At 42.3% G+C, this 125,502-nt stretch overlaps 7 protein-coding genes across 8 annotated transcripts; 1 reads left to right on the top strand and 6 right to left on the bottom strand.

The window, feature by feature from the left end:
• Positions 1-32,624: 32,624 nt before the first annotated feature.
• Positions 32,625-48,852, bottom strand: trip10a (thyroid hormone receptor interactor 10a). 2 transcript variants are annotated; one of them, XM_079177377.1, is made up of 15 exons: positions 48,588-48,852; positions 43,500-43,615; positions 42,958-43,014; positions 42,360-42,507; positions 40,643-40,705; positions 40,089-40,193; positions 39,851-39,979; positions 39,230-39,376; positions 38,895-39,083; positions 36,289-36,453; positions 35,212-35,321; positions 34,823-34,955; positions 34,560-34,648; positions 34,333-34,466; positions 32,625-34,125 (listed from the first exon to the last, which is right to left on the bottom strand). In XM_079177377.1, exons 1-15 carry the CDS (start codon positions 48,609-48,611, stop codon positions 33,974-33,976), a joined length of 1,761 nt encoding a protein of 586 aa, XP_079033503.1. In that variant the 5' UTR covers positions 48,612-48,852; the 3' UTR covers positions 32,625-33,973. The 2 variants fall into 2 exon arrangements, with proteins under 2 accessions (XP_079033503.1, XP_079033504.1); XM_079177378.1 differs by lacking the exon at positions 36,289-36,453.
• A 341-nt stretch (positions 48,853-49,193) lies between these two features.
• LOC306709805 (vascular cell adhesion protein 1) lies at positions 49,194-54,034 on the bottom strand. The gene is made up of 10 exons (XM_079178090.1): positions 53,868-54,034; positions 52,660-52,917; positions 52,244-52,570; positions 51,838-52,137; positions 51,452-51,706; positions 50,931-51,257; positions 50,602-50,835; positions 50,271-50,507; positions 49,896-50,162; positions 49,194-49,766 (listed from the first exon to the last, which is right to left on the bottom strand). The coding sequence occupies exons 1-10, from the start codon at positions 53,917-53,919 to the stop codon at positions 49,567-49,569; spliced, it is 2,457 nt and encodes an 818-aa protein (XP_079034216.1). The 5' UTR covers positions 53,920-54,034; the 3' UTR covers positions 49,194-49,566.
• A 512-nt stretch (positions 54,035-54,546) lies between these two features.
• On the bottom strand, positions 54,547-57,676 carry angptl6 (angiopoietin-like 6; the record flags this gene model as incomplete). The annotated part of the gene is made up of 6 exons (XM_079178144.1): positions 54,547-54,731; positions 54,814-55,084; positions 55,525-55,718; positions 56,693-56,894; positions 56,981-57,118; positions 57,206-57,676. The coding sequence occupies 6 exons, from the start codon at positions 57,674-57,676 to the stop codon at positions 54,547-54,549; spliced, it is 1,461 nt and encodes a 486-aa protein (XP_079034270.1).
• A 3,230-nt stretch (positions 57,677-60,906) lies between these two features.
• Positions 60,907-64,206, top strand: dcaf7 (ddb1 and cul4 associated factor 7). Its single transcript, XM_079177452.1, has 7 exons — positions 60,907-61,240; positions 61,513-61,671; positions 61,930-62,041; positions 62,126-62,244; positions 62,338-62,547; positions 62,740-62,857; positions 63,080-64,206. The coding sequence occupies exons 1-7, from the start codon at positions 61,103-61,105 to the stop codon at positions 63,250-63,252; spliced, it is 1,029 nt and encodes a 342-aa protein (XP_079033578.1). The 5' UTR covers positions 60,907-61,102; the 3' UTR covers positions 63,253-64,206.
• Positions 64,207-66,405: 2,199 nt separating this feature from the next.
• kcnh6a (potassium voltage-gated channel, subfamily H (eag-related), member 6a) lies at positions 66,406-91,145 on the bottom strand (the record flags this gene model as incomplete). Its single annotated transcript, XM_079176955.1, has 16 exons — positions 66,406-66,687; positions 66,899-67,106; positions 67,697-67,865; positions 68,756-69,052; positions 69,152-69,251; positions 69,939-70,132; positions 70,763-71,015; positions 72,341-72,540; positions 73,091-73,508; positions 75,272-75,697; positions 82,277-82,479; positions 84,210-84,519; positions 84,980-85,083; positions 85,279-85,428; positions 87,259-87,489; positions 91,070-91,145. 16 exons carry the CDS (start codon positions 91,143-91,145, stop codon positions 66,406-66,408), a joined length of 3,621 nt encoding a protein of 1,206 aa, XP_079033081.1.
• A 5,927-nt stretch (positions 91,146-97,072) lies between these two features.
• gfap (glial fibrillary acidic protein) lies at positions 97,073-101,690 on the bottom strand (the record flags this gene model as incomplete). The annotated part of the gene is made up of 9 exons (XM_079177878.1): positions 97,073-97,114; positions 97,345-97,427; positions 98,152-98,195; positions 98,289-98,509; positions 98,692-98,817; positions 98,926-99,087; positions 99,205-99,300; positions 99,394-99,454; positions 101,218-101,690. The coding sequence occupies 9 exons, from the start codon at positions 101,688-101,690 to the stop codon at positions 97,073-97,075; spliced, it is 1,308 nt and encodes a 435-aa protein (XP_079034004.1).
• A 4,197-nt stretch (positions 101,691-105,887) lies between these two features.
• On the bottom strand, positions 105,888-123,486 carry map3k3 (mitogen-activated protein kinase kinase kinase 3). The gene is made up of 17 exons (XM_079177532.1): positions 122,375-123,486; positions 118,508-118,587; positions 117,842-117,963; positions 116,816-116,856; positions 116,264-116,363; positions 116,006-116,119; positions 115,670-115,790; positions 114,724-114,857; positions 114,259-114,332; positions 114,015-114,082; positions 113,641-113,736; positions 113,328-113,489; positions 112,922-113,070; positions 111,652-111,783; positions 110,796-110,925; positions 110,457-110,634; positions 105,888-109,105 (listed from the first exon to the last, which is right to left on the bottom strand). The coding sequence occupies exons 2-17, from the start codon at positions 118,509-118,511 to the stop codon at positions 108,877-108,879; spliced, it is 1,854 nt and encodes a 617-aa protein (XP_079033658.1). The 5' UTR covers positions 118,512-118,587; positions 122,375-123,486; the 3' UTR covers positions 105,888-108,876.
• Between the last annotated feature and the right edge of the window lie 2,016 nt (positions 123,487-125,502).

The following is a 125,502-nucleotide window of genomic DNA, read 5'->3' as shown; positions in this document are numbered from 1 at the left end:
AGTGGCTGTTACTACCACAGCCGAATCATAAAATAATGAGGTGACAGCATGTGAATACTGAGGAGTCAATCTCCAGGGCTGCACTAAACCATAACTTTGAAAACATTTCATCCAATACATCACATTATGAAAAAAAAGCCAGGGCATCAAGTTCTGTGTAATAAAACAGCGCGCTTCCGTATACTCAAGCAGTGTTAAATTTGACTGCAATAGCCACGGTTTGCATTTTATGTTTCAAGGTGAACTGAAAATGAATGCAAACCATCTGCTAAAAGGAGCAGGTGTTGCTGCGAAGGGTCAAGAAGCACAAACAGGGAAGGAGACAAAAAAAATATATAAGAGGAATTCTAAGAGCATTTACTTTTGAGTGGGGAAACGAGGCTTCACAGTTACTGTTGCATGTCAGGCTCCAATCTGTTCTAATCTTGTTAGTCGCACCGCTCCTCTAACCATGCTTTCTGCAGAGAAATGTTCAAAGACGAGCACAGAGTGGGACTCCGCTCACATGAAAGTCTCAATGTACAAACCTTTCATTGCACATTTGTTATTATTTGCTCCAGAAAATAATTCTAAAGCCACCTTGACATTCTCTGCTGTATGGAAGGCAACATTGCCACAAATACAACAGCCCTCTGTGCTGTCATTGTATTCCTTTCATTGATAAGACTTGTGAGGGTGCATCCATTCTTTGTCTGTGGTGGACACAGAAGACATACAATAAAATAGGAGCTTCCACTTTTTTTTTTCTCCCGAGTAACCATAGTGATCCTTTCCATCATGGATGACCTTTCTATCAATAAAGTGCTGTGTTGATGAGTTCACAGAGTACATGGGAGTGGATGACATTTAAAGCACAACACAATACACAACAGTGCAGCACATCAACAGTGTCAGCTGCAAAGAGAAATGGGGCTGGAGAAATACAAGTTGTGGATGATACAAAAATGTGGAGACAGTATAGATGTAATTGGTTACCAAAGAAACCTATACATGGGGAGTAATGAGTGAACACATAAACATATACTGTACCATTGAGGTGAGAGTGGAAGACTGCTGATCGTGCTGCTCCAACATTAGATTCGTCACAGCATCATCTCTCTGCTCTCCAACTGTCTAAAAAAAATGTTAACAATAGGATGATCGGACTGCCCAGTCAGCTGCTGAGAAAATAGCCAAGCCTATCCTGATTGTGCAGGCAATTATAAAACAAGGCAGCAGCTTACTTATTGTAAAACGAGGTCTGGAGCTGACAGTTTCACCAATGCACAAAGGTATTTCATGTTAGGCATGACTGCTTAAAAATGGGCATACACTTTCAAGGCAACACACTTTTACCCTTAACAGAGACCAGGGAAGGAAATAATGACTGCACACAGATAATGCAATCTCTATGATCAAACCCCGACAAGTAAAGTCAGCAGACTAGAGAGACGCATTAATGTGAGAAAATATGAACAAACCTCGATACATTCATGTCTATTCTACTTTCTTAAGACGTCGTAAAATAGACAGAAATATAACTATATTCATTTTGCATCCATTTGAACTTGCATTTTAACACATTTACTTAGAATTAAAATTAATATATGTTATTGTCACTCTTTCACTCAGCACATTTTTCTTACAAATTCGTGTGTTGTGAGAGAGAAATGCTATGACCGAGCAGTGCAGAAAAGAAAAGCCACAAGTTTTGTTGACAACTTTTTTCATCAAAAAATCAATTACTGCGAGCGTTTGCTGCCAGCAGCATAACCGTTGCCTCCAGCGCTTGTGAGGCAAACATTAGCTCTGTGAGCACCAGTGAGTGTGCTGTTGTGCCAACTAATGCTCAGAGCCGAGGGCCAGCAAGTGAAGTGATAATAACGATAAAGATCGGGGGCATGACGAACAGCATTTAATCATTATGGTTGGCTCCATTTGAGTATTGTACCATTGTATCTGTGTCAGGGTAGATCATCTCGAGCTAAGCCCAGTGCACAACCATCTTCTTTGCTCAAGATCATCCTGAGAGTGAAAGAAAAAGTTGATTCAAAATGGCAAAGGTTGTGATTCAAGGGGCCTAAGGTTGTGTAAATGCATGCAAATTCTGAATTCTTGAAAACATCATTTGGATATATGAAGATACAGGTTAAGTTAAATGGCAAATTGGTTTATATACCATTAAAAAGCTCGGTCAACTGAGTGGTGAAATGAAAAGTGTGGCGTGAAACTCAATACGATGCAACAACAAAATTGTTGCCAATATGAGATAGCGATGATTAGTTATTGGTTTTGTGCCACCGAGCACCTGATTTATGTCCAAACCTATAGAGACAATACTGAACCGGAGAAAGTGAAGCAAGAAATACTAAATGTGCAGCCTAAAGTTCCACAAGATGATGTGATCACTTAGCTCGGAAACAAACTGACTATACTGAACTGAAATGAGCAAAGTGAATCAAGATGTGCAAAGTCAGCAGCCAGACAGTAACTGATGAGGAGTATGAAACTTGTATGTGTCTGTTAAAAGACAGGTGGATCATTTGTAGACAAAATCATATGAGACCTCTCAGTGATGCAGCAGAGACAAATATTCACATGACAGATTATAAACAAGTCAAATTTGGAAAAGGATGGAAGAGGACGTGAAATGTCTTTCATGCAAAGGGGGAGTATGATAACACACATTGTAAAGCAGATTACACGGATTTACAATTAGAAATCAGCAAGACACCAGCAGACTTCTTTTGACTTACAGTAGTTCTCTCACGATTACAGAGAATAGTTGAGGATAAATATCTATTCCTGGTTAACAGCATGGTGTAGCACACAAGATAGCTCTGTATTGCACGGTATGAATCTGTAAAGTTTAAAGCCAAGCTGTTTGTCATGTTTGGTCAAACATGTGAGAAACTGCAACTAGTTTACCTTGAAAGACCCTCGGCCATTTCTTCACTTACATTTTTCATTGGTGTAGGGGTCATTGCCAGCTGTGAATTTCGCTGGAACATTTCCTTAATGCAGAGTCGTACTGGGTCCCTTGGGAAAACAAAAGAACCAACTTTGGATTTAAAGCTGCCCTGAATAATAAGCAACCAATACAGATTTTTTATTAGGAGGATGTATTAACCTACAGAAATCTCTCAGCGTGAGCAGCCTGCATTAATGCAGAGGAGAAAAGCAACAACAGACTACAGAGCGGCACCGGCGGCTCGATTTACTTGAAGTGACTATAAGCATGCTTTCTCACATGCACATGGACTGATTGAGGGCAGGTATGGCAGCGATGGAACTGGTTTGATAGAGTGCAGAGGGGTGAGCTTCAAATGCAGGAACACAGATGGAGAGAGCGAGAATTAAGAAGCAAATGCACTTCCCACATTAATCAGGCTGCCATCCTCGGGACGAAGGGTTTGTTTTGATGGAAATACAATGTGTGGAGCAGTTTCTGAGATACTCGTCGTAGATTCAGTTGTAGCGTACATGCAGAGCACATTTGCCTTCAATACATATCTTTCACAATTGGTCGCGCTCTTGTTTCATATGTTTGCTAATTCACTGTTTCCTTTTCTCCATCAGCTTCCTCGTTAATAACACTCAGCCACACTTGGAGCAACACCTCCTCACTTTCAGACTCGCAAGAAACAAGCTTTTTCTCTACGCCATGCAACTTGAGGGGACACAAAGGCCCTCTGAACAGTGCTTTGAACATTTGTTTCCTCGTGATTAAACATCACTTGCACATATCTCCCCACCCCCACACATTTTGTATTCATGTCAACTCAAAAAGGATGCGAAGGTGCCGGGGCTGTGGAGATGGAATAGCGGGTTAGCGAGAGAGGAGGTAATTTTACTCCACTTAACTCCTCAGAGAAGCTTGCTTATTAATTGGCTCTTTAATTGTGTTTTGAGCTTTCATTGATTCAGCACTCGCATCCCTAATCTCATTAGGTACTGTTTTGTGAAGGACAGTAAAGTAGAATCATTCTGGGCTGCAACCGTGGGTGATTCAGTTTTATAACCCTGATGTCCTGACGTCGCACACCTCGCTGAGGCAGCAGTAAAGATTTACCATGACACATGAACTGTAACTTCTGCTGGTTCCCTCTCCTCTTTCTGTAATTATGGTGTGACACTGCTGCAGAAAAGAGATGACGTTTTAGCTCCGGTGTGTTGGTAGAGAAGAGCGGTCAGGATACTAAAATACAAACATCACAGTACAGCCGCAAGCATACAGAAGTCGATATTACAGAAAATGACTTTTCGTAAAAAGAATATTCAGACGAAAAAAGAAATATTTTTCAGCCCCCACAATGCTGCAGGATGTTATAAGACGTGCAGAAATCTATGCAGTGGAAGTGGATACAATAAAGACTTGGACAGGTTGTCAATCAAAACTTTAACATCCCTCACAGCAGATTTGACCATTCAAGCATTTTGTGGTTGCTCCTGTGCGGCTAAATGCAAATCCCGTGTAACCCAATTTGTCATGTCCACCAAATTGGGTTACAACAATGTAATGTGTTGAGAAAGAGCAGTTTTGCATTTGTTCAGCCAATTAGCAGGTAATATACAGACAAGGATCATTTGTGTAAATAATTTCAGATGTTTTCTGTGAGAAGTAGTTTGACACAAATACATTTGTAATGGGGACATGTACTGGAAAAGTTTTTTGAAAAGTTTCAGCAGGCAAATGAATGGTAAGCAGTAAATGGTCCCTTCCACAAAACGCTGACAACCAATCATAAAACGATTTTAGGCCTGTCGAGTTTTGCTCTGAGTCTGTGCCAAATTTCACGAGGACCGGGCAAAAATGTAACAGGTTTAAAAAAAATGTTTTAAAGCATAAAAACTAGACTAATGGAAATGAGTATGATAAATGTGTTGCATTGGCTTGAACGTGAAGTGAATTAGTCAGACGAATGGGGTACTACAGTAGGAGCTTTTTATTTCAAGGCCCAGCAGTAAGGACAACATTTAATACAACTCTTGTCAATCAACATCAGTTGGTGTTGATGAAAATGTTACAACATATAATCTAAAAAAGTCTTTCTTTTTATGAGGCAGCAGTTGCAATCCTTCCAACTCACACTCCTTTCAGCCCTACTACTGACTCACACCTTTTTGTAAATGCATCCATTTGCAAAAAGAGCAATTCTGCTTTGAATTGGCATCAGTCACACTTCCAACACCTACCACTTAGTGATCTGTCCTTTGTCCTTCGTCTTAATGCATTTCAGCCTGGACCATTTTGTTGAGAGTTAATTACACCATTTTAATATATTAAGCAGATAAAGAAATTTATTTTTTTTGGATGCTCCCTGCTCATCCGTACAAGCACCAATAACAGCTGAAAACACGTGGGACAACCACGCAAACCTCAGATTCAGATACCAGTAAAGGCTAACTGACCTGAGATAAGTGGCTAGTAGCGGCTGCCTGGCTCTGCGAAAATGAGCTTTATCGTCTGTGAGACAACATCAGTCTTGACATTCCCCCTGAAGCATATATTTCAAGGAATATATATGCAACGTGAGCTATTCCCCATCAACTGATGGCACAGCCCTGCTATGATGAGTACAATCAAGCTCATACACCTGGAGGCAGAAGACTAGAATTAGCTCTGCATTTGCGGTCGTTGTGTTGATGGTTGCGGTACTTTGCAAGTTCAAAGTATTTGAATGGAATCACCACGACGTGTGAATGCGCTCGTAACAGCCAAAGTAAATCTTACGGAGCCCCCGAAGAGGCAGTGTTGTTCTATTAGTTTGAACTATTTTTGTGTTACGTCACAGTAGACTCTGTGTTTCCTGATCCATAGGAAAAATGAGTGCGTTGGTCCAGGTGTGGGCCTATACACTGCCAGTTCAGGGAAACGCTCTGCAAATACAACCAAAAGGAGAGATGTGACACTTTGCACTACGCATTTATTGCTCATTACTCCTTTTGACAATACAGCCACTGGCTGTGAGCCCAGCTGCTCTGCCTGCTGCGGTAGTTGTGGCTGTGGATGCGGTTACTGCTCGGACTACTCGGCTGCATTTCATGTTCAATTTATGGTGCCATGGATATGGCTAGCATCGCTGTAATGTGACTACTTCTCACTGCTCCTATCAACATGAGTCAAGGAAGCATCTCTAAGCCACATGGGAGTTGAATCCGTGGCGCTTGTATCAGATACGACAGTGTTGTTGATTCACTACACACACTGGGTCACACCCGTTATAAACAAATGTGTCAAAGCCATAATCATTACAACCAACGATTGAATACAGACACAATTACAGCGACAGCAAAGGCCAAAGTTATGTCATCCCAAGGCTCTGATCAAAGCTACTGTTCAGCTTGTCTCAATCAACCTCGACAGCAGTCAGTGAGAGAGCTACGTTAACTAGCCCCACCAGTCATATATCTACTGTGGCTGCCTCATACATAATACTATATCACAATACAGCTCATACTTTCTCTATGAATCAGAGGGAATGCAACATTTATTTTGTGATAACGCAAAATATCTGCAAAACTTGAATTGTGAATTTTAATTGGAAATTCCTACAGTCACGCCAACCAATAATAGCACAGCTTTCATCTTGTAAAGGAGCAGGTGAAGATAGTTAAGTTAGCTCGTTCATTTCAAGAGTGGTGTGACCGCAACCTAATGCTGAGCTGTGAAGATGTCCCATATATTGCAAATCTTCCATGATGTTTAGATACCTCCCAGTAGATCTAGTCACTCCAAGATCCACAGCAGCTCTATTTTAGACAGTTGTTCGTACCCCACGTGCACATTAACAAGCAAACACATGTCATGAAGTGCAATGGAAGTATTACAACCTTTAATTCTTTGGAATATTCAAGCACGGTTCCAAAAATAGCACAGATTAGATAAAGAAACACAGATCTAAAAGCTGTTATAAATGACTAACTTTTACAAACAAATTACTTCACTTGATATGTCCTCCCTTTATGTGTTAAGCACCGCTTCACCGGCTTAAATGGAGAAGAACTTCAAAGTAACGCACACACAGATAATGAACTGTTAGTAGATCGGCTTTGTACTCTGCAATATTTGTAATCCCGAACAATGCAGAATACAATTTCATTCTGAACAGATTCATCTCAAATTCTCAATGATGGCTCCAGTTTGTTTGTATACATCAAAGGTTTCACGCTAATATTTAAACTTAGTAGAACATGATGGACGTGTTGATAAAAATAGTTTTCCGGCAGGTTGTCTGTAACTGAACACTCGCAGCATCAGAGATGCCGGGCGGCTCATGAGCAGCAATAGAATACAAGCAACTTCAAATGCGGTGCCCTGATAAGAAAGTTCATGCAAGTGTAGTGAAGTGAGGGGTTGGGAGACAGATAGAGTGACAGACTAAGTGAGATCCAGGCTAGGTGAGAAGACTGTCAGATCACAGGCCTTCTCTACTGTATGTCAGTGAGACAAGATGCTGTTCTCTCCCCCGGAAGATCAAAAGAGATAAGGGGGCTCTCAGAAGAGACAGAGAGAGAGAGAGAGAGAGAGAGAGAGAGGGAGAGAGAGAGAGAGAGAGAGTTCTTTCCTTTTCCTATCTCCTCTCTCTATTCTGTGACAAAATGAGGACGTTTTCAAAAGAGAAAAAAGCGCTCTGTGATAAAAACACCGGTGGGCAGTGGCCATGGGAATGGCAACAGGAGGGTGACTTGTACTGTATTACTGATATATCAAAATGTGAAATGTGGAAACAATTCCAGCATCACTGTCGCGACTGGTAATACAATTCTGTTGAATTTCACCACTTTAATTCCCATCACACATTGAAAACTGTCTCTCTTTGTTTGAAGATTAAGTTGCAGTCTATAAATAGTGGTGTTATTGAATATGTGGGTGTGCAGGGTGTCCGGGGTCACTGTATTTTGTCTTGCGCATATCTCCCCCAGCGACGATATCAATTGTTCCTCTTAAATGTATTCAGTATTGCTGAATGTCTTCTGTGTTACATCTGCTCGGTAGCTTTATAGTATTCATCTGCATGCTTGTAACATTAGTGATGCCTCGCTGTCAATGGGCAGGAGTTTGATTAATTATTTTTTTATCTCTCACACATGTTTCACCAGTGCAAGCATCACTGTTAATAAAATTCATGATGAATGAATTAGAAATGTTTGCAACCCCCCTAACTTCAATTGATATAATCTTTGCGGCTCAGGTGTCTTCTGAAGCAAGCTTTGAATACTGCACTTATTGTTTTTATCTCTGTTTTTATCTCTCTCTCCGCCTACAGAGTGTGCTGAATTTTGCTCCAGGTTGAGACATGTACGAGTTCACATTCCTCCCATAAAGTTGTTGTATTATTCATGCCTAAAGAATATAAATTCTGTTTTAAATGCCGCATACATCTTCATCATGCCCACATATTCATAAAATGATTTCTTACCTCACAGATACATTAATTAAAACATACTGAGGCTTGGCATTTAATAAGAGTTTAGGTAATCATCTATGTGGGAAAGCACAAGAGCCAGTGAAAGAAACCCATGAGGCTGGGTTTGTATTGATGGGATTATTTTTCTTCAACTTGCATTAGGAAGACGAATCCCACCACTAGTCTTATCGGGTGAGCAGGGACACTAAAATACATTTTTTTAATAAATATGAAGAAGCTTTAGAAAGTATATGCAGGGGAAATGCAGTCTTTTCTAGCCTTCACTGCGACGCAACAGGGCCCCACCCACTTCACCTCAAGAGCAATACAAAGTAAAGGTAATTAAAAACAGTCTGCTCAGCCCAACCCGACCATAAACATCGCAGGCTGTATGCACCACGGTACATTTATATGCAAATTGGAGCTCAGGCTGCGATCACGGCACTTTACTGATCCAGTTATTAAATTAATTTCCCCAAAACAAGTGGCAGGAGCTGCTGAGGTAGTCAATGGGTTTTCCCTCTATCTGCGCATATTAATGAGCCATTATCAATTTTACATTCATCACAGCAGGGTAGATGGAAGGGACGGTGCACACACAAGCACTTCCACCCCCGTGGCAGGCCACCCCGCTCTGCAGTCGCAGCCGCTACAAGGTCGTCCATCACCAGAGCTGAGGGACGCAGGGGGACCAGGATCTCCATTACATCTCCCCTCCCCCCCTTTTCCCTCACAAGCACAATCTCATCTGTCTGCCGCTCCATGCAGCTACACACTGAGATGACATGATCAAGTTGTTGCAGTGAGAGCAACAGGTGATGTCACACAGCAGCTAAAATGCTGCAGTCTCTGAGGGGCAGCACTGTCAAACCACTGAACCTGCTGGTGAGAGAAGCAGACTGCAATTTAGTGTGAACTGTGTGCGTGAAAACACACACACATACACACACACAAACACACCCAGTGTAGGTTATCATCAACACAGTATGTGAATGGACACTGACACACAAGAAACAAGGAGGTCCCACTGGTAGTGTAGTGACACTTTGCAAAACAAAATGAAAGCGACAGGCTATTGTTATAAGTTGCTGTCTCTGTTGACAACTACACAAACACACGCACACACGCACACACACACGCCCAGACACAAAATACAAAAAATTCAAACCAACTGTCCACAAAATAAAAACAATTGACTTCCAAGGACAGCTATCTTACTGAAGTAAAAGTACCATAGTGTAGAAATACTATTTCAAGTAAAAGTCCTGCATTCAGTAAAAGTACATACGTTTTAGCATCCCTTAAAGTACCAAAAGTAAAAGTACTTATATATATATATATTAACAAAGAGGAAAGGAGAGCAGGTGTTATGAATGTTTCTTCCTGCGTGCCGTGTGGGAACGATTCCATTGTTTGTTTTACTTGCCGTCTTTTATTTGTATCTTAAGTGACCTTCGGCAAAACTAGAGTAGGGGGACATTAGCAAACCAGCGAGCATCGTTACAGCAATTACTAGGAAATCACGGGGCCACAGGGAGCAATTATGTGCTTCATGTTTACAATCCTGCATCGGAGAGCAATGGGGGAAAAGATGAAGAGCAGCACAGATTGAAAAAATGTAGCTATAGGCAAGTGGGAAAGTGAAGCGAGACGGCAGGATGAGGAGACAAAGAAAGAGCAAGGTGGAATATCAGCAGAGGCAGCAGATGAGTCAGGTCAGCAGTCATGTTTGTGAGAGGAGAAGAGGAGAAGAGGAAAGAGGAGGAATTTCAAAGGCAGAGACGTGGACTCGTAAGTGTAATTGAGTGAACAGTGTGGAAAAGAGGAAGAACAAAACAGCCAATAGCTCTCCTCGAGTCTCCAGAGCGTGCGTTTCCTGCCACGGTGATAACTTGGATTTCTAATACTGCATCTTGGTCCTCTGAGGCATACATTTCAAATGTCCCTGTGTCCCCACTGTGGCTGCCCACACTGGCAGACGTGAGCGGCGACGAGCTGGCCAGGACACGGCCAGGCTGAGTCTGGGGCTCGGCTGATAAGACTGAGGTGGAGGAGGTCACCGAGCTCACTGTATTGAGACATATCCGCAAGTCAATTCAATTTCCTTAAGGACACAGGAGTCCAATAGGCAATGAGAACATTTCATATCACAGCCAAGGCACCCCTTGCCCTTTTCCCAATCTCATCGGATGAGGAAGGGAGAAAGGTGGAGGAATAAGTGAGAGAAAGCATGAAAAAGAAGAGAGGGAGCGCGTCAGGCAATAGTTGTTGGTGGGGGTGGGAACTTTGGAGGTTACTGCAATGGCCCAGAAAATCCTAATTTCCTGACAGTGTTGTGTTTGTAACCAGTGATTAAGCTCCAGCTGATCTCGAGAGGGAACGAGGGGAGGAACATCAGAGAGCACATTCTCAAACACATTCAGTAAAGCTTTAGCACTCAGACAAACAGGCTAACACTGTTGGGATGTTGGGGTTCTCTAGAAGAGAAAAATCAGCCTCGCACCAGCACTTTAATTATTCATATCAGAGTGTCCTTGACTTTCAGAGGAGAGTATGAGCAGTATACATACATACCACCCGGTGGATCAAACACGACGCCGACTGCAACAGAGGAACCAGCAACAAAGACGGCAAACCGCCCCGCCGAGAAAGAAAGAGTGGAGGAACGGGGAGAGCTGAGAGATGGATGAGGTACACAAAACAGAAATCTAAAAATGACTGGAGACTTTAGGACGCCTGTGGACACCCACATACCTGGAACAAAACAAAAGATTTAAGGTTTGCATCATCTGCCTACTTAGACCAAACATAGCCAAGATGCGGCCTTGTTTTGTAACTCCTAATTTTAGACCACCTGCACTTGAATTGTTAATGCAGCCAAGTGGTCACACAAAGTTCAAACCCTTTGTGCTCATTCGATCCCGCTAATGTCGCTTCAGATGGGATTTCTATCAGGGCTGCCATTATGACTCAATTAGGCCAAAGCTTTAGCAGCAGTAAACTGATGACAACTTGCGTTCAGACTGTGGTTTTACACTGAATCCAGATCTTGCCAAACGGACCTATTGAGAAAAATAAAATGTGGTAAATGTGACAACAAATGCCATTCTCTACCTGATCCATCACATTTCACCAAAGGCGTAAAGAAAGTGTTCCAGCTTTTAAATGTCACCTCTGGATGACATTGAAATGATGCGACAGAGTTGGTCATTGTTGGACAGAGACAAAGTCATTTTTTTATGGGCAAAGAAAATGAGTTTGTGTGCACACATGAGCATTGTAATGTGTCTTCATGTACATAAAAGGCCCACTGTGTGTGATTTTGTTTGTTTTCTTTGGCTGTTTTCATGGTGCATTGATTAATAGTCTCTGTGTTTGTTTGTGTAACGGCTGGGAAAAGAAGCGTGAGGCACAGTTGGATCAAAATACGTGCAGACAAAATATGAGAAAACATCTTTTATTGACAATCCACCTGGTAAATATTCCAATGACAGTCATCAACTGTATCGCTCATAACAAAAGAATTTCAGAGACCCTGAACGGATGCTCCCCAGGTAATTTATCATTGCAGCTATAGGCTCATTCTATAAGCTTAATCAATAGTGTGTGGGACTTTATTAGACAGCACAGACAAGGAGTTCACACTGGTGGGCGGCTGAAATGAAAGTTGCAATAGAGAAACCAGATGCCGAGAGACTTTAAACAACTCCTTTGTCGAAGCAGCAAATTCACAGGGCACTAACTAAATGCAGAGCCAGAAACGGGAGGGGAAGAAGAGGTTGTGATGAGCAGCTGAGCAAAAGAAGAGCGACTGATGAAAAGATTAGAGTTTGATAAAGTAGAGGACGGCAAGATATGGGCTCATAATCAAAGGCCATGGAACCAAGTGCAATCACACCGTATGTCTGCTGATTTACATCGGATCTAAAACTCACCGTCTAGTGGTGTACATTTATCTGAACAATCTGGTTTCACATTCTGTGTCCTTCTCTCTATCTGAAACGCACATTTTTCAGGTTAAACGTTCAACACCAACTCCAGAGATGCTTCATAGATAATGTGGCAAATACTGACAGGTGCAGTCACACAAGGGTCAAAGTTGGGCGTTCATTACACTCACTAATACCACTACTCTGAAGTCTGTAGGACACCAAATGATTATGATTATGTAATTCAGTGTGTTCCTAGTTCTTGCTAGAGAAAAAAAACAGAGAGAGAGGGGGGGGGGGGGGGGGAGATGCGAGGCAGCCCACAAACAGCATCCCTCTGAAGAGAATCTCTGGAGCTTTATTACCAGACTTCCAGCAACAACTCAACCATGTGGAAGCAAACATGCTGTACGTTTTTTTTCTCATCTGCCTCCCTTTCACCCCTTATGCACATCCTCCTCCCTGCTCTCCCTGTCATCTTCCTCTCTCCCACACATGTGACTACCAACACCTTTACTTCACCCCTGCTTGGCCGGCCCTCTGACTGAGTGCCTTATTTGCTCTATAATGTTGTCGGTGAATACAGCGACCCTTCTCTGGGTCACTGCTTCGAGGCTCAACTTGTATCTCACTGCCTGACAGAAGCAGAAAAAGGGGCCAAAATGGGAAGTGGTGAAAGAAATGTGGCTCTTTCATGCCCAACAGGAGAGAAGGAGAGAGAGAGAGAGACGCGGGGAACGTGAGACAGAGGAGGAGGAGGAGGAGGAGGAGGAGGAGGAGGAGGAGGAGGAGGAGGAGGAGGAGGAGGAGGAGGAGGAGAGAAGTCGTAAAGACGCAGAAGACCTGCCATTCTGAGGTCTTCACAAAGAAAAGACAAGACAGCCAGTTGAGGAAGACTCGCACACAACCACAGCGGGTATCCCACGCTTTTACAGCCTTCCGTTGCACTAAAGCGCAGTACCTGACAGCAGTCGACAGGGCCCACAGCGGGAGGCAGTGCAGAGGAGCACGCAGCACATGTTTTCTTGCATGTGCACAACCATGCATGAAACAGGGTTTACAGATGCTGACGTGACTGGAGCGGTCTGCAAACGGGATGTATAATTAAAATGCTACTTAATTTGCATTAAGTTTAGTTTGACGTCATTTCAAACTGACACGCCAGTTCATCTTGTGACTGCTTTGTTTGTGTGGGTGCATGTTAAGAAAACCACGAGAGGCATGAGAGCGTTCAAACTTTTAAATGTGCCCTTTATGTATATGAGCGGATGTCCACATAGGAGAGGAAATACGAGCAAACATCTGAGTGATGTGGAAAGTGAAATGTGAATGGGGAGTTTTCATGATGAGTGAGAGATTGAGGTCATCCTGCATCCTGATCCTTTGTTACAGATAGAGGAGATCTTTCCAAAGGCTGCCACTTCATAATGTGAAGCCAGCTATTTAATCACCGCTCTTCCTCCGACACATATTTAAAAAGGGGTGACATTATTGGGGCAGACATCATTGAAAACAAAGAGCTTCTTGAATAATCATATAAAGCACAATGAGGTTAAAAAAAAATCTTGTTTTTGATCTCTGGGAATCATCATTCATCGTTTAATGGTGGAGAGTTGCTCACAGATTGCACGCTGTTACAATTTAAATCCTATTTCCATAACTCAGACAACTGGGCAGCATTATGGACTAGGCCAGGGGCGTTGGTGTGGCTGTGAATTTCCTCTTCCTAACTTTAAGAATCACAGCTGAGAGCACGTTTAGTGCCAGAAGGCCAATAAAACAGGAGCCTTTTCCATTACTTTTTTGCAAGAATCCTTTAATTTATGTTTCCCGCACAGTGCTGAAAGCTGCCCTCCACCACTGTTATTACAGAAACTCACCACATCATCCAACAGACACTACACACGAGTGCACCACTGCAAACTCAGATCTCCAATTACAGACCGTGCTTTTGATTAACATGGCCTCTTTAATATAGGTTTTGTCCCACTTTCTGGACATAAAGTTTAGTGTTCCTTATGTAAATATGTAGGAACGCACACGTCCAGATTAAGCAGAGTAACAGAGAAATACTGTAGATGCTTCTGTAGATGCTTAGATGTAATTAACCTCCCAGCTGTCCTGTTTCCCTCATGCACATCAGGTCAATCCAAACATTGTGCAGGGATGCATGCGAATAACACACATCCTCAGAGACATAACATGACATTGGTACGATAACCTCACTAATAATTCCCATGCAGTGTTTTCTATTTGTTTTTTAATTTCTCTGAAAGGGTTTGTAGCATAATTAAAAGAAGAAGGAAGAATAACAGATTGATAAAAAAAAAATCTTAAATTAAATACAAGGTACTTTAAAAAACACAGAATTTTAATTAAACGTAGACATGAATAATAGATGAAATGGAGCTTTGGAATTCTGCTGTTGTGTTATTGAAATGAATACAAAGACTCTTCACGTGTGACAGTGAAGAACAAGCTAAACCTCCTCTTACATTGTTGCTCCTCACTTTGGCCATGAAACCAGACCAAAAGCAAATACAGTTGGCCTGTCTCTGCAAGTGCAAACTGGAGACCCCTTTGCGATGAAGCAGACCACTTATCCTGTTTTCCAGGTATATTGTTAAAAACAAAACCAGACACCTATATCTAGATAATTGGGGCTCTGTTTCCCCTTTCTCTCTCAGTCCTAAAGCAGCAGACTGCCAGACTCTCACTAAAGCAATTTGTGTCGGCATCAACTGATGTCAATAGGGAACAGGGAGATAATGAAGCAGAAACACACCTGAAACAAAAACTCACGGCGACTAATATGCGACGTTAAACCTTCATTATACCTCATCTTAACTTTTATAATGTTTGTTTCCAAAAGTGTCGACAAGCTGATTTGGCAGATGCTCATTGTCTGCTGTCGAGCCACTGAGGCTCATTTGAATTTCAATTTGGCGTGGAGGAAGGCAATAAGAAGAAAGGAGAGAGGGAGAAATGTAAGGTAGCGAAGGGCAAGGCAGCAACAGTCCAATCACTCATAGACGAGAGTCATTTGTCTCAGTCTCTGAGGGGCACTCATTCGATTACTCTTCTGTTTTCTTTAAAGCAGAGCAAGTATCGATTAATTTCTCTTTACACCACATCAAGAGAGCAGTTCCCCCAAAAGCCTCTGCACGAAACAAATTTTATACTGTACCAATCCTTACAAGATTAATGGCGTAGCATCTCATATGCACTCTGTCACAGCGGCTCAACTCCATGCTGAACGCCTATCATTTGTTCCCTTTTAGGATATGGTGACATTCAACTGGTTTCATTTTAAAAAGTAAGCGACCAAGAACGACACACTGCCCAAATACAGTTCAACTTGTGTCAAGAGAGCCAAGATTGCATCACCGGCCCGGTCACACTTAAATGACAGCGTGTGACCAGTGGTCATGCTAAAAAAGGCACCAACCAAGCCTTTTGGGATTTCACACCGGAGCCGTCAAAATCTTTCAAAGCCTGAATAATCAGCTTCTGTCCCGTCAGTCTGTAGTGAACATAATACGAACAAATACCTGGTAAACACTGGATGAAAAAATAACAAAAAGGATTTGTGTTCCCAGAGCTGACAAAGCTCTGCCTCTACAAGGTTTGCTCTAGAGGATGAGGAGGAAGGGTTCGTTATTTCTCGACGGATGTGAGTCATGCCATCATGGATGCTGGCGACAGAAAGAACAAGGAAAATATGCCGTTTCTAATGGGTGTTGCAAGTGTGTGCGAGGTGAGTTGGAGTTGCATGCATTTCATTTGTGTGTGTGTGTGTGTGTGTGTGTGTGTGTGTGTGTGTGTGTGTGTGTGTGTGTGTGTGTGTGTGTGTGTGTGTGTATGTTAGTAGTGTGCATGTATGTGCATGAGAGAGGAGGAAGAGAGAGAGAGAGGGATGAGAGGAGAAGGAGAAAGTGAGAGCCAGCAGAAGAGAATTGCTGTAAATTGTTAACGGTGAGAGCCAGCTAAATTGCTGACTCATGTACGCCACCCAATTACACCCCAGGACTGCCTGGCAACCCTATTGTGATTGAGCTGCTGTTTGGGCTTTTCACAGCAATTTGTTATATTGAGGATTTTTTTTTATGTTTTCATTCCTAAAGCAACTATTGCGGGCACAGAGAAAATCAAAATGTAAGTCTCATTTTTCCAATTTCAAACTTGCTTGTTCATACTGACTCATTATGAATGTTTTCTTGAGTTTGTGCCTTTGCTTTATTTCTGAAAGGTTTCCACCGGATTCCATCTGTAGACAATAGAGTAAGTCACACAAAAACCTACTACTTTTTGTATTTTTTTGTTTTTCTTGCAGGAAAAGAAGGGTTGAGATATTCTCTACAGAGAAATGATAGTTTGGACCTGGAGGGAATGCGTGCACTTCATTCTTCCTCCCATAATGGAGAGTAACGTCAGGGGAAAAGAGACTGTGCATGAATGTAAATAAATAAATTGCTACCATGATTAAAATAGCACTTAAAAACAATCTTAATTAGCAAGAGCTCCAAGCAACACAATAAATGGTATTTGGAAGAGAACGTGAAATAAAAACAGTGGGATTAAGTGTTATCCAAATAATAGATTGTTTTGAGGCATAGAAATGCTATTTCTAAGTTTTGGGTTGACTGGATAAAACAAATATGGATATTATATGGAGCCATTTTGGTCCAGGCGATACAGTATATGCACAATAACCCCAAGCGCAGACTGAGTTTGAGTAAATTGCCATCGCAACAATACTGCATTATAAGTCAGGCTCTAAAATGGCGCGACAGTCTCCACGTGTTGTCGGTGCGGCCAGATAACCGAGCTGTGTGCAGTCACCTAAAATGGAGAGGAATGTAATCTGTTGAATGAGACGAATCTTTAAAATAAAATACATTTCCTCCCCATTGGCATTGTGCTTTGTCGGCAAAAATGAGGATTTGCGGCGACTTCTCAGACACTCAGGGCCACTGGTGAACAAAAAGAGTTATTATTCACATCACAGTAGCAAGCAAACAGACAGACACACACACACACACACACACACACACACACTTGCTCAGACATCCCTTTGCTGCACTTTCTCACCCATTGCTATTCAGAGTCTCCTCCTGCTTGGTCCTTTATGACTCCCTGAGCAGCTCTTGGGCTTTGTGGTTACAAGAGGTACAAGTCTGCTTAACAGGCCTTGCATATTCAGAAGACCTGTAATAAAGGGAGGGGAGGGGGGGGGGGAGCAGTGAGACAGTGGGAGGGCAAAGCTGACATAAACACCTCCAGCAGACTCAGTGGCTCCTGAACTCCAGACATAGTGAGAGCTGTGGGAAAAAACAACACGAAAGGAATATTCAAATAAGGTCTTACAGTTGAAAGACTGTGATCAGAGAGAGTCTATTACAGTAACTGAGTCACAGTATGAAATATAAAAAGGACCATCAGCGTTTATACATGTTTATGCCCAATTGATACAAATATACTGTATTGGCCATTCTTAAAGACACATTGTTCTGCACGTCTTATCTTCCTTCCAGGCAGCTGTTGGTTTCCATTTAATTAATCATGATGTAAAAATGAACTGCAAACACACAAAACTTGCTTGAGATAAGTTAACGTTATGGTTGCATGGCTATGTATCTTAAGGCCCAGACTGATTTGAAATAGTTATACAAAAAAAAACGGTATGATCACTTCCAATGAACTTCAGAAGGATTCATTTATGAACAACACAAAATATTTGTAATGATATTTAAAACAAGTGCACTTCATTTCTACATTACAGTTCCAGACACCCGTTATATTTCCATTAAAATGACTTAATAATCATGAGTTGTCTATTATAACTATTAACTTGAATATGATGTAGACATTTATAGACACTACCAAAACATTTCCGGTTCAGAAAACTGTTATAATTACAACCTTGAATCCTTTAAAGAAAAAGGCTTCTATGCTTTCTATATTTGAACTATGAGAATGTGCTTTTTCTTGAATGCCTATCCCGTCAGTGCACATCCTGTTTGATAGATGATTGGCACAATAACAGTATGAAAAGGGCAAGCACATTCACACAATTGCTAATAATTTCCTGAAGTAAAAAATATATATATATATAGCTGTATTTAATCTGTCCTAGGTATGTGTGTGAATGTCCATTTGGAGAATAGACGAGAATAATAGAAAGAAACTTGAGGAGAGCAGAAAAATAGGAATTTTGATCACTAGCCGATACGATCTGGCTCATGCATTATGAATGATGTAGAGGGCGACTGGCTCTCTAAACCATCTGCAAAAGCAGTTAAGAAACTACAGGCATGAAGAGATGAATTTGCATGTGGGTTTATGGATTAATTTATGGGATAATCAGGAGTTACTTTCAGCAGAGGGTTGTTTAATTAATGTCAAGAGGTTTTTCACATGAGCTACGATAATTCACATGATTTCAGTTGGACCATTCAGACAGCAGTCCCAGCCCGAGGGCTTCAGGGCCCCCCTTCTTACTAAACTCAACATCAGCTTGTATATTTCTCATAGACAAGCATCACCACGGAAACCACAGTCAGGCAAAGTATTACCATGGGAGCAGGAAGCTACATAATTATGCAAAACTGTACTCTACTAAATACACAAGAAATTTAAAAAAGTAAAGCTTTGATGAGACCTGAGTTCAAGACTTTATTTTTAGTTTTTTTATTTGATTATTATTGTTGTTATTATTTGGTCTTGACATCCATAAGGGACGAGTAAAAGTCAGGGAAAATGTATGCAGTGAGGCAGAAACAGGAATGTGTGAGTGTGTGTGTGTGTGTGTGTGTGTGTGTGTGTGTGTGTGTGTGTGTGTGTGTGTGTGTGTGTGTGTGTGTGTGTGTGTGTGTGTGTGAGATAAACACAGAGCATGGGAGAGAAAAATGTCCCACCCCGTTTGTCATAACATGATGGACCTCATTGGAAATACAAACTGACAGGCGTGTTTAATTTCCTTGCAATAACTGAACATTTTTACGCCGCGGATAAACACTGACAAGGCTTTTCATCAACAGTAAGTGCTTATGATGAACCATCAGATGCAGCAAAAAACATTAGCCTATAGTGCATGCAGCAGAGAAAATACTTGCAACTACTGTATATAATGGAATTTAAAGATTATAATCATACCAACGCAACACAAAAAATTATGTAAAAGGCTGACAAAACTAATACAATTTTGCTCAAAGTACGAGTGGAATTGTTTTGGCTGCATTTTCAAATATATAATTGATGATGAAAATGAGGCCACTGAATTCAAATTGTAATACTGTGTAGCATTATGTGCACGTATGGGAAACTAAGTTGCATTCACAGTTTAAAAAATGTCATCTTTAAACTTTTATAAAGCATATCTTGCTGAACGGTCCGCATGTTTACAGCTTGTAACGTCATAAAGCGAAAACATGAATAAATAACCAAACTGTTAAACTTGTCATCCATTTTGCACACATGCCTGGATTTTCTTTAAATGAATACTGGAATGTGTTAATCCGCTCTAGAAATGACCACCACATCAGAGTTGATCTCAACAAAAGTAAACGTTTCCGCTAACACTGGTACGCTGCTCACCACCCAGGAGTGATCTATTTTCTGAAACCACAAATGCAGATAGATGAAAGTGTTTCAGTTGTTGATGCAGAACACTGAGGAAGATGAATATTTATACAGAGGCACACATGGGAGCACTTCACTGTGCAGCTGAAAGCCAAAAATGCAACCAACTCATTCTCCTCCCTTCTCCTGTCAGCCCAAACAGCCCCTCAGTCAAACAACCCCTCAATCAATTCTCTGCTAAAAACACAAACACACGCTCCACGCACCGTCCTGCTTACGAGGAATCCGTTCGCATTCACTCTGCCTCCAAAGCACTCTTTAGAAGGGGCCAAAAAGCCCAATCCACCAAAGAGTGTGTGTTAGTAACAGAGAGTCCATGTGATGACTGGAAATTCTCAGCTTGCCGTTTATCCTCAGACAAAAGCGCTGGGCAGAATGAAAGGGAAATTGGAGTGCTTACTGAGGCTGCTGAGAGGGCCCCTAGCCGAGGCACAAATTGCTTCCCTCCTCTCCACTACACAGCCCTAACATGGCTGAAGCCATACATCAATTTCCAGCCACCTGAATGGAAGATCTCTGCCACTGCAGTACCTTTTCTGGTTTACTGCCAAATGAGTGCTGCGTGTACTTCACATCACAGAAATCAGGCAGGCAATACTGAGAAGGCAGGTGTAACTTATAAATCTGCTGCCCATCCAAAGGAACTAAGTGGCTGGTGACAAGTGTCGGTGGCATCTCAAGTAGAGGGAGAGAAAAGCGAAAAAAGGTTCTGCGAACCACAGTGCGACTGATTTCACATGCTGCCGTCTAACAGTAATGAGTAGGTTTTAAAGTATTTCCAGCACCAAGCAGTTTGTGTCATATGATTGCGCTCTGTGTTCTTTAGAGAGAGATAGAGAGAAAAAACTCTTACCCGAAACCCCCAGTTCCCAGAAACAACTTTGTTCTGGGCAGTCGTCCATCAGAGTCCAAGCACAGAGTGTGTGACAGAGAGGGAAAAGAGAAAGAGACAGGGGGCTCACAAATACAGTCATTTTGTCCAGCTCACTACGTCCCAAGCCCTCCTCTCTTGTCTGGTCGCCTGCCAGGCAAACCAGCGATCCCGAGACACATTCTCTCGTCAGTTATTTAAAAAAAAAATAATAGTCTGGTGAGTGCACCCTGTTTCACATTTCACATCACAACTGCAAGCTAAATCTGCATCAGGCGACTTCGTCACTGACTCAACTTTTGATGAAGCCGGGCAAAGAAAAAGGAGAGAGAGGTTGAAGATATAAAAGATATGTAATGTATGAGGCAGTTGGAACTGTGTAGGGAAGTAAATGATTGATGGCTCGCTGCTCACACATTTATGCTAAGTTGGTTTCGATGTATTTTTTTCTTTCTTTAAACAGAGCAGTGATGGTTCTTCGGGCCTCTGGGCAACCGCACATCTTGTGCTTTCTGTTTGAATCATGCGTCCTTTCATACCCATGCATGTGCATGATTGTGGAATAGCAGCGTTTTCTGGGGGTCTGACCAGAGCTGGGAGTGCATGGTACATACTAACAGAGAAGCCAATTAGCGATTCCAGCAGTCGCTTGTTGAACCGGCACGATGCAGAGGTCTCTGTTCAATTTAAATACAAATGCAAACTTGCCAAAAGGGGGGCCAGAGTGCTTGTAAATCACTTCACAGCCACTTTAAGCAATCAAGACAGAAGGACAAGAGGCAAAAAAACATTTTTCAAGTTTTATTAAAAAAAAGGGAAGACCAAGGTATCAAGAGACACCTTTAATGCTCGCCTAAGGTTATAAATGGCACGATTTAGGCTCTCGCTTTGTGGAGTTTGATCTGATTCATTCACTGGAGACTTTGTTTAATTGCTGTTCGCATGGGAAATCACTCAGCCCTTAGGCGAAGGAGCAGGAACAGTGCTCTCAGAATTCTGCACACACACACACACACACACATTCACACCCCTCATACCAACCCACTCGCCACAATAAGATGTTGGCATTGTACGTATCCCCAAACTGCGGATACGCTGCGTCTCGATGTTTCTCAATCTAAAAGACGTTTGATATCAATGTTTCTACATACGTGTGTATCGACTTTATGGTGCTTTCATTTCTCTGGCTGCTTCTGCCATTTCTAAACTGCGTTCTCAATTAAGGTTTAGGGTCAGGGAACAAAACATCTTTGTTAGGTTCAGTATAAAATCATGTTTCGAATTAAAATAAGTTTTTGGTTTCACATGAGACAAAAACAACATGTTTAGGAGACCAGGCTGCTCATGCTGGTGAGGTATTCAGCTTTCTGATATGGTTGAAACATAGCCGGAGAGGAAACTAAAGCCTGTAATCCACACAGTGTTTAATCTAATTGTCCTGTAGTTTCTGAAGGCCACTACCACGCGGCACTTCCTGCTCGAGTGAGGGCATGATTGAGATATTGTGAGACTGGAGAAAGACACGATGGGAGTATTGATTTCTTTGCACTATTTGTTTTGTTTACAGTTTACAAAACACTTAACTTGTAAATAGACATTTTAGTTCTTATTTTATTGTTGGTCATTGGTGCTGTATATATATATATAAAATGTTTATATTTACATCTATGTTACTTCCTGTGTACACAACAGTTGTGTCTGTTCTTTACCTTTACCTGTCCAGCTTTGATGTCCTTGACACTAACTGTTATTTCTACTGAGTACATTGTGAGAGATGAAAAATAAACGGAGTCAAATTCCTTGTGTGTGCGCACGCAGACTTACTTATACTGATTCTAAGAAACATTTAGCCAAAAGGTGACCATCTAAGCCAGTGAATCTGCAGATTGAAGTCCAAGAGCATGGCCTAGGTTAAGTAAAAGCAGGGGGCACAGTATTCACCATACTGTTGTGCTTGAATGCAGACTGTTGTTGTGCTCTCTGGAGCTTCATGTGTCTCTGTGCTGCAACAAGCAAATTCCCAACTGGGATCGCTGGGAGTTTAGTACCATTTTAAAGCTGCATCTATTTTAAGGATCCCATCAGGCAGTCGGTACGCAGTGAAACTGTGAGATGGTGTAAAACCTGCACAGCAGAGCTGGTCCCAACTGATACACCTCGAGCCAATCCCGCCTCGTGTCCATCTATGTCCGTTCATATCGGACTTGTGCCTCTGTCAATCACTCTGTTTAACTGTCTTCCCGCACATAAAGATTATGTGCTGAGGATGGACCCTGCACTGATTTGTCTGACCTATTCTCATATGAAGAGATTCACTGTAGAGTGTGAGTCTGCTCCAGGGTTGACATTTAATCCATGCCAATTCATCACCACTGCAGCTTACCCCAGTGGATACTACTGGGTGGCATATTGCCTCAGAGCGGACCTCCGGTACAGACGCAGAGCAAATGACAGCCGTTTTTTCCTTGCATTTCCTTTTTGTGTGTGTGTGTGTGTGTGTGGCGGGGCTACACGTGTTGCATACAGGTGTGAGATGGGCTGGTTCGTATTTGAATGCAAAATAGCGGATGGCCATAAAGGAAGCCATTGTTTGCACCTTTTATGGCTGCGTGGAAGCTGGCCAACTTTGCTGTTGTGCAGAGATATAGTCATGAATCTCTTCAATAGCCTAGGGAGGGAAAAAAAAGCATTACAAAGTTTCTTGAGAGATGCATTACCATATTTGCTGCATTGAGAGAATAGTTGATGATCACTTTTGCTTTAAGTGCATAAGGCCACTGTAGAAGTATTCATTACTTGTTTATGAAAGTTTGCGTCGCGAAGCCAAGCCTAATAGGAGCTGCTCTGTGTTCACAGGGCTAAACCTGTCAGACATGATATTTCCCCCCAAAATCATCGTCAGCCCTCGCGAGCGTCTCCTGTGATAATAAAAAACACAGATTATATTATTTTCTGTCAGTTTCTCCACGCTCCCTGTGCATCATTGTGATTGATTTTCAGTTAATTCTCTGCAGGAGGATGATCAAATATGTGTCCCAGAAAGGTGGTACACCAACAGATTACAAGAGATGCAGCCTGTCTCCCATACAAAAAGCTTGTTTAGGGTGATGTTGACATTCAAGCTGTCGCCCTCTAAAAAGGCACATTGACTTTATTTTCAATGATGTGAAAGCGACCTGGAGAGAATGCAAAACCATAGGGAGGTAGACAGTGGAAGCAATATGTTAGCAATATTCATCTTCACTTTGGCACCATGGCATGCTGACATGTCACTTGACATGTGAAAGAGAGCATCATTCAAGTTACTGTAGTATGTGTATGTGATATTTGCACATGCATCCCTTTGTCTCAATCTGTGTTCTGTGCCCACTAATGTCCACTAATCAAGGTTATTAATGATAAAGTCAGGGGCTCCATCCGGGGTTATGTTCAGCTATTTCTTGCAAAGGTGGAATATTTGTAGCTCGAGATAAAGTTTTGCCTGTAAGACTCAACTCTGAGAAATTACTTGAGCACAAGAAACAGCTATTTCTGGAATGCTTTGCCACTGTATGTGGAGCAAACCATAGACCTAATAAATTCACAGGGATTCTCATACAGCTCATCTTGATCTTGTTTATTTCACTCTATTCAGGGAAAGAAATGTACAGATAGCCCCATACGTTTTGGCTTTTCCCATACTCCCCCCTCTATCTCTGCGTCCTCATCCTTGCCCCCCCCCCCCCCCCCCCCCCCCCCGATCTGTTTTCTTACTCCCAGCTCTGGGCTCTCCCAGGCCCATGACCCATCAGTTCTGCTAAGACCTCTAAGAGGCCATCCATCAGCAGAGCCGGGCTGCAACCTGGGGCAACTCATCAATCACCGGGGGCTACTGTGCATACCCAAGCAGGCTGCAGAAGGTGGGAAAGGCCAAGCAATGTCACTGACTAGGCCAAGTAGGCACTTGCAGTCAGTGAAATGGCAATATAACTTCTGTATTTCGAAATAAATACATGAATCTTTGAGTGAGTACAAATATATATATATATATATATATCACATCTTCCTTGGAGGTACAGTATCTAGCATCTATATGCACATACACACTGCAGGAATTAGATTTTATATTGTGTTTCCAAGTAAAGGAAATCATTGCCAATGATGTTGACAATTAATCTTGTTCATTTGTATCAGTAATGAGCAGCAAGACAGCAATCATGACTAACAGACAAGAGGGTTGTGATAGAAAGTGCATGTTGGCTCAGGTAGCGATGCGCAGCAGAGTGTTTGCCTGCGAGCCTTGGCTGAAACAAGACCAGCACTCTCTCACAGAGGCAAATCTCTTACAGTTCACCAGAAAGTCATTCAATCACTGCTGTAGTTTGCGAATTGCACATCACAAACTTGATGATATTTTTAAGGAAGGGGAACAACATGATAAATCGCATGTATGGAAGGACTGTAAGCGGGGCCCACGGTGATGCAAAACAATGCAAGGGACAATGAAAGAGACCCAGGAGAGGTGAGAATTAATCACTCACTTACAGAGGAAAGACATGATGATGCAACAGAGTAGAAAGAGCCAAACATGGGGAGGAAAAGGGAAAGAAAAGTAAAGCTAGTGATTGCGAGACGGGACGCAGGCGCCTGCAGCGAGCAGCGTTGCGTGTCACCGACGCCTACACAAAGAGGATGCACCGGTGGTTAAAGCTGTTGTCATGTCCATAGAGCAGAGGTTGAACACAGTGGCTGGTGCCGTTGAGTCAGCCAGTGCCAGGTGTCCTTTTGACATGGGCACCACTCCCCTAAATGGCTGGTTGGAGGAGAGAGCGCACCGCTGCCACCAACACCCTTCCAATTAAAACCTCCAATTAATCAGAGCTATTTAAAAAAAGCCCATTCATCCCCGATGGCGGAAAGCATGCCGACAAGAGAAAAGACAAACTGCACATCTTTGCACTGATTTACCTTTTCTCTAAACTGCCCTTTGGCATTGCTGCTCTCCTTTCACAGCAATTGTAAGCAGCTGTCTCAATTATAACTTACAGAATAAGAGCATCAGACTTATAACCTAATAACACATGTTCTTTGGCATATTTTCTTAGATTTATATCCTCTTTAAGGCAATTATCTGGTGGACTGGTGTTTCATGACACAAATACATATTCTGTGCTCATAGAATAACTACCTTCAGAACAAATAAAACAAGTTAAGTACATTATGCGTTTTCCCTTATCATACAGGGAAGCAAAAAGGTAGTTTGTGATTAAATGTGAGCATTTTGACACTAAATTGACTAATTTAAGAATGAAACACTGTTCACACTAACTCCAGAGAACTGTATTGTTGTTACCTATTTAACAGAGTTTATTTCTGTGCTGTCATTTCATTCGTATTAAACAGAAATTGACCACTGTTAATAGTAGCTGTCCTCGAACGTCAAATCCCAACAATTTAGAGATTTTAGACAACGACACATGATACCTGTTACCTAAGGTAAGCAACAAGGGAGAGGAGATCACATGAGATGTGATGGTCCCACCACGCACAGGACTGGTGTCTTGCAATATCTTGTATCTCTGTCAGAATTTCCCAGAGACCACAAAAGCATTTCATCATTGTCCAAACTTTGTGGAATCTAAAAGGAGGGAAGATATTTTGGCAGCCTGCGTTTTCTCCCTGTGAAAAGAGCTCATTAGCTTCTCTTGCCCTCAATTGAGGTTCCCAGACAGAACTTCCTCTCATGCTGCATACAAATCCACCTCCTTCACCAGGATTGGGACTCCCAAACACTAAACCATAGCCATAACCCTGACCATCTAAAAACCTAAATCAAATATAGCCACTTAATTAGTTGAACTTTTGGGGTGCACTGGAGTGCCCGGCGGCATTCTACCCAAAGGGATCAATTCAGGACAGAAACGTTGTCTCTAAATGAAAATGTTTCCTTCCCTTATCTCGGGCTAATATATTCCAATGGGTGCACGCACAAAGTTTGCACGATAGCCCAAGGGGTCAGAAATTCCTCCTGCTTCAGACTTTGTTTTACAAACTACAGGAGGCAAGCTCAGACGCAGAAACAGTCAAGTTTAGCAGGTATGTCCCACTATACGGAGAGTGGTACTGGGTTGGTTGGGAGTATTGAAATGCCTCCGTCTTGTGATATTTTACAGACCAATACTCTTTTGAACACAATTCGTTTTCATGATGACAGAAATGAGGAAAACCAGACCAAATTGAAAATGAGTTTAATTGTCCGTTTAAACTTGTCTACCCCTTCTACTTTTCTACTGTTGGTCCATTTAGTTTAGAAATTAATACAAATGTTTCAGTCTTCATTCAGATGTCTTGGCAGCCAAATTGCCTCCCTCAGTTTTGCATGAAAAATCTTATCTCTGTACACACTTATCCAACAAGTACGTGGCAATTTCACAGAGGAGCTATTAAAACTGAATCACCTCCATTACATTAATATGTGAAATGTCCTGCAACCCAATTAAGAATAATAGAAAATCATACGACTTGGTGTGGACATCTCAGAAGTTTCTTGAATGTGAAAAGATACTCAACTCTGATAATAAGTAAAATATAAAGCTACCAACAATAATGTCTGTTTTGAGTTCTGATCATTTTGCTTAACAAGGCATCTGGTCTGATCAACCATTCATTTAATTGTGCAGTCTTTCATGCTCCAATGTGAAAAGTCAACAACTATCTTTTGACAGTCCCCCCCCCCCCTCTCTCTCTCTTGGGACGTGCTGTTAATAACAAATGTGGTGCCACCCCAGTTTCTGTATGCCTTCCAAAAAAAATTCCACTAATACTATTGGGCCTGTGACATCAGCAAACTTCTTTTTTGGAACACTTTTGCACACCACGCAAACAACTCTAGTGGGCTTGGATGGAAAAGTCCTCCATCGGTGGTTCCCAGTCACATCTCTCAGTCAAATAAGTCACTCAGAACCCAATTGTAACCAACGCTTTAAAAATTTTGAATCAGTTTTCCAGACATGGTCAAACAAAAGCGTGCTGACTATTAAGCCCCTTTGCCACTACACAAAAAAAAACACTAACACCCACTAACATCTGTCTTCAGTGGGAAAGGTTACAATCAGCATTCATACCCAGGACCAATTACTCTGCAGTAGTCACGGGTATTCATCGGCTCCAGCGCCAATCAGAAGTGGTGGAAACATGACTCCTGGGTGGACTCGCTAACTTTCCTTTTTCTGACAGGATGCCATGTGACGCAACACAGAGTCCATTCCACCAACACAAGACCAGCCAAGGTATACCCTGACACAACCAATACATGCACCAGATGTAAACAATCACCCACTGATTTTATACCCATTTCAGCCTGCACCCTTTGATACAATTAGTGGGTTCTTAGATAAAGCAGTGGACCCATCACTGTCCTTTTCAGCCACACAACAAGTTGTTGCATTCAGCCCTCTGCTTGAGGCATATTCTCCTACATGGACACATCTCTCCCTCCTATACTCATAATAGATGGACTCAGGAGATACTGCAGTGTGTTAGGCTTAAGAGGATTAGGTTTGCCCTGAGAGGTTCCCGAAAGACCTTCCATAAACCCGGGCAACTCTTTTCAGAACACATTGACACCCTGGCGATCACTCAGGAAATCAACAAGTACAAAACTGAGCAGAACACCCAAGTAACTAGGAATTAGTGGGAGTGGGCTGGAGTGGGTTTGGCAATAAATCCGTATGAACACTGTTTACACTGCTGACAATTCTAAGGTTCTAATCTCTGTGCAAAACCCTATAGAGAGATTTAATTAAAAAAACATCTTTTAACATAAAGAGTGGCTCATTTCTAACCTATGCTGTCATCATGAGACCCTGCTGTGGTATACCTCTTTATCTTATTCCACTATAAAATGGATTACTTCAACCAGAATTAACCAATACACACGGAAAGCAAGTCATCAAACAAACTGTTTTTGTGAATAAAAGCATCAAGGGCCTTGTTATCTCTTTTTTTCTGGATCAAGAACCTGCAAACATGTTAGATTTGTTGTGGCAGGCAGAGAAAGAAGTCTCCCAGATACTCGCCCTAACCTTAACCACACAAAACCCCAACCCCAGTCCAACCACCTCTAACTCTGAGCTATAAGCATGACTATTTGAACTTGACGTATACAAATAAATACGTTTAAATGTATGCATAAAACCAGTGCTTCTGTTTTTTCATCTTAAAACAGATTTTGGGGCATTTTGACTACGTCTAGGTTCCAGAAATAAAGTCAGTAAACGTCCAGCTTGAAAACGAAAACAGGTGCATTTCGGTTTGTTTTCTTCCAATTTTGTGATTCACAAAGGACTAAAATGAAGGCACTTCTTTTCCAATTTCACATCTGCCTGTCTTGCCTGTGAAGCCAAATATCAACCAAGCAGGGGATTGTTGCTGCACAGGCCTGCTGGTGTAAATGCAATACTTAATTGCCTCTGTTGGGATTTCTTAAATGTAACTATAACGTGAAAATTTGATTTGATTTGGGGGTTGGTGTAGTCTCAGTTAGGGAATTGGATGACTCAATATTACATTGATCATTATTTACTCGTTATACAGGACTGACTCTGCGTGATGATGCTGACAGCGGAGTTTGTGGCAGTGTTGCATTACTCCTGGCTCCGCTGGAGCTCAATACAGGCTTGATGGTGGTAATATAATACATTTGATTGGTGGAGCTTATCACGGGCTCTTTGGATTCACAAACGCAGAATGCCACCAATGTGGCAATAACAAGTTTCAGCAGAATGGCTGCGAGAAGACAGAAGTAGTAAACAGACTCAAAATTGGCCTCAAGCTGTGCCGCAGGAATGAACACGAGGCAGTGATTAATCTGAGGGACTTTTATTTATACATCCACAATAAACCTAAATCAAAACACTTCACAAAGCAGTTGCAATAGTTTCTACATATCACAAACTCTGAACCTGAAATATTAATTATCAAGTGATTGTCCAACTGATCTTGTAAATTGTCTTTTGGAATGGCGTAATGGTCTAGTGAGATTATTCTACTAGACCAAACAGAGCTGCTGAAAAGCTGAAAGGTTTTCCTCCATCTCTCTCCTTTTCTCCCCGCAGCAACTGCTGGAAGATCGAGCTCGTAAATCTTTAATCACCTGTGGTGCAGTAGGCAGAGAAATAATCGCTTATTTTGTAACAGCAGCACCCACCATTATAAAAGAAGGTATAATACATGGCTAACGCTCTTATGGAGACTGACACAGAACACAGATACTCAAGTCTCTCCAGGAGATTGTTGTTTACAGTTTGTATGCCAATAATACCATAATATCCAACTGACCTAAAACGGTTGCTAATGATCATCAGGCTGTTGCTCATTAGTAGATCAGCCATACTAACTAGAAGAGCCTTGAAATGAGGTCAGCCGAGTGGAAGGTGAGTTAGCGTTCTACGATTCCACTAGAATAAAAACACACACCTAAGCACCGCGTGCACATCAACAGCCTCTGAGGTCCAGCGTCGAGGTTTACCCGTTGGTTTCCAAAGGCTCAGTGAATCCACCAGCAACCTCATAACATCACACGCTCTCATTGAAGAGTCTCACAACTTTACATTAGCGAAACCATACGTACGCAACCTTTTTTTTGGAAGAAAAGGTTTTATTTTTTAAACTAAAAAACAAACGAGCATATCCATCAATGTTTTAAACGTTTACTCATTTTGACTCTTTTTGACTAAAAAGGAAAGTGGCTTGTTTCATCCCACTAATCTCACAAACGGCACAAATTAATGTATATTCTTCATCTTTTTCTTCCACGGGAGAAAGCAAACTGATTTTTTTTTTAGCTAATTTGCCTAAATGGACAAAGATGATATACCGTGACCATATTAAACATCTTATCTGATTTGAGAGGAGGGGAAAAGACATGACATACAATAATAGAGGTGCTATCTTGTTAAAGCCATCTTGTACAACTATGGTGCCTACATCCTCTTGCCAAAGCATCTTTCCAGAATTTTCTGCAGTATGTAAGTTCCAAACCATTGAAGCGGCTCCAGTCTAATCCCTGTTGCCAGATGAGAGATAACAGAAGTTGCTAATAAGTCTGGTGTTCTGTGACAGCCGAGGTGAAGTAACCCCATCTCCGTTGTCTGTTTTAAAAGGGCAATTCTTTAATGACTCACAAAAACTGCTGTTGTACTTCTTTGTACCTCTGTGTGTGTGTTCAAACCTCCGAGCATGTTGCTTTTCTGTCCACGCCCCAGTCATGATGTTACAGCAGGTGGCGAGGAGTGCAACATGCTTAAAGTATGAACCTACTGGAGGTACTGCATCAGCTGTCATATTCTCTAAGGATGCAGTGTTGTCTCCAGCTGTAGGCCGACGCAGGATGTTGGCTGGGTCCAGTAGCCTCACTGAAACGCTGACCTTTAACGCATCTTGAGACTAAAGGCTTTGCATACAAATGATTTGATTCCTCAGTCATTTGACCAGTCAGTCAATGCCACAGCTCGCCACCGCTGGATCCTCCTTTAGCTCAGCAGAGCTCCAGCATTTGTCCCCATTGACTTTTAATTTCCATTGGAGATATGACGGAATAATTCAGTTTAAATCGTGTTTTTGACCAAGTTCACATCCATTGTATTCGTCTGCACTCGTCTTCTGTTGCGAATAAGGTGAGTATGAAAGTGGGGCGCATCCCAATTTGGGGTTATTTAATTAGTCATTATAAACAGTATGGTTTTGAAGCCAATGCAATTTAATCAGGTATGCAAATGCTTGGCCTATATTGAACACACGATTATGCAGAGAGCCACATCCCACAGAAATGAGGCAACAGTACCATCTAGTGAGAATGACCTGCATCTACTCTGATCAGTTTAACAGGCATAGCAATTAATTCTGGGCCCCCTGAGATCGTTGTGTTCTGTTCCTCATTTTATTAGATAAAGCTGTTGGGTAAAGTCATCACAACCTTTCTCCCCTGAAACAACGGCAGCCTGAAGAAAAGGAAGCGACACAATCCATTGCTGCAATGCAATTTAAGTTCATCTGATTAAATAAAAAAACGAAGTTATTAAGTGTGCAGCTTCCTCTTCTTGTACTTACTGATTCTTAAGAAACAGCCATATGTTTCGGAGATGATTTTAAAGACTTTAAAAATACAATTATTGATTTTGTTACGGTGCCCAAGAGCACCCAGCTTACCAAGAGAGGTTTTGAAATCCAGTTATGAAATGTGTTGAGCTGTGAGCAAAGTTTGGGATATGGGTTGGTGCAATAAACCCTCAACACATTACAGCTTTTGCCACTAAACTGAAAGTATGAATGCAATTTTAAATTGCAGAAGAATGGGTGGGTGTGGACAAATTGTCTTGTGATAGGAAGTAGAACATTGTGGCTTCCTGGATGATTAGAAGATCTAAAACTGCATCGACGTCATGGAGGAAAAGCCTTTTAGAACAAAAACAACAGCAAATCAGTCAGCCTTTGTGAACATGAACGATTGTGTCGTCTTATTTGACCTGCAAAACCTCAAATCTTCCATCCACCCACTGACTCACTCATTTCCTATTACATGGGGCCACATTTTCATCACTGTGAAAGCACAGTTTCACGCTTCAGTTAAAAGTGATGCATGTTCACAAGCATAGACTAAACTGTCCCGTTGAGCAGAAAATATATTCACAGAGTTATTCCAGGGGACAAACTCTACAATGGGTGTCACTGCGCTTTAGACGCAAAATCCTTCTACAAATTTGACATGGACCAACAGGCAACATGTTTGATTCAAATATTTATTTACAAGTCCAGAAATGACATAACCACTCCTAACTTTGAAATGTGCTTTACATTTATTAAGAAAACAAAATGTCTTATGGAAATGGTATATACACACTATGCTTTTATCCAGAAAGGCACCAAAGACACGAGCAGTTATTGCTTCTCGCCGGCTAACAAGATAAAAAACAGGACGTAGCTCGATCTTGAGAAGATTTGAAGCGAATCCAAACAAAAAATATTTAGCAACATTAGAGACTTTTATCTCTTACGATGTAAAACTCTTTATTTGAATGGTTAAAAAAAAGCTAATAAGACAAAAGTGGTGTTGTGATAGCTAAAATATATATTATTTGTTACATAAATACAATAGTCTTAATGTAGCACATTTTATGTGTGCATTATTTACTCCCTTTTGTGGCTACAGACTGTCCACTAAGTGTGCAAGGGGGAAAAAAACTATGTGAGAACATCCTTAATACCAAATACAAGTTCTGAAATTTGTATTCATAGAACATACATTTGTAATAAATTATTTTAAGTAACATTTTCAAGTTGTAACTATTAGAAAAAAAACAGCTATATGCCTGTTACTGTAATAGACTGAAAATGGACTTTGATATGGCTGTGATTGTCTGAACATTAGAGTGTTTGTACGGTTGTGTACATGACGGGAGAGCCGTCTAACCCTCGTCTCACAAATTGCTAAAAGCCAAAAGTGAAGCATTCTCTTAAAAACCTCACTCATCCCCGAGGGACACTCAAGTTCAACCGTGAGCAAAGTGACGGTGCCATACATCTTCGCAAGCTATAGTGAAGCTAGAAAGTGGGATGCGGGAGCGAATGAGAACTGCAGGTCCGCTTTTAACTAAATGAAAAAGGTAAACTTGTGCGGTAAGTTCCTCCTAGGTTTTACTGGTATGAACACTCAGTGTAAAGATGGCAGCAGCACTCATCTTCCTCCTCCCTCACGTCTTGTTCCTCTCACATTTAGAAGCCAATGCCTTATCAGGCTGTGGGACGAGGCGGACTCTGGTACCACGATGGTGCATAAGATCCATGCAACATTGTTAAACCAAAATGCAAAAATGATTGTGACATGATATCCAAAAGTAAAATAACCTTGTGGTTTAGGTGGCTTAGGTAACTGGGATTACAATAATGTAATGTAAGCCATGAGGAACACGCTGTCAGCACCATTCCTCTGCCCATTCGGGGCACCTCTCTCATGAAATCAAAAGCACCTTATTTGGATCTCCTTCTGCATACACCAGTTGTCCCGCCCATAGTGCTGTGGCTTCTTTATGATTGGTCCCATGGGAAGAACTGCATACAGTCTGGTGAAGTGACCATTTATTCTTCTCTTGTTCCTCATACGTCGGTCATTTGTTCAGGTTGACGGTGACATAAGATGTAGGGATGTAGCCTTCATCCCCATTGTTCCTACGGACACGGGTCCAGCCGTCCCCTTTGTCCTCCTCTACCACGGCCAGCACCTCCCCCTCCTGCATAGAGATGGTCCCTTCACTGGCACCTGGAAGACAGACAAACTATATGCTAGCAAATATTCCTGTACTAGTTGATGCGTCCAAAAACGTCGACTCTTAATATGGTTGTGACCTCGCTCCTTATGCAAGTTTTTTGAAATATTTTCCTCCCCATTTTCTTCACAATTATGATATTGACGGAACTACAGGCAGTATTTGCACGTCCTAGTCCGCTAAAACAGCCTGTGACATACCAGGGAAGCTGTACATGGCTGTGCATTTCCCAATAGGAGTAGTTAGCTCCTCGTCCTCAAAGTCGTCATCGAACTCGGCGTAGATGGCCTGGGAGGGATCAGGAGTGCTTTCATCAGAGTGAGCTCCGTCAGGGCTGGAGGGGGAAAAAAACAAAACATAGGTTTCCTGTGCAGAGCAGACAACATTGTGCCAAACACACCCGTCTATGAGCAGAATTGAGTGTTACCTGAGTACATCGTGAGCTCCATTGTTGTTGAATGTTAGAGTTTTATAGCGCAAGGTCTCCCCTCGGCCTCCTGCCTCAGCCAGCCAAGTCTACACAAGAGAGACGAAGTGAAAAGGAGAGAAAATATATGAAATATTGTCTATGTGATGCATTTAATGGTTAATATATCAGGTCATGTTCATTTGTATAACCCAAAATGGGCTCATGTCACAATGATAAATGATGACCACGTAATATGAATGAACAACAGAGGTCCGGATTACCTCATACTTGTTGAGCTCTCCGCTGAGCCGCTCAATGTTCTGCGACGTCTGGCTGATTTGGGATGCCAGACTAGCAGGGTCTCCCATTTGAGGATTTTTCTCATAAACATCTTTCATTTTCCCCAGGGCCTCACTGAAGAGAGGAGAGAGAGAGAGAGAGAGAGAGCAACAAGGGAGGAAGGGGGCGGTGGGGGGGGGGGGGGTGACTTTCAGTAGCAGTTGGTTCCCAGCAGAGTTCAGGGTAAACAATTCACACAAACACCACAGAGTTATACACACTGATGTGCACAGCATGAATATTTTATCCACACTCTTCATCAGAGGAGTTCTAACAGAGATGGTTTTTAATCCGCAGAAAGAAGGATACCCACAGAAACACACACACACACCTCTGATCTACTTCCTTTTGCAGCTCTCTGCAAATTTCCTCTAGTTTTTGTTGTAACCTCTTCCGGCGCTGCTCTGGAGGAAGATGGGCGAAGTCTTCTGTCACCGTAGGCTGCAAGAGTTCACACGAAGGGGCGTGTTAACACTTAACTTTGCCTCGCGCTGAACAGTTGCATACAAGACGGTAACCATGGGAAATAAACCAAACAAACACGTAAGGAGGAACACAAAAACCTGCGGTTTGAGTTCAGCTCAAGTAGCAAGTAGCAAAACATTATTTTTCAAATCTCCTAGTAACACGTTTGTAAGGCTCCTTAATGTAAAGCCAGCTCATGTACAACAGTGAGCTGAACACAAAACCACCACCCAGGGGCAAACTATATGACGTAGCACTCATAATGTTATACTGGCAGATAAACTACAAGTTCAACACATGAAATCTTGGATGTAAAAGGTGACCCAAGAAAGTCTAGAGACAATTAAGGCCACTTTGAAATTGGTGTCCCCTTGTGCTGCCAAGCGTTGCTCCATTACTCCACCACCAGGTGGCCACCTCTTCAATACAAACTCAAGGACAGGCCTTTTGCAACATAACACCATCGTGGAAGGTGCATATTCGGTCGTTTCAACACAGAAACTACTGGAGTTTCCGGACTTTTGTGAAGGGAATATTATCACCATAACATGAGCTGTTGTAATGGAAAGGTGGCCATTTATGTGTGTCACACAACTGAGACCCCCCACAGCAGTTTTGTTGTCCATATTACCGTGATCCTCTCTGGAGTTAACTTCTGAGGGAAAGAAAAACAGTATGTGTATAGAAAATATCCTTAAATGTGGTTCTTACTTTTGCGCACTAAAAATAGGTTGTTACATGTTTAAAACATGTTCAAATTACAATCAATTTAGAATACTAAAGGACCATATATAAGATCTATGCCACATGTTTATGTGTTGAAAATGTTAATTGTCATCTAAGGGATTCAGCCATTCTTGCAAAAGCGGGAACACGGGATGATGTGTGAGCCCTGATAAGTGGAGGTCTCCTGAAACCCCAACGGTCTCCTCTAATGACTCACCGATCTCCTGAGTGTCCGGAAGGAAGAGATTCTGGGTTTGACTGTCTTATTGATCTCCTTCAAACAGTACGACAGGGGGTCCCGGCCAAACTTGGGGGAAGGGGGTCCGTTAGCGGGCGAAGGGGCGGGGGGTGACGAGAAAGGCGGGAGCGTGGAGGGAGAGAGCTGGGGTGGGGGCGAGACCCAAAGTACCAGCACCCAAGCATAAGGTATGCAGGCAGTGTACGGGACGGGGGAGAGGGGGATGGATGGAAAGAAAAAAAGAGGGGAGACAGGGGGAAGACAAAAACAACAAGGTGACAAGGGAAATAAAAAGACACCATCAACAATTTAAAGCACACCACAAAGCCAGGAAGACAACACAGGAGCAAACCCAGCACACTAGCATGAAAGCAAACACCCGTCTCTTTGGCTCCCATCAACACACGGATTAAAAAAATAAAATACAAAAGCAAGACAGCAACCAACCGCAGGTCCCACACCACAGCCACAGCAGCCAAACACCTGTAGTCAAACTGGAGCCAGGATGAAGGGTGCTGAGCCGCAGAGGGGAACTGGGGCAGGCCAAGTTTCAAGTGCTAAAAGAAAATGTGATATTATTTTCATAGTTTTATCCAAACCATGATGGGTAAAATAATACGAGTTCAGGATATTTCACTCCCTGGCCTCATTATAGAGATATGGTGACACTGCAAAGAAACAAAATCCATCATATTACTACTTACATGGCGGTGACAACGAAGAGGAACATTTTAAGTATAATACCCAAATTGTTATTACTGTAAAATTGGGCTTATCTAAATACTGACTTTTCTATAGAACCGTTTTCAGAGTTTGGCTCTTTTTGGTCGCAGCCTTCCAGTGTACAGTGAAAATACAAGTCCATAATAAAAGACATTTCAGAAATAATGGCCAAAACTATGAAAATAAGACCCATTTTATGAAGAAAAAACATTATTTAAGCCACATTAGCCAACTCAATCATTAGGATTCTGTGCAAAAATGGATGTTCACAGCTCAACCTGTGCAATCCTTTGAGTCTGACCTACATATATAAAATACCAATTCATATATCAGTGCTGTTGTTAAAAATAGCCTGCTTAATTACCACAGTGTCATTTGTGCATATAGATTGTTTTGGGCTTGAAGGCTGCCCTGTATGACCTCTTAGAAAGGGGTCAAGTTGAAAACATGCCTGGAGTAAACTACAGGAACACCCCTCAGTGTCAGCTGTACAGCACGCCTAAGTGGAAAGGTGGGGGCGGGATCTATTAGCTAAATTACACAGGAGGCTGATGTCTTCTAGTCTTCAATAGCGAATGTCTAAAACAGCCCTATAACAAGGTCCCTTGGGTAAATACTGAGAGCTGGAAGGATAGCACTATCATTATGTGAACATCTACTGGGTATGTGCTACTTTTCTTGAGAGTTATGGCGGTCTAAGTACAGGAGAGCAGCTAAGAGTGGGATTGTTTAAGGGCCAAACATAAACCAAAAGCTCACTCAAGCCAATAGTCAGCCTCCTATTCATACTGCTCTACAGGCCTGATTGGGAGAGCATGACTGGTGACACAGAGCAGTGTGCCACACACACACACACACACACACATAACAGAAAGAGTGCACAGCAGAGCACAGCCCGTATAAGACATGCAGAGAGAAGAGAAGCACTGAACAAGCAAACACTGCAGGGAAGAAAGAGGGGGTCATTTAGTTCTGATGCAGGAGGAGGGTGTGGGGGGGTGGTCAGCTATCACCAGCCCAATTTTGGACACCAGCAAGAGTGCTCCTTTGAGATAAGATCCATGATTTGCAATGTAGCGAGGCTCTCTTGACCCAAATAGATTCTCAGGACCAAATACAAAAAAAAAAAAACGCCAATTATCTATCTATGGCATGCATGTGTGTGGTTGGACCCGATCCAATTTGTTTGACCTGGCAAAACCTGGTGCCATCCCGATTGTTGTGACAAAAATCTTATTGTGAAGAGAGACATAATGCCAGGTTCTGGGCAGTATAATAGAAGCAGTGTGTTTGTGGATGCCTGTAGAGGAAAATGCAATGTTGTTTGGGCCCCGTGCTGATGAAAGCACAAGCACAGCAGAATGCTGACTGCCAGTTGACCTATTGGAAACCACACTGCAGAAGGAGGGAGGGAGTGTAAAGGGGGGGGGGGGGGGGGGGGGGCAAGGTTTTTGCACTCACAGTCAGGGACATCATGCAAAGGTCCAGTTCTAGAGGTGTTGGTGTGGGTATGAGTTCACGTGTAACATAGTGAGAGGTTCATGCATTATCATTCTTAGCCTTAGAGATGAGAAGGTTGTGTTTTAGTGCGTTTGTGTGTGCCACAACCACAGGTCCATCATGAGAGCTCTCTGCAGAGGGGATTTCCTGGCTCCTTCCTGCTGGCTCTGTGGCTCAAACACTAAACATTGACGTGCAAGGAGTCACCCGCTAATCCCTACCGACTGCCCACCTGCAGATTTTCAAATCGGCTGTCGTTGATCATTGATTCATTGCACAATTACCACAATGCAAAAAGAAACAGCTCTTCTAGTGAGAGGCCTAGGCATTAGGATATATCAGCCTAATGTGGAATGTCCTACCTTACTCTTTTTGCTGAAAAGCCAAAAGTTTTTGCTCCTGTTCTTTCCCAGAAGTTCCATGGGGCCTTTCGGCGTGCCCAGACTACTCTCAGAAGAGGCTCGGTTGATGCCCTGACTGTAGTCCTCAAACTCCACATCTCCAGGACGTTCAAAGCCTGACTTGTTCTGCTCTATTACAACCATGGAGTCCTGCATTAGATACAATTATGGATAAGAGCAATCAAAAGTTATTGTCAAACAGATGGGACAGTTAAAACAAATTGGTTGCATAAAAGGCATGTTGCACACAAAAACAAACAAAATCAATTCAGCATTTTGTATTGAGACCAACTCACATTTCTCTCATTAACATTAGTGCCGGCTTTAGTAATGCCCTCCAGGCACTTGCCAATGATAGGCATCACATGCTTCTCTGTGTCTGAGAACAAGATGTAGCCTTGCGCCAACTTCCGTACTCGCCTCTCATCCAGATCCTGCAATTTCTAGTGAACACACAGAAACAGATGCTTAGACACTGACACCATCAGGGCTGAGACAATAAACAAGACATTGTCCATATTGCAATGTGCCTCTCAATGTCAAGCAAGAAGTTTAGTTATTTATGATCGTAACAATATATTTGTCAATGCTCTGATGAAAGTTTCAAAGTCAGAACTCAAGCATGTGAATAGGTGAAACCACATTAATTGATATAACTAAGGAGTTCTTCGCTGGTTTCAATACGTGAGTGCACCTTTCATTTATGTTGTTGTTCAGAAATCTTAAGTTCTAAATGTCAGCATAAAATGTCTAAATGCTCATTTTCCATTGTGCTTGTATCATTTCCTGTTTTTATAGACCAAAAAAAATCAGTTTATCTATATTTTAGCAAACTAATAGCAGTTATTACTGTCCCATATTCAAATAAATGTTAGGGGGAAGTAACAGTCACATGTTGCCAAATGTAATTCACTTACATTGAAAATGAGTGGCATGTCATTAAAATAGAACTGGTTCTGCTCCTTGTTGTACTTCTGAAGCTGAGCAGCGTAGTCGTTCTTACACTCCTCCGCTACGTGTGATCTCATGTGAGCTTGCTGTTTGGCCTGGAACCAACAGACAGACAGACAACAGGTTAACCAAGTGGATCTGATGCTACTTTGGATTATGGTAAACGGTCCTTAAAATGAACAGCTTCATTCCCCCCCTCGTTACTTTTTCAACGTCCGCCTTCGTGGCATTGATGTCTTGGTCGGTCTTCTCGGCGTACTGTGCGGTGCGCTCCGCTTCTCTCCATTCTCTTTCAAAGCGCTTTTTACTCTGGTGTGCAGAAAGACAGGACAGATAGAGAGAGAAACAGAGAAAGAGCATGTTCACTTCAAATCAGCCAAGTGAGGCTTTTGGCTCAATTAAATATTGGGAGGTTTCACTATTACATATAACATCTACAATCATAACTTTGTGAGTAAGATCTTGGATTGATGACAGGCGTCTAAAATAGGGAACTGCTTTCCATACTCTCCGTCTGTTTTTACTATAGACAAATATAGACACCTGACCAGCCACACTGAACGTGCAGCCATTTGCCTACAGTCTTTCCTGTCTTACATAATGGACCCAACACAAAGGACAAGAGGGACTCTAGAAACATATCTAACAGCTTCGCTAATCTCAATTAAAAGTGTAATCATGAAACATAAGGAATGATGGATGCCTCTACAGGAACATTTTTCTTTATAAATCTTTTAAAAGTCTGTGTTTAGACTTACACTGTCGAGCTGCTTGTAGGTGCTTTCCAAACTCTGCTGGGCCCTCTTGGCCTCCATCAGATACTGCAGACATTCATAAAAATAGGCCGAGTGAGAAGAGGGGAGGCGGGTCAGATGACAGACAGAGAGACAGCCATGTGCAGGGGGGCAGACACTGAATAAACAATGACCTCCTGAAGCAGCACAACATAGCAGATAAGAAAACAAATACCAGTGTGTCTGCTTGAGACATCACGTCTGCAGTGAGAGTCTGTACACGGCTGCAGTGTTCTGCAATCCAAATGGGACGGAGCCAATGCATTCCTCACACAGAAATGGCACACCAGCGCTCCGACCATGCCCCCCCCCCCCCCCCCCCCCCCCCCCCCGGAGACACGAAGCAAGGCTTCCTTCCTGCCACAACAGTGAGATCTCAACTCCTCCTTTAAATCTCCCTCTATTCTCCTCCCACCCTAGAGAGCACACTCCTCCTCAGCTGTGTGTGCTGCAGACTCCTACTGAAAGTCTCATTTGGTATGTTCTCTGCTGCTGAACATGGGGCTGCAGGCACATCCTAGTAAATAAAGGCCTGCAACGATTGGTCGATTATGATTAATCGACAGGTACTTCATTTGCAACTATTTAACTAGCTTATCTACCGCTCTCAGGTGAGCTACTGCGGCGCTTCATTTAAACCTTTTTTAAGCAAAAAAGCAAATTCTACATTATTCTGAATATGACAATATTCAGATTATGATATGGGTCATGTAACCACGATATTCAGCATTAGGCCTTATTCCGAATGGAACATTTTCAGATTAAGACATAGTGGAAATGCCGCTTTAACCAGGTTTTAGGAGCATTCTTTGGACATGTATACAGCATACATTAGCAATACGCGTCTTAATGGGGTTTTTTTTAACAGCACTTTGTGGCACACACTTTGTGACACACAGCCTCTTTCCTGTTTACGACCAGCTCTGTGTGTTGTACACAAACCATCGTGCCAATAGTTTGCAAAGCTGGAGTAGAGATGCATGCTCAAAAGAAAAGCTCACATTTGTGGTTGGAAGGAGAAACACACCTACTTTTAAGTATTATGAAGGACTTGGATATCAACAGATTTCTGGATATGCAAATATGACCTTTTCAAGAAGGTGGTTGAAGGAATGAAAGAGGGAGGTTGTGTTCGCACAGTCGAGCAAGTCTGCCACCTGTTGAAAACTTAAGACGTAAAGAAGCAAAATGGCGCAAGCGGCTCCTGGCGTTCCACTCCTCCATATTTTACGCTGATCGGAATATGCACGGCTGCTTATAAACGGGAATATAAGTGGAATATTCATTTTCATCATTCATGTAAACAGCTTATTAGGAACATTGTCTTTTTCTAAATAATCTTGGTTATAGTAAATTGAATATTACTGGGTTTTTAGCTGTTATTCAAACAAAATAAGACATCTGATGAAGTCACCTTGGGCTCTAGGATGTGGTAATGGGCATATTTTATATCTAATATTCAATTAATCTGTTGATTATGATATGCATACATCATATATCACAATCAACAGATTAATTGAATATTGAACAATGGGCCGTGGGGAAAAGAAATGTAAACTAAACATTTAGTCCCTAACGCACCCTTTTACCTGTGACAACATTACACGATTTATTTGGTCTACTCGCAGCTGCAAAGATGGACCTCAACCAGACTGACAGGATGCACTCCTGGTTGGCTCACCGTCTTTCGTTCCTGCTTGAGCTCTTGCAGGTACTTTGTGAGATCGATGCAAATGTTCATCATCAAGTTCTCAGCAATCAGCTCTCGCTGCCCGGCGTAGTCGTTCGTCTCATTCAGCACGTCCAAAAAAGACTGGTAGCTGGAAAACCTGCCATTCAAGAGGAGGAGAGAGGAAAGGGTGGAGAAATGAAAACACAGTGATGGGACCACTGATAAGATAATATGATACAGACACAGGCTCAAAGAGACGTCGGCAGGGGGCCAAGTCATAATGAGAAGGCCGTGACTTCCTTCTTCCTGCTTCATTCTAGGGGCATTTAAATGGCTCCAGCAGCAGTCCCACACTGCAGCATGTATGACACTAATGACGAGGTGATTTCTAGCCCTTTGAAACGTGATATTATTTGCAGGTCAGTTCTGTTTTGGTTTGTTAGTTCCCTCAGTGAGAGTTTCACAAGCTCTTGCGGCCAGGGTGTAAATGCTAATCGACTCAGTGAGCACCATTCTAGCCGACATTGTTTTAAAGCTAAATGTAATTTCTTAAAGAAAAAGTAAACCTAGAAGTTTTCTTTGAATGATATCATTTGAAATGGCTCACCTGCAATCGGGTTCATCTTTGCCGCTTCGTTTCAGGTTATATTTCTTTGAAAGGTTCCTGTGAACAGTGAAAGTGCATCAAAGGAATGGGGAAACTAAAACTTGATACATTCTCAATGGGTAAAAGATGGATGACAGTTGAAGAAAGCTCACTCAAATTAAACTATTATTATGCAACCGCTGGCTGTTTTATAGAGCTGAATCAAAAACAGCAGTCCTCTGTGAACACATTAAAATAGCTTTTCTTCCTTCTTTTACTCTCTCTCTCTCTCTCCCTGACCACATCCTGTCTATCATGTGCCAGTCTGCTCCCACTTCCTCTCCTCTCCAGCAAAGCTCAGCACCACAGCAGATGTGGGCCTGGAGACCGGGAGACAACCCGGGAGAGGGAGCACACTGCAGCTGGAGAATGAGGCCAGTGTTTCAGAGACAAAGTTAGATTCTGTACCAAAGTAGTCATAAGACACCCACAAACATTTCATAAACAGCCTTTCAACATGCACCCGTGACACAACCAAATCATTTGAGGCAGAAAGCACCTACCTCAGTTGTTTGGCGTAGTTTTGCTCAATCTCTGTCCTCTCCTTCACGAATTTCACATACTTCTCCACCAGCTCCAGGCCAGACTGCGTGTGCTTTTCAATGATGTCATATTGGTCCTGGAGAACGAAGCACGAGAGACAAATAAGGAAAAGACATTAAGGAAACACTCCGCCGGTCAGGATACGGAACATGTGTTAACTTCTGGGTAATAACTGGGACGTTCCTCTGGTTCAGTTTATGGTCATCTAAACATAACTTGAATGGAGGTAATAAACTAAAAACACACGGACATTTGTTCCCGCATGTTTGATTCCACAAACTCTCTCCACGCGTGAACAAAAATCTTGGCAATGATCTCTAAACTTCCTCCTGGCTTTAAATCACAGGGCACACACGCTTGTAAAGAGAGAGGACAGTTGAAGGAAACGCGGGGTCACAATAGAGGAAGAGGGCAGGAACAATTAGGGGCCATTGTGATACATAGCCTGAGAGCAATGTGACATACTGAATTACATCAAATGAGCTTTAGTTATTGTAGCTATTTTACCCACTCCATGACTGGTTTCAAAATCTCAAACCCCTCTGGCACAGTGCAACTACATTTGCTGAGTCTTCCTTTTTGAATTGTAGAGTATGAGGGAGGTATATTGTGTTTCTCTTCCTCTTTGGTTCCTTCTTGGGTAAAGCACTTTATGACACCTTCAAGTTCAGACAAGTGTGTGAGAGATGATATCTTCACCAGTATTCTCTTACTCTACACCCACAAGCTTTCTTTGCTGGTGTCTTTAGTGTTGAGGAGAGGGGGCATGTTGAAAGGGGATTCCTAACAAGTTGGGCCTTGTTTTTCCAAAAACCCTTCCTGCCCTTCGGGTAAAACAAAAGAGGCAAAACCCAAATGAATGAGACAAGGTCGAGCGTAATCACAGAACACAGTTAAAGGTTAAGGCAGAGGCAATCCATCACTAAAATAACATGTAACCAATAGGCAGCGCTAGGAGCTTGATGCTGAGTCATTTATAATGGAGCAGAAGTAATGACTGTCGATAAAGCCAACTTACAACTACGGATTTTCTTCTTAGATGTGGAAAGAAAATTTGACCTGCGAGAGAGAAGAATAGTAGTAACATAACCAAATGGCAGGGTTTTAGGGCACTGCTTTGTTTAAATGTAGAATAAATATATATCAATGATTTCAAACTAGCAGTAGTTGTCTTCATCCAGTCCAACCTCACCACATCAAACGGAGCACAAGACCGAGGCTGCAATTATCTACACTGACCATTAGGCATGGGACCAAATGGAAATTTAATGTCACAGTTGTCCTGGACAAAATAAACACATGGTAAGATGCGTTACATTATGAATATGAAAGAAAGTTTCAAATAGCATTCAAATTGTGGCCAAAGCTGAACAGCACAGCACCAGGTTAACTGGCAAAGATCGGAAACATCTGAATGTTTTGAGTTGTTGATTATAGCTAGTTGACCGCATGACCAAGAGGCTAGATAGCAGGATGAAACGTTATAAACTGGTACTCATCTCTTGATGCAGGACTTTTGCATACATAAGTCTATTAATTGCATATTCCGTTTCAAGGCTGCTGAGTGTGCAAAACAGGTCAACAACTACTGTGGAGATTGGTGGGGAGGACTGAAAGGCAAGCTGTTGTGGGTGGAGCGTCGGAGTAAGTTGGGAGGTCCCCAAACCAGTGTTGTGTCTCCCACTTCAAGTATCTGCCAATACTGGGTCCCATTCAAATAGTAATACTAACTTACCAGATTCAGGTAAGCTATGCTAGACAGTAGAAACAGCCTCTTCTCATTACCAGGGTATCAAATACCGACGCTTCCGATACAGACCCACAACACACCATTGAAAGTCTGCAAGAACGTCTGCATTAAGATGAAATGTCCTGCTGTCTTTTAATGGTTTGCCATCCTTAAATGGTCTTTAAGAGGTACCCATACCCGATTAGGACGTAGTGTTGAATCATCATCATAGCTGTAATAAACAAATCTTTTTTGGGAAAGTCAGTAAATGACCTGATGCCTTTCTAGAATTAGGATTACGATGATGCAAGTAGCTGAGTGCACAGAGCTGTAGCTATTAGTACCAAAATAAGAGATTTTGTTCCATTTGTGTGTGATCAAAGTATCGTGTCAAGCTACACATCAGTGCATCTGTCACTTATCAAACACGTCACCCCAACAGCAATTCAATAAGGGGAACACTAACTTTATCAAAAGAGTCAGCGTCAGTTTGTTAAACATAAATTGGGAAACTGACGTGAGCAGCAACTGACAACACAGCTGAAGAGACACAAAAACAAACATTTATAAACTATGAAAAATGGCTGAAACACAACATTATCATGCTGAATGACTTGTTTCCATGGAACTTATGAGCGTAACTCTGGTAAACACAAGATTTAAAGCGGTGCTTTGTGTGATAATTCCGATTAAATCAACTGATCACTTAGTCGACAAACTCGTATGAGTGTTAGTCACTGAGAATTGATTTGGTCTTTGGTATGTCGGCTGTTCTTTCTATGTACAGTACATCATTTGTTTCTCTGGTTGAGTGCAGCATCTTTGGAGAAGAATGAGCCTTGGGTGAACTCATAACTATGTGCTCTTTTAGAAACGGCAGGAAAAGAAACAGCAAATGATAGTCTCTATAAGTGACTGCTCAACTCGAAACAAGAGTGCTCCAATTAGAGAGAAGCCAACCTCATTAAACTGTCTTCAAACTTTCAAGGACACAATCATTGTCTCGTCAAACACCAGTGGCTGTCACATCTACTGCGATTGATAACCATTTAAAGCCAGAGTGTAAAATATCTTTATCGGTCCCCATAGACTGTGTTTGCACTGAACACATTTCTTTAAAAATCGGTTTGTGTAGGAAAACTACTGACAACTTTCAAACGGTCACGATTTTGATTGAACAGTAAATATCATGTTTCAGGTCAACATCTCATTTAATTATTACTTCCTTCCATACGTGTACATATGATTTAAACATTTTGAGTAGCTTTTACATAGTGTGACGCACTCCTGAGGGACATTTAGTAGCATCCAACATGTCCTTTACACTCCATCTTACAACCTTTCCAGTCATACCAGACAGATAGCTGGCATCCAGTGAATGCCACATAACTGCAGAAAGTTGCCGACCTACAAGGCTTTGGTGGATGTTTCAGCCCTGAGTCACCCTGTCTTCTAAATAACCGGGGCCCGGCCAGACCAGACCTGTCCCTGTGGTTCTCAGGATTGGCCCGGTAGCACTCACTATCACGGCTAATGCTTAGGCACTGATCTTGCGCTCTGCAAACTCGTGCCTTAAAATAGCCTTCGGATTAACGACAATCAGGGGACAGATGCCATTGAGCTGACTTGACCCAAGGGATCAAACATTAACACAATTGTGCCCACCAGGCTTTGTTCAACCAGACAAGGCGAGGCTACAAGCCCAATACACAAACCTTTGAGTCAGATCATATGTATTTAATATTGCCTGAAGTAAGAGTGCAGTGAAACAACTTGATGCAATGAACAGGGAAAGCCTCCTATACCGAGACAGAGACTCTGATTATTACTGGGGTACGGATGTTTCTCTGACTCAATCAAAGTAGGGCAAAACTAATTAGACTGTTGCACCAGCAGCATGTAGGATGGAAAAGGGACAGGGGAAGAGGCCTAGGGGGAGACTCTGGAATGAGGTCACAACCTCCCATCGTTGCAATGCTCCATTTTACATATTCAGGTTTCCTGAGAATGTGCATGTGGGAGTGTTTGCAAATGTGTGGCTTCATTGCCATGGCACAGTCATCAAGTTGATATGTTATGTGGTGAGGGTTTTCAACAGGGTTTGTTTAGATTCTGGAGAGTGTCACTGTTAGCAGGAAATGGCTCACAGTTGACTTTTTTTTTACAGACTGTAGCACCCAGATTTGTTTTGACCTAGAAAACAGCCCTCATCTGTTAAAACTACCTGCTGAAGCACTCTTTTTTTTTATGTCTTTTTTTTTTTTACACAGGTCCAAAGGAATCCATCTATGCAAGCGCTCAATCCAACAAATCACACCTGAAATCAAGATCTCCTGAAATCAGCGCACTGTTTGGTGAATAAATAATCCTGCAGCTCAGGTGGACACACGAGGCACCTCATCAGTGGTGAAGCTTGTTGTCAGGGCAAATGACAGCATCGGATTTCATCACTATGGAAGCAAGGAGTGCCAGACTGTAAACAGTGAGACGTCCCACATGGGTACAACCCACCTCAGCACACTTCAATATGCTGAATAAATAGCATTCTGACACAATTTTCACCCTGGCATTACAGTTCAGAGTCAAGATTACAAGAGTGGCCAATGTGCATGAAGATTCTCATAGAGGACATATGATATCTAGATATTGGACTTGTTCAAGCTGCTGTTGATTTAGTGATTATATATAAAAGATTAGGAGCATTTTTTCCTCATTTTAATATACAGTTGACACTTTAATGATATACTTGTTTTAACGTACTCTTATCCATTTGTTTTCATATTTGTGTGTTTACTGTTATGCACCAACCCGTGTATGTGTAACGTACTTGGCAATAAACAGTTCTGATTCTGATTCAGAAGGTAATTAATGTCTGAAATTAGGCAGCAATGCAACACTAAGTTATGAATTTAACCAACTGTACAGCTGTTTGCCTCGTGCCCTGCAGATATCCCTTAATTAAAAAAACACTGTGGAGTAGCACAGTAACAAAACAAACAAAAAAAGATCCAAACAAAAGCCAGACATCCAAATCCATGTGGATCCAAGACTGAACTGTCTCACTGTCTCACAAGAGCAACATGTTGGTGTGTGGGCTTCTGCTAGCCCACTCTTTGTCTCAACTACTAAACGCTCAAGAAAACTGTCCGCAGAAGGACCCGCGTTCGTGCGTGCACAGTTTTGCAGCGTTTCGCCACTTCTTTCGGAAATATCCCTCAAACCAGCAGGACGCTCGGCGTTACGCGTCTTTGTCAGCGAGCTCGCGCTGGTTCCATCTTGACAACCGTAACTACCAAAGCAAGCCAGATGACGGACTCACCCAAAGCTCTGTGCCCCAGTCCATGTTCAGCTTGTCGGCCAAGCTGTCTGCCGATCCCCGAATACAAAGAACTTCTCCAAAGTTATCCAGCAGCTCGGAGGACGGCCCTGGCAAGTACGATCCCGATAAATAAGTCGTGGCCACGCGACGCAGTCCGGTTTTGATTGCCTCAATAAATAATGCAAACAAGCATCGCAATTAGTTAGTTAAATAGGGCTGGAAGTCGTTATTCTAGGTTGTCCAAATATTTTTTCATAGCGAAGGAAAGAGGGATAAACTAGCTTTCATGTACGCGTCACTCCCAAATCCTAAGTCTTAAAGGGGCAGTGCACTGAACCACAGGCGACTCTTCCCAGAGGAGCGTGCTGCATCCTGGCAGTTTGTGTTGTTTTACATGATGCTTTTGGTTTATTTGTAAGTGTCTTTGAGCAAGGCATTGAGCTGAAGGAGCTGTGTGCTGTCCTGATACAGCATCCTACAATTCATCATCACACATTGCATCTTCATAAACGGATGATCTAACACGCTGAATGACGCCACTGGAAGCTTTTGTTATTAAAACATGAATGAGGCTTAACTGACTTTCTTAGTGACTGAATTATTTCTCTCAAATTATGACTTTTACAATATTCTTCCCAAAATCATTCATGGCAGTCACCCCTGTCCCGTTTTCTTTATGTTTATTATGTAGCTGTACAATGTTACTTTACACAACGCAAATATGATCATTACAAAGTAGCTTGTACACAGTTTCCAAATACACATACAACACATTAACACATGCTGATATAAGAATTAAAAACAAAAGCTAGGTTACACTTTAAAGTCCTAGAAATAAAAGTAGTAAACCTAAAATCGTACCATACCAAAGTTCAAATGTAAAAATATTTACATGTAATTAAGCAGGACAAATGACAATCATCTGGTTAAGTTTTCATTCTTCAGGCTGATTGATTCAGCAAGTAATATACTGTATGTCCTAAACGGACACCCCGTTGGACTGAGGAGCCATCGGGATACCTGAATCATGATCATTGGCTTTGTCTGAGACAAAAGCATATTGTCCTTGTTTTTTCCAGCGGTGGGCAAAGATGATGAGGATGAGGATGAGGATGATGACCAATAGAATCAGCAACCACCAAATGACTGTGCCACCGGCTGCTTGTTGTTTAGGCCTATCTGTAAGAGAAACAACAAGAGGAAAACAACATGAATTTAAAGTCACTTCTTGGTGCCATAAATTGCTGTTTGTTTATCTATGGCTACATCGACTACCACAAGTCATCTGCACATAGTCAATAATGATACCTTTCACCACCAGTGTGACAGTTCTTATCACAACATCAACTTCATTCATGGCAACGCAGACGTAAACGCCAGCATCGGTAGACGTGGCTCCTGTGACATTGATACTCATCTGGCGCCCACTGGTGGTCACCGTCACATCCGCTTCAGAACCATAGACCCACTTGATCTTAGGGGAAGGGTGGCCATCAGCACTGCAGTCAAAAGTCACACTGTCACCCAGGATCACGTTGACCTCCTTGCTGTAGCTTCTGTTGAACACAGGGGCATCTGTGGAGAGACGGGTGACAACTGAGAAGAAGGAATGGTATCATCCCTAATATTTACTGTCAACAAAACAATAGACACTTTATGTGATTCCAAAAATATAAAACGTACAGAAAACATCAACATATAGCCCGTGGCTGGCTTCTCCACGTTTGTTGGTTGCTTTCAGTAAGTACATTCCTCCATCATTCTTTGTCCAGTGCTTCGGGGCAGCCACCTGATTTCCTCCCTCCATCGCCTCTCCTTTAAACCAGGTGACAAGAGGCTGAGGCCTTCCGGCTGCTTCACACTGGAAAACATCGTTCTCTTTGACCTCGTAGCGATCACCACAGGTAAATGAAGGGCCATCTGTGAACATTGTATCAAAGATACTTTTCAGAATCAATCACGAAAAAGGGGAAATATAAACTTATGTCCAATCAAGCAGACCTGATTCACTCACATTCGATTGAGATAAGGACAGAGGTGTTTTTCGAGCCAAGTCTATTTACAACTTCAGCTCTGTACTCTCCTGATTGAGTCCTGGTGAGGGGCTCAGATGCATTGATCCGTTCTTTTCCATAGTACCACTGAACTGTGGGTGGAGGGTTCCCATCAAATTCACACAAGCTGCCCATACTGAACTCATGCTCCACACCAGCGTAACTGCTTGGGCAAGTTTTGACCAGTGGTTTATCTACAATAAAACATCAACATAAATTAATCACAACTTTATATTAGTGGGGTGTGTAAAAAAAATGACCAGAATAAATAGATAAGAGGACAACTCACAGTGCACATCAGCCGTGTATGGTGATGAGGTTACAGTAGGGCTGAGCTCTGGTCCATTTTGTCCCAGGTGCAGCTCAGCCTCGCATCTGAAGAGTGCCCCGTTGTGATCTCTCTCAGGTGTGACTCTCAAGATAGAGAACACATTTACTGGGGTCTCTGCGGTGTCATTAAACATCTCTGTGTGCACAGTTTCATTGCCGCGGTACCACGTCAGTTTGAGCTTCTGCACAGGAGCCACGTTGGAGATGTCACATTTCAGCCGGTACTCTGTGCCCTCCACCATCGGCCCCTGATCCAACGCAGAGACTGACACATTGTCTGGAGTCTCTGCAAATAAAGCAAAGGAAAATAATCAGTCGGGGGGGGGGGGGACACAAACATAATGATATCCATGAAATTGCAATCACAACTGTACAAGAAATATTTTCCATATTTACTTTGCTTTTGAAGTGGCACAGTTAAGTGTGCTATAAATAATAATCACTTACAGACAGAATATAATGTATAGTACTTGTACTCACTATAAACAGTGATGTCTAGCGTCACAGAACACTGTCCACTGTTCAAATTAATGTAGCACAAAGGTTTGGCGTCCCATTCTTCCACTTTTTCAACTTTCCAGGTGGTTACCGATACATTATTGGTAGACATCGTGGCCCCAGAAGTAGCCTCCCAGCCCATGCTGACAAAACCTGTGGCCGATGTGCTGCAGTTAACTGAGACCGGATCTCCAAATCTCACCACCTTTTCAGCAGGCGTCAATACTAGGGGGCAACCTGCCATTCAAAAGTAAGCATATTCAATTAGAGCGTCATTTTGGGGCACATTAAGGGGAGACAAACAGTTGATCAAGCAAGATACTAGTGACACACATTCTATATCTATATGCCAATGTAAAGGAGCCTACTTCTTTTTGTTGATGGCTCAGGGGTGGTTATGGCTGCAGGGGTTCCCATTATGTTCATTTTCATCCCATGGACGTGGATTTGCTTAGTTGTGCTTCCCCGTTTATTGGTAGCTGTGCAGTTGTAAATTGCGCTGGTTGCTCGAGTTATGTTGAGGTAACTGGTGGTCGTCACTAACTTCACCCCATCGAGTGACCAACGAAAGGCCGGAGCAGGGTTCCCCTCAGCTTCACAGTACAGGGTGACGTGAGCACCCTCATACACATAGACATCTTCCGTTTTGTCCTTGAGCTCAGGGGCATCTGAAGAGGCAAACAAAGGCTTGTTATTTATTCAAATATTCACATCATAGAGAACGACTTTAAAGAGAGAATCAATCTGTTTATCTGGAAACAAGAGTTTACTCACATTGCACAATAACAGTGTGTGCTTCTGAAATAACAGGAGGTTGTGATCCATGTTGCCCAAAGTCCAGCTGGGCCTCACATCTAACCTGAATTCCGTTTTCTCCTCTGCTGAAGTTGGCTGCCAGAGTGAAGGACTCACTTACTGGTCCTTTGGTTTTGTTTGGTTGTGTGAAATGGTCTGTCTTGATGGTCTCATTGCCTCTGTACCACCTCACAGTGAAGTATTGAACAGGAGCGACATCTTTGACCTTACACTGCAGCTCGTACGGTCTCCCTTCCACCGCAACTATATCCTTTGTAGGAAACACTCTGACGCTCTCTGGATTCTCTACCAAAACAAAATGAAATATAGATTATTGTTTTTGCTTGTTTTTTTTTGTTTTTCATTAGATACTATTAATTTGAAATTAAACTTACTGTATATAGTGATTTTAAGGTCTTTGCTGCAGTTACGAGTACCATTCAGATTTAATATGCACTTTGCAGTTACATTCCAATCTGTCAGATTTAATGACCAGCTTTCATTATTTTCTACTGGAAATGCTATGTCTCCAACCCTCCAGTACATCCTATCATCATGATCACTGGAACAGATGACAGTCACTGACTCTCCATATTCTGCCAGAACCTCAGGCGGATCCAGGCTGAGCACATCGGGGCATCCACTGTCTGCATCTGTTGATAGACAATGGGAATGCTTTGATTGCACTTTAAAAGTGGACTTTGCTGCACTCTGGTGGCTAAGGAACTGTTTAAGGCTGAATTCTAGCTCACAGTACTCTTGTTTTTTTAGTAATAACTGCGCTCCATCACAGATCTGTATTAATACAAACGTTGCTACTGTTCAACATTTTCTTTTTAAACTGACACATTATACATTCATGACGGAGAGATAAGTTGGTTTTAATTTTAAACATAAAAAATAAGCATGGTCGTATTATATTCATGCTAAAATGTTATGATAAAGGTTGTAATTTAAAGCAGTGGGATAGTGAGATAGCCACCATTTTTGAGGATTTCAAAAAGCAAAACTTCACAGACAGTATTTGTATTTATATATACCGTCTGAAAAACATCCATGCTGCCAGGATTATAGTTAACATGCTAAATTGTTCGATTACTCTTTTTTTCAAAATGGACTCCACCCACCACAACCGCAAGTCAACTGCCACATTATAGATTAAAGCGGAAGCTTTTACTACAAACAATATAATCCCTCAGCCGCTTCATTTCTCAAAGTTTTACTTACATTTAAAGAAGTCACTTTAAAAATATAATTACACTGAAAAATTGTCAACCAACTTCAAATAATTACTTAAATTGGTTAAACTCAAACTAAACATTTTAGATAAACACAATATCTTTGAGATTGAATTGAGGTATCTGTGTTAACAATCAAAGTAATTATCTAAATGAGTAAGTTGGTAAACATTTTTCTTTTTTCAGTGTAACTAGTACACGTTTTTTTTTTACTCAGCACCATCACTGGTAGCACCTGGAGCTTTTGAACCTATAGGCAAGCGAGAAACTACCTTGGTTTTTTAAACTTAGTTTTATATCCCCAGCATAGAATGAAGTGTTACATTTAAGACCCACAGCTCCTACAAAGAGTCAATATCACTCACCACACAGTGAAAACATGAGCACGAGGAGGCCCAACATCCTGAGAGGCAGCATGCTGGCTTTCAGCGTGCCGTGCGGGAGGAAGTGGATGGAAGAAGTGATGCGTGTTTCAGGACGGTCCAGCAGATGTCCAGCTTCAGTACTTGTACAAGATGAATCCTGGATCAGAGCTGGCCCCGATAGTGACGACCTGCTACTGACAGTGACATGTGCTTAGGGTGATGAAAAGAAAGGAAATGAAATTCAACGCCCTGGTGAACAGGAAACTGCCCGCAGAACGGAACTATGTCACTGAAACCACAGTGTGTTCTATGTGGAGCATTTGTAGATGATACACTCTTCCTTCTCTCTACACTTCTCTCTTTTCACCTTTTCTATTCACTCAGAACAATAACCATTCAGAAAATAATTGGGCATCATTTTATTTAAAAGTACATTGCAAATTGGAAAACATAAAATGTTGGCAGGAAATTGCAAAACAGGACAGAAATGTCAACACAGAACATGTCAGTCAATGTCCAATTATTCACAGTCTACACACATCACTGACTGGCCTCTAATCAACATATAGCGGCAGTATTCATTAAAACTGGCAGCACTGTACAGGGATAACACTGACACATAATTCTCTAAAGCCCTCTACATCTGTCTGCATCAGTAAACATATCCATGACGCAAGTGTTATGTGGGTTTGATCATCATGGAAACTCGTTTGAGAGAGTAGGACCCCCCGTGGAACTCTGCCCAGTAGACCCCATCCTGGTAGCGGCTGCGATAGTGTCCACCCCGATACCACACACCGTTCAGATTGGAGTGGGCACACATGTGGTACCACCAGCCTCCTTTTTGGTAGTGAGCGCAGTTACCTGCGGACACAACAGAACAACAGGCTTATTAACAGAAAAGGTCAACAGAGAGCTAACAAACAGGACCAGGGGGAGAGCAGACCCGTGTAGCTGTCCTTGTCTCGATCCAGAGTGGTGAAGGCCTTATTGTTGTGCCATGAGAGGGAATCCCCTGCATTGCCGTGGTATTGTCCTAACCGCAGTCTGTACCAATCGCTCTCCGGTTCAAGGTGGAAGCTGTCATACTCTGCAAACACCTGCCGGCCCTGCCAGTCTTCCAGAGCCACCCGCAGCTTATATTGGGCCTGTTTTGTCAGCCAGTAGAGGTGTTCCAGGCCAAGCCAGTACTCTCCGTCTAGGTTCCCAAAGCCTTGCTGTAACACACCAACACACAGGTTTAATCGGAGGAAAAGTATTAATCCTGTGTTGTTCTTTTTCCCCTGACGTTATAGTGCATCAGATCAAAGTTGTCATTTTTCCAGGGAAATATTTGAACATTAGCTGGATGGATTGGAAAACAAATTGTTCACAGCATTCATGGTCTCCAGAGGATGAATCCTAAAGACTTTAGTCATCATCTGACGTTTTGGCTTTTGGGGAAATATCTCAACAACTATTAGATGGATTGCCAAGAATTTGGCAAGGACACATTCATGTCCTCCTCAGGATGAAATGTAATAACATTGGTGATCCGGACTTTCCATCTAGTGCCATCATCGGTTCTAAATTTCAATTTCGTCCAATACTTTGGTTTATGACCAAAACTAATGACATTCCCATCAGCCTCAGTTGGACTTAATAAACTAAGAGCCACCTTATACTGCTCCCACGTCCGGAAGAAGTTGACCGACCCATCCTGTCTCCTTTGGATCACCGTCCACCCTCCCTGAGCCCGACTCTGCTCACACCAGGCCTGCAGGAGGCGGTTGGCACTCTGTGGACGGAGCAGGTAGATCCCGCTGGTGGTCTCACCTGATTCCAACACATGCTGGCAGTCCCGCCACGGCCCTGAGAGGGGAGAAAAGTATATGCAACCAAGTGAGGGGGAAGGAGCCATAACAAGACTATATGCAGATACATGTTGCCGTATTATAATAACATTTTAAGATTCTTTACTATAAGGCAGAGGTTTTCAAAGTGGGAGGCGGGCCTCCCCTGGGTTTCAGTGAATGGAAGTGAAAGAATATTACATTAAATATAAAAAAAAAGATCACACAGAATAGCCTAAATGTCTGATTTGGTTAAAGAGATAGTTCAGAGATAAAGTACTCGGTGGGGGCAATTTAGGAAATCACAAGGGTGGATAGAGGTGGTTTTGGAATTCTGCTTGTGTCAGCGTCAGTAGGATCACAGATACACAGCAACGCCAGCTTATCTTTTCAGAGCTGAAGAATTTTTCCCCCAACGCATGTTGAGTGTCTCGTGTTCCAGAGATAAGAGGAACATAGAAACCTACACCGAGAAAATGTATACATGGAGGAAAATCTCCCACACAAATGACTAAGGGTCATCCCCGACAAGCATTTGCGGTCCATGCACAGCCTTTCATCAGACCTTTCATTAAGCAAGAGTTGAGTCACACACACGCACACACGCACACGCACACACACACATGGTGGAGTCACTTTGGTTCTGCTACCTAGTTGGAAAGACTGTTCAAATCCTCCAATTTGTCATTTCAAACATTCCAGTTGTGCAAGTACACGGTATCCGTGTAGTTTAAAGCTCCAAGAAATGCTGTCGTTCAAGAGTGAGTCTTCATTATAAAGTCCTCCCTCTTCTGATAAGAGCTGCTGGCTGTTTTTTGACATTGTTTAGGCATTCCCAGAGTGATAGGGCTCCTACCAGCAGGTCACTGACTCCTTCAGCCTCTGCTTATCGGAGCAGCTAAATAACTCGGACAGAAGATGTCTGCGCTTATACACATAGGTTTAAGTCTAATCGAGCACTCCTGCTCTAAGACGTGCTTTGCATTGATGTACCTGGAGTCTTTGTGACAGGGAAACTAATGAATGGAGGGTCCGTAGGAGAGTTGGTTGAGGTGGTGGGGAGGGAAACAACAGCTTTTTCCTGTTGTGGAGGAAGAGCACTTTGGTCCCTTTGAACATCATTGGCCATTTCGCTGGCGTCAGAGCTGTAATTAGGATGCACATTAGACTGGATTTTTGGTGGTTCAGTCGTCACCTGTCCAGACCAACACAAAAACAACACTCTCAGTTCCAGTTTTCAAACCTAACTTTGCAACATGCTGACCACAGTTTATTCCCTACCAGAGAGGCCTGCGTGGACTCCCTGCACTGGCACTGCTTCTCCAGGCGAGCTATAAGCTGGTTCTGGGAGCTCAACATGGAGGTGAGGGCTCCATATTTCTTCTCCAGCTCCCTGTAGTTACTGGACACCTGCAGCGCCTGACATGTCGCACCACCCACAGCAAACATTAGGATGAGTTCGATAGCAATGAGGACAAGACGCAGATGATGCGGCGCTCTGCTCACCTGTGTTGTAGCATTTAGCAGGATGCTCTCCACCCTTCGCTGCTCCGAAGCCTGGTCTTTCTTGTGAATGACTTCATGTAGCAGCTGGGCATAGAGCTCGGAAATGCGAGAATTCATGCTGTTACTCTCTTTGCGCAGGGCTCTTACCTCCATGGCCAGGGACCCCTCCTGCTCCAGCTGGCCGTGGAGCTTCTCCAGCTGCTCCTGCTGCCGTCTGAGCTCCGCCCGCAGCGCTGCCACCTCCGACTGGTTGGCAGAAGCCGACTGCGTGTTCAAACACAGCGCACCTGTCAGTTTCTGCTGTGGGACAATGAAAGTGTAGGAGCAACGGCCTCCTTTTGTGTCTGAAGATCGCGATGAACCATTCTGAGTGTCCTCGCCATGAGCTCCATCCTTCCGTCCTCCAGCTCCTGGTATGTCCACACAGAGTGTTAAGAAAAGAGTCAGACCTATTGTCAGTGTCTTCTCCATGAATGTGTTAAACTTCTGAGGATACCCTGGTAGCGGAGGAGAGGACATGATTAGAATTGCCACAGCAATAACAGCACAGAAATAACAACTGACACAAAGACATACACTTTCAAAGGGAAACAGTGTGTTGTGGGTCTTGACTGTTCACCAGATGTTTCTTTGTATACACACATTTCCCCCTGGCTGGAATTTATTAGCAGGTCAACACCAAAAGGACAACAGTCAACATCAACCAGCCAGAGTCCACACACTTCCATCTCACGGTCAACAGAGGAGTTAGCTGCACATCCAGACACAACAGCCACGGTCAACACCATAAACACACAAATCCAAATAGGTAAATATCGACATCTGACACAAGAATCTCCTCCATAACTTTCTCGCTGGTACCAAAACTACAAGTCTACACGTCAAAGAAATATTTTTTTCTGGATTTTAGAATGATTTAACTAGCTAATGAGTTATTTTGCCAAGTGCAACTTTGGATGAGTAGATTACGGTCTACATTGAAGTGGACTTTGCGTTGACTTACCGCAGCAGCTGAAAAGTGTTCAGGATGTCTTTGTTCTGCTCCAGTGTGTAGCTGCAGCTCCCAGGATGCACAGATGAAACAAAGATGAAATAAAGGCTGACGCATTTCTTTCAAAAATCACATGTTCAAGGATCAGGAAGAGTCACAAGATGCTTCTTCCAAATCAAAAGTCGTCAGTGGTCCTCCGTGAATGTTGACGTGAACCCACGTTTTGGAAGCAGCTAATCTACCTTTACTTCTCCGGAGGTTCTGTGTGAGGATCTGTGAAGAGGGAGACAGCTAATTACAAACCATCCAAATGACGCCGCCTCCCAGTACCTGCTGTTTAGCTGGATGTCTCCTCCCTCGGCCATCAACCTTCTATCCTGCCACAGACTTTATCCTATAAGGAACTAGTGTGCTGTTCAAATGCAGTGATTTACGCAAGGGCTGCAACTAATGGTTGTTGTCATTGATGGTTTTGTTCGTGGTTGATTCTATGAAATGTCATAAAATAATGACAAACGCTAACAGGGTGTCCTCGTCTTGTTTTGTACGACCAACAGTCCAAAAATCATCAAATAGGACAAAGAAAAGCATCATATGGTCACATTTGAAAAGCTAGAAACAGTATTAGTATTTGTTAAAAAACAATGATGCAATTCATTTTCCGTTGTTCAATTAATCGCCTCATCGTTTCAGCTCTTTTTCACCTATACTGCTAGTTTTAGTACTTTAATCCATAACAATGCATTTTTTCATATATTATGATCGTATGTAGTTTATGTAAAATCTTAATTCACAAAGTAAATGTTGCTGTCAGATAACTGAAATGTGTTCAAAAGTACAATGTGTGCCACCAAAATGTAGTAAAGTAGAAGTACAAAGTATCATTAAATGGAAATACTAAAGTACATAAACCTCAAAGTTTGTGCTTATAGTTGAAATTCTAATTTCTTCATTGAAATGCAGCAGCTTCTACCTGATCTGAGGATCAGACAAGTTGTTTCAACTTTCATTTATTGGAGTCATACCACTTAGAGATAAAGAAAGGCTTGCAACGTTTAACCTACAGAGACCGCAGCACACGGTACACTATTAGATGCATTAAATGTTGTTCCATTTTGTTGCAGTGATGGTCACACCCAATCTGTGATATAAAGAAGCATCAAGTTTTTGGGTGGGGACAGATCGTGCAACCAGATCGCAAAAAAAGAAACAGCATTGCACGTTTGACCTTTGAAATGCTATGACATGTGAAGCGGTGGTTACACTATTCTCTGTGGCCAGCGGTGTTGCCAGTAAACACGTTGATATAATATCTTTGATATTGCAGCAGTTGTCCTCCTGTAATATCTGCTACTGACAAAACTGCAGGACTGTCAAAGATCCCTCAATGATGGGGTGGAAGTGTGACACCTAAAATTATATTCTTCTTTGTGGTTTCTCAGCAGCTGCATGGTGTTGCTTTGCTGCCAGCTACTTGCTGGAGTTAATTACATCCTGCGATTTCAATTGCTCCTGTTCTATAAAATAAAACAAACGTTTTAGTTTTGTGTTACAGTTGTCTTTCTGCTCTCTTGAATAAAGATACAGACAACTCTCTTTCCTGCTCATGAACTGGACAACAACAACAATTGAAACAGCCACACTTTATATAGGTTAATGTTTATCATGTAGAATAATGTTTTGTGTTGTCATATTGCAGCCATGTATAATATAATTAATATATTGGTGCTGTTTTATGTGGACCAATGGAAGATAATAGGGAAAAAAAGCATTCATATTTGGCTAAAAACTATAGGCCTCCATATATAAATGGCCAAATAAATACTATTTTGTTTTGCTATTTATGTACTTCTTCTTTGTATCATATAATATTATAATAATATTGCATATGCATATGCATTCAACACAGATCTGTTCAGTTTTGTTTAGAGGTGCAAGCTGGGATACAGGTAGCTCCTTAGCACCTGTAACACACTGTAACAAAGGTATTTATTGACCAAACACGGGCAGGAGGTGTGACCATATGCAGCAGTGCAGAAGTCTTTCTTCCTAGTGTAATATTACAATGTTCACTGACTGCTATTCTTCTGAAGTGATAGCACAAAGTTGTACCTGAGGCGTTAGTACCTCCCTCGACGGTAGTTGGAGATGAAGGTGTACCGGTGTCTGCGTCCATCTAGTGGTCACAATGCAACAATGCAGGAACTGCAACATTAAAACCTTCCGTGAAATAATATATTTCAGAATAAAGTAAACACACCGAAGCAATCACAAATGAACAGAATGGATCATCAAATTAAAACATTATTTGTTGTCTGGTCCTGGCAGTTAAAAAGTGCAGCTCCATGATCTGAGTAGAAGACGACTGGATCTGGTAGGAATAAAGATCTGAGGATATTTGGATGGATGTGTGGATTCTTGATGGATCGATAACAATTACTTAACAAGTTCAAAAACATTAGTTCAAATGAATCAGTTCACATGATTCTATTTATATAGATTATACATTTATGAAAAAAATCAGCTGTCAATCGTGCCCACAATGTTTCTTAAACGAGGAAGAAAATAAGACCATACCATTTATTAAAATGAGATTTTAACAATAATTAGCTTTTATTAAAAGAAAAATAAGAAGAATCTGCTTTTATTTTGAAAACAATTACCAGAAGTCACATGGGTTTTGTTGGACTTGACAGCGCTTTAGGTCATGACGAGAAATGCCACTCTTTGTTAAGTAAAGTGGTGAGAAATCTTGCTCCAAAACAAGATTAATAGTAATTAAATGGTCATTACCAACACATCTGCTGATATTAGTGACCGCGAGTCAAAGTAAAGGGCGGCAGTTGGCTCGCGCGACTACTTATTTCGCTAGCGTGTCGGCTAACAACAGCTGCAGTTTGGGGAGGATGTCGCTTCACGGCAAAAGAAAAGAAATCTACAAATACGACGCACCATGGACGGTGTACGCGATGAGCTGGAGCGTCCGACCAGACAAACGCTTTCGGCTGGCACTTGGCAGCTTTGTGGAGGAATACAACAACAAGGTGCGTAGTGTGGTCACCATGGCTATTCATCAGCTTAACGTCAGCGAGCTAATGCTAATGCTACTTGTCCTGCGCAGCACCAAGGCTTACAAACGTCCGTTTTGTTGTTATTCCACAGTAAACACAACAGTACACGTGTAAATAGTCTGCGCGCGTGTCTGTGTGTCTGTCACAGTGCTGTCCCACAGTAACACCATATATAGCGAATGCTATTTCTAACCTCATGTCATGTCAACAGTAATTCATGATGTGTGTTTTGCTCCTGGGTCCAGGTCCAGCTGGTGGGTCTGGAAGAAGAGAGCTCAGAGTTCCTCTGCAGGAACACATTTGACCACCCGTACCCCACGACCAAGATCATGTGGATCCCGGACACTAAGGGGGTTTACCCGGACCTGCTGGCCACCAGTGGGGACTACCTGCGCATTTGGAGGGTTAGGATGTTTGATCTTAACAGGATAAGTCTGGTGATGTAGCTATTGTTTGTATGCTAAGTACAGTTACCCCTTGACTGCCTGGCCATGGGAACTACAGTCGTCAAGAAGACTTCTGCATCTGTCAGTTATGAATCATTCTCAACAGTAGTTTGAACACAAACTAGTCAGTGCTGTGTTTACTGCTTCAGCCGTGAACATAGTAGTTGTTTGAAGAAGTCTCCTCACTGGCCAAATTCTTTTGGATTCATCTCGCAGGTCAGCGACACAGAAACGCGTCTTGAATGTTTGCTGAACAACAACAAGAACTCAGACTTCTGTGCTCCGCTCACATCCTTTGACTGGAATGAAGTTGATCCGAATCTGCTGGGTAAGGACTCCACTATATAATACATAGTGAGGGGGATATCAATTGCTCTTAATTGCAAGTTTAACATGTTGGTTCATCCTGCAGGTACTTCAAGCATTGACACCACCTGCACTATCTGGGGGTTGGAGACGGGCCAGGTGTTAGGACGAGTTAACCTGGTGTCTGGGCATGTGAAGACCCAGCTGATTGCTCATGACAAAGAGGTGTGTGGGTGTCTTTGCTGTAAAACGCAGCCCCGTGTGTACACAGCCTAAAAAGAAACAAATATTTCAATCGACGTCTTGGTGTTTGTGCAGGTGTATGACATCGCGTTCAGCCGTGCGGGCGGTGGTAGAGATATGTTTGCCTCTGTGGGAGCCGATGGATCCGTCCGCATGTTTGACCTCCGGCACCTGGAGCACAGCACCATCATCTACGAGGACCCCCAGCACCACCCGCTGCTCCGCCTTTGCTGGAACAAGCAGGACCCCAACTACTTGGCCACAATGGCCATGGACGGCATGGAGGTCAGTCGGTAGCCATGTTTTCTGCGTTGAAATTGAAACGTTGGTAAGCCAAAGAAGCTTTTTTTTAAAAAAAAGTATTTAGAAAAGGATTGTGACTGAGAAGCACCTTTTCTAGAACCATAAGTATAAAAACATGAACTATTTGTTTGTTGACACTTAACCAATGTTTCACGTTACTATTTGATGTGATAGGTTGTCATCCTGGATGTACGTGTGCCTTGCACTCCGGTGGCTCGGCTAAACAACCATCGCGCTTGTGTCAACGGCATCGCCTGGGCCCCCCACTCGTCGTGTCACATCTGCACTGCAGGTGAAGGCCCCTACAGATTGTGGGATATACTGGGGGGGGGGGGGGGACAGATGCTAGCAAAGACACATTTCTCTGACGATTGGTAACTTTCATCTGAAACAGCACATACTCGTACTGTAAAGGGACCTTAAGTCTTAACTTTATCTGTAATCGGCTGTATTTTCCTGCTTTCTCAGTCTGAAATAGCTCTGTTAATGTCTTCTTTGTGTCTCATTCCCTTAGCCGACGACCACCAGGCTCTGATCTGGGACATCCAGCAGATGCCGCGAGCCATTGAGGATCCCATCCTGGCCTACACTTCCGAAGGGGAGATCAACAACGTGCAGTGGGCGTCCACGCAGCCGGACTGGATCGCCATCTGCTACAACAACTGCTTGGAGATCCTGCGTGTCTAAAGCCACGAACACTTGTACGAAGAAGAGAAGCTCCTTCTTGTTTCAGATCTGGACTTGATTTTTAGCCTTCGTCCCACTGCTTTCAAGACGAGGATGAGGTCACGAGTGAACTTTCTGAGCGTGTTTGGAGTATCGCACACCTACCCCACAATGACCCGGTTTACATTTTGTCTTTACTGCGTCGTTCTTCTATTAAAAGTATTAAGCTCTTATTTATTTTTTGCTCACAAGGTAGTGTTCAGAAGCTTTGAAATCTGAGCAGCATCCGATTTTTATACTTCTCGGTGTCATTTCAGCCAGCTGTGAGATTGTTATGAAGGGTTTAGAGGGCGTGTGCTTCATCTTTTCGAGTTGGAAAGGTTGATGCAAACTACTGGAGGTGGCAGAAGATGACCTCTCTGAGAATACGTGGGAGCCTTCTTGTCTAAGATTTTTCAAACGGGTGTTTGTCCCGTTTACTCCCACCGAACGATCGAGGCTCAAACTTGTGACCGATGAAACTTTTCTAAATTGTCAGATGACCCGAGAGGGATTTGTATCGTCTGTCATCATATGGCGTGTTTTAGTTTGGCCGTGAGGCAGCCATGTACAGCAACACTCAGAACCTACCAGAGCAATGTCGTTCAGCCCTTTGAACTCCCTTCTTCTTCTCTTCTTTAATTGTAGGAGATTGTGCTTTGAAAGCTGCATTTTCTTTTGTGTTTAAAGTTGTGGAAATGGGCGGAGTGTGAAACAACTTCCTGACCGAGTCTGCCTCTCTTTTTGTTGTTTCCAATAATTAAAGGGTCACGTCCTTGTAGCATGCCATTACAAGGCAAAACATGTACATACATATAAATATATCAACTAGAGATGTTGGTAAGACAAGTGTTCATGTTGTAGCTTTTTCATAAAGTTTATTAATGAATTTGCTCTAATAAATTGTATTCCTTCATGTCCTAGGAACAAACTTGACATATTGCTTTGTTTTGTGAAGTTGCAAATGGTTTACAGATGCCAGTTCTTATTTATTAGTAAGTATGTAAGTATTATATTGTTGCTCATGCACCGCATGAGGTCAAAGAATGAGTATAAAAAGGGGGCACCCAGATTTGAACTGGGGACCTCTTGATCTGCAGTCAAATGCTCTACCACTGAGCTATACCCCCGCATATAATGCTGTGTCACAGGTGATTGTTTTCAAACTCCTCTCACCTGTGTTTGCATAGTGAGTACCTTGGTGATGCGTTTACGAGTGCCTGCATGTGCCCTCTAGAGGCAGGATGGCAAATCATTTCTAAAACCAAAATGTTAGCAAATGACAAACCTTTATGTACCTCATTTCCAGTAATGAAAGAAATACTCAGATCCTTTACTTAAGTAAGAAATACTGCCAAAACTATGTAAAAGTACTCCATCACAAGTTAAAGTCCTGCATTTATATCCTAAGTGAAAGTGCAGAAGTATGAATAACAAAATACTTAAAATATCGAAAGTAAAAGACCTCATTTTGTTTATTTAGCCCCTGTGACGGACATAGTCATATATTACATTGTGAGATAGTAAATACCGATGCATCAATAAGTGAGCAGGATTTGACTGTTCTGTATTCAATTCATTGTCTAAAGTAGCATTACATTTAACATAGTTCAGAATTGTACTTAAGTACAGTAATTGAGTAAATGTTTTTATGTTACTTTGCACAATCGTAGAGAAGTCATTCATAACTTGCATTCTCTCATCCGTTGAGTCAGACTCGTAGTGGAGGTGTACACTTGCAGAGAGTTTATGTCTACTGTCACACAGTGCTGAATATTTCTTCTGCACTGTATGTGACATTATATTTCTTGGTGCACCTGGAACAATAAAAAAAAGCGTTTCAGACTCCCATTGTAACTCTGCGGTGTGTCTTTAATCTAAAAAAAGATAAATAACAGGAATTTGTGCTTCAAGAAACATTATACAGAATTATAAATGCTTAAAAAGTCTTTACATTCACCCTGTGGTTGGAACTGGAAAATCATCTTAACAGAGGACGCCTTGAGGCTACGTTTCTGTGTGTGTGTGTGTGTGTGTGTGTGTGTGTGTGTGTGTGTGTGTGTGTGTGTGTGTGTGTGTGTGTGTGTGATTGACAGCTACCGTCCACTTCACATCACTCAGTTGATGCAAAGCTAACTTCTGCAGTTTTTCCTTTTACCTGTTTCAGTATCGCAGTCTAGAGAAGTCGAGAACACGTCCTCTAATGTTGGCACTGTTCAGATAAACACATCAGGTACATTGTGAAACCATGAAGAAGAGTTGAACAGAGCAGATGCACCGACACAGAAACAGGGGGAACCAAGCAAAGCGGTCGTGTTCAAAAACAAAACTGTCAGGGCTACGTGTAAATGTACAAGAAACTATGAAGCGTTTTCTGTTCTTTTTTCCGTTCAGCTTGTTCGAGTCTGTTTATTCATGTTTAAATGTCGGAGCGTGAAATATGAGATGAAAATTACACTTTTCATGGAGTGCTTCTCCAACACTGCCTTGAATCCTTCGGGGTTGACAGACAGCTACAGTATATTACTGCATATTACTTTTGATATTTGTTTGAACATACACTAAAACAACAAAAGTGTTTTTTTTAACTTATAACACTCATAGTTTATTACATTTACTAGATGTATTCCTGTTAAGACCGATACATCTCTAATATCAGGGAAATAAATTCAATTTAAAATAAATGATTATATTTCTCTAAGCTCAAGTCTAATTGTGCAATTCGTATACAAAGTGAATGCAGTTCTTCACTTGTGAAACATATTACTAGTCCTTGACATTTCACCTCTCCTTAAAGAAACCTTGGTTTGGGATCCAGCGACAGCATGACGCAGGTATATGTTGTATGTCTTTACTGTCCATTCATGTCTCACACTGTGCCCACCCTGCTGGGCAGGAATAATCTCATCATTGCACAGGACGGGTGTGAAGGAACGCTGGAGTCTGTACGTAAGAAACAGGAGGCACTCTGAGCCCTCAGTGACGTGGAAGGCAAGGCGTCCCACGCCCTACAGCAGCATCTCAACAGGACGGAGGAGGTTTGAAGGGAGGAAAAGGGGAAGTAACAGAGTGGGGAACATATGGCTGTCCCGTCCCAAAGGAGCAGGCTTTTGGGTGGTGTTGGTAATTGGTGTTCTAGCTGCCTGGCAAGACAGGGTTAGAGACATGCCTCTGGATCTCCTGCATCTCTGTGGGGGTCTCCAGGTGCTCAGGGAGGGAGGGGAAGCGCTGGCTGACACATAGCAGTCCAGGAAGCTCTTGGGCCCCTAAAAATTTAGCAGGGTTGAGGTCCACAGAGGGCATATGTGCTGGGTCGGCCTCCGGCGACATGGACATCGTGTCATCAGAGGCCACCGTGAGATGGATCCCACTGGAGAGGGAGTCCTTGGATTTGTGATTGAAGTCAGAGTCTGGAGTCTGGAAAGAGAGAGAAGGATGTGGCATTTTGCCGGTTACACTCCTTGTTTTTTGATTCTTCACAGTTCATGTTGTTTGTACGTAGTATCAACAAAGCTCCTTCCTTTAATTTACAAATAAAAATTGCATGACGTCACTGGAATTACACTGATGAAGATCAAAAAATGAATGCTAACGTTATAACTGTATGTATGTACACTGAACACAACACCTGCAGGAGTGAGGCAGTGCTGTCGATCTGTACAGGCTGGATTGGAGAGACGGTGTGGATTGTGGGTGCTCCTGTGCTGTAGAGGGTAGTGGGGTGAGGGGGGTGAGGGCTGGGGGACACAGCGCTGTAGGCCGGAGGCACAGGAGCCATCTGCCTCTGGAGGAGCTGCAGGATCACATTGATGTCTGCTGTCATACGCGTCTCCAGCCTTGGTAGAATAAAGAAAGACAACAGGAATTTATTTTCCCGATCATAAAAACACCCAACTTAAATTTCTACTGATGTTGGATGGAACGCGTAATCCTCTTTTTACGAGTCTTTTTCAAAAAACGTCCACTAGGTTCCTCTCTTGATCGCTCTACAGCACCTCTCTCTCCCTCATAGGCGTACGTGAGTAATAACATCTGGTATACAGGCCAGGATAAGAGAAGCACATACATGGCTGACTTTACAGAGGATATTTCGGTCTCACCTTTGACCCTTTTCTTATTTTTATTTGTCTTTCCCTTCCCCCTTCTCTCTCATACATGCATCACACATTAACACCATGCTGGGAATCAATATGCAAACACAGCAGGAGAGAAAGGGAGGTGCTTTCACAAACACACGTGACGTAAAAGTAAACATTGGCTTTGATGATAAAAAAATTCATCACCTGGCCTTTCAATATCAACAGGGGGTATAGCTCAGTGGTAGAGCATTTGACTGCAGATCAAGAGGTCCCCGGTTCAAATCCGGATGCCCCCTCTTTTACAAACAGTCTCAAACACATACACATCATAATTTACACCGCCTCACCGGTTTAACTGGGACTGCAGCAGCTCCAGTCTGGACTCCAGCTCACTGGGCCGATGTTCAGCGCAGGGTGACGCGTGGAAACTGGCCCTGGCTGAAGACTGTCGTCTCTGGCTGTCTCTGCGGTCCGGCCAGTAGCCATACAGTCCTGACATGCTGATTGGTGCTGCTGCTGTGAGGAAGAAGAACAACCCTCAGTAGAGACAGTTCATTTTTCATTGTTCAAACGCTATATTTTCTGTTTAGCAAAAATCATAAAACAGGTGGGAAAAATAGGTGGGCTAGGAAAACCAGTCTGTTTACACTGTCTGGGCAGAGTTATCAGTGAGAACAATGCAGAGCAGCAGCTGTGAGCTAACCAGTGGGGCAAGCTCACATGCACTAATGCACTAACATGCACTAAAAGCATGTGCTGCCTGCCCGGCTATGTCAACAAAGAGTGGATAACAATACACACAGAGGGAGAGTGACTCCACCCTCTGCTCAGGTTGACATTACTCCACTATCTCTTTACATAGCAAATAGTCGTTTGCTGCTATATTAATGCACTGAATGTTGTACATTTCTCCTTTAACATACGTAATATACTATAGTTGCAGCCACTTCAAAAAAGCTGATGCAAAAATACACACATGTATTATCTTTCTATGCTTTGCAAACCAACATTAACTTTTTCCATTTTTGCTCAATATTTGATGGGTTAGGTTACCAACTTCATCAAATGGCATTTACATGTCATCACTTTATTCAAAAAGAGGAGTCCCAGATTTTCAATAGATATTTGGCAAAATGTTCAATTTATTCTCATTTCATTAAAGACATGATGTCCCTGACACATCCGGAGAAACATGGTGGCATCTGATGTCATCCTCAAAGAGAAAGACACGTAGCGAATCTATGGCTTAGGAAACCTTATGTGGCTGGGAAAGTGCTGAAGAGGACACAGATGGAATTGTGAATTAAAAATGAATTTGGTACCCCTCTAAAATGTTTGAAGGCTCCATCGGGCCTATTAGAGCCTACCCAGATATGACCTATGAAGGGCTTGTAGGTAGTCTTTACCTGAGTATGGTGGTCCTCCGAGGTCTACAGGTGGTCCCATCCCAGCCGAGGGTCCACTGTGAGGCAGGAGGTTGACCACTGCCGGGGGGTAGTCTCTGGTGTCACCCCTGGCGGGGTACAGCTCCCCTTTGCTATGTCCCATGGACTTAATTTCCTCATCTCGCTCATCGCTCGACTGAGAACAGATGCTAGCACTGCTGCAGAGGTCTTCCCAATGGGATTCTGCCATCGTGCCCTGGTGGTGGTTTGCCATTTGACAGGTCTGATCGGGGTAAGAGTCTTCACGGTCCATGCCGTCTGTACAGACATTGTCACAGGACCGCCAGTATAAGACAATGTGGAGGTTAGTCAAAACAGAAACATGTGGACGCGTGTTCGGCCTTGTCCGTCACTCACCTGGTCGGTTCCGGCGACGCAGGGAGCTTCTCCGATGTCTTGTCCGGCGGTAGCCACATTCAGAGTCCCTGCCCGGGGTTGGCTGCTGTATTCTATCTGCCTGATACATATCAGCTTCAGTAATTCAAAACTACACACCGGAACTCATACTTGAAGGATATATGCATTCTTGTATTATTCTTACATCATTATGTATGCTAAATCTAATAATCCACATTGCAGCAGCCGGGGATCCCCAAGAAAAAGAAAAGCGCACCAGCACATAGGACAGAATATTTCTCAGAACATAGGGAGAGGGATACAACATAAAACTGAGAAGAAATAGTCTAAGCAGGTACGACTAAGTGATGTCTTTTTTTCTTTCACCACTTTGAGGCACCCTGTGGAGTCTGTGATCCCTTGTGGTGCTACAGAGCAATGTCTTGCTGGGCATGCTGTGCATAGAGGCAGTTAAGTGCCATAAATGGAGGAGGTATGCCAGTAAAAGAGGATTAAAAAAACCATCACAAGCCGATAAATTTCAAGGCAATTTTACAAATGTTTCATGAGGCAGGAAATTCATTTTTAGCATCAATCTTAGTGTGAAATGTTAAATGTATGAGTTTGAGTATAACGTCAACTCCACAGTGTACCTATTTAAGTTGTCGTCAGACGATAAATTAATAAAATGATGGAACTAGTTAAAACATGTTTTCTTTGGCCTTGAGGCAAAAAAAAAAAAAAAAGCAATAAGGTCGCTGTAAGGATGGTATTTCTACGCGTAACATCGCCCTCTGGTGGCACTCACATCTCTCAGGTTGAAGGTGATCTCCAAGTTGTTCCAGAACACATCGGAGAAGTCGGGATACATGTCCAGCACTTCCAGCAGGTCGTCTCTCAGGATCTTGTGAAGATCACAGTAGGTCAAAGCCCTGACGTCAGCGCTGGATTTACCCGGCCTCCCATACAGACTGATGGACTCACCAAAGATGTCGTTCTTTCCTATGGAAATCACAACAAAAGGAAAGAAGAGCATGGGAAAAGAGTGAGAGTAAATCAATAGAAGTGAGCAAGTCATTGCTAGTAACAGTGATAGTTAACTGATAGTTAACATTTTGATGGATGAATCTGATCCAAAACTAATGAAAAACAAAGCACCAGAGTGACACTGATCCTCAACAGCACTGCTGCTCAAAACAAGTGAATGATCACAGCTGGAAAAGACATGACCTATGCAGCCTAGATTGCTGTGTGTGGGCCTATTGATGATCAATGCCACTGTGGAATGGAAGTGGAGCTGTGCCCAAACACCTCTGGCAACACAACACACAGAGAATACACACAGTGTGTACGTGTGTTGTGAGTGTTTAGGGCAGTGTGAGTGGCGGCTGTGGCTTTATCACAAAGAAAGTGGACTAAAAACAGAAACAAAAAAGGGATAAACGGGAAACATTTTGTTGATGTTTTGCTATTTCAAGATAGCCTGGTTATTTGTAATGGGCATTGGTCATTAGTATTGACATTTTCTCAGTGAAATGATTTATTGATTATTTAAATGCGTGGCTGATAATGAAAATAATAGATGGAAAAAGGACAAAGTAAGCAGAACCTCAACTGTAGCTTGCAGCTCACCTAGTATGGCCACCACCACATCGTCCCTGAGGATCTCTATAGAGCCTCTGGAAATGAAGTAGACAGCGGTGAGAATGTCCCCACTGTGGACCAGAGTGTCCCCCGGTGGAGCGTGGGTGGTCTTGAATCGCATTGCCAAAGCCCGCAGGCAGCCTTTGCTGGCACCTCGAAAAGCTTTGCAGTTCTGTAGCAAGCTGCGGTTCAAATGGAGGCAGATGTCAGCCTGCAGACACTCAGGAAAACCCTTTAAAACCTGCAGGGCAACAGAGGGCATTGGGTAAATCTAGCGGAAATATTTCTCCATGATATTCGTATTTTTTTCCTGTATCTGTTTGACCCGTATCTACAAAACCACTTCATCTAAAACGGAAAATGCTAAATGAATCTGAAAGGTACATAATAAGGAAAATGTGGGGTGAGAGAAGGAGAGCAGATTGATTCAGGCAGCGTACAAAGGACAGCGGCTCCCAGTGATTATCTGTTCACACATTGAATTGGCAGGCACTAATGCTGCGCTCTGACTGTGTAATGCTCCAGTGCTGTTCGCAGCTCACACCCATACAGCAATATGACGCACATCACCGCTAAAATTACAGTCTCCCATTTGTCCAAGCTTAGTAAGAACACTCCTGTGTATTTAAAGTAAAAGGGGGCACCCAGATTTGAACTGGGGACCTCTTGATCTGCAGTCAAATGCTCTACCACTGAGCTATACCCCCACACATGATGCTGAGTCACAGGTGATTGTTTTCAAACTCCTCTCACCTGCTGTGTGTGCATAGTGAGCACCATGGTGATGTGTTTAAGAGTGCCTGCATGTGCCCTCTAGAGGCAGGGTGGCAAATCATTTCTAAAACCGAAATGTTAGCAAATGACAAACCTTTATGTTATATTTCCCAGGTTTGACAGGTTGTGTGTGTGTGTGTGTGTGTGTGTAGATGATGTTTTAATGTTTCTATATGGTAGCTCGTCTGAATCCCTAAAACCTGTTTGAAGCAGAGGGGGGGAAAGCTGACTATGATACAGGTTTGGGTCTGGGTCATAGAGTGCTGCAAGGATGAAGTATTTTTAAGGCCGGCCCCGAAATTAGTATCAAACTGGTTCCCTCAACAAAAAGCAAATGGGATTTTTCCATTTCCATTGGATTTTAGAATATTGCAAAAAAAACAACTCATTTGTCAACATTTTTCACATTCTGTACAGCAAGCTAATGTTCACAAACCAGCATGTTTACTAATGATTTTAGAAATTGTGGATGCAACAGTTGTACCAGTTGAGTGGCAAGAACAGCAATCGCGATTATGAAGATGAAACATTCAACTGTAACAACAGGATGGACAGGGGGCACCCAGAGTTGAACTGGGGACCTCTTGATCTGCAGTCAAATGCTCTGCCACTGAGCTATACCCCCACAGACAACAAAAGGTTTTTCTGTTATAATATATCGAAACAATTCCATCCCTTATACTGTCTACACATCCATTTTCCAGCAAAATATTCCTTCCCAAACGTAAGTCCTTTGCCTCCTGTAAACTAGAACAAGATCCTGTGTGTGTATGAACGATTTACAAGACTTACAGCGTTCATGTCGATGCCGTTGGTGTAGGACCAGGCATGTTGGAAGTACTCCTCCAGCCTCTGTCGCAGGCCTCCTGGGATCTGGTGGAAACGAATGAACTCTTTCACCCGCAGCATCTGGGTGTGATACCGGGCCGTGCCTGAGTACAGTCTCTGAATGATTGCCGACACGTTACCAAAGATGCTGGCGTACATCAGAGCTGCATGGGACAGATGACAGAAATACTGTATGTTGGAGGAATTGATTTTTACGGATAAATGTTCATTGGAGGATAAATGTTATATTTTGAAAATAGCTATTTCACAAAAACAGGTTAACATGCAAAAGAAATTTCTGTATTTTAAATCAATCTTCTTTCGCAACATGCTGAGATTATTTTTGTAAAATGTATTCATTTTAGACTAATATGTTTTTTGACTAATATGTCAATGTATGGATGTTTCAATGAGTCGCCTTGTGAACACTAATAATGCTGTCCCACTATAGTGTTAGTTCTGGTTCACATGCTGTCCCACCATAACAACACATTTGTTTAGAAACACAGAATGTCTGAATTCTATTGCATGACAACAATATGAAGACTAAATATTGCCACCATTGGTTGATCCAATCAAATCACAAACAAAAGATTTAAATTTTGGTTTTCACACTGATTCTGTCTTCTATTTTTTGCACATGCCGCTTTAGAAACTGTATTTTATTTGTTCCAGAGGCTGCTCTGATTTCTGACTCACTCCCACTCTACTCACAGCCAATGAGCATGACACAGATGGAGAAGATCTTCTCTGGGTTGGTGTTGGGGGAGACGTTCCCAAAGCCCACACTGGTCAGACTGCTGAAGGTGAAGTACAGGGCTGTAACATACTTGTCCTTGATGGAGGGGCCCGAGGCCGCGTCACTATCATTGTACTGTTTACCAATCTGATCAGCCAGGTTGTCCAGCCAGCCAATCTTCAATCCTCCGATGCGTGCAGAACTTGTGCGCTCCACGTTGCCGATGGCATACCAGATACAGGCCAGCCAATGAGCAATGAGGGCAAAGGTGCACATGAGGAGGAAAAGGACCGCAGCTCCATATTCTGAGTAGCGGTCCAACTTCCTGGCCACTCGTACCAACCTCAGCAGTCTGGCTGTTTTCAGTAATCCAATCAGAGTGGTGGTCTGAGGCTGGTGGAGAGAGAGAAGACTTCATGCTAGTGATATTAGGAAGCTCTTGTGCCACTGTAAAATGTGCTCAAACCAGTATCATTAATCACTGGCGTTTAAACACACTACTTGGCTGCAGATATGAAGTGTATTGATACTTAAATGGAAGTATGCAAGTAATTGACATATAACATATTAAAGCACAGATCAAATTATTGGTTAACATAAAGCGAACACCTAACTGACCTGAAATCGCCCACACCCCCCACTAACATCTTAGTGTCTTAGTAGCTAAGTTGTTACAGTGCGTGCCATCTAACTGCAATGTCCCGGGTTTGATTCCGGACTTGGGTCCTTTGTTGCATATAAAAAGTGGATGTCACTGTGACATCAGCCATTGGTTTGTGGACTAACATTTTCAAGCCTTGAGTTTGGCGTTTTGGCATCTTGGATTTCTGCAACCAGAGGTGAAGCGAGAGGGTGGAGCTACAGTAACGCTGTAACGCTAATGGATGCCAAACGCTGAAAAAGGCATTTAAGTCAACACAAAGTGTGACAATTAACTTTCATAAACTGAAAACACACTGTGAACGGAGACAACTCCCAGACCGGAAAACGCTGTGGTAACGAACCTGTCAATCACAAGGTAGCCATGCTGTAAAGCACACCATGCTTTATCGTCTATTTTACTCTAACTGGGACCTTAATTTACTAAATGTAACATCACGCTGCATTGAAGAAGACTTCAAACTAGCGATTGATACCATAAACTCATGTTCACAATGTTTAACTGAGGCAATATATCAAGTGATAAGTAGGGTCATCTTCCCATAGACTTCTATCAAATCTGATTTATTTTTGCAACCCGAAACAGTCGCTCCCTGCTGGTTATTCGAGAGAATGCAAATTTAAGGCACTTAAGCATAGACTTCACCTCTCAGACCCGGAGACTTTGCTGCATAGTTGCATGTCATACCCCTCGCATTTTCTCCCCCTTTTCTACACAACGAAAGGCAAAAAGGCTGAACCCCCCCACCGCCCAAGAACATCAAACAAACAATTTTTCTGCAACTGCATAACCTGTTTCTTGTTTCCAATTAATTCATTAACCGTTTTTCAAGTTTGCAATTCAGAAAACCAGTCAGTGGTGTTCTCGTCCAAAAGGGGTTGATGTGTCAGCAAAGTTGAATACAACCCTCCGTTGTTCACCCCACATTAAATGTTTCAGGGATGATTCAATAGAGAGTCCTACCCACTTCGCTAGCCTCTGTTAGCATCTGCCACTCAAAGGGGTTCTTAGAGACAATTTGGTCTCTCTGAAAAGCTGAAACATATTGACTGGGTTTTCTATCCTTATTATCTACTAATGCACAGTAATTTCAACTCCCCATTGATTTTATGGGGATACAGTGGAGATAGAGACAAAAAACACAGGTAGAGAGAGAGGGGCAACTAAGATTAAACCACAATTGTTTTGTTAGGATTCAACAACTACAAATCCCACAGCTGGGATTGCAGGCTGGATTTCAGCTTGGTCATGATGTGGCAGGAATAGACAGGCGTAACTGATAACATGACTAATGGCTGCCTTCTATTTAGTTGGCTCACTGGCAAGAGCTACTGAGATGCATACATAGAACACTCACTAATGTTATTTTCTACACACACTTTTGTCTGACCTTTTGTCTGCTGTGAAAAAACAGCATTTATCTTTTTCAGACAACATCGGACAAATTAAAATGTATGTTGGTGTTGTGAGGCCATTTTCTCCCCTTCATTCTCACCTCCTCGGACCCGGTGCGGAATATGAGCAGATCGAAGGGGATGGCGGCCACAATGTCAATGAGGAACCAGCCCTTGAAGTAGTGCTGCGCGATGCGTCCCGGGTGGCTGACCACCTCGTCGTTGTGGTTGACGTAGGTGGTCCTGAAGTTGATGAGGATGTCCACGATGAACATGACATCCACCACCAGATCCACCACGTTGAGCGGGTTGCAGGTGTAGCCGCAGGTTCTCCTCCGCTCTTCCTCCACCTCGTTGAGAAGGAAGGCGGCCGAGTACGGCGTGAAGACGGCGGTGTAGATGACCAGCAGCAGGATGAGCCAGTCCCATACCGCTTTGAAGGGGCTGTAGTGAAGGATGGTCCATTTGTGGATGCGTGGGGCCTGGAGCTTGTACTCTGGCAGCACGTCAGCACCGAGGGACAACACCTAAAGGGAGACGGACAGGATGGTGAGGATGTTATCGATAAGGGAGGTAGGACAGCAAATTCATGACTCGTGGCCCCATAATTCACCCTCCACTTTCATTTTGTGGGTAAACAGTTTAGACTTGAAGACAAACAGGGAAGATACTGTATGTTGTTTCTATTTTAGTAGTTCATCTCCTACACAAAACAGCCAACACTCACTTGAAAAATGTAATTTCATGATTAACTCCAGAATATTCACACAATAAAGTAGCAGGGACTGTGTATGCAGAAATGATTGGCTGCTGCACACACTATGTTTTAATGCTTGTTTTGTGGCTTGACACGATATGCCAAAGCCAGTCAGGCTTTATTGTGTAATATTCTGTGTTTGAGAGGTAACTAACGACGGTCTTACAAAGATTCTTTCTCACCAGGTTTGGATGGAGAAAATGTCACAGCCCCTTAATGGCAACATGTCCACACTCTGTGAGTTTCTCAGGATACAACATTTTGAATGCAGCAAAAACAAAAGTAAAAACTCCAGCCTTTAGCAAGGCAAAAAAATCATCAACACAAAGCCCCATCAAGTGTTACCACCCCTCCCTGAGTGATTTGTCTAATTGCTTTAACAAGCAGACTAACACAAAAGTAAACAGAGAATGAGTCATTAAAGCGATGAGTATTACGACCCTACTGACCGGTACGACAATTAGGGCCTCCATGTCCACGTTCTCATCCTGGTGTCGGCCACAGCAGCAGAGGAGGAGGCTCCTCCAAACCCTCTGCAGCCCTACCTGCCTGCTCTGTAGCGGCCATCTCCTCTCTTGCATCACCAAAAACCACAGACTTCTACAAAAACCGCAAACTCATCTCTGACAGAGTCTCTCCACAGGCACTTTAAAAAAATCTAATCGCTAACTGCTGTTTTTAGAGAGCCCACTGCAGCCTCACCTGCCACTGTTGCACCATGTGATCAACACTTTAATGAGACCATGTGACCTCTTCTACGAGTGTTCTGATCAATTGTGGACCAAAATAAGTGCTGGCATCGATTGGGAGCCATGCAGAGGAGTGATTTTAGTTCATTCTGAAAGGTTAGGTCATTGCTGGTGTGAAAATGCTCTCCTCTAACAAATTGCATATTTCTGATGGCCCACTGCTGACACTCATGTCGACACTAACTTACTAACCCATGTTAACAAATACTCTTTGTGCATTGTTGTCTTTCCATTTCCTCACAAACCCTCCAGTGTTTCGACCCTTATTTGCATTTTGTTTGCAAATGAGAGCCTGACAAAAGAAGCTGGACTCGTATAACGAGTAGAAGCGGAGTGAAAAACTAAACTCACATAGGGAACACCAGGAAAGTCTAACGTGGTATCGTCTATTTAGACTCTAGTTCTTCTTTCCACTTTCCCAGCTTAGATGACAACAGCGGTCAGACATACTAAAAGTACATTTCCTCTTAAGGACAAAGCGCTACATTAAAAAAGTTACTGAATGTTCATGGCCATATTTGGTAAACCAAAAAAAGGGGGGATATGAAGTTCGATCTTCCCTCGGAATAACCACGGCTTGTACAGTTTTCATGCAGTGGTATTAATGACAGCGGGATGATGGCTTCTGCTCTTGCTCCATAAATCAGTTTTGACCAATAGACAAGGCACAGTGTTGAGAAACAAGCTGGGAAACCTCACAGGATTCACTGAACACAACAACCTCTGGCACTCCTTTGTGTGTCAGCAAATGACCACAGCAGCTGAACAGATGTGAAAAGACAACACAGTAATGACAATGTAAACACACGAGCAAAAGTTCACTCATCCAAGAAATGATAAGTTATTGATGTTGGCCACAGCTCTAATTCATAATGAGGACCAGAGAACAACTGCCACCGACGCACGCAACAGCTCTGTGTCATTACTCTGACTTTATAATTAACATAGAAAGAGTTCACTCTTTACACATTTGATCACCTGTGTTTGATTGAGAAGGCAGTTGAGGTGTAAAATACAAAAAGAAGCTTAAAGACTGAACATGATATATATCACAAAGGCCAGTGTGATAATACTAAATATTCACAGACTGTGGATTGTTGGTCATCTGCTATGAAAACCAGAAAATACTACTTTTATCCCTACTTCTGAATAAAGTCACAAAGCAAAGTGCAAAATCTGTAACATATAACTCATTTTACTTAAATTTCTTCTTGCAAAATGTCCTCATGCTGTCGTATTTCACTCTAAACAGAAACACACAAACCGACTGCTGCACTTAAAACACCCTTTCAGTAAACCTAAAACACGTGCAACTCAAAAGCAAAATGTTGTAAAAGCAGAATAAGCTGCGAGACTAAATCTGTGACTTGTCATAGCAAGGCGACATGGCATCAGCTTAACATGGATAAAGCTGATGTTGTTCACCTGTGGCCGCTACAGAAGGTAAGCAAGAAGGGTAAGGTGGAGGATGACGGGAGGGAGCAAGAGGAGGGAAAGGGACAACAAATAAACAGGGAAGTGGAGCTGAAAAGGGAGGTAGAAAGTTTGAGGAGGACACCAGGGAGCGTGAGACACCCAGTAAGGCTGAGGTACTCACAGGCTGAAGTTTGTGCTTGAAGCTCATGCTGAAGGGCACCACGGGGTAAACAGCTAGCGAAGAGAGTGCAAGAGAGAGAGAGAGGGAGGAAACCCCTATCCATCCATCTGTATCCCCCTCCCTCCTGCTCTCTCCTCCCTCCCTGTAGCCCAGCCCTCACCGCGGGATCCTCCTTCAAACATGAAAAAATGATCCTGTGGCTCTATGAATGACAGCATCCTGGTGCTCAACAAGCAATAGCCTTCCTTTAGCATTCTACTGAATACACTCCACTGTTGATATTGGCAGCCTGATTTAGCTACTTGAGAAATAGTTCTGTATTTACATGCAATGTGTTACCACCACGTCTACTTATGTGTGTATTTTCTTCTGAGCCCATGTGATGTTTTATAAGTTACAAAGAGTCATTAAGATGTATTATCTTTTAAGTCAATCATGGCTATAATATTGTATCACTGTCAATATGGCCATGGCTAATTAATTAACTGATTGTACTTAATAAAGAAGCCAGAAACAACCTCATCTTTCACTCTGAAGGAGGCAAAGTGGCCAGAAATGTTTGGGGGAATTCCCACAGTATATTGGAGGACAGTATTGTATCCTCTTATATTTTGATAAACGTGTGCTTGATGGCTGCTCTTGAATAATGAGTTTGATCAATGAGCATGTTAAAGATCATAATACTTCTTTTTGAGTATACACCTGTACACTTCGACTGTGCACACACAAATCAAATCATGGTGCCTGCTTTCAAAAACTAATATAAAGTTCTATTTAATTCAAAACTGAATCTCCACAGTCTCCTGTTGTGAGCTCATTCAAAGCCAGGGGGCACCACACACATTAGTAACAGAGTGCCGGGTGCTTTTCCTACAATCTTTTACAAGCTACATTCTCGTCAATCACACTGTGTGTTTCATGTTATGCAGACAAATCAATATGAACAAAGATCAATGACAACCTTCATTTCCCTTTTTGTAAGGTGCCAATCGAAATCCAATTAGAAAGGCACTATGATGAACAATATTATTGTATAACGGCATAGAACAAAAAGTAAAGGCAGCATTTGCATATAGATTTAGTAACGTGTAAACAACATATTAATTCTTTAGACAAAATTGCACTTGGCGGGGTTATTGATCACCACCACCGTTAGTTCTCACATGACGGCAGCAGCTGTACTGTGACCTGAAACCTGAGCTTCATGGCTGCACATTCGTCTGTTACCCCACGACTATGATACCCCCGTGAGTCAAGCTGTTAGAACCGGACAAGATCTCAGACTGACACCAGCATGAAGACGGCTAGAGGGGACTGCAGTTGGTGGTTTGACAGAAGCGCAGAGAGCATGCCTGCTGTCCTCCACTTCCATTAGCTCCAGAGGCCAAGGTCACTGGCATCAGCGTCAAGCCACCGAGTGCCGCTCAATAGCCTCACAGCCGTCACCCTTTTTGCTCGCTTTCATAACTACATCTCACCAGAACCTCTCTCTGCTCTCACGGAGTGTCTGCTGTGAAGCATCCCCACACACTCCCACACAATCAACAGGGAGTCCCCACGTTCTCCATGCTGCTAGTTACCGCGTCTATACGTTGGGCTACATACAGCAGATACAGCAGTACTGAGAAAAACTAAAAATTAAGGACATTTTAAGCACCACATTTTGAAACAAATGCTTGTTTTGCTACCTTCTTAATAAAAAAGTAAAACAAGAGAGCTCTCATCAGCTGAAAATCCAAAGACCTTCAGTAAATATAGTGTTCGACAGCTGAAACTCCAAAGCATAACCTAATGCAAAAGGATTTACACAGTATCAATCCAAAACACAACACAAGATGAAATATCTTTAAATGTGATCATTAATCATTTTTAATGCAACTAAATCCTTTTAAATGTCCAAGAAATAATATCACAAAATGAGGGAGATTCATAAATCGCCACGAGATACTTCATTTATACAATATATTTTAAAATCAGCTACTGAGACAAGTTGATTTGCACTGGAAACAAGTGAACAAATACCTCAGCCCCCTGTTTTTACCAAAAGCAAGATTTAAAGACACATTTCTGGAAGATGAAGACGTCCCGTGTGCGGCCTGTCAACCAGTGACAGAGAGCTGCAATACGTCTACCTTCCAACAGAAACATGAAGAATAGAAAACCCCTATTGACACTCCACTCCACCGACATGCTCACACAGAGAAACCCTCTTTACCCTCTTTAACTTGTACGTGACGTCAGCGGAGAGGAGATAACAACTCAAGTGTTCTGCCAGGCTTTCAAGGAGCCCGTCTGTTCCTCCTGTCAGTTTTTCCAGGGCCACAGAAGCCACGTTGCTTCCACATTGTGTAGCCGGCTGTCGATACCACTCTCCCCCCCTGGTGTGAAGAAGTGAGATCTCACCACCACCAAGGCAGCAGGGTAATAGCGCAGCACAAAAACCATGGAAATGTAACACTGATTAATAATAAATTGATGTGCTATTGGAAGCAATCCAAATCTAAGGCTTACGTTATGTGTTTGCAGTTTAGGTCAAATCAGCCGACAAAATTATGAATTTAGCAACCAATTATAGGAAAATGTAATCAAATGTCAAAAAAACATACAGAAAAGTTTTTTGGTGGCTTATGAACATATATTATACACCAAGACTGCATGAAGTATACTGATTGATTCAACCAAGAAATCCATTATCCACATTATGAACCAAAATGTAAAGTGCTTCTTTCACCAAATACGACATGACTTGGTCTTCGGCCCACACGGACACATTTCTTTGAAATCTGTTGGCAGTTTTTGGAGCAACCCTGCTGAATAACAAAACCAAAGAAACAGGTGAAGTGATCTGAAAGCGCTGCTCCTTTGGCTCAGGCTGGTTGGAAAGAGAGTCCACTGACCGCTGTGGAAGCCCCGCAGATAAACTGGGTGAACGTGACGCACTGAGGGAGCCCCAAAGAGCCTGAAATTGCATCCTGCACCAAACAGGCCAGTCCATGACGTTTCGGTTTTGTGTGTTTGTGCAGACGTGTAAATTAAAAACATTCACTCAAGTACGAGTACCAGCTTATATTATCGCCAGTTTCTGAGACAACTTTCTCTCCACTGAATTTCTGAGGTAAATATTGTGGTTAGTATCACACATTATTTATCGAATGCTTCAGTTAAAAGTTACTTTGCAGGGTCAGATTTAATAATAATATAAGATAGGAAAGTGTGGTTTAACAAGACAATGTGTAGTATTGTCTAGACATTTAACTCAAGGATTTTTGCCCCGCTCTTCATTATTACCGTCAGATGGGGACCATTCTTCACAATGAAGTCAAATTTTAAAAGCTGGAACTTAACTCGTCTTCAAGTATTTTTCCATTGAGGTACTTCTTGCGCTGCTGTCTGTGAGGTAACATTGTGCCAAAATGTGAGCAGACACACCCGCGGTGTGACGACAGGTGGCTGATCAGAGTGTTGTGCTGCTGCAGGCGTAGATGTCACACCTCAGGTGAGATCATTCTCTCACACTTTCACCCTGCGACTGCAGACGTTTTTTTAGCATCTCCAGGGAGCCAGAAGCAATAAACATTTTTTAAAACATCTTTGTCTGAAGTGTCCATGTGAAGCGACAATGACTGGATGTGAGATTAACCACAAAAATGCCCATACAAGCTACACTTGACAGGATGACGGGAGGAGTAATATGATGTGATAAATATCATTTATTTTTCCGATGAGAGTGAAAAATATTTACGTTCAGGCCCAAAAAAGCCAGCAGACAAAGCTGTTGTGAAACTCTGTCACCACAACCTCTAAATATGAGGCTCAACTGGACTCAAAAAAGATAATTTCATCCAATATTTTTCAAGGAAAACGATCGGCCTCTTCTGTGTCATCATAATTGAACAAAATTACTAATTACAATGAGTCATTTTTTAATGAAAAAAGCTAACGCGACCAACAATGTCAGAGTGTTATCTCCTTTTTCACTGAGATGTTAAAGGACTCGTCTTACCTGAGTGACGTGAGTGACCTTCTCAGTGACATTCTGTGTTCGGTCTTTCATCTTGCTGGGTGCAATGATTTCAATCTCAGTGGGCGAAGGTGGTCTCAGCCGGTCCGAGCCAAAGGTGAGAGTGACCTGAGGGATGCGGCCGATGGTCCGATGTCTCATCAGGTCCGAGTCCGACGTAGAGTTCAGAGCGCTCGGCTTCAGATCTACAGCGGACAGCGGCAACATCAACAATTAAGATTCAAAAGCAGATTGTGGAAAATTATGAATTATTGTGAGACGTGAAACAGAAAACGAATACCTGAAAATGTAAATCGAATTATGAGGGGGTTTTTTTATTCATAATGATATACTTCTAAATGAAGTGTCCAGGTTTAAAGGTCAAATCGTGACCAAATGTTAAAAGAAATGTTTTAGAAACTAAATGTTTTTGTTCATCCATTTTTTCTTTCCCTCAACAGGGGAATCAGGACAGACTGTATTTCCCCTCAGCCTCAAAGACTGAGATGGCCGTACAAATACGATGAAATGAAAGAAAATGTGCCGGACAAATTGAGAGTATGATTGGAACCTGCACAAAAATGATAGTTTCCTCACAAGAGACTTCCCCTGAGAGAAGAAGACGATATATGTGCAGTAGTGTTCAATTGTACCACAAATGGACCACAAACCCACACAGAATCAGACAATCACACACACACACACACACAGTGACAGAGGGATTGATTTGTGTGTCTCTGCTGGAACAATCATCAGGTGGCTGCACACGCTCAGAGCAATGCTCTCCTTGTTATAGAAGATGGAGTTCTGGCTTCTACATCAATTTCATCATATCTGATCGACTACATCTTTCATTTAACATCAACATTTTCAGTATTGTAACAAATACTATACCAAGGCCATGGTAAACACTCATTTCTGATTGGCTGTCAGGTGTGTTAAGATCATGGAATAGAATAACTTGTGGTGCCGTCAGACTTATTACTATTGCGTCCCTCTCTTCCTGTGGTCGCTCTACTTTCGCTATATCTAATAAAGGCAAAAGAAGCCCAAATATAAAATATAATATGACAAGTCAAACTGTTTTAGTCAACATTTTAGCCAACATGCTGTGCAAACTATAGTAAATTGCAGGTATTAATCGCAACAATAGTCATGCTTCTTTGAGCAGGCATGGGTTAAACTGACCAAAGAAACTAACAAATTACTCATTTTTAATATAAGCAATTGTTTTCCTTTAACCTTGATAAGTGGCCTTGGTAAAATAATTGATAATGTACTCTGAAGTGTCCCTACGTAGAATATAATGGACTCAATGAAGGAAGGGAACCCCTCTTCTGCCTTCATAATTCAATACCGACAAATATCTTAGAGAAAAGTATCAGTTTTGGTAAACTACAATGATTTTCAAACTTGAGTTGTGCCAAAATTAAGATATTTCCCACAATCCATTGTGGTTTCCAGTCTCCAAACATGTTGCTACTTGTCTATTTTGAACAGCATAGACACGACCTGATGTGTATTCAGACAAAGAGAACTTTCTTGTGAATTATGTTCTGCATTATTTTTCAAGACCACACTTCTGATATGATTCAACTTACGTAATTCCCTGTTGGTTGTGTTAATATTAAACAATCGTCTTTAAATTAAAGTATGTTATTATATCAAAATAATACATTTGTAATATTACACTTCTAAATAATAGTTCACACGAGGGGCTTGAACTGGCACTTATTCAGTATTATCAATTGTTGTCAAATCATGACATAATCAAACTTTTAAAATGATGTAATGATGCATGCTTTATGTAATTTGAGTTAGAATGATACAGTGATACATCTGTATCACTAACATGTTGAAAGTATGTGTTTTAAAGATATTTCATTTTTTTCAGAGACAAATAAAGAAATGCTCTCATCCCCAGTCAGACACTCACTGCTGTTGTTTTGGACGTCCACAGGTCGACAGCTCCATTCTGCCCTCATGCCATCAATGTCGTCCAGTGACGAGGCGCGTCGAAGGCTGCGGACGCTGTCCCGAGAACAGCTCCGAGGTAGCGGGCCCCTGGGGAAGGCGTTGCTGGGGTCCAGGCGGTCTGTCAGCAGGGAACGCCGCTTGGTGGAGGACTGGGCTGCCAGGGGTGGAGGATCAAGGTCCTGTTCTATCAGGGCTTCGGTCTCAGACTGCATGCAGCTCTCCTTGGATGGGATACGAAACTCTTTGAGCGGGACTTCCTCGCTGTTTGGCTGGCAGGGGCAGAGAGCAGAAAGCCTTGTCTGAGGTGTACAAAAATAAAAATTTCATTTCTAAAAAGAAATGTGTTATCTTTCAACAGTTACAGCATTTCAAACTGAAATTGTGTTTTACAAATCAGGTATGGATACTGTCAGGAAATAGTTTCACACAAGAAGTGCTTCATCAAAACATGAGAGAACTCTAAACAAAAGTAAGGGGAGACTCTGAGAAGAGAAAGATAAACTCAACAATGCTAGATTTTCTCCCCCTCAGTTTTCCCTTTGGGGTCCTTTGGGAAGAGCAATCAATCCTTGAATTTCAAACAATTCCCGCTGCTAAATGTCAAACTGTGACAAAGCCTGCACCAGAAGAGTTTGTCGTGAACGTACTACTACAGCAGAATGCAAGACACACACGCCAGCGTACCGCATTGTATTATCTCCTGTGAGTGTTGTGAATGTGTGACCTCACCTGCAGGTAGTCCACTACCACTCCTTCAAACTGATCTTTGGAAAGTGAAGGTTGTCGCATGGACCGCAGCACCGGTAGCCTCATCTTCAACCTGCGATTCTGACCTGACGGGGAAAGTCTGTGTTCAGCCCAGCTGTTAACAAAACTTCAATGTTATCTACTACAAATCATGTTCACATACAATCGTTTTGTGTAACCCAATTACAAGTAGTTCATATATATGTTTGCAAAAATCTGTTTTTTGAAAATGAAAAGTATGTCATGCAGACAAGTTATAAGTGAAATGTTAAAGGGTTTACAGTATATCAATCCTTTGGCAACTCTCTGCTTGAGGCCTGACTTCTTGAGAGAAGGATCAATCAGCTCCTGGAAGTCGAGGATGAACATGATCACAAGACTTTCTTCATTTTTTACGGGGACAACGTCTACCAGGCATGGTCTACAGGTTCCTATAGACACAGAAAGAGAGACACTTTAGTAGGAAAGCAGGGGGCTCTCGGACTTGAACCGGGGACCGCTATACCCCCCCTCAAAAAGAGAAAATAGCAACCATCTGATTTGCCTCATACACTTGCTAAAAAAGGCTAAATGAGCAACACATCCGTCAGGTTAAACTTCACTCTGCAATCAGTGTGGTCTAAAAATACACACACACAAATAGTTCCAGCATTCAGTCCCATTCACACATCCAATCTGAATCACATTGTATCCACTTGTTCGCAATTTTTTTCCACCTGTTCAGTCTGGAAGCACAGTAGGAAGCAGGAGACAAAAGAAATAGATGCTTAGTGGATTCGAGCCCGCATGCTGATCACATTTCCATGACAACAGCGCTCTAGACTGCACGCCCCATGCCCAAATGTCCAAAGTAGCAAAATACATGTGTTGTGTTGTGTGTGTGTGTGTGTAGGTGTGTGTGTGTGTGTGTGTGTGTGTGTGTGTATCTGTGTATGTGAGGAGACAGTGAATGGATTGATGACAGTAATCGTCCTGAGCCTGGAGTGTTTGCGTGCCTCTGCCCTCGTGTTTCTGTAACTCTGTGTAAGTGACAGATAAAACGGTGAGGGAGGAATTGAACGGATGGTCTGGTTAGTCTGAAACTAGTGGCATTAAGATGAAGTCAGAGAGGGAAGAGGAAATGGCGCTTTGAGAGGAGGGAGCGTTCAGTAAAATTCCACTGTTACCAAGTTTAAACGTCCGTCTCGCTCTGTTATTTCTGCTATGATATTTTTACTCTGCTCTCTCATTACGGTTTCAATGGCACTCTCTCTACGTCTTTACACTCTTCATTCCTTCATGCTTGCATAACTGTGATAATTATATTTCTGCTTGCAAAAATTAAGTTTTGCACAAAAGTATAAGTGGAGGATGTGAAAAAAAGCACAAAACAATTCTGTTGAGGTGGGAGGGTTGCAGGGATTAAGGGTGTACCAGAAAAACCAATATGGCAGAACAGGTAAGTCTAAATAAATGTGCACCCATAGGAGAACGATTAAAGTGATTAGAGTGTGTGTGAACGTGCCTGCCTGGTTTTGCGGAGGAGGCAACTTAGTGCCGAGAACAACGATTTAAAGCCTCAAGATGACTGATTTTTAATTATTAAGGAGAGTCTGCAAGGTCTGAAAGAAAAACATGGCAGGTCACCGTGAATTGTCTCCTCACATGGTGGCGCGAGATTAAGATCTTTTTTCTTCCTGATGAATCGTGATATCCATGTTTGATTTTTTTTTTAAGAAAATCTAAATGTGATTTTAACAGAAATGGGAGGGACTAAAATACCTTATTGAGTTAGTTAGGATTTTAAAAGCTTTCTGCATGTTCCTGGAATAACACGGATTGTCTTGTTGGTGATATTACTTGTTGAATGAGAAGTAATATCAATTATTTATTGAAACAAATTAACTGGTCTAATAATTTTGTGTTTTAAGACATGTTAGATGTTGCAAATTTTTGATTCATCACTTTGTATAAGCTAAAACCTAAAATGTTTGCATAGAGCACAGGAGCAAACAATCTGCTGGATACATCTTAATATAAATTTTCTCCATCAGAAATTAAGTGCAGTGACTGCCAAATGGACAAAATAGGAGCAAATTACTAAATGAAGGATAGGGTAAAAGTCTGGAATCTGTCCAATTAGGTTTCTTGTAAAAAAAAATGGATTGTTGATCAGTGGAACATGAGGATGAATTTTATGATTAACTGTTTTCATAACAACCAAGCTGTCCGCTAGGCCAGGTATCTGAGGTTGCAAGCACTTCTCCCTTCCGGTGTCTTACCTTCCTTATCGTAGTAGAGGATCTCCACCTTGTGCTCCTCTGAACCAAGCAGGGCCTGAGCTAGTTGGGCCAGGGCGCTCTTCATGGTGCCGGGCCCCACCAAGAACTGGCAGGTACAGGGCTGCTGCATGATCTCTGCCCTGGCGAAACCAAACATCTGGCAGAAGCCTTCGTTGCAGTAGATGATGCCACAGTTCGTCGTCTGGGCGTTGGCAATTAGAAACTTGCGATCTGAAGGGAGGAGGAAACGTTAGCGTCATATTCCTGTTTAAAAAGGCAATAAATCTATGTGGAGGTATAGTGACTGTGGGTTTAAGTTACAAAGTAAGTAAGAAAGTAACACATTTATTTATAAGACATATAGGATCCACTAACAAAACTCTCTTTAAGTATTTTGTCTACCACACAAGATAATAATATATACTCAGTATAGTTATTAATAAATAAAGGAATGTTTGTAATTTAATTTAACCACAATCGCACAGATCTTCATCCTAGAGCCTCAATTCAGATAAGGCTAACAGTTAACACTGTGGGGAATTAAAGGAATTAATTAAAGAAAAGTTACCAAAATACTCAAAGTATTGTTGAGTATTCAGTAGTTTACACATTGTTAGAAGGTGCTTTACTAAAAGCCATTTACCATAATATGAAGAGCAAGAGTCTGTTGTCTGCTATACTGCCCACAATGTCAGAGAGCTGACAAAATAACAGTTTAAGGAATGAAGCTTACTTTGCTATGCTAGCTAGCAATCTTTTAGCAGGACAAGTTCAGCTAACGTTAGCTGCTGTTACTTTTTGTAATGGTTGGATTTAGCTGCTGCTTCATTTATATAAATACTGAATTACTAATATTTTTGAATTGTCAAGAATATTTTTTTCAGTTATGGGAGAAAAGTAGTTTTTGCTTTTGCTAAGGCTAGCTGGCAATCACAGCAGCTAGCTTTCATTTAAGCTAACAGAGAGTTTTAGCTCTCCTTTGGAGCTTTGCAATCTTTGCTGTTACCTTCCGATGCACTTCTAGGGCCTAATAACATTTCATATGGTAAAACAACCGTTAACATTTGACATTTAATTCAATTATACAGAATATATACTGGCTGTTTTTTAAGTGATTAGATACTGATAAAAACATTCTTTACAATATTATAATACAAATACACTTAGAGTGTAAAGAACATGATGTTTAAACTCCACTGCATGGTCTCCACTCGACAATCAACTCAAGTGGAGCTAATGAAGTCCACCTCTCCATGGTGCTAATGTTATTAACGTCACAATTTATCCTAAGGGACTGAGGAGAAGCAGGTGGGCACTTAACATAAGAGCCTCTGTGGCTCGGTCACACCTGCTGTCACATAGTTTATGGAAATACAGGTTGTTGACGTTTATCAGGATTAGCCTGTAAGATTTTACCTGACATTTTAATTAAACTTGAATAATGCAGCTGTCTCTAATAATTATGTGCCCATATAATCATCCTGCTAGATGAGGTATTGTCTTTTTATATGATGGATTGTTTCCATGTTCTCGTCTCTATTCATACTGCCAGTGGTGGGGGGAGTATGCCTTTATTCAAGTAAAAATACAAATACCACACCATAGAAATACTTTGTTACAAGTAACAGCCCTGCATTGAAAAGGTTGCTGAAGTATATCATCATGATGTCAATCATCATCAATGTACTTAAAGTCATAATATTACTCAATGTACAATAATACCCCCTGTATGTTCATAACTGTATCATGAGATTTGTATGACTCATGCACTAATGTAAAAGCAGAATTGTACTGCTATGGTTGCTTGAAGTGGAGCTGTACCACTGTATACTGTGTATATTCACCATTTTAGTTTTGCATGGTTTGGAATGGTTTTACTTTATCTATATGATCTTTGCTTTGAGGCTATAGCAGTGTTTCCACATATATGGCATTTATTTTAGAAGCCCACCCAAATATATCTGCCCCGACCCCACATGCATATCAATTATCTTGCTTTCAATACGCCACATACATTAAAAAACATATGATAGGCTGATAAAATACAATGCATTGCTCAAGATTCGGGCAGCTTGTCATGTTTCAGATGTCCAGGAGCTGTTAGCAGTTCCACCAAAGAAATATTTCCCCTCTGAACTTCTCAAATATTTTTAAATTTGGGGCCCAAACAGGTAAAACTCTCCAGTATTTCATAAAAGAAGCAAAGATCAGAGAAAAGTTTGAAAGATTAAACCAATTTGTGTAGCAGAATTTGTCTGTCATAATACTTCTTTTACTTGAGTATAATGCAGGAATTGTACTTGTCATGGTGTATTTTTACATTGTTGTATTGATACCTGTATATTCCTTCCACCAATGGAAACTGGACCATAGTAATGTTTTTCTTTCTGCAATGTCAAACCTTTGAGTATTAACTGCAAGTTAATCTTTATTCAGAAAAAAAAACAACGTAATAGTAGCCTGATTCCATGCTCATACCATCCAGTCCCTGTTATTGATGGTTGTAATGTACGCAGCATCAGCAACCATGAAAGTGAAGCAGGACAGTTTGGTTCAAAGGCTGCTAATGGAGGAGTTCAGTGAGCTGAATGAAAAGGACATATCCTCTGACTGGCCCTTTTATTATCCTGCGGTGGAACTGGGTTAAACAGCTCTTCCCTGTCTGCTGCCTGAACAGATGAGTGGAGGGGACTCTCTCCTAAGTCCCTCTCTTTAAAGTAAATGGACGAGCTCCTCTAGAGGAAAGCACATCCCGTCCGAAGTCTTTATCCTGGACTCAAAGGGGAAACTGATCGTCACACCGTTGCTTAGCAGCAACACGGTGGCACGTGCACTCACCTGGTCAGGCACGTGCATGTGGGTGCGCGTGCACATTACACACTTAGTGACATACAGTAGAGGCATTACATAATAGAGGTTTCAGAGATTCAAGTGTTACTACCGCCAGATTGAATCAGACTAAAACTGAGAGCAGCTATTTCTCCATGTTTGGTCAGTATCTCATCAGCATGTCAGGGTTAATGGTCCATAGAGTTAGGCCTTCAAGGGAAAACTGACTTTACAAGTAGACTGAAAATATGGTTTTGTAGCATTTCTAAACAATAAATTACATGAACAAAGATGTAACTTGCTGATGTGTTATGTACAAAAGCTTTAGGTAAAACGGAGATAAAAGATAAATAAATAAATAACCCTATGGGTTAAAAGAAGATATAAAATCCAACATGAATGTTTTATCACAGGGACAAAAAGAGTTGTTTTTTTCTTTCTAAATGTGTGAGCGCTGGTCTCTCACTTCAGTGGAACATGTGAGCTAATGGAACATTATATTAGACATCAGGTGAGCAAACATCTCTGATACAAATTAGATAAGACTTTTCAATGTAACATTAAAAGCCTGTCCGTCTGCCACCGGTTCAAGAGTCTAAATTAACATGACAAATAAAGGATAGGCTGTAGCCCTGTTGTAACAGACAACATGGTGTGGCTAACTTTTACCCACATTGTTTATCACTGTGATCAAAATGTTGTAACATCCAGCAGCTGTTCCATTCACAATGCTTTATTTTAACAATCACATATGCACGTTGTGATGGCACACTGCTCCTACTGATGATAACCATTTCCTGACAGAAATCCTTTTTTTGAGTACTGAGTACATTATTACCTCACAGTACCATAAAAGGAGGGCAAACACTTCTTTTTTAACGCACTTTCTTTGCACTTATAATCGCTTCCTGGAGGGCCAACCGCGCGCTCACACTTCGACAGCATCTCATGGTGAAAACTTCATCATATCACGTGCACTTACTTTGCTCGTCGAATTTCCTGATGATAGTGTCCAGGTAGGTGTTCTGGAGCGCAACATGACCGCGTCTCACAGGCATTTTGGTGCTGAGAGGAAAGACTTCTCCGACACATGAACCTTACAAGTATAACAATGTTTGAATTGCCAAAAAATCAGCTTCCACTTGGAGGACGAGCGTCAAAAGGGAGGGTTTGGTTTCTCTCGGAGGCTGCAGATGATGGTGGTGAGAGCCGGAGCGCAGGAGGGTGATGGAGAGAGGGTCTGGTTGCCTGGGTGATGGCATATGCAGGATGTTGCACGCGGATATTGGGGGGGTGGGGGGGAGTAGACTACGATACTTCAAAATCCATATGCAGTTGAAAAAAAAAAAAAAAAAAAAACGGGTTCCTTGCTGTTTGCTTACCTCGAGGCAAAGAAGAGAACGTGTTTTGTTTTTTTGGAGAAGAAGTTGTGAATAGAAGCTGCAGGATATCTCGGTTTGTTATTTTGATGATCGAAGCATTCTCTCTCAGGTTTAGACGCTGCACGGTAAGTAGGCTACAGCGAAGACCAGGCTCGTATGAGCCAGTTTCCCTGGATCCTCTCCCCTTCCACCTTCCCCCCCCCCCCCTCAACCCGGCTCGACAGGACCGGCTGTGGGCTGCGACTAGTCACTCTGAGTTAACCAGGTCAAAAACGGAAGTACATATCGATTGACTTTCAAAATAGAGGCAATGTCTTTCTGTTTCTCTGATTACGAGCTAAATTGGAAATTGTTTCAATGCCTCTTAAAGGTAGCTGACACGGGGTGTATGAGTGAATATTTAGTCATGTAGCCATGGCATGCCTTCTCCAATTTGGGTAGTTTAGTGGTAGTCCGAAATAAGTTATTTGTTATATTCCCCACATTTTTTACAGCACCCCCAAATCCCAAAACTTTGTAACTCAGTATAGTGCCCTGAAATCCTTGCCCATGGGATTTGTTTTTCTCTCACAATCACTAAATTTGTTTATATTTATAATGCCTCATATGACATTTTAATGCCATTTTGGTCATATTTATATATAGTCAGGTTGTTGTTATAGTGCCTTCAAATGCTTCCAAAATCTACTCTTTTTAAAATGTTAGAGTGGAAGGCTACAATAAATTAAGATGTTATAAAAGGGGCAATGATTTGGGGACAAACAATTTCTGGATATGTTGGGATTTGGGGACATTGCATGACTTAACACAAAGTATTTCTTAATAATGTGATGTTTTATTTTGAAATCCACTTCCTGGAGTGATGTTTATTATATCGTGGATGACTTGACGGTGGTCTGACACTGACAAAGTGCAGACCCTCATCAGTCTACTCTGCTTAACTCCACATCACAAGTCTCTGAGCTCAAAATAGCAGCATCCTCTCTCTCTCTCTCTGTCTGTGGCTGCCATCACACTTCTAGTGTATTATATCAATCTGTAGTCATGATAAGCTTTTGTGTGTGTGTGTGTGTGTGTGTGTGTGTGTGTGTGTGTGTGTGTGTGTGTGTGTGTGTGTGTGTGTGTTTGTGAGCGTGGTATCTTGTCCTCTTTGAATCCTTCAGAAAACTAAAATTGTTGTATGTTGAAGCAGCCTCTTTCTCTGTTCTTTAGACTGACTTTCTGCATTACAAATGTGATTAATACAGACTTTCAAAACACTTTAATGACGTGTGTTTTCACCTGAACTTCAGTCGTATGAATTTAAAAGACTACAATCATCTTCCTGAACCTGCTGAGGAGACATTTAGTTGGCACAAGCTGAGTATTCAGAGACACAGCAGACGTCCAGGCGTTTCAATTGTATACCTACTTAAAGGTCACATGATGAGGCTGAAAGTGGCTTCTTGACACACACACACACTGCACATTGTTAGTTTTGTTTGGGAACAGCTGCCACAAAAGAGTTTCCTCGACCAGCTAGGCTGAGTGATGTTTACTGGAGGCCAGTCTATACTTCCTCTTTCTCAATATGTCTCCACTGGCAACAGACACAGCACCTTAATTGATCAAATAGCCTTAATTATTATTTTCAGTGGATATTTGAGATTTACAGAGTCTATATGTGACCTATTGTTGAAATCATTAAAACAGAGGTCATAAGGAGACCACTCATGATCCTCTAAGCTGGTACTTTGGTGACTTAAGTAGTAGGTTGGTGACCTATGCATCTGAGAAGTCATCGCTCCACTTTGTCTAATGAAATGTGTTTGGCGATACAGCGGTTCAGTCTGTAAAGGGTGTTTGGAGATCAGAGGTGGCTTCACGGTCCCGGCAGACAGGCTGAGGTGGTTTGCTCTGTGTTTTGTCTCAATGGCCTTGATGAAATGAGGGCTAAAATTAACCCAAGGAGCGCACATGCCTTTCCATGACCCCTGAGTGTGAGAGCCAAGTAAGACAGGAATGTGCACTACAGAGGGCAGCATAAGACAAAGAGCTGTAAAGACAATGACAGTTGGTTGCAACACTGGATGATAAGTGTGAGTTTGGAGGACCAGCTGCAGAATCCCACTTATTACTTCCTCATATAAGAACTGAAAATGCAAATGTAAGTTTCAAGCATTTTAAGCACTTCACCGAGGACGTTGTATTTCCGTTTGAGTTTTTTAACAGCAGGATATGATAAACTTGAAATTCATATGAAACTGTATAAACTGTGTTTAGGGCTGTTTCATTATGAATAGTACAAAAACGTGACCGTGTGATTTCATGTTTTCTATATCGCTTACATCACCTCGCACCTGCTGTGGGAAGATTAAAAAGCTTAAAGATGTTCATCTTCGCCCCTTCCCAGCAACTCCGGATGGAAAAGTGTTTCAGAGCCAGGCGACCCGACAGCCTGAGAGTTTTATCTGCCTGGAATTCCTTCAGCTCAGGGTTGACTTCTGTGCAGAACTGAGGCCCACCATTCCTCTGATAAGAGCCGGGCAAAACAGATACAGTGCAAAGTACTTTACACACACTCGGTTACACTTCACGTCCAGTCACACTTCAATACACACATCATCCCAAAGAATGATGCATTATATGAGAGGTTTTCTCTCAAATATGCTCTTCATGATGAGTTGAATAAACAAGTTAAAACACTTAGCCACTAACAGCACATTTATGTGTCGGTGAAATGCTTAGATATGCTGGACTTCCATGTTGGGTCTTTAAAAGACTTGGAGTCATTTACACAAATGTTTTGTTTGGGAACCATGGTAAAATGCGTTTGTAATTTTTTGTTCATATTGAGAATGTTTCTGATATGTTGTTGTTAAATGTCGCAGATAAAGGCAGAAGATGAGAAAGGAGAGGGCATAACAATGAGCCTTCATTTCTTTTTATTTACTCTAAGCCTCTCTGAGAATCCTCTACCGGCTGTTTCTTCAAATTAAAACACCAATATATAAAAATGTTCCCAGTATATCGTATAGCACATAAACACTTCTTGAATCCTTACAAACAGAACAGTCACCGTCCTGAGTGTTAAGTTGGTTCAAGCTCCCTAATTGGAAGAAATGTCAATATTTGTTGTAGCAAATGGAGTCAATCAGATCCAAGATGTGCAACAATTCTAATGTTGTGATTATAATCATTCCTCGCTGCTGGCTGTTAAGAAAAATCTTCTTAACATTCTTCCAATGAAAGAGAGGAGGGACAGGGGGAAAACCTTGTGAAGTGACATTTTGGGAAACATGAGTTCAGGTGTTTGGCAATCCAGTGCAGGTGTTCATCTGCATCTCAGGCAGTTCTATTTCCGTCTGCAATTATCTTCCTGCCAGGACATACAGTAACACTTGTAATGAGCCGGGATATTACAGCAAGTGAACCCACCTGCTCGGCAGCAGGACTTAGCCGACGTGCAGCAACAATCAGTCAAGATGATGAATAGTGTCTGTCTGCTGCTGTCATCCCTCCAGTAACCTCAAGTTACCTGTCAGCATATATAACCCTCATTTCACTGATATACTGTATGTACCATCCTCCATGCGGAAAACCTTCATATAACATCTAACATCTATTTGTACCCAATCAAACTTTTGATGGAGGAGATTGATAAATGTCAGTATTGAATCAGAAGTAAACGCACATGACTACGGACGCATGAACTAACATGAAATATGGATGGGAAGCTTAGAAACGAAGAAAGAGACATCAACTCTATAACCATGTTTTATTGTTGTTAATTTAACATCGTGTAGCATTGGTCAGAGCTAACGTTATATTCCCACCTGCAGAGGGTTCTTCCCCCAAAAAAGCAGGATTCATCTGTGTCTCTGCTACAAGACTCAGGAGTCAGAAGTTCTATCTAAGATCGACATTAAAACAAACAAACAAAGGGAACACAACAGAGGGCTGCATGTTATTGGGAGAAACAGGACAAGGGGTTGAGTGACAGGAGTGGAAGTTGTGGAGGGGAGCAGGTGGGTGGCTCATGGGAACACAGATTCAAAGCGTGTCCTTGGCGACAGCCAGCTTCGGTGTAGCATCACTTTCATTAGCGGCAGGGCCTGTCAGCACGGCTTCAGTCAGCGGGACTTCCAACAAGGCAGGAGGCTTGGATCACAGTGTTTGAGCTGTGACATCCATCCATCCGTCCTCCAAGTCCCCTTTTCCTTTTCACCCCTGCATCCTCCCATTCAAAACATTAAAAAAAATAAGGGTTTCTGTTGCTGTGGGATTTGTTGGAGGTTATCTCAACAGCACTTTCTGCTGTCTCTGCATCTCTTTCTCTCTCGCTCTCTCTGCTATCAGACAAACACTACAGAAATTGGCCGGTGAATTTGGGAGGAGGGATATTGGTGGAGGAACCGGAGGCTGGAGGACACAACAGCTTCCAAACACCTCCTCCACACCTCGAACCTGAATCTGTGCCTATGACCCCGGCTGGATGGCATGCCCTGGCGGGTCCTGGTGTCAAAACATTTCTTATCAGGTGGTGTTCAAGAGAGAAGACGCCACCAGCTGGGTGCGTGATGAATAGAGGATGTGCAGAAGAGCAGAAGTGAAGCGATGGAGGAAAGTTGTTTTGCGAGATAATTAAAATCCTGATGCCAAAACGAATACATACCTTTGATTGATTTTGGGCTCGACAGTGATCTCATCTTGAATGCCTGTCAGCTGTCTCTGTTTTTCTGATGTCTTCGAGATTTTTTGGTTTTTGCTAACAGATCTTTCTTGACTCCTGTGTGCCTCCCTGGTGTCAGTAAAGGTAAATATACTGTATATGTCTGTAAACTCATGTCTACAGATCACTGACTGTCCAGTTTTGTCGTACATAACACGTGTTGTTGTATCACCTGGTTTTGCAGTTTTACCCTTTAAAAGCAGCAATAGCAGATTGTTTGGCTGCTCTGTGAGGTTCAGGGTTGTAACATGAGAAAAAGTTACATCAACAAAATACAGAATTTAGTTTGATGATTTCCACCCAGCTAGCACAAATTAATGAAATGCAAAATAGCACCAGGCAAGGTAAAAAAGAAAAAAAAGAAAAACTAAAACACAGTCCAAATTTAACTGCAAACACACACCTCTCATTTCCTGCCTAAATCCAATTCTGGTCTCTGCAAAAACCCAACTCCCTCTTGTACTTCCGTTGGCACATTTCACATACACATAACCACAAGTCAACCTCCACCATGCTACATATTAGCTGAACACAATCGCTACTTATCAAGGCCTCTTCTATAGTAGCTACTCTGAAACAATGCTAAACATCTGGGCTGTCAGTCAAAATTAAAATCAAACAAGTTACCAGTGATTTCCAATAGTTTTTACTGGAACAGGCTACAGATCATTTAAGATGGGTGACCTACATTATACTCACAGCTGTACAAAAGCTGAATAGAGATATTTTTGGAGAGGTCTAGGAGAAATTAATGGTTATGTCATGGTTGTAGGGCAGTAAAGGTGATGATGAAAGGAGAGAAAAATGAAATAAAGTGAAGACTGATGGGGCAGCTTTGGGGTTTGGAAACAATAACTTGTAATAATCCTCAGATCATGAGGCGGACTGAACTTTAAGGAAGATCTTTGTGTTCAGTTGTTGATTCCTTAATGATCTGAAAAGAAAAGACACCAGAGTTAAAAATAGAAAAGTAACAAATCCCAAGTGAGTTTTGTTTTTACTGCATATGACATCAGGTGTGTTGAGCGACAGTGAATGAGTGTGAAAACCTACTGAGGGTTCCACATTGCCCTCCAGAGGGACTGAGTGAGAAGTGCAATGTGCAGATTGGCCTGCTTCAGTGTGCGTGCTTGAGTTGAACTGTGCTGTTTTTAAAGCACATACCTCCCCATCTCTGGTCTCAACCGTTCGAACCAGGATTCTCCTCTTCACGTGCGCCTCCGGGGTTTTAGTGTCCAGGTTAGTATCTAACAGACGAAAGTGCAGTCCAAGAAATACAAGTTAATTATCTTCTGTTCAATGATGTCTTAGTAAGCCATCAGGTACTGTTACACACAGTTAACGCAGTATATTTACAGGATGAGGACATAAGAGTGACAGCCCCTAAAACAATCACAAATTCATCAAAGAATGTCAGAATAGTTCAGAATGAAGTCGGCCCACTGAGAGTCAGTTTCCTGTATCTGTGTCAGGTGGGTCTCGCCACTGCCCCGCCCCTTTTAGAGACTAGCAGCAGGTCCTGAGTCTATTAACTCCAATAGGAGCAATAAACATGAACGATTATTTCATTTCATAGTAACCCAAAAAAAAGATTAGACCCATTTATCCCAAGCCACATATCTTCAGAACATTTCGACCCTGAAATGGAATTTTTTTTTCATACACACAAATCAGGAGAAAATTTACTTTGTTCGACACCTTTCTCTGTTTCAGCAACACACTCTCGCTAGATCTTGCAACTAACGTGAACGCCCTCTGTAACACATTTCTGCAATGCTAAATATGGCCAGTTAGCAAAAGAAAAATATGTATTTTGTAAAATATATATTCCAAACGATCGATGGAGCTTGTAATGCATCATCTTTGTTATTGATCATCTTTCATATTAACTTGCTGAGCACTTTCCAAAATGCAAAAACATCAAAATTAATAAAGGGATGAGAATATGAAGTGGTCACATTTCATACTGACCTCTAAACTGTATGTTGGAAAAGCTCTGAACTGGAATGGTGATCCTGGATGAAGAAGAAGGGAGAATATTTACTATCATTACTTGTTTACATTTGTTGATTGGGTCAAACCCAACAGTCTGCCGAGCTCTGGCCCACCTGCTCTCCTCTCCCTCCAGCAGCTTCCTGTAGGTGGCAATCTCGATGTCCAGGGCCAGCTTGACGTTGAGAAGGTCCTGGTACTCCTGCAGGTGTCTCGCCATCTCATCCTTCAGATTGTGGATGTCCTCCTCCAGACGGCTCACCGAATCCTGGTAACCAGAAGTCTCCATGGCGAAGCGGTCCTCCATCTCCCGGAGCTGGCGTTCCAGAGACTCGTTCTCGAAGAGAAGAGACAAGGCAGAGTAATGAACACCAACGTCTAATGTAGCAGACTGTAGTTGATTGAGGCTTTATTTTAATGTTCGACACTGATGTCTGACTTCACTGTAATTTTGTGGAGTCATAACACTGGCAAGTATCATCCTAACACGCTGTGTTTTCTGAGGTTAAGTCTACTTACTGTCCCTCTGAGAGCCTCAAGATCGCAGGTCACCCCTTGGAGCTGACGCCGGTACTCATTAGCTTCCTGTTTGGCTTGGCGCAGGGCTTCTGTGTTTCGATTGGCTGCATCGGTCAGGTCAGCAAACTGCGTACAACAGGCAAATAAGTCTGTAAGCGTCTCCTCAAAATAGTTTTTACTCTACTTCTCTTTTTCCCCACACTTCATGAAAGGCATATCTTTGAGTCTTCTGACCTTGGATCGGTACCAGTCCTCCGTCTCCTGCATGTTTGAGGAGGCCATGGTTTCATATTGGACCCTGATGTCCCTCAGAGCAGCAGTCAGGTCCGGTTTGGGTACATCCAGATCAACATGCACCTGTTGGGTCAAGATCTGCTCCTGTAACTCACGCAGCTCCTGAGAGGGGGAAAGGTAGAGGAAGAAGTGAAGAAAAGGTGGTTGAGGTGGTTAAAGGTACAGGTAGTGATAGTTAAAGTTGATTGAGAATGCTTTTTATTTCAATTTTATTCTTACCTCCTCATGAGTCTTCTTCAGGAAGTTTATCTCTTCCAGCAGGGCATCGATCTTCCTCTCCAACTGGACCCGATTGAGAGCCGCCTCATCCACATCCTATGCAAAGAATGAGGCACAGAGGAATGAGGGTGGACAGTCAGACATAATGAATTTAGAAAGGAATTCAAAAGGGAATATCAGCCGAATTACCTGTCTGTAGGTTTTCAGATTGTTTTCTGCATCCTGTCGGAGGCCAATCTCATCTTGCAACCTATAGGTCACAAAAGAAGGGCTTGAAATAAAGTGCTTCACAGGTGATCGTGGACGATGTTGATTGAAAACCACACAAAACAAATTGCTTATTTTCCTGCTGTCGTTCAAGAAAAATCAGTTAAACACTGTGCTGCAGTTTATGTAGATTAATTACAAATGTCAACAACTCTTTGTTCTAGGTCCTTAATCATTTTTAATCCTCAATTAACAGGAAAACACATCATATATCATAACATACATATTAATGACACATTTCTTTTGAATATTTTCAAATAACAAAAATCCATCAAATAATTACAGAAAAATTGTTTTTGATCTCGTGCCTGTCAGTGTTGTTTTGTCTGTCAGTAAAAGAGAAACAAGCATACAGTTTTCTGCAATTCAAATGAGACATTCCTGCATATTAACAGTCAAACTACGGAAACTGAAAACCCATTTCAAGCATTTTGATTCGATTTTTACTGTGAGCTTCAGTACTGCTCCTCGTGCTTCAGGAGACGACGGGGGCTCAGCTGAAAGGGCAGCTTCTGCATCGTTACACATTCACTCCAATCTAACAGCCAGAGGCCTTTCCCACGGGATGGAGCTCACACACAAACACACAAAGGGTGCATGTGTGCACGCGCAACTTCACACACACACACACAAACACACAAACACACACCACACTGCAATCCATCTGAGGCTTGGAAACATAAATGCCCAGACTTTGGGTAACATCTGTATAGCTTCATGCAGGGTTTTGCTGAATGGTATCACAAAAGTGACCTTTCACCTTCTCAGCCACGGCCATCACTATTCAGAGAGGGAGTCGGCTTTTCCACCGTCAAGGATATTAAATCACTTATTGTCCTTACTAAATTAAATCATAGATTCAGGCCACATGTGCTCCATAGATACAAAATAAACTGGATTTGCGACTGCAGTGAATCAGTGTTTTGGAGTAACTGTACAAGAGAACGTCTGCTTCCTTTGTGGAAGGCTGCCATTGTGTTTGCCTCATTCCTCCACACTCACTCAATGGCGACGAGGGGTTCAGGATCAAGTTTGTAAAGAGGGATCCAGAAGTAAAGCTCGGTCAGAGCTCAGGGGTCTGCGTTCCAATGAATCAGAGACCAACAAAATCTGCATTTAAATGCATTCTTAATTAAAAAATACAAAATTTTAAATCAGCTATGCAGTAAATATGTCTTATTTTGTTTTGAGAGACCTCAGATCTAAGCAAACTGAATTTATTTTTCTACCGCCCTGGTATTTTACTAAATCCCAGAGCAACAAGAGCATCAACATTAAGACAGAGCGAAGTTGACCAAAAGCGGTGCTACTTTGAACCAAAAAGATGCATCGAAAACAAAACAAAAATGTCTTGCACACTTTGCAGGAGATGAAACAGAAATACAGAGAGTAAAACCCGATATAGGGACAAAGCAGTAAGGAGTTTGGTACTCATTCCCTCCTGTTTCATGGCATTTTTATTAGTTTTATTAGTGAATCACATATTTCTATGTCCACAAAGCTGTGCAGGACTTTTTCCTTAATTTATACTGTATATTAGCCATTGAGCTGACCTCCAACTTTCAATACATTTTCTTAAATGTATTGTCACCATCAGAAAGTACAAGCAAGAATGCAAAACAAGTGGTGCGCAACAGTCAGTCACGTTATGCCTGTGACTATAAAGTCATCTTTAAAGAAAATAAGACATGTCAAGGTGGTGCTACTGTGTTCCACCCACATGAGTCCCGCCCTGCTTCCTCCTACCTCAGCTTGAGCATGGTCAGATCTGCAGCCAGGTTGTCCTTCTCTATCTCCTGCCGAGCTTTGCCAGCAGTGAGACCGTCCACCTGTCTGCGCAGCTCTCTCAGTTCCTCCTGGTAGATGTCCCCCAGGCGGCTGGGCTCCTTCCCCTTCAGCTGGTTCAGATCTCCCACCAGCACCTTGTTCTGCTGCTCCAAAAGGCGCACCTTCTCTATGAAGCTGGCGAAGCGGTCATTCAGGCCCATCATCTCAATCTTCTCGTTGGTGCGCGTGTCCCTGTAGTGGGCCTTCATCAGGGAGTCAGCTGGGAAGTCCAGCCGGTCCACGGAGATCCGGGATACCGGGCTGGAGTAGGTGACGTTGCGAGGGGTGCCATGCCAGGAGAGGCGGTTGGAAGAAATTCGGACACTTGTGCCGCCCGAGCCCTGAGGCCCAAAACGCTTCCTGTACGAGGACTGGACTCTCTGACTCTCCATGGTGGGGAATGAAGCTCACTCAGGGCACAAACAGGGTTTTTATAGAGGCAGGCGAAGCCCCCCCAAGTCCAAAGCAGAGGCCACAGGGTGCGGCAGAGAGAAAGGAGGGTGGCAGGCAGTGAATGGGACAAAAAGGGAGAGCGAAGGGGTGGTTTACATGACACTCAAAGAGCTGTGTGCCAGGGATTGTCTGTGCTCGTCCACTCAACTACAAATGTTTCTTGGCTTTCTCCCTCTCTCCCCCCCCCTCTACTCCTTCCTACCCAGGCCTGTGACTCACTCGTTCTCTTTCTCTCTCTCTCTTACTTTCACCCTTTTCTCTCTTTCTATCTATTCCAGCTTAATGAAAAGGAATTTGTGTGACAGGGTCTGGTCACCAATTCAACCTGACCACACATGCGCTCTCACAAAAACAGAAAGTTTGATGGAACAAAGTGGTGGAGCTGTTGGGAAGAGACCTTCACACTCTAATCAGAGAAAGCAACAGCAGAATCGCAGTCAAAGCAGATCAATTAAGACTCATGGGAGGTAGAGTGAAATAATAAATGTTTTGTTGTGTTGCACAATGTCCAACAAATAAGCCTGCGGGATTTTGTGGAATTACACTTGGGGTCCCACTAAGGAGACAAGCAGCATGTCGGAGGACAGAACCTGAGGGCATTTTTCTCTCCTCCTTGGATCACAGTTTATTACATAACAAGGACATAACAACCTACAATTATTCACTAAACACATGCTGACTCAAATGGGAAAAAGTTATCATGGAATTAGATTTGTCTTTGATTAAAGTGACAATTTTCCATATAACTCTCTGCTCTTATCACAGTTTTCTGCCCACTTTGTTAACCATTAAAATTAGCTTTTAATTGTACCTGTTATTTTATATTCGGTCAGGTGTCCAAAACTAATACTTTCCATGCACCTTGTTGAGGGATAGTAATCAACTATGATTATCACAAATGTTACAAAATAAGAACTGTTGTAATTAAACAACCGAAGTCACCCTGCCAAGCTTGGATAATATCATTTACCTACTTTCTGTTTTATTACTAACTTTGTTACTTCATTTTGGTGTGCTGTGAAAAAGAAAAAAGTTAAGACAGAAGCAAATGATTGGAGCTAGAATATCATTAGAATAAGATGACCAAATATTTGTCACACTTTGGACAAAACTTTGTTGACTGACCGGTGAGTGTTACAAAAGTGAGTTTTTTCATGCTGCAGGAGCACAAGCACGCTTTTATTATTGCATGGGTAGTTTGTAGCCGAGGACTCTGGAGTGTTCACCATGGTCGGGTTATTAGACGTCCTGTTGGGCTCCAAAGACAGATGGATGGTCGGGACATGGAGTAGTGGGAGGGAGGGATAAAGGGAGGGATAAAGGGAGGGAGGGAGAACCCCAGAGGGACTAACAGAGGCTGCGTTTCAAAACCATTTTCACCCATTACCTTGACAACCACAGGGCTGGCTACCTCAGGACACTTCAGCTGATCTTTTTCTGAGGATTAGATTTGTGGAGATTGTGACAGACCGCTTGTTCTCCTTCTTCAAGTGTACATGCCTGAAGACAAGAAGAATTAAGAGTCCTTTGACACAAAACATTGTCACAGCATCTAGATTTTATAACGTACTTACTACAAAACAGTCTAACAACCTTTTAAAGTAGCAAGAGGTTGTCAGACAAGTGAAAATGTATATGAAAACATCAATAAATAACACTGACAGTTAAATCATAAACATTTTGTGTAAAAAGAAATTGAAACTGTATATATTTCCTTTGATAAAATGAATTCAAACGTATTATCTTTCCCTAGCTCATTTTATTTTTCAACTATTTAATTTTCCTATTCTATGTCACTTATCACCACAAGAGACAGAAATGAAAGAAAACCAATGAAACAGCAGAGAAAAACTTTACCAGCACACATTTGAAAATCTTCCTGCATCAATTTAACGTTTAATAAAAGTGTTATTTGTAAGTGTTATTACACTGATATAATCATTTAACTGTGGCATTGCAACAGGTATTACAACCACAACAGCAGTGTGACATAAAGGACTTCTTTGTTACTGGGTCATAAAATCACAGAGGGTGGAAACCAGTGGTACTGGGAGACAGTGAATAAAGAACCGTATCACTCTGCTATCTGGCCGCCGAGTGTTGTTGCTGTTAAGGAAGAAAAACAACAACACGGTGTCTTGAATTCCAATTGGTCTCTGTTAATAGAGGTTAAATGAGATGGCACACTGTAAGTCTGGCTGAGATTTGTTGATTTAAAAGGCTCCATCGCTAAGGATTAATGCCGGGGTTGCATCATTAAGTTGACACTAATTGTTTCAGCTCTCTGGATGTTTTAGACAATCACTGCCGTTGCCTCAGTTTTGGTCACTGAGGTAATATGCCCCGAAGATTAAACATTCACAGAGAGAGAGAAGAAGGGCAGTGGTGCAGACCCTTCCCTCCCCGCTGCCGGAGTCACTGAGGGCCAAGTCAAACAGCTGATTCATGTGTCCAACATGAGGAGAGCATTTCATTTGCAGGACTTACAAGGGGAAAACGGTGCGGGGCAGAATCCTAATGCTGCTGGACTCAGTCTGATCTCAGGCCAAGGAAACATGGCTGCCAGCTAAGTTTGACTGCTTAACACTCAACACTTGCTTTGTGCTCTGTTTTTTTACACCCATGAATACCCAGTGTGAACCTCTTCTCTGGCATCCCTCACCCTCACTGATGGCCACATACCAAATTGAATTCTGAGTAAAGAGCTGGAAATACAACTGTCTCAGCCCCACCTTTATCTCTACATCAAGGCTCTCATTTCCAGGACAGGGTGGAAATTAAAGGAAGAGTAAACCTAGATCCAGAATCCAACATTGATTTACTGAAACACGGGATATGTTACTTACCATAAATTCCTGTTCTCCACTAAACAACATACATTTCAACCATCAGAGAGTATTTTAATCCTTGCAAGAGCCTGAGGATGATACCTGGTTCTGTCAGAGTGAGACCTTGAGGTGGTCGGCTATGAGCCTGTTGTGAAATTATTTTGTAACTATGCACCATGTCCTCGAAAAGCTAATCTGAAATCAGACAAATTGTCTCATGAATGTGATTTGATGTGAGCTCATGAATGAGACTTTGAAGGGCTTTAATTTTAAATGCTACATCAGAATGTCCTGGTTCTGTCTCAGTGAGTTCTCCAGCGTATCTTTATATTGTTCTTGATCTGCCTGTTCCGACCCTGTCTGCCTGTTTTTGACCTTGTATTTTTGCCTGCCCCTTATTGGATTTGTTTGCCTGTTTGACTGACCTCCTGGTTTTGACCCTGCCTGAACACAAGTAAAGAACTAACTTGTGTTTTTGTCTCCGAGTTGTGCTTTTGGGTTCAAGTATCTGTAATCCTTACATCACGAATGTGATTTGAAGTGAGATCATTAATGAGATCCACCTCTTCCCAAGTTCCTAGACACTCGGGAGCCCACTCCCAAGGCTCTAGGACCTTCCAATCATCTAACCCTAACCCTAACCCTTATCCTGTGCTTAAATTAGACAAATTGTCTCATGAATGAGATTTTTCAGAGCTTTAATTTTGGAATCCTACATCACAATGTCCTGGATATTTCAGAGTGAGACCTTGAGGTGGTCTGCTATTAGTTTGTTGTGAAATTATTTTGTAACTATGCACCATTTCTTCTAAAAGCTAATCTGAAATTAGACAAACTGTCTCATGAATGTGATTTGAAGTGAGCTCATGAATGAGACTTTGAAGGGCTATAATTTCAAAATGCTACATCAGAATGTCCTGGTTCTGTCAGAGTGAGACCTTGAGGTGGTCTGCTATGAGCCTGTTGTGAAAATATAATTAACATAAAGGCAATCATAAACAAACCTGTCAAAAGCAAAGCAGCTCTGCATCAAAAAGGCCCTTTGTTCGATCTGCATACCCATCTCACAGCCAGACACGGTTGTAGAAATCTCTCCTTCCCGTGTCTGCCTCCTGTTTTCCTTCATGAGAGAAAAAAAAATAGAGGAAGAAAACAAAATGAAGGGGAGAGAGGAAAAAACAAGTGCATCAATCAAGTAGCTTCTTACTGCCAACAATGAGGTCAGTCTTTCATTTACTGGGCTCACTGAGTCTGGATGAGCCACAGCTGTCCTACACATGCACAGAAAATGACAAACAATTTTTTCAAAACAATTTATTTGTTTTGGAGAAAGGGCAACGAATGAACATATTCATTTTCTTACTGTAAAATAAAGTTGATACATTAGACTTTGCACTGCAAGTCCTGTCATGATACATAATCATACATTTACATATATAGAGCTCTAAAAAACTACTTTGTATTCATTTGCTTACCACGGGGTCCTTTATCTCACTGTCTTTTCCTTAAAGATGCATTATTTGCATTTGTACACATTTAAGCTGCCTTTAGCTAGTAGCAGCCCTGTTGAAAGTTATCACGCTAGCCTTAAGGCAGCAGTAAGCCCTTTGCCCAGATCATTCAATACTGGACTCGTCCGAACCCTGGGATAAACAAAGTCGTCGTCTAGGGTTGAACAGCGAACTCTGAAATCCAGCACTGGCTCCAAACCTGCTCATCTTTGGCTCACATACACCCTTTAATTACATTTCAGTTAAACTGAGATCACATTAAAAAAAAAATACTCCCAGCAGTTAAGCCTTGAAAGGTTTCATTCATAAGACCTCATCAATGTGTCAAAGCAGTATGGTCAAATGATGCAAGGTTTCCGTAACCTGTCAGGTAACACTGTCATCTAAATCTATAGCTAAGCGTGTGTGGAAAGGTGTTTTTTAGGGAGCTGGAACAAGAACCAGGCAGCCAGAGTTCGTTTTCCACCCATTTTCTTCATTTATACACCCCAATTCTGTAATGTCTGCAAAACCAGCTGCTCTCAATGATTTACTTTTAAAGACACAAAGTCCTGAAAGTATCATGAGATTTGACACAGTCCAAATATAAAAAATATATTTCTATACATATATATACACATATATATTAGACATATGCATACACATATATATGTATATATATATATACACACATACATATATACATATATATATATATATACACATATATATGTATATATTTTTGTCTATAAAAATCTAATTGGGATGGACACGGGAATATAAATAAAAATGAAACAAATTTCACATTTGAAGTAAAAAAACAAAAACAAAAAAAGAAAACAAATCGAATTTGGTAAAGAGAACAAAAACTCCACAACATTCATTTCACATCAAAAGTGCATCTGATTTAAAGCAAAGGTTTCTCAGTCAGGGATGTTTGGTCTAGACACAAATCAACAGTAAGATCTTTGGCAAAGGCAAAGGAAATCACCTCCAAATTAAGGCCCAACGTTTGCATTTTTAAACCATAAAAAGCATCACCTGCTTCATTTTCACATATAACTGATACCAAGTCCGTAGCATTATATTTTATCTGCCCCCTTTTTTTGGCACTTTGTGGGCTGAGAACACCTGTGACACTGAAGAGCTATAAAAGGAGGATGGCACGTGGAAGGATAAGTCACATTTTGGAAAAAAGGTAGAACAAGACATGGAAAAGTCAATTTAAAAGAAACATACACACCCAGTTCCTCCTGCGCAGTTACATCTCATACTTTATAGAAGTACATTATTCGATTTACTGAAAAGCACTTATTAACTTGAATCCTTTCAATGTATTAATTGTTTTTTACAGGGAGAAGGACAGCAATAGTGACAGTGGAGGGAGTGTTCTTTTTCTGTGAAGAAGAATGAATAGTCATATCTTACAATATGGTATTCTAGCTGCATAGCCCCAGTTAGGTTTGTGCCTCTCATGCATTACAATTACTTTCAAGTAACAGAGCTAAGCTTTCGTTTCTCTGAAAAATAAACCCCCAGCAAGATCATTTAACAGAACTCACTGCTGCTATGAAGGCATTTCAAAAGTCCTTAAAAACTCTATATACTGTATAATAATTGCTGCTCTATTTATATAAAAGTAAAAAAGATATATTTGAACCTTTTTCTTAAGTAGTGACTGTATTTTGCATTCAAGCAGCTGGGAATGACAGTTGTTCTTTTTGTACAACAAAAGAAAAATGTGAAACCTTTAATTTTGCATGAAAATATCAATATAGTCAAAAAGTTTCTCAAGCTGTTTCCAAATTCAAACAAAGATGGTAGTGAGAAATGACATACATATTTGCATAATGTATGCAACAAAAAACAAAGAAATTGGTATCAGTTATGTTTGTCTCCAGTAAACCTTTTTACATCCAGATGATTAGAAGTGTATTCTGAGCAGTAAGTGTTGTCAAACATCCTTCAGGGTTTTTCAAAGATCACCAAGTAATTATTTTTCAGGGAAACTAGTTTTCCAATGTGACTTGAATGTAACCGCAACACATAAGAGACACAAACCGGTGCAAGTACATGCCGTGCATCGTGGTCGATTGAGGGTCCTGTTATTAATTTCTACCACTAAAATGACTAAACCATGTTAAATTGATGTCTTAATTCTGAAGGGCTTAAACCAAAACATGCCTCGGTCTGTTTAATATTGGTGCAGCTGAACATTATTCTTCCACCAAACACCAGTGTAGCTACTCTACGCAGACATGCAAAGAGCATCACGGATAGCTTAGCAGGTGGAGTTTTCCTTGTTTAGAACGAGACGGAGACAAAGTGGGGAAAAAAAGAGAACGATCCTGTCCAATTAACACTGTTGAGCACCAGTGGTGTGCTGTAGCTTACAAACGGTGCTCAGCTGAATGTTTCAAACGCTGTGGGGCTTCCTGGCATTTCTCATGACAACAAAAGAATACGAACACAGGAGAGGGCACACAATGAAGACACAACAGGTGCATGGCTTGAAGGACGCTGCCTTCGGAGTGCATCATTTGAAGCGTGTGCGTACGAAGGAGCCGCACTTAATCCACTTAATCTGTGTTTTGTTTCCCCCGTGTGGTCACTCTTGTAAGTGCAAGGCATTGATGACCGCTGTTTGACAAACCGTCAATGTGGTGGAGCGTCTGAGCTCTGGCAGAGGCTCGGTGAGTTCAACACTGATTTCGAGATCAGTTCCACATCCAGATTGGGTGTCAAGGAAGCTACAGACACTGCTGAGGCTGTAACTCTGTGGTTGAAGTTCAGAAACCAGGCAGGCTTCAGCACAGAATCTGGGAGAAGGGATGTCTGAGCAGCTCCTCAGCACTGGGCCTGTGCTTGGCCTCCACAAAAATGCAGCTTATGAAGTCCCGTGCCTGGTCGGAGGTGTGCGAGGGCAGCAGTGGGTTGGTGGGCTGGGTGGCGATCTTGAATATGGCCGCCATGGCCTCGTATTCAGCCCATGGAGGCTTTTCTGTCAGCATCTCTACCACCGTACAACCAAGGCTCCTGTCAAAGAAATGCATGATTTATTTTTGCTTTACTTTCATCCGCCGTGGAGTCACATAACATGCTGAAACAAATACCACATATTAGCAGCTCGATACTAAAGCTTTACAGGAATGTTTTGAGTGGAAACTTGCTGGCTGCAGAGGGCCTCCTCCACCTGTTTGGGAGGTACAAGCCCTCCTGGGAGCATTACTCCCTCTGCAACCCGGACTGAGAACCTGGAACATACCAGCCTCCGTTACGACCTGGCTGACTGGCCTTCAGCCAATCACATCACTCGACTGGTAGGTCACCACCCAATCAGATTGCATAATGGAATGTTGTCTGTTCTGCGTGTGAGGAACTGGGATCAGACTCCTCACTTTATTAAAAAGTTTTCCTTTTAGGAGCACAGAGATTCTGCCACTGGATCCTACTCAATATGATCTTGTTGAATGATGGTATTTCTGCCTAGTCCTCACATGAAAATCACCTTAATTCAAACTAAACTATTTTTACTAAAAGATGCATTTCCATCAGATTGTTGCTTGTACCTCAGATGTAAAAAGCCATGATGTCTGTGTTTGTGTATGTGCATGTTTGTACATACACAAACCGAGTGTGTCTGAGTAGAAGTCATTCTATTAGGCCCAGAAATCAATTATCTAAAGATATAGTTATTCTAGATGGCATTGCCCTGGCATCCAGCACCACAGTAAATAATCTCAGAGTTATCTTTGATCAGGATATGTTCTTTAAGTCCCACATAAAACAAATTTCAAGGACTGCCTTTTATCACCTACGTGACATTGCAAAAATCAGGCACATCAAAGCGATGCAGAAAAATGTGTTTATGCATTTGTTCCTTCGAGACTAGATTACTGCAATTCCTTATTATCACTAATAAGTCTCTTAAATCTCTTAGATTGACCCAGAATGCTGCAGCACGTTCATTGTTTGTGACACTAGATTATCAGAGTAGTTACAATACTTCTAGAACCCATTAAGAATCAAGATGTATACGTATAAATAGTATATCATATTAAGTATCTCCAATATTTAGTGTCCTAGTTGATACATTTGTAAAATCTACTCCACAGCTTCTACCAGGCAATTAAGGTATGTATTCTTCCAGTCACTCAAACTACATGTCAATATGTATTCATACACTATTGAGATGTCAGTGTCTTATCATCGAATATGTTTGCTAAAGCGGGCAAAACATGAAAATCTACAGTGTAAATCGATTCATACTGGATTAAAATGCTGGATGCTTCTCCAAGCAATAATTTAGCTCAAGCATGGCATCCCTGAAAAACCTTTTCTTGAGAAAGACGGATCAAACTTTAAACTACACCGCTGTGTGTCTTACCAGACATCAGCCTTCCTGCCGTAGCCCTCTCCACTGATCACCTCCGGGCTCATCCAGTAGGGGGTGCCAGTCACAGAGCGGATGCCGGTTCCAGACATGCAGATGGTCTGCAGCCTCTTGCTGGCACCGAAGTCCCCGAGCTTCACGTTGCCCGCTGAATCCCGCAGGATGTTGGCACCTGAGTTGACATGAAGCATGTAAATACTTCAACTCACCAATGACCTTCCACACGCTGTGAAAACCCAAACATCTATATATATTCAAACACTGTCTAAAAACTGATGTAGTGTGTGAAACAGTGTAATGCTCAAGCCTCTGCGGGACTACTAACAGGACTACCTTTGATGTCCCTGTGTACGATCATGTTGCTGTGCAGATAGGACATGCCCTCCAGGATCTGTCTCGTGTACTTGCGGGTCACGTTTTCTGTCAGCGCCCCGTAGGCCTTCAGCTGGTCTTTGACTGAACCCTGATAGAGAAAAAACACATGTGCTTTACACAACAGCACACAGACCACCAATCCACCTCATCACTGAAGGTCTGAAGCCGGACCAGAGGGAGTAAAGTTAAAGTTATCTGGCACCTGAAAGATTTGTGTCACGCATTCAAAGTATGGGCAATGTAATGAAAAGGGCCTTTAGTCCCAGAAAGGAACTCAAATAAAAAATATATTTCACCGCATCTGAAGAACTTCTTCAGTGATAAAGGCAAGTTAGACTGATAAAAGATCACTGTCTCTTTATCTCCCTTGTTTCTTAGACTCAATAAGAAGTTGGCTGCACAACTACGGCCCAGATTCCAAACTGAAACAAGGTTACTGAGGTCTCAAAATTGAGTTCCTGAGTTCCTAAAAAGGTTCCTGGAAAAAGTCCTGCGGTTGAAAAGAAAAAGGTATTTGACGATATAAACCTAAATTCAGGGGAAGTGATAGAGGAAACATGCCCAACCATACTTCTGACCTCTGATTGAAGGATGGCCCTGCTCTCCACTTAGCCACAGTCGCTAATGAATACTTCCTAAATCACCAACTTTATAGCAAATCAAAATGTTAAGTCATGAGAACTGATTGTTGTACTTTGTTTGCCCTCCTTGTGTCTTTTTTTTAACGCTCTTCTGTGACTGATGCAATTAGACTGATCACAAAGACGAAGGTTATGGAATTGAAGCTGTGGCGTTGACAGTTGCTGGGACTCACCCCCGGCATGTACTCCATGAAAATAGTGAGAGTCTTCTCATTGTGGTCCCTCAGACAGCCGTAATACTGAACAATACGCTCGTGATGCAGATTCTTCAGCAACTGGATTTCACACTCCAAAGCGCTGACCTCCTGTGCGGATAACAAAGAGAAGCGGGGAAATTACACACTGAACATTCAAGCAACCGCTCAGACATTAAACATAAAAGCTGTCCTTTCCGAACAATGCGTGTAAACAAAATGCATTTTGTGGACACGGTGGAGCCGCCGAGGCTTCGTCATATCTGTTACCACTGATGACAAACAAATGTGACTATAAACACAGCGATTTATGGCTGCATGTGAAGTCTGCCAAAAGTGAAACCTAAAGCATGGAGCAAATGAACGCCGACGGCACAGTTCCCCAAAAGAAGTTCCTGTGTTTACTTCGGAGAAGGAGGCCACAACATAGACGGAGACAGTCGGCAGTAAAAGTAATCCCCAAGTCCCAGTTTAATAGAAACAAGTGATACACAACTGCTACAGGCTGGGGGAGGGGTGCGAAGAGGTGATGGGAGGCCAAGGCAACGCTGACCCGTCACCCCTCACTGCCACCGCTCCCCCTACAACACTCGACTTCTTTCAGACACAGGAAGTGACAGTGCATGTTTTCTCTGTGGAAGACAGGAAAAGACATTGAAATGGCAAAGAGGGGGGGGGAGGAGAAAACCTCTTCAATACATTCCACTTCTTGAGTTATTCAATCTCTTTCCTGCAGATTCATTGTTTCGTTTATGTGGCAGGGGATAAAGTAAAGTTTGTGTGGCTTAAGGCGTGACCTCAGACCACGCAACTTAAATAGCGGATTGATTAATCAAATGCTCAGTAATGCTAATTATCTAGCATGATGAACTGATTAACATGCACAACATATGAGGTCGTTCTCGGCGGTTTTACTGTTGGGCAGTAGTGCAGAGTTGCAGATTTGTTATTAATCAACAAACTATGGTTTGATTTTTTCAAAAGACTGTAATGTCAACATCCATGACTGATATAAGTAAAGAGGAAATTACACTATTTCCTGACAAAAACAGCAGACTAATTAATGTGCACCAAGAAGTAGCGACATGTCAGGAAAGCAGACTCTCTAACAAGAGGGTCCATGTCCATAAGCAACGGTGGAAATGTTCTCAACAGAACCAAAGAGGGAAAATAGGAGAGCACAAGACAACCCAAGCATTCTGTCTCTGTTAAAACATGAAAAGTTGATCTATCCGTGTTAGTGTCTCACCTTGCTGGTCTCAGGACTCTCAGGATCAAACTGGACCTGCTTGGCAGCCAGTTCCCTCCCGGTATCCACATCGTAACACAGGTAAACCCGACCAAACGCTCCCTGGCCCAGAAGCTTCCCCCGCCGCCACGTCATCGGAGCACTGGGGGCTGAGAAACACAACAAAACAGCAATTCATATGCTACAGTTTACAAAGGAATACATTTTCACTTTGATTTGCAGAGTTTTTTTCATCCCGCTAAAAGTCAATTCTGGTAGAAACCCCTTATTACAAGACACAAGCATCTGTACCGGCCTTTGAACCCTGCAGTGTATCAGTTATTTATATCTCTGAAGAATTCAAGTCATCCTAAAAACTGTATTTTCAAAAGGACATTTTGTTTAGTTATCGTCGATCAACACTCACACTTATGCGCGACAGAGCGATCTTGGGGACGGAGCCTGCCGTGAGCGTCGACCAGCTGCCAGCTGCCCACACTCTCCTCGCTGCCATTGAGCGACCGGCGTGACGGCACCAGAGTGAACAGGTTCCCCTGGGGGCGACGGATCCGCGGGAACGTCCGACGGCCTGGAGGAGGGGACGGGGGGGGGACGGGGCAGGAAAAATGCGGGATGAGGTTAAATGTCACATGACGAACAGGAGCGATTAAGGAAGGAAATAGAACGAGTGAGATTATGAGAAATAAGTCACATAGTTGATACGGTACGGATCGTCTTACCTTCACTGTGGTCCTTATGATGCAGGGAGACGTGGTACCTACGAGGAAAGGTGCCTCCTTTCCCTGCTACCCTGTCATACACATGGTTTTCCCTGTCTGAAATATCCAAAGGGTGAAAGGTCAGCAGGATTACTCTGTAATTCAAACAGACTACTATTGGATGTTTTTGGTTGATATGCGTTGTTTAGTTTGTTGTAAACCCAAAACTCTTAATGCAACTCTCACAACTTGCAGCCAGTCTATAGAAATATTCCACCACGGCGTCCATGATGGTTTAAAGGAAGTATATAAGAGGGTGTCACAATGCTTTAGCCCGTAAGATGTGGGACATGGACGAGGTTGTGAGAAGGAGCTGTTCTTGTCGCTGCTCTCACCTGAGCACTCCTGGCGATTATCAGGGTAACTCTTGGCTCTGTGCATGCGAGACTTCCTCAGTGAAGGGCTGTGAAAGAGACGGAAGGAAGAAGAGTGAGAGATGTTGAGATACTTCATGTGGGTGTTTACATAAAACAGGTTGCAGTTTTCTGTTTTGTTAACACCAAACATGGAAATGCAATGGAAATATGATCAAACATGTAGTGCGTAGGGAGTTTCTGTCGGGCAGACTTTCCTCCTCACCTGTCTGAGTTGCTGTCCAGAGACTGGCAGCTTCCAGAGACTGAGTTTTCGGCACTGCTCCAGGGATCCAGCACCTGTCAGGGGAAAATGGAAAATAAGCAGTGTGCACATCTTCTTTGTGTAAACACATTTCAGAAAGAAAAATCCATCCAAAAACAGAATGTATGTGCATGAGCCCATTTTTGCCTTTTTTTTACAGAACAGCTACGCTGGCAATGTATAGTTGGACAACTCTCAGAACTTACTGACGGCTTTGTTAAGCCTTTTGCTCCCAAATTAATTGTATTTCTTAGCACTTACCGTTCCTAAAAGATACTTTAATAATGTCAATAAGACTTCCATTAATGAGCAAAACAATTCAGAAATCAGAAAAGGTCTTGATTCGAACGTCAAGGACTAGTTTATTTATGTGATCAAGTCTCAATAATCTCAATTTTCCCCATTACTAGTGAAGCAATGACTCACACACTGATCGCTGGTCTCAGGGATGAACTCCCCCTCACTGTTTATGCTGGTGTATGAACCTTGGCGGGCGATCCTCTGCTGGCGTTCGGGCACGTAACCAGGAGGCGGCGAGCTGCGCCCCGTGTTCTGAGAACCTGGGATTAGACAGAAGGTATGAGCATAAAATAAACATCAGACATGTGAGGAATAAAAATAAAAAAAACAGGCCTGAGGACATCAGTTGTGATGATAATATTGTTGGAAAAAATACTTTCCATATTTCTTTTCAAAATGGTCCTGTTCATCTATATTGACATTTATTGTTTATTTCCCACTGAGCATAGGTGGCACAAAATCAAACATGCATTAGTTGAGACCACCACACATGTGTACAACTCACATCAATGCAGTAACCTTTGTGACACTGTTGTCATGACTGTCAAAATAAATAACAATATTAAGAAACGACACCCACAAAGAAAGAAGAAAAAAGAAATCAAAGTGCTGATTGCTTCCATAATAACTTAGAGAAGCAACGGCAGAGAGCGGGCTTTAACATGTACGGCCCTCCTGCAGCCACTTCATCCTAAACCAGGCCACTGGTCCAGCACACTAATAGCATTCTGTAATCTGATTGGCTGCTGTCCAGCAGGCATCGTCTAGTGATGGTGAACAGGAAAAGGAAGTGGAGCCATTGCTAAAAGGGGAAGCCAAAGAAAGATCAGCCACACACAGAGAGAGAGAGTGAGAGAGAGAGAGAGAACCCGACAGACGGGGAAATCAAGGTAGTAAAAAAGAAGTGGCGACAGCACGACGACGTGACAGCTACCCGTAACAGAATATTAACAAAACATTAAGCTTCTGAGAAAAATACAAAGTCTAAATGTCCTCCTCTGAATCAGTGTGTGAACCATTTTGTTACGGATAAGACTATAGAGAAGTTTGAATGACAGTTGAAGATAAGTACCAGTAGATAGGTGGCGCCCCCTGGGCTCGGTGGATTGGTACGCCGTGCTAACGTCTCCAGTGGACTGGGAGGACTTAATCCTCACCTGCTTACACGGAATGTGGTGGGAGGGGGAGGAGGCCTGCAGTTGGAACAAGGAAGGGAAGACACGGTTAAAAGAAGGCTTTACCCACACGCTTAGACAACCGCTTCATGTCAGCAACCCAGAGAGTGTAATGTAAATGTAATGAGGAACTTTGATTTTGCACAACACTGCTGTACGGTGAAGAAATGTCAGTTGTGCAATGGTACGCTGTGAACGCACGCCCAATATGTTTATGTTCGTGTGTGTCTCACATTGCTGTGCTCCTGAGTGAGCAGCAGGATCCTGATGCTCTTCATGTTGGAGCTTCGGTCCAGCAGGTCGATCGCCGTGTCCAGGTCATCCTGATCTCGCAGAGGGATGGACAACTACGAGGACACAAAAATCAAAATATATATATATATGAACAAACACGTATCAAGATTCACAAGCATGCAAAGGCCAATTTGCCCATTAGACGGCTGATAAAACGTGAATCAGCAACTTTTTTTGATGATCGATGCATCACTTACCTCATTGTTCATGTAATGCAGGTCTAGCTGCTGGCCAAAGACAGTCGTGACTTTCTGCTGGATTTCCTCGAACTGCACAGGCCGTCCGAACACCAGGATCCTACACGTGAAGAAAGCAAGAAATCACACAGAGACGGACAGATTATGAAAAGATCTGTACCGGCTGCAGAGGGAAACTGCGTTTGACTCTCATTCACATGTGCAAGCAAAACACACACACAAGCGGCTGTTTGTGGTGTGTGCAGATTCCTCTAAGTACACCTTTGCATATTTGTGGTGTGTGCTGGCAGCCACAGGCTAACCACCATCTTTTCCTCCTCCATTCTCCAGCTCACATACCAGTCTGAAATAAGTGCTGCTGTGGAGTCTTGAGATGTGCTCGTTCTCATGAACTGGAACATGTGACAAGAACGGCATGCCTGAGTGAATGTGTTTACGTCTCTGTGCGAGTGCTCTCTCTCACTTGTGTAGAGAGATGTGTACATGTATGCATGTACATTGCCTACACAGACACGACATGCATGAAAAAAAAAAGGCCAAAAGAAAACTCACCTCCGCTCTCCTGAGAACTCAAACTTTATCCTGACATCGTCCTGAGAGTAAACAGAAACAGGAAGGTCAAAGCCGACAAAAGGAGGTTATCAAAGTGTAATTAGAAAGGCTGTGCTGATAACTAAAGGTACGTAAAGATGTGATTTTCCTCAGAAGAAAAGACTTGCACATGCACTGCCTTCACTTATTGGCCTTACACAAAGATTGTCCGCTGGTAAAACATGTCATTCTGTACTTCCTCAATTGCTACATCAATTGTGAAAACCCACTTCCACAACTTAAGTTATTGAGCTGGGCAAATGGTGGAGACTGTCTTTCCCAGGGGGACAATCTGTGGCTTTAAGCAAACACTACATTGCACACGAGTTGTCTGCTTTGGCTATTCTCTGTGGCTGCAGGCCGCTGCGGTAAAAAAGCGAGGGTGGGTGGGCGACAGGTCACACAGGCAGAATGTATTTATAGAGAAGAAGTTGAAAATAACTGGATTTCATGAATTTGTGGGTGGCTATCGTGGTAATATGTCTCTCATTATGTTAAATTAGCTAACTGGGTGGCCTAGGTAAAATACTAAGAAACAAGAATATACTTGCATGGGTGAGATCCAATTACAGGTTTTTTTTATTACAGCGGTGGACCAAAATTAGAATTTCATGGTCGATAGAAGAAAATCATTATTTTGTTAGAATCCAAGGCCCTCCTGGTAATTCATGCTGAACACAACGTAAATACTGTTAAATGCTTAATTTTGGAGCAAATATCAGCATATTTAGTGTTGAGTTTTTCCCCACAGTGATGCAACTGTGTGCAAATGGGTAGTGAGGATTCATGCTGTGGACCAAGATGTTTGAGCTACAGCTCACAGTGAAATCTAAGGCTATTGGATTGTAACTGCGTATTCTGACTTATAATAACAAACAACATTTCCATTATTTCTGGGTGTAAATCCTGGTTTGTGAGGACGACTTTGTACAAGCCTAAGCTTCTAAACCATCTTCTAAGACGTTAAGATTCACAGCTATACCGCACCTGTCTGTTGGCCTGGGCCGGCGTCTTGGGCTTGCTGCTGTCGTACGACAACACAGGCTGGCGGCGAGTCATCTGGAGGGCAACCAGGTCTTTCATTATAGAGTGGAGAGCCTGCCTCTCATCTGAAAAGTATAGCGGGTTGGGAAAAATACACAATTAAGAGTGCGGATTTCATAATGAATGCCCTTGGTGTGCGTGTGTATGACAGAAGAAATAGCAAATTGAGCCCTTTGCACTTCGTTCTGCACTAAAAGGTGTGTGCAGAATATGAATCAGGCATTTTTTAACTACATCCATATTGAGACTATCCTGTGGCAGGGTATTAGAGGCAGGCAAGGACTGCAGTGTTTTCAATATGCCTATTCCCATGTTTGATCTCAGGGCAAGCTCTGCCTTGGCTGAACTAGCTCGCGAAGAGAAAATATTCTCCTTGTGTAGCTTGGACAGACATCATACAGCCCCGAGCAGTGGAGAGAACCAGACCCCCATCTGCATAACGCCGAAAACCAATCCTTCATTCGACAGCGTCTGGAGAAGCAGCTCGCACAGAGCTTGGCCTCAGGGATGGTGTTTGTTGTGTGTATGTGTGTGTGTCTGTTTTTATCTCATGCTGTGAGGAAGCCATGCACTAAATGTCTGTCTAACATCAGAATTTAGGGGACTTACTCATCGTGGCGATGTTTGCGTACGCGGCCTACAAACCAGTCTTCAGAAACTTGTCCGTGCTGTGCCAACCCACCCACGGCCTGTAGTGATAAACACAGACATCAATTAGTTAAAAAGAGAAAGTGTGGCACTGTTTTTGCTCATATCACTTTGCTTGGAGACAGAGCAGAAGGACGTGAGTCATAGAGTCAGACAGGAGATGACACAGAACAAAAGGTTATTAGCCAGTCGAACAAAACTTGTCAGTATGCAAGTAAGTACCTCAGCCCATAAAACATCACCTCGGTGGTAAACAGCACTGAGATGAGGAGGTCATAAGGAAACGTACAAAAGCCGACGGCTATGACAAAGTGGCTGCACCGCACTCCTATTATATATGGTATCTAGGTAATTATATTACATGATTTTAATGTGACACTAATCAGAGAGCCTATTATTCATGCACAGCACATAGTTCCTTGCAGGCATGTAAAAAACATGAAACCTAAGCCTGCAGAATACATACCTAAAGCTTTGCCTGACTGAGTGAACCCTGAGTGCATGAGAAAGCGTGCAGTGTGTGTGTGAGAATGTGTGTTGTGTGTTTTGCCCATGAGAAAGAAGAGACAATTGGAAACGGCTGAAATTCAAGCTGCACTGGCAGCAATCAGTCTGGCACAGTTCATACGGGAAGAATGTTTTCTACGGGGACTTTTTAAATATCTACCAGCTTTAAACTTCTTTGATTGCATGAGCTGCAAAAAGAAACCTTAACTCCGCTGTGTTATAGCTCCATTGTTGATGTGAACAGGGCAATATTATGTGCCCAGTTCAAGGCGTCAACAGCATTATAAACTGAGGCATTTCCTTCAATGGAGAGGGTTTCCCGCAAATTTGTCCCAATAAACCATTGGATTTGAACCACTCCAACAAATGAGAACTCAACTTAGTTTTCTCCATTACAGCAGAGGATGGATGAATATTGGTGGGTAAAGCAATTATGACTAGAATAGATAACACAACCAAAAGACAATCACTGCATCAAATAAGTGACTTCATTCAAATAAACCATCTCTATCAGAGATGGACGGATCAGATTGTTTTCTCTCCTGATTCCAGTACTTCAACTCAGGGAACTGCTGATACTCAATTCGATCCAATAACAGAGCCTTTCCAACAATTACAATCTGGTGTTTAAAATCAGACATGAACAAACTCTTTGGGCTCATAGTTATGCACAGTAACTTAATGCAAATCAGAATCAGAACCGTTTATTGCCAAGGAAGTTTGCACCTACAAGGAAGTTGTCATGCCGGGATTGGTGTGCCACTAAGTGCTGATTTAGCGGCCCATTGTGACGAATGTAAGATACATTCATAGAGAAACTGATCTGCTTCATAAGATCAATCCTTCTTAGGTTACAGCATATGTTTTGAGTGTGCCAGGATAAAAACTACATGTTTGGTCTGACCATGAGCCAAAGCGTGTATATATATATATATATATGGCCATATTGAGTCACTGCAAACAAGATTAGCCTCTCAGTAAATTCTCACGACTGCTCTAAGAAGTCATGGAATAGAGAGATATAAACCAGAGTCCACTGTTAACAAAGCAAGTGCCGCACCTTGAACATGTGCTTCAGCTTGCCCACAAATGTACTGCAGCAAATCCACCCATGTACATTAGATCGATCAGTAGGTGACCGGGATGAGCAAAAGTCTGATGATGGAGCCCACAGAGGAGGTTGCGACCACCTCTGAGGGTCGATATCTGCACAGTGGGAAAGGCTGTCTGAGAAGAAAACATGGGCAACATCGGTGCCTGAGGGCAACTCATTGACTCTGTGGATTTCTGGGTAATAATCACCCACAGGAATGCCGGGCATGTCCGCCTGTGGTCGTCGGAGCGTTACCACGTTGCGTTCAAGCTTCCGCCGCTTTCATGTTCCCCTGTGCAACGGCATAGTTGCCAAAATACTTTTGTCCTTCAACCCCTTCGAGCGTCATGCTTGGGCCATATAATCGCCCCCACTAGTTGCTCGATGTACAGTCACTTGAGGACAGCCATTATCTCCTCTCTCCACCCACGTGTTCTTCAAAGAGGGCATTTAGAGGTGCTGGATCTGGAGAGAACAGCTCAACTTGAGCACTTCAAGGTGTCTCTGAATTCAACAACACATGCAACAACGACCCTCTCTGTCCATTCCCTACTTCTCTTGATTTGAATTACCTCCCAGGTGGAATGTGGGGAATTCAACGGAGGAGGAGGAGGCTGTGCTCCACCAGTCCGGTCAGCTGTGCCCCGCTTTATTTTCCTTGTATCACATTTCCAGGACTAGCAGGATTTACATGGATTTTCCTCCCCCCCCCTCTCTCCTCTGTCTGCTTTGAGAGGTGTTTAGTCTGAGGCTGTTTTTCCCAGCCACGACTCCTGCTCTGTCTCTGGCCAGTTATGCATCTGGACTAAGTGCTTCACAGCAAAAATCTCCTGGCCCGATTGTCTCTCCTGTTTCAGGTGCACATGTGTTTTGGGTTTAGGGTAACCCACCGCATTTAAATATTGCAATCTCGACAAGTCGCTAGCACTTGCCTTGGCTGCAGTTTCAAATGCCCTTTGTAGTGTTTCAATAAACACACATAAATGCAGATACTACTAAAATAAACATTTCAAAAGTCCATGAAGATAAAATCCATCTGTGGTCCATACCTGCCGGTTATACAGGTGTCAACCACAAAACTATCTTTTGTCATCCAGCTATTACAACCCATGACAGTATCACATGGAGGAGCTTTTTCAAATTTCTGGAGATTTCTGTGGGTTGGAGGGAGATTGGATTGGAAGATTTGATAATGAGTAATGAAGCATTGAGCCAATGGTATTGGAAACCACGTTACCAGATATAAATATATACCATGGTGTGATATGATGGTAACATTTACATGTATTTATGCGCTTTGCTTCTTCTATAAAACACAAAAACAATCACAAGAACACATCCAACAGTTCACAATCTAGTGTTACTGTGGCACATTTAAATTGATTCCCTTTTATTTAATAAGCAGATAACAGGGTTTTGTTGTCGTCTGCCTGCATTAGCAAGCTAGCTGCTTATACTCCATGCATATGGAGCTGCATTCATGTAACATGGGAATAACTGTAACTGCACTTTGAAAAGACTAAAAGCAATGACCCACTGTATGTACGGATTTTAACTTGTGCAAATCTGTTTGCTCCTTTGGTGCGTGGACAAACACTAAACAACAACTACATTAAAGTTATCAATATTTCCTGATGCGGTTGTATGTTTGTTTACAACAGTAATTGCAAAAACAGCTGTCAAACAGGCCTCTTCAGGTACATGCATGACTACACCTGTAATTTAAAGTCTGCGTTTTTTTGTTGTTGTTTACACTTAACAAAAAAGGACTTTTGTGAGTCATACATTTAAAATACTTGTGTTGTACACCACACATCGCTCTCTACTTGATTGCAGATGTGTATTTATTGGTGGATTAATTGCCATCTTTCCTCTGCTGCTCTGATTTTTTAAGCATAGAGGACATTGAAGTCAAATCCTTTGAATGGGGATTCGAAGGCTTTAACAACTACAGCTTCAGCAATTTATAAACTTATTTTAGTAGTTTTAGACACTGTCTATTTGAATCTGACGACTTTGAGGCCAACAATTGCATAAAGGAGTCACCTGAAATATAGGAATTCATGTTGGAAAATATATATTTTTTACGAAAAGAAAACTATGTTATACTTTGTTCTTGTTATTGGGTTGCATTGAAAAGACCTCACAGTACAATTTCACCTCACACGACCTGAATGCAGCACATTCCACTCTATACCTGTCATTCCTGTCACGTGCACACCCCTCACCTGTCGCCTTTGACGACCTCCGTCAGGACAAGACTTCTCCCGCGTGCAACCCAACCACGGTCACCGGTGTCTCGCGGCTGGGACGACGCAGTAGGTCCAGCCGTTGATCACGTCCCATCAGTCAAACCGACACACCGGGTAGCGCGTGAGTGGGGTCGCCATGGCGGGGCAGACCCCGCCAGGTAATTTGGTCTTTTTTAAACGGAAAATTAACGCACCCACACAAACGGATAATGTCCAGGTAGTAAAAACACATCAGACAGCTGTGAGTGTTGTAGAGACAATATTCCGATGGAGGGAAAAACAAGCCTACATCAGGCTGCTCCAGATGTGGCCCGAAGATAAACCTCTGCTCCGCTCCAGCCGCGGGTCTTTGGAAAACTTAAATTTCCAAAACATTTTCACATTCGTCACACACACACACACGATACCAACGCTTTCAGGCTTGAAAACAACAAAAACTACCAAACAAGGTGCAACAATAACCGTGTGGCCTGTATGAAATCCATTTATGAGTATGAAGGATTTCCGTGATTTTGATCGCCTCTCTTCCTGCTAGGTTTGCAGATTTTCCTCCTCTGTGTTGCCAGGTTGGAGTCCAGACTGCAGATATCTTTATCTTTTAATATAACTACGTCGCATAACAACTTGGATATGTTCATCAACATAAGCATATATGATGCACAAAGGCCTATAAAAAAAGTGCAATTTGATTAAGCGCAAAAACTGGCTAAAATGACGCAAGCAGGGAAAAAAACAATAAGTATAACGTTACGTTTATTATACACTTAACCTCGCAGAGCTTCTGGTTCTGGTTCATATATTCATGTGAGAGCCAAACTGACTTTAATGTCTTTTCTCAGAGTCGCCGAGTTGTCGTGAGGTTTCCACAACTTTACCCCCAAAACCAAAACAAAGCAAGAAACGCTCCTAATCTTCAACCGAGGACGTCAAACTTCCTGACAGAGAAAATATCGCCACCGGAACCCGCTTTTAAGCTTCCAACAAGTGCTGAAAGCTGTCCTCCGCAGCCGAGTCCATGTCCTCCAAGTGCTTCACTTTGCCGTCGTCCATAAGTGTGTAATGATAACATGGGTTTATTCTCAGGGGGACTTCTGGTTCTAAACTATCTAAATAAAAGCCGTGCAGTTGGCGGACGCGCGCTGTTGTTTCTGCGGGCGCGCGCACAATGTGGGGGAAGGACTAGCTGTGACGTGATTCTGTGCTGCTTTCAAAGCTGTAAGTAAAATGGTGGTTTTAAATGTGCACTTAAACACATGGGGTTTGCCTCTTTAATTGATGCAATGAACAGTGGTGGAGAAAGAAGTCAGATCACTTACTTGAGTAAAAGTACAAATACTACAGAGTAGCAATACTGTAGTAGTAGTAGTAGTAGTCCTGCATTAAACATGTTTCTTAAGTAAAAATACACGTGTGCTAGCATCAAAATATAATACAAGTACCAAAAGTAATAGTATTCATTATGCATCACATTTCAGAATAATATATTGGATTATAACTATTGATGCATTAATGTGTACATCACGTTCATTGTGCAGTTGGTAAAGGTAGAGCTAATTGTATATGGGCTGCTTAATCTATAATATATCATATTTGTTGATTTTTTGTATTAATATGAATCTGTAAAGTAACTAGTACTGATAATACAGGCCTCTGAAATGTAGTGGAGTATAGGTATAAAGTAGTATTAAAAAAGTACCTCAAAATCATGGGTTAAGCAGTCTGTCTCTGGGGAAAAAGTTAATTGTGAACAATTTAGTATAGGACTGCAACCAATGATTGATCTCTGGGTAATTGTGACAGCATCGCTCACTATTTTATGAACGTTTACAAACCAATCAATCAATTTAATGGAAAAAATAGTCGGCAGATTAACCCCGAATGAAAACAAATTGGCACCAATGTGTGTTACATCCAACCAACAGTCCAAACCTCAAAATGATTAGAAATAAATTGAAATCATTCAAAACAAATGCAGCAAGTCCTCTGATTTGTGAAACTGTAACCATCTTAATTTGTAAAGTAATAAATTATTTAAGCCGTCGAATAACTGTCGTGGATCACAATATGTCCCTCTGACTTGTAGTGGAGTAGACGTAGGAATACACCGATAGTAATTTAACCATGCAAGACATTCAGTCATTGATCTCCAGTGAATTCAAGGATTCAGCTATTTTAACATCAATAAACACACTAAAGCCACTGCATTAAATCAACACCAGCGTTTTATTTTTTTCTCCAAAAGCATGTAAAAAACAAAAAGAAAGAAAATGCACAAAATGATTGTGTATATTGGCGTAGAAAGGGTGGTGGGGGGGGGCTTACATTTCAAAATGTTACACTTCCATACCACAACTAAGCGAGAGAGAGCGAGAGCAAGAAAGAGAGAGGGAGAGAGCGAGAGAGAGAGAGAGAGAGAGAGAGAGAGAGAGAAGGGAGAATAGAGGAGAACGACTGAAAACACAGTTCAAGCGTCCTTTGCTGTAAGGCCACCTCAATCCACAGGTCATGTCTGTACAGAATACATTTTCAAAGATGCATACACTTAAGATGTCTCGATGACAACAGCATTGAAAAGTAAGTCCACGTCAAGATAAGCACAAAAAAATGGAATGACTCACAGGTTTGAACATTTACAACATTACACTGCAATCATTCACCGGAGCCTCTTGGCACCAGCGTCTAGTGGACCTCGTCTGCTCCGCTTTCACTGACAAGTTGCAATTCACAGATTCTGCAGTTGTACCTTGGGGCGAACTGCTAACGGTTGAAGGACAAAGACAGCATTTCTTGATACAATACTCTTGATTTTAAAGCATATTTCTCAGGGATCCGGAGGATGATTTTGAAATTAAAAACAAAAAAGGAAAAATATACAATGTCACACACAGAGTTAGAATAATTTTTTTTGTGGATAAAAAGTGGTTGGATAGGAAAAAGAAATGTCTGCTGGTTGAGTTAAGTAATCCTATGTTAAAGAGTGGGGCTCTAAACTAAGCAGGTCTTGTCTTGAAAAGGCATAATCAGGAGATTTCTTTGTTAGGATCTGTGCACTCAAAAGGACTTGTTTGATAAGGTCAGCTAGTTATTTCTAAGGCTTCTCTTTT

The sequence above is a fragment of the Pholis gunnellus genome (assembly GCF_910591455.1).
Source record: "Pholis gunnellus genome assembly, chromosome: 17".
NCBI lineage: Eukaryota > Metazoa > Chordata > Actinopteri > Perciformes > Pholidae > Pholis > Pholis gunnellus.
The sequence above is the reverse complement of the archived record's forward strand: the minus strand, read 5'-3'. Positions and strand labels throughout refer to the sequence as shown.

What these genes read in the sequence shown, in the direction of transcription:
- dcaf7 (XM_079177452.1), top strand. Translation starts at nt 61,103, where the DNA reads ATGTCGCTTCACGGCAAAAGAAAAGAAATCTACAAATACGACGCACCA. An exon ending in ACTACCTGCGCATTTGGAGG is followed by an intron (nt 61,672 to 61,929) that starts GTTAGGATGTTT and finishes TTCATCTCGCAG; the next exon opens with GTCAGCGACACAGAAACGCG. An exon ending in TGGCCATGGACGGCATGGAG is followed by an intron (nt 62,548 to 62,739) that starts GTCAGTCGGTAG and finishes TTGATGTGATAG; the next exon opens with GTTGTCATCCTGGATGTACG.
- LOC306709805 (XM_079178090.1), bottom strand. Translation starts at nt 53,919, where the DNA reads ATGCTGCCTCTCAGGATGTTGGGCCTCCTCGTGCTCATGTTTTCACTG. An exon ending in CCTTAAAATCACTATATACA is followed by an intron (nt 52,571 to 52,659) that starts GTAAGTTTAATT and finishes TTGTTTTGGTAG; the next exon opens with AGAATCCAGAGAGCGTCAGA. An exon ending in TGAGCCATCAACAAAAAGAA is followed by an intron (nt 51,707 to 51,837) that starts GTAGGCTCCTTT and finishes TTTGAATGGCAG; the next exon opens with GTTGCCCCCTAGTATTGACG.
- map3k3 (XM_079177532.1), bottom strand. An exon ending in CGGCCCAGGCCAACAGACAG is followed by an intron (nt 116,857 to 117,841) that starts GTGCGGTATAGC and finishes GTTTACTCTCAG; the next exon opens with GACGATGTCAGGATAAAGTT. An exon ending in TCACTCAGGAGCACAGCAAT is followed by an intron (nt 115,791 to 116,005) that starts GTGAGACACACA and finishes TTCCAACTGCAG; the next exon opens with GCCTCCTCCCCCTCCCACCA.
- trip10a (XM_079177377.1), bottom strand. Translation starts at nt 48,611, where the DNA reads ATGGACTGGGGCACAGAGCTTTGG. An exon ending in AAAGATGAACCCGATTGCAG is followed by an intron (nt 42,508 to 42,957) that starts GTGAGCCATTTC and finishes CTTGAATGGCAG; the next exon opens with GTTTTCCAGCTACCAGTCTT. An exon ending in TTTTCAGCAAAAAGAGTAAG is followed by an intron (nt 36,454 to 38,894) that starts GTAGGACATTCC and finishes CCCCCACCCCAG; the next exon opens with CTCTCTCCCTCCACGCTCCC.